At 42.3% G+C, this 111,154-nt stretch overlaps 2 protein-coding genes across 4 annotated transcripts; one reads left to right on the top strand and one right to left on the bottom strand.

The window, feature by feature from the left end:
* Positions 1 to 43,595: 43,595 nt before the first annotated feature.
* Positions 43,596 to 67,108, top strand: CASP8 (caspase 8). Of its 3 annotated transcripts, XM_065930830.1 has the most exons (11): positions 43,598 to 43,942; positions 45,768 to 45,810; positions 46,417 to 46,479; positions 55,737 to 56,074; positions 58,439 to 58,544; positions 59,403 to 59,541; positions 59,648 to 59,698; positions 60,263 to 60,348; positions 61,890 to 62,031; positions 64,164 to 64,665; positions 66,053 to 67,108. In XM_065930830.1, exons 4-11 carry the CDS (start codon positions 55,770 to 55,772, stop codon positions 66,186 to 66,188), a joined length of 1,467 nt encoding a protein of 488 aa, XP_065786902.1. In that variant the 5' UTR covers positions 43,598 to 43,942; positions 45,768 to 45,810; positions 46,417 to 46,479; positions 55,737 to 55,769; the 3' UTR covers positions 66,189 to 67,108. The 3 variants fall into 3 exon arrangements, with proteins under 3 accessions (XP_065786904.1, XP_065786902.1, XP_065786903.1); XM_065930831.1 differs by lacking the exon at positions 45,768 to 45,810; XM_065930832.1 differs by lacking the exons at positions 45,768 to 45,810; positions 46,417 to 46,479 and having other exon boundaries at positions 43,596 to 43,942.
* Positions 67,109 to 67,361: 253 nt separating this feature from the next.
* FLACC1 (flagellum associated containing coiled-coil domains 1) lies at positions 67,362 to 97,019 on the bottom strand. The gene is made up of 14 exons (XM_065927700.1): positions 96,907 to 97,019; positions 96,355 to 96,429; positions 93,887 to 93,935; positions 92,038 to 92,171; positions 90,781 to 90,874; positions 88,668 to 88,729; positions 86,991 to 87,088; positions 85,882 to 85,934; positions 84,704 to 84,803; positions 82,389 to 82,492; positions 78,501 to 78,563; positions 74,660 to 74,749; positions 74,433 to 74,542; positions 67,362 to 68,209 (listed from the first exon to the last, which is right to left on the bottom strand). Exons 1-14 carry the CDS (start codon positions 97,017 to 97,019, stop codon positions 68,086 to 68,088), a joined length of 1,269 nt encoding a protein of 422 aa, XP_065783772.1. The 3' UTR covers positions 67,362 to 68,085.
* Positions 97,020 to 111,154: the final 14,135 nt, after the last annotated feature.

The following is a 111,154-nucleotide window of genomic DNA, read 5'->3' as shown; positions in this document are numbered from 1 at the left end:
AATTTGTTTGTCACTGAAAGAAAAGGTATGGCCTTGGGAGTTTTGACACAACCCGGAGGGCCTCACCAGCAACCTGTTGCTTATCTAAGCTGAGAATTAAATGTAATTTCATGTGTGTGGCCCCACTGCCTAAGAGTAATTGGGGCAGCAGCTTTATTAGCACCTCAAGCTTTAAAAATAATTAATAGATGAATCCTTACTGTACTGACTTCTCATGATGTGAGTGGAATCTTAAATTCTAAGGTTAATATTTGGATGACAGACAGTAGGCTTCTTAAATATCAGTCACGGTTGTTAGAAGGACCAGTAACTAAGCTCAAAGTTTGTGGAAATTTAAATCCTGCCACTTCCCTTCCTGAGAAGGAAAATGACACACCTGATCACGATTGTTCTGAATTTCTAACTTTAAACTATGCAGCTTGGGAAGATCTAATGGACACCCCATTAGACAATCCTGACATGGAAATATTTACAGATGTCAGTTGTTTTGTTTGAGATGGAAAGCGTAAAGCAGGTTACACCGTGGTGACTGCTGAACAGGTTTTAGAAGCAAAATCTCCGCCCCTCCCCCCGCCCCCAGGGAACCTGTGCTCAGTTAGCGGAGCTTGTGGCTCTGACCCGAGCTCTAGAGTTAAGCAAAGGGCAGCGAGTGAATATATACACAGATTCTAAGTATGCTTATTTGACTTTACATGCTCATGCTGAAATATGGAAAGAAAGACAGTTTAAAACAGCAATGGGAGAACCTATTAAGCATTTCAGAGAGATGGAGAGACTTTTAACTGCTATATATTGTCCTAAAGAAGTAGCTGTTACGCATTGCAAAGGGCACAGCTGGGATGGGAGTCAAGTAGCCAAAGGTAATCAGTTGGCTGACTGTCAAGCCAGAAGAGTGGCACTTTACGAGCCCCCTTCACTGCAGATGCCTTTGATCTGGACAGGTCCTGTAGAACAGGAAAAACCACAATATACTGAGGAAGAATTAATAAGATGTGAGAAAAGAGGAGCAAAGATTACTGATAAAGGATGGTTACAGTCCGATGATGGACGATTAATAATTCCTGAAAATGCTCAGTGGAAAATTCTTAAGAGTTTACACCAGAGGTTTTCATTTGGGTGTAGAGAGTACTTACCAGATGGCTTCTTGTTTGTTTGAATGTAATGAAAACTTTAAAGAACATTATCAAAAGGTGTGAGGTTTGTCAGAAAAATAACCCAAAGACTGAAAAGCTAGCAAAATCTGGATTACATCGAAGTGGAAAGTATCCTGGAGAGGACTGGGAAATTGATTTTACTCATATGCCAAAAGCTAATGGATATTCTTGCTTACAAGTTTGGATGGATACTTTTACTGGATGGATTTGTTGCAGGAAGGGGGACCCCTTCCAGGGCCCAAAACTGGGCTCTTGTCTAACACTCGGAAATGAATTGTCCGAGGAGACACATGTGCTGACAAAGCAAGAGATTTTATTGGGAAAGGGCACCCGGGTGGGGAGCAGGAGGGTAAGGGAACCCAGGAGAACAGCTCTTGTCACATGGCTTGCAGTCTCGGGTTTTATGGTGATGGGATTAGTTTCCCGGTTGTCCTTAGCCAATCATTCTGACTCAGAGTCCTTCCTGGTGGAGCAGCCTTGTTCATCCAAGATGGATGCCAGAGAGAAGGTTTCTGGGAGGTGATCGGACAGGTGGTGTCTGCTTTTGATCTTTTCCGAACTCTTCTGGTTGGTGGAGGCTTATTAGTTCTGTGTTCCTTACCAGGGCCTCCTGTTGTAAAACAACTCATGTAAATGGTTACTATGGTGCCTGGCCAGGGTGGGCGGTTTCAATCAGTGTGCTTCCCCTAACAAGCTTCCCTGAGAGACTTCATAATCAAGATACTTCTTGGGAATTGGGGCGGAGGTCTCTTTCTTCTGTAACTTCTTCCTGCTGTGCATGGGCATAGGCCTGCCTAGCAGAGCAGAAGTCTCTTTCCACCTGATGTAAGTCAAGGTATTTTTTGTCTGAAACCAGCATTTGCCCTTTTAATAACAGCAATTTAGTTAGAAACTATTGGCTCCTCTCAGAGATGAAATAGAAATGGGCCAAACAGGAGACATAATAGGATGGTCAACACTGGTCCCTAGAAATAGGAGGCAACATTTGGGGTGAGGGCTGCAGGGTTTGTGAGTTTTTTTTTTTTTTTTTTAATTGGTTGGTGGTGAAGCAATAGAGCTGTGTTCCAGGAATCTTGTTTAGTCTGAAGTTACCATCTTTCACCTGGATGGGGGCTCCAGTTCTGTAGAAGAACTCAAAGACATTGTTATGCATATTTCTTTGAGTACGAATCAGGACCCTGTCTGAAGGCTATACTACCATTTGATTGTTTCTCCTCTGTTTCTGTATCCCCTCCCTTCCCTGATTAGCAGTTGTCTGAATCCACCCTTTGGAACTCAGGGAAGGTCAAGGAGGCTGAATGAACCCTATATCCTACAGATAAGAAATGGAGAACACACAACAGATCTGTACTCCAGAGCCACACAGAGTCCTGCTCAGTTTTAATTTAGGGAACTGGTCAACAATGACTGTAATAACTTCCTGTCAAAATGGGGCATAGGACTGTCTCAGCTTGGAGAATAGACGCTGAATTGGAAGTATTTCTGTGTTCCAAGTCCTAGATCTGAGCCTTGTATGATTAAAATCTCAATCTCTTGTTCTGCCATTTTGTTGAAACAGACCCAATTAGAAGTAGCTGGAGGAGGGATAACTGGAATTTTAATAGACAAAATAAATATCATTCCTTTTTAGAAGAAAAGGCCTGAAACCCAGTCTTAACCTGGCACTTCACGAAGACTTGCAACCAGGTAGCCAGTTGTCTAGTTTATAAAAAGTAAGGTTGCAGTCACTAGCTTTCACCAGACATTGTTTTGAGAACGGTGGCATCTAAGCCTGACACAACTCAGAAAATTTAAGTATTTAGCAATACAACATCTAATCTGAAATTACCCCCATAATATCATTTTTCAGGATATCTGAGAAATAGTTATTTTTCAGGATGTCTGAACCATAGCTACTCTATGTTGACTTTTAATTGTAAAAAAATTTTTAATAGCCAAAGCAGATGTCACCATTAATGACATCAGTGTTTTTCTAGGTATAAGAAGATGTAAGAATCGGAACTCATAAAATATTTTCCTAAAAAGATCTACCTATCTGAAGGCCTGTTCTGCCAGTTTTTTTCAGATCACAGAGTGCTTCATTTCTGATTTTCACCCTGAACTCCTTTCAGGGGCATTGAAAGTCAGCAGTTGCAGTGGCCATGATTTGATCTTTGTAGATGTAGATGGCAAGTGTCAGTCTTGGCAGAGCCTCTTTTTGCTCGTAAACTTGACCATGATTTTGAGGGGGGCATTTCATGACCATTTTATCTCATGGTGCTGAGAATGTCCATTCTCAGATTTGGCAAAGATTTTGTTGACAGGCCACTCAATGTGTTGTTACTGGACTAGGCCATAAAACAGTATCTAAAATTCTCTGAACCACCTGTCTTAGTAGCCTGTTGATCCAGGAAAATATTTTCTCTTGTTGCTTTTTTCCATATCTAGAGTTATACTGTTACCATCATCAATCTCATATGGAACTATATATTATTCTTTTTTTTTTTTTTTTAGATTTTGTTTTATTTTAGTCAGTTTTATTTATTTATTTTCTTTATAATATTGTATTGGTTTTGCCATACATTGACATGAATCCACCGTGGGTGTACATGTGTTCCCCATCCTGAACCCCCCTCCCACCTCCCTCTCCAACCCATCCTTCTGGGTCATCCCAGTGCACCAGCCCCGGGCACCCTGTCTCCTGCATCAAACCTGGACTGGCGATTTGTTTCACATATGATAATTTACATGTTTCAATGCCATTCTCCCAAACCATCCCACCCTCACCCTCTCCCACAGAGTCTAAAAGACTGTTCAATACATCTGTGTCTCTTTTGCTGTCCCGCATACAGAGTTATCATTACCATCTTTCTAAATTCCATATATATGTGTTAGTATACTGTATTAGTGTTTTTCTTTCTGATTCACTTCACTCTATATAATAGGCTCCAGTTTTATCCACCTCATTAGAACTGATTCAAATGTATTCCTTTTAATGGCTGAGTAATATTCCATTGTGTTTATGTACCACAGCTTTCTTATCCATTCGTCTGCTGATGGGCATCTAGGTTGCTTCCTATCCTGGCTATTGCAAACAGTGCTGTGATGAACTTCGGGGTACACATGTCTCTTTCAGAACTATATATTATTCTATCAGAGGCCTCAGACATATTTTTGGCAGTCCAAGAAACAGTAATTTTGTAAAACAGGTGAAATACAAATAGCATAGCCAGGAGTATTAGTAAAGTCACAAGTAAGACTTAAGAGCTTCCATTAGATGTAGCCCAGTATATCTCAGGTCATCTGACTTAGTCTACTCTGTAGAATCTTTATCTTTCAGGGAAATTATACATTGGCACCATCTATAAGGCACATAGCTCAGTTTTCTAGTGTTATTAGACTGACTGTCCTTAGTATGATTTAATTGTTTTCAACACAGAGGAGACTTTAAACCTAAATGACCATCACCTGGTGTTATTTATATTGGCTTAAAGCTTAACATTCAGAAAACTAAGATCATGGCATCTAGTCCCATCACCTCATGGGAAATAGATGGGGAGACAGTGGAAACAGTGGCTGACTATTTTTTGGGGCTCCAAAATCACTGCAGATGGTGATTGCAGCCATGAAATTAAAAGACGTTTACTCCTTGGAAGTTATGACCAACCTAGATAGCATGTTAAAAAGCAGAGACATTACTTTGCCAACAAAGGTCCATCTGGTCAAGGCTATGGTTTTTCCAGTGGTCATGTATGGGTGTGAGAATTGGACTGTGAAGAAAGCTGAGCGCTGAAAAATTGATGCTTTTGAACTGTGGTGTTGGAGAAGACTCTTGAGAGTCCCTTGGACTGCAAGGAGATCCTATCAGCCCATCCTAAAGGAGATCAGTCCTGGGTGTTCATTGGAAGGACTAATGCTGAAGCTGAAACCCCAATACTCTGGCCACCTCATGCAAAGAGTTGACTCATTGGAAAAGACCCTGATGCTGGGAGGGATTGGGGACAGAAGGAGAAGGGGATGATAGAGGATGAGATGGCTGGATGGCATCACTGACTCGATGGGCATGAATTTGAGTAAACTCCAGGAGTTGGTGATGGACAGGGAGGCCTGGTGTGCTGCAATTCATGGGGTCACAAAGAGTCAGACATGACTGAGTGACTAAACTGAACTGAACTGATCCCATAATTGTGGGAGATTTTTTTTCCTTTGTTGAAACTTTGCTTGTTTGATTGAGCTTGCTGATTGAGCTTGAGTAATTGAAGAAAGCTCAAATTTATGGGCAGAGTCAGAGCAGCCATTATTAATTAGCCCAGTGAGGGGATCCCATCTAGTAATATCACAGTGACCTGAATATGACTATAATTTTTTTTTAAGTAAATTTTCTCAGGGCCAACCAGTTAGAGCCTTGTAATAGAGAAATTTACTAAGGTAACCTAGAACTAGACATGGGTAATTGGCCACAAACCCAACAATTGGATTGATTTCTAAAACTAGCATAGGATCAGGCCTATGATAGAAAAGCATTTAATTTATACGCAAAGGTCTAAGAAGTCAAGATAATATTATAAATGATTATACGAATCAGATCCAGCATCTTGGGCAAGTTGTCTACCTCCGATGTCATCGTCTTTTCATCCTGGTGTAGTGTAGCTTTTTCTGTCTTTGAGCATCATTTTAAGGTGAGATCAGGTCAGCTGTCTTTTTTAAAAGTTCAGTCTGAGACTCTATAAAATGTTTCAGCAAAATAAAAAGTCTATGATCAATAATGGTTATATAAATCATCAGACCAAAATTAGTGAGAACAGACCTATTTTGCAAACAAGCTAGCCTTAATTAGGTTATATATGATAAAAATGAGAGTAATTTTAGGGAGAAAAAGATATTTCAATAAATGTTAAATCCCAGTTTGTTAATGGAGGTCTGCATGTAGTAAGACTCATTTCTTAGATAGTTCTTTGCTGTTATGTGATATTAATGTAAAATTTAATTGAATTCTTAAAAAACACCCTAAGTTTGTTTCTAAAGCTTATCTCAGTAATCTATCTTTGGATAAAGATCAGATGCCTCATGACCTACCTGCAGCCAGGACTGAAAAAAGACATAACTTTATAGACTGTCTCCAACCTGGATGAAAGGACTTTTTTATCAGATACTCTTAACTAGCTCATGCACAATAAAACTGAAGGAAATTTAACTCTTAGATTAATTCCCACTTTCAAAGGCCCCTACACTAGATTGGTCTACAAAATAAAACAGGGCTGGGAAACTCACACCACAGGCTTATCACAGATTTTGTCTAACAATTTTAGGTGAATTCTTTCTTTTTTAAGGTCTCAAAAATTCCTTGAGATTTTTGTACCTGTTAGTGAGATAACCTTCTTAGTGCATTTGATAAACTTACTGGAAACCTAAGAGTTTCAAATTTCTGGAGGAGTCAGATAGAGAGAAAATATAATTGTTTTGTTTATAACATAATTTTACCAAATTATTTTCATAATTAGTTTGAGAGGAAGGTTTTCTCTACTCCCGGAAAACACAAGATTCAAACCTGTAATTTTTCAGACAGAAACCATAAAAGTTGTAAGCATAATTGCTGGTTCATTCAGTCCTTTGTTAACTTTTGTGAAGTCATCAAGTTTTTCATTAGAATACCAGGACATATCAGGTGGTTAGGAGTGCCATATAATTTCTAGAATAGCTATATTAGTAATATTTACATTATAACATGAGAGGATTTATTACTCATTTGATAATTTTTTTCATGTAATTTAACCAACCAAATAACACAGTTTAATATCTCTCTTTGGGGTGTTTCAGGGGCCCTCTGAAGCACCCCAAAGTTAGCTGGAGGTCAAAGGAACTTCAAAAGAATTTGATTTAGGAACTTTTGTCAAAAAAATCAATTAAAAGGGTTTAGAACATTTGATCAGATTTAGCCAACGTTGATGGGTGTATCATTTAGCTGTTGATATGTCAGGATGGGCATATATATACACCCATGGAGGCTCAAGGTCTAGTGAAAGTCAACTCCACCATCTTGGACCTAAACCAGTTTTGACTCTAACCAGTTTTTCTATGGCTGTGTCATTTCTAACAAAATCCGTTTATCTAACTAATTGCAATCCAATTTTAGAAAATCCTGATTATGCATAACTCTTTTTAGTATTTTTTCATACCTTTTTTTTTTACTGGAAACATACTTTTTACTTTCCTTTAGCAACCAAGAACTAACTTTTATACTAGCATTTTATAGATTGGTGAGCATAAATACCAGTGATAATTTTTAAAACCCTTGTTTTTTTAGAAAATTTTAGGATGGCACCAAACATTATTCATTTATAGTCCCAAATCTCTTTAGGTTCTCTGTAAAAGGAAATTAGTGTCTAGCAGTAAATGTTTCAAAATCTTATTTTATTTGGAAATGGCCTAACTATTCAATAGATTTCAAACACTTAGCACACTCAGCACAACCCTTAGAAATTCAAGTTACACCAATCTGGAGAGACTATTTTAGACAGATATTCCTAAAGAATAATTATTTTTAATAGAGTTTATATGAAAGCTCATATCTCATTTATATTTTTTAAAAGTATCTTCACTTGAGGTAATTTCCTTGTTGACAAACTTGTAACAGATATGAGAATATTTAACTTATATTAAACCTAGGTACAATAAAAATATTTTACTTAATGCTAATTTCTCTAAGACATATTCTATATTAGATAGGTCAACAAACAAACGTTAATATCAGGTATTTAATACTGAATATTTTCCAGTTCACATGAACCTGGAATTTATTGTTTAATTTAGAATTATTTGATTTGTAAGTACTTATTTTTTTTAAAAGCCAATTAAATAAAGCTCATTTACAAATTAACCTCAAAAATATTACCCAGAGACAAAGACATACCAAGACATATTTAGACAAACACAACGTAAGATCTAGCTTCATTTTCTAAGCTTAGTCATAAATTAGATGTTACAATATAAAATTTAGTAGTTTATAAAAAACAGTTGGAATAAATAAAAATTTAAAGGCTTTTTTCCTTTTTTTTTCAGTCTCAGGTGTTAGAGACGGTCTAGATAAGTGCTCTTGAGAGCCCTGGTCTCAAGGCACAGGGAAAGAAAACCAAGTTTTAACAAAATGGTGGCAGGTCTAAACCAAATGGTGGCCAGACAAAGCAAAATGGTCATCAAAAATCATAACACAGAGTTAAAACACACACATACAAAGCTGGCAGTCCTCATCAGACACTCTTAAATACAAGAATACAGTCTCTCAGAAAACCTCCTATAGAGACACAGAACTTCAGATCTAAGTACTAACAAAGTAAAGGAAAGTATTTCAGATCTTCAAAGATTTCAAAGGGAGGAAAGGAAGCCAGGTTGAAAGAAGAAGGGGGAGGAGGTGGGAAAGCGGAGCAAAAGGGGTGGCCTTACAGACGTCTCCTGCCACCTGCAGATACCCAGGCATTATGGGACTTTACCCTGGGCCTCCAGAGAAGGGAGGACTGGAACTGGGCCCTACCAGAAATCAGACCAGACCAGAACCAGAATTCGAGTTCTCTGCCAAGAGGAAGTGATCAGTCTCCAATCCTCAGCTCAGGCTGAGGCCCTTCAACCAGATTCCTGCATCCAGGACTGGGGGACTAGCAAAACAGGGAAGGATGGGAAGGGTTAATGAGAGGAAAGAGAGAGGGAAGGGGAGAGAGGTCAATAAAGTCTCTTGTTCTTTACTGGTCGGGGCACTCTGGCCAGTTGTCCATGTCAGGAGGAGACCAGGGACAAAAGGGTCCCAGTTGCGGCCGCTGGGTCTGGTCCATTGGCAGGCAAGCTGGTCCCTGAGTACCCCGAGTGGTCAGGATGTCAGTCTCAGCAAAGAATCCCACCAGAGTCGCCATTTATTGCAGGAAGGGGGACCACTTCCAGGGCCTGAAATTGGGCTCTTGTCTAACACCCAGAAATGCATTGTCTGAGGAGACACATGTGCTGACAAAGCAGGAGATTTTATTGGGAAAGGGCGCCCAGGCGGAGAGCAGGAGAGTAAGGGAACCTAGAGAACTGCTCTGTCACATGGCTTGCAGTCTCGGGTTTTATGGTGATGGGATTAGTTTCTGGGTTGTCCTTAGCCAATCATTCTGACTCAGAGTCCTTCCTGGTGGAGCAGCCTTGTTCATCCAAGATGGATGCCAGAGAGAAGGATTCTGGGAGGTGATCGGACAGGTGGTGTCTCCTTTTGACCTTTTCCGAACTCTTCTGGTTGGTGGAGGCTTATTAGTTCCCTGTTCCTTACCAGGACCTCCTGTCGTAAAACAACTCATGCAGATGGTTACTATGGTGCCTGGCCAGGGTGGGCGGTTTCAATCAGTGTGCTTCCCCTAACAGATTGAGGCTTTTCCCTGTCATAGTGAACAGGCTTAGGAGGTCATAAAAGTTTTAATCCATGAAATTATCCCCAGGTTTGGGCTGCCACGGAGCCTTCAGAGTGACAATGACTCTGCCTTTAAAAAGCTGCTGTAACTCAGGGGGTGTCTAAAGCTCTAGGAATAGAGTATCACTTACACTGTTCCTGGAGACCCCAATCCTCAGGAAAGGTTGAAAAAGCAAATGACATTATCAAAAGACATCTGTGCAAATTAACTCAAGAGATGCAGAACAATTGTATTAAAGTCCTATCCACAGCTTTAATGAGGGCTTGAACTGCCCCCCAAAAGGAGGGACTGTCCCCTTTTAAATGTATTTATGAATGGCCTTTCTTATGCACAGACATTGTTATAAACCCTGAAGTCTTGGAATTAACTAGTTATGTAACTCAGCTCTCAGTTTTTCAACAGGCATTAACAGAACTCTGGGAGATGACTCCTGATCCAGGCTCTGAGTCAAGCAAGCCTCTACTTGAGCCAGGAACCAAGGTCCCCATAAAAACATTGGGATCTGGGGGCCAGTCCCTTGAGCCCCTCTGGGAAGGCCCTTACCAGGTTATTCTTTCTTCTCCCACAGCTGTCAAAGTGCCAGGAATTGATTCGTGGGCACATCACACTCGAGTTAAGATGTGGCACCCTGACCAGAACTAAGTGACTTCATTTTATGTCTTTACTTTCTATGCTCTGACTTTCTACTTTTCAGATGGGCCTGATAATCTATGTGAGCCTACTTCTGCTGACTCAAAAAGTCCTGAGTCTGCCGTTTGGTCCTCAAGACAATGCCTTCTTGTCCTGGGCTCACTCCTACGCAGCGTTTCACAATCAATCTATCTGCCGAGTCTGTGAGGCGCTCCGCTCTTCACCAGTGGAAGGCTTCCCGTGGTGGACATCTCCACTTCAAAAAAAGACTTTCTCCAAGTCTGCAAATACCTCCAACAACAATCACATGTGATGCCTCTTCTTCATCTGATGACATCCAACAACCCTAAAATGGACGGGTGCAACAATTTTTACTTTACGGACATAACGTGACTTTTAATTTTGATTATATACATTGTCTTGATTCAATGACTATTTTGCTATACATAAGGCAAATGGGTCTAGATCTAATGGTTTTTTACCTGACGTTTATCAAATATGAGATGAGGTTATATGGCTAACTCCTGAAAAAGGATGTCTAATATCTATTGCCCTTATGTACTGGGAACAAATAGAGCCATCCCCAAAAGTTAGCCAACAACTTAATTACAATGATTGAAAGCAATTGGGATTTTTGCCTCAGGAAATATGCAAGGTAATCATTCCCATGTTTTCCAACCCCAGTTCAGAATCTCCATTTGTCTGGCCAGGCACTGATTGGGACTGAATATCTCAGTCTCGGTGGCTTGCTCCAAACAGGATTTACTGGATATGTGGCTCTTACCTATGGGCATGGCTGCCCCCTGGTTGGATAGGGAGATGCACCCTAGGTCTAGCCTTTACTCACGGCTTTATATTTTCAGAGCTTCCAGAAAAGCCTGCTAATTTACCCCATCTTAAAACTCGGTGGGCAAGGTCTTATTTCACTGGCATGATTATTTGGCTGCAGTATTTGTCCCCTCTTTGGGAACTACAGATGTTAGGCTACGAGTGGATGCTTTGACTAATTTTATTCAACAGGCATTACAAGATTCTCAAAAAGCTATTTCAGCTCTTAATGTTGAATAAGCACAATTTAGAAAGGTGGGCTTACAAAACAGATTGGCTTTAGATATTCTGACAGCTGCACAAGGAGGAACTTGTGCCATCATTCATACTCAATATTGTGCATATATACCTGATATGAGGACTAATGTTACTCATTTTACTAAACACATGAACAAGATGATTTGGGCTATGGATACTCCTGAAGCCTCAATTGCCTCACTTTGGGAGAGTTAACTAGTTCCCCATGGTGGAAAACTATCTTAATTACAATAATTCTGATTGTTTTGTTTTTGCTGTTTGCTCCCCGCATCTGTAACTATGTAACTGGATTTGTTTCTAGTCTCATGAAAGCTTTTAAGTTACAAATGGTTGCTCAAACTCCTGCTACTTCTGGAGCCTCTTCCAACTACTACTTGGGGCCCCTGGATCAGAAATCCTCAGTGTGAGGGTTAGGAGAATATGTTGCCTCACCAATTGAGGGACAACGCCCCTTGTCAGCTCAGAAGCAGTTATGGAATGAGAACAACGCCCCTTTTCCCTAGGCAACATAATTCTCCTAAAAGAAAAGGGGGAAATGAGAGGGTAACAGGCAGGAAGGCCAGGGGTCTCCAAATGGAGGAAACAGGCTGCAAGTGTCAGACATTTTTATCTCTTTTAAGTGGCAGGAGGAAACAAACTAGTGATTTTTTTCCCCTTCTCTATGCAAATTTAAAAGGAAGTTTCTCTTAAAATACTGTGTTGCCATAATGACACCAGGTTTCACCTGAAGTTAACTATTCTCAAACCTTGAGTTAACCAATGCATTTTTCTTATGGAAATGTTTGTCTTAAGCTATGTTAATATACTATGCATTTACCCCAGACTCTGTCTTCAAGTCAGTTATGCCTAATGTCTCAGAACCGACTTGACAAACCATTATATTATACTCAGTCATTGTTCCCCTAATCTATGTAAAGGAAACTATTTGGATGGTAATATGCCCTTCTACAAGATTCAAGTCAATCGTTTTATGGCTCGGGATGACTCATCTGGTGCAGATTATCCCAAAATACATCTTATGGATGAGGGACCTGGTGCCATTCTGAGTTTTAAGACATTCCTTCCTTTCATTAACAGACTGCTAGTGACTATATTGACTCACTGGAAAATACCCTGACGCTGGAAGGGATTGGGGGCAGGAGGAGAAGGGGACGACAGAGGATGAGATGGCTGGATGGCATCACCGACTCCATGGACATGAGTTTGAGTAAACTCCAGGAGTTGGTGATGAACAGGGAGGCCTGGCGTGCTGTGATTCATGGGGTCACAAAGAGTCGGACACGACTGAGCGACTGAACTGAACTGAACTGAACTGAGTGACTATATAACATCCAGCTGGGAAAAAAAAAACAAAAAAATCCAGCTGGAAACTAGCAGGGGGGCACCGTTTCTGTCCCCTTCTTGTGTCTGTGTCAGAAGCTTTCTCTATCTCCTTTATACTTTAATAAAACTTTATTACACAAAAGCTCTGAGTGATCAGCCTTGTCTCTGGCCCTGGATTGAATTCTTCTCCTCCGGAGGCCAAGAATTCTGGTGTCTTTTCATGGTTCAGCAACAACCTTCCACATAGTTCTTCAGGCACTCTGTCTATCAGATCTAATCCATTGAATCTATTTCTCACTTCCACTGTATAGTCATAAGGGATTTGATTTAGGTCATACCTGAATGGTCTAGTGGTTTTCCCTACTTTCTTCAATTTAAGTCTGTGTTTGGCAATAAGGAGTTCATGATCTGAGCCACAGTCAGCTCCCAGTCTTGTTTTTGCTGACTCTATAGAGCTTCTCCATCTTTGGCTGCAAAAAATATAATCAATCTGACTTCAGTGTTGACCATCTGGTGATGTCCATGTGTAAAGTTGTCTCTTGTGTTGTTGAAAGAGGGTGTTTGCTATGACCAGTGCGTTCTCTTGGCAAAACTCTATTAGCCTTTGCCCTGCTTCATTCTGTACTCCAAGGCCAAATTTGCCTGTTACTCCAGGTATTTCTTGACTTCCTACTTTTGCGTTCCAGTCCCCTATAAAGAAAAGGACATCTTTTTTGGGTGTTAGTTCTAGAAGGTCTTGTAGGTCTTCATAGAACCATTCAACTTTAGCTTCTTCAGCATTCCTGGTTGGTGGATAGACTTGGACTACTGTGATATTGAATGGTTTGCCTTGGAAATGAACAGAGATCATTCTGTCATTTTTGAGACTGCATTCAAGTACTGCATTTCAGGCTCTTTTTTGACTAGATGGCTACTCCATTTCTTCTAAGGGATTCTTGCCCACAGTAGCAGATATAATGGTCATCTGAATTCACCATTCCAGTCCATTTTAGTTTGCTGAGAGACTGAACTCATGGCATAGCATATATATTACAAAGTTACTACCACCACAAATCTAATTAACATCCATTCCCCTACAGTTGACCCCTTTCCTCCCCCGCCCCTTGACTCCCCTCCCTTCTGGTAACCACTAATCTATTCACCTTATTTATGAGTTTGTTTTTGTTTTCTTTTTAGATTCAAAAAATGAGTGAAATCAAATGGTATTTGTCTTTCTCTGCATGACTTATTTCACTTAACATAATACCTTCAAGGTCTGTGCATGTTGTTACAAAAGGCAGGATTTCATTTTCTTTTTATACGGCTGAGTAGTGTTTCATTCTCTTTATCCATTCATCCATTGATGATAGGCTGATTCTGTACCTTGAGTATTATCAATAAAGTTACAATGAACACACAGGTGTAAAATTCACTGGAGGAGAGTTACTTTACAATGTTGCGAGAGCTTTTGCTATACAGAAAAGTAAACAAACTGTGCATATCCCCCTTGTCTGAACTTCCTTCCCATTTCGGTCACCACAGAGCACTGTGCTATACAGGAAACTGTAGAGTCTCCTGTGCTGTAAGTAGGTTCCGTGCTACACAGAAAACTATAGTGTTTCCTGTGCTACAGCACAGAGCACTGTGCTATACAGGAAACTGTAGAGTCTCCTGTGCTGTAAGTAGGTTCTGTGCCACACAGAAAACTATAGAGTTTCCTCTGCTACACCACAGAGCACTGTGCTATACAGGAAACTGTAGAGTCTCCTGTGTTGTAAATAGGTTCTGTGCCACACAGAAAACTATAGAGTTTCCTGTGCTACACCACAGAGCACTGTGCTATACAGGAAACTGTAGAGTCCCCTGTGTTATAAACAGGTTCTGTGCCACACAGAAAACTATAGAGTTTCCTGTGCTACAGCACAGAGCACTGTGCTATACAGGAAGCAGTAGAGTCTCCTGTGCTGTAAGTAGGTTCTGTGCTACACAGAAAACTATAGAGTTTCCTGTGCTACAGCAGAGAGCACTGTGCTATACAGGAAACTGTAGAGTCTCCTGTGCTGTAAGTAGGTTCTGTGCCACACAGAAAACTATAGAGTTTCCTCTGCTACACCACAGAGCACTGTGCTATACAGGAAACTGTAGAGTCTCCTGTGTTGTAAATAGGTTCTGTGCCACACAGAAAACTATAGAGTTTCCTGTGCTACACCACAGAGCACTGTGCTATACAGGAAACTGTAGAGTCCCCTGTGTTATAAACAGGTTCTGTGCCACACAGAAAACTATAGAGTTTCCTGTGCTACAGCACAGAGCACTGTGCTATACAGGAAGCAGTAGAGTCTCCTGTGCTGTAAGTAGGTTCTGTGCTACACAGAAAACTATAGAGTTTCCTGTGCTACAGCAGAGAGCACTGTGCTATACAGGAAACTGTAGAGTCTCCTGTGCTGTAAGTAGGTTCTGTGCCACACAGAAAACTATAGAGTTTCCTCTGCTACACCACAGAGCACTGTGCTATACAGGAAACTGTAGGGTCTCCTGTGCTATAAACAGGTTCTGTGCCACACAGAAAACTATAGAGTTTCCTGTGCTACAAAACAGAGCACTGTGCTATACAGGAAACTGTAGGGTCTCCTGTGCTATAAATAGGTTCTGTGACACACAGAGATATATAGAGTTTCCTGTGCTACACCACAGAGCACTGTGCTATACAGGAAACTGTAGGGTCTCCTGTGCTATAAATAGGTTTTGTGCTACCCAGAAAACTACAGAGTTTCCTGTGCTACAGCACAGAGCACTGTGCTATACAGGAAACTGTAGAGTCTCCTGTGCTATAAATAGGCTCTGTGCCACACAGAGAAATATAGAGTTTCCTGTGCTACACCACAGAGCACTGTGCTATACAGGAAACTGTAGGGTCTCCTGTGCTATAAATAGGTTCTGTGCAACACAGAAAACTACAGAGTTTCCTGTGCTACACCACATAGAACTGTGCTATACAGGAAACTGTAGGGTCTCCTGTGCTATAAATAGGTTCTGTGCTAACCAGAAAACTATAGAGTTTCCTGTGGTACAGCACAGAGCACTGTGCTATACAGGAAACTGTAGAGTCTCCTGTGCTCTAAATAGGTTCTGTGCCACACTGAAAACTACAGAGTTTCCTGTCCTACACCACAGAGCACTGTGCTATACAGGAAACTGTAGAGTCTCCTGTGCTATAAATAGGTTCTGTTCCACACTGAAAACTAGAGTTTCCTGTGCTACAGCACAGAGCACTGTGCTATACAGGAAACTGTAGGGTCTATTGTGCTATAAATAGGTTCTGTGCTAACCAGAAAACTATAGAGTTTCCTGTGCTACACCACAGAGCACTGTGCTATACAGGAAACTGTAGAGTCTCCTGTGCTATAAATAGGTTCTGTGCCACATGGAAAACTATAGAGTTTCCTGTGCTACAGCACAGAGCACTGTGCTATACAGGAAAGTGTAGAGTGTTCTCTGCTATAAATAGGTTCTGTGCCACACAGAAAACTATAGAGTTTCCTCTGCTACACCACAGAGCACTGTGCTATACAGGAAACTGTAGGGTCTCCTGTGCTATAAATAGGTTCTGTGCTAACCAGAAAACTATAGAGTTTCCTGTGCTACACCACAGAGCACTGTGCTATACAGGAAACTGTAGGGTCTCCTGTGCTATAAATAGGTTCTGTTCCACACTGAAAACTAGAGTTTCCTGTGCTACAGCACAGAGCACTGTGCTATACAGGAAACTGTAGAGTCTCCTGTGCTATAAATAGGTTCTGTTCCACACTGAAAACTAGAGTTTCCTGTGCTACAGCACAGAGCACTGTGCTATACAGGAAACTGTATGCTTTCCTGTGCTATAAATTGGTTCTGTGCCACACAGAAAACTACAGAGTTTCCTGTGCTACACCACAGAGCACTGTGCTATACAGGAAACTGTAGGGTCTCTTGTGCTATAAATAGGTTCTGTGCTAACCAGAAAACTATAGAGTTTCCTGTGCTACACCACAGAGCACTGTGCTGTACAGGAAGCTGTAGAGTCTCCTGTGCTCTAAATAGGTTCTGTGCCACACAGAGAAATATAGAGTTTCCTGTGCTACACCACAGAGCACTGTGCTATACAGGAAACTGTAGAGTGTCCTCTGCTATAAATAGGTTTTGTGCCACACAGAAAACTATAGAGTTTCCTCTGCTACACCACAGAGCACTGTGCTATACAGGAAACTGTAGGATCTCCTGTGCTATAAATAGGTTATGTGCCACACAGAAAACTACAGTTTCCTGTGCTACAGCGCAGAGCACTGTGCTATACGGGCAACAGTCGGGTCTCCTGTGCTATAAATAGGTTCGGTGCTAACCAGAAAACTACAGAGTTTCCTGTGCTACAGCACAGAGGACTGTGCTATACAGGAAACTGTAGGGTCTCCTGTGCTGTAAATAGGTTCTGTGCCACACAGAAAACTACAGAGTTTCCTGTGCTACAGCACAGAGCACTGTGCTATACAGGAAACTGTAGAGTCTCCTGTGCTATAAATAGGTTCTGTGCCACACAGAAAACTATAGAGTTTCCTGTGCTACAGCACAGAGCACTGTGCTATATAGGAAACTGTAGGGTCTCCTGTGCTATAAATAGGTTCTGTGCTCACCAGAAAACTATAGAGTTTCCTGTATCACACCACAGAGCACTGTGCTATACAGGAAACTGTAGGATCTCCTGTGCTATAAATAGGTTGTGTGCCACACAGAGAAATATAGAGTTTCCTGTGGTACAGCACAGAGCACTGTGCTATACAGGAAACTGTAGAGTCTCCTGTGCTCTAAATAGGTTCTGTTCCACACTGAAAACTAGAGTTTCCTGTGCTACAGCACAGAGCACTGTGCTATACAGGAAACTGTAGGCTTTCCTGTGCTATAAATAGGTTCTGTGCCACACAGAAAACTACAGAGTTTCCTGTCCTACACCACAGAGCACTGTGCTATACAGGAAACTGTACAGTCTCCTGTGTTATAAATAGGTTCTGTTCCACACTGAAAACTAGAGTTTCCTGTGCTACAACACAGAGCACTGTGCTATACAGGAAACTGTAGGGTCTATTGTGCTATAAATAGGTTCTGTGCTAACCAGAAAACTATAGAGTTTCCTGTGCTACACCACAGAGCACTGTGCTATACAGGAAACTGTAGAGTCTCCTGTGCTATAAATAGGTTCTGTGCCACACAGAGATATATAGAGTTTCCTGTGCTACACCAGAGAGCACTGTGCTATACAGGAAACTGTAGAGTCTCCTGTGCTATAAATAGGTTCTGTGCCACACAGAGAAATACAGAGTTTCCTGTGCTACAGCACAGAGCACTGTGCTATACAGGAAACTGTAGAGTGTCCTCTGCTATAAATAGGTTCTGTGCCACACAGAAAACTATAGAGTTTCCTCTGCTACACCACAGAGCACTGTGCTATACAGGAAACTGTAGGGTCTCCTGTGCTATAAATAGGTTCTGTTCCACACTGAAAACTAGAGTTTCCTGTGCTACAGCACAGAGCACTGTGCTATACAGGAAACTGTACGCTTTCCTGTGCTATAAATTGGTTCTGTGCCACACAAAAACTACAGAGTTTCCTGTGCTACACCACAGAGCACTGTGCTATACAGGAAACTGTAGAGTCTCCTGTGCTATAAATAGGTTCTGTTCCACACTGAAAACTAGAGTTTCCTGTGCTACAGCACAGAGCACTGTGCTATACAGGAAACTGTAGAGTCTCCTGTGCTCTAAATAGGTTCTGTGCCACACAGAGAAATATAGAGTTTCCTGTGCTACACCACAGAGCACTGTGCTATACAGGAAACTGTAGAGTCTCCTGTGCTATAAATAGGTTCTGTTCCACACTGAAAACTAGAGTTTCCTGTGCTACAGCACAGAGCACTGTGCTATACAGGAAACTGTATGCTTTCCTGTGCTATAAATAGGTTCTGTGCCACACAGAAAACTACAGAGTTTCCTGTGCTACACCACAGAGCACTGTGCTATACAGGAAACTGTAGGGTCTCTTGTGCTATAAATAGGTTCTGTGCTAACCAGAAAACTATAGAGTTTCCTGTGCTACACCACAGAGCACTGTGCTGTACAGGAAGCTGTAGAGTCTCCTGTGCTCTAAATAGGTTCTGTGCCACACAGAGAAATATAGAGTTTCCTGTGCTACACCACAGAGCACTGTGCTATACAGGAAACTGTAGAGTGTCCTCTGCTATAAATAGGTTTTGTGCCACACAGAAAACTATAGAGTTTCCTCTGCTACACCACAGAGCACTGTGCTATACAGGAAACTGTAGGGTCTCCTGTGCTATAAATAGGTTATGTGCCACACAGAAAACTACAGTTTCCTGTGCTACAGCGCAGAGCACTGTGCTATACGGGCAACAGTCGGGTCTCCTGTGCTATAAATAGGTTCGGTGCTAACCAGAAAACTACAGAGTTTCCTGTGCTACAGCACAGAGCACTGTGCTATACAGGAAACTGTAGAGTCTCCTGTGCTGTAAATAGGTTCTGTGCCACACAGAAAACTATAGAGTTTCCTGTGCTACAGCACAGAGCACTGTGCTATATAGGAAACTGTAGGGTCTCCTGTGCTATAAATAGGTTCTGTGCTCACCAGAAAACTATAGAGTTTCCTGTATCACACCACAGAGCACTGTGCTATACAGGAAACTGTAGGATCTCCTGTGCTATAAATAGGTTCTGTGCCACACAGAGAAATATAGAGTTTCCTGTGGTACAGCACAGAGCACTGTGCTATACAGGAAACTGTAGAGTCTCCTGTGCTCTAAATAGGTTCTGTTCCACACTGAAAACTACAGATTTTCCTGTGCTACACCACAGAGCACTGTGCTATACAGGAAACTGTAGACTCTCCTGTGCTATAAATAGGTTCTGTTCCACACTGAAAACTAGAGTTTCCTGTGCTACAGCACAGAGCACTGTGCTATACAGGAAACTGTAGGGTCTCCTGTGCTATAAATAGGTTCTGTGCCACACAGAAAACTATAGAGTTTCCTCTGCTACACCACAGAGCACTGTGCTATACAGGAAACTGTAGAGTCTCCTGTGCTATAAATAGGTTCTGTTCCACACTGAAAACTAGAGTTTCCTGTGCTACAGCACAGAGCACTGTGCTATACAGGAAACTGTAGAGTCTCCTGTGCTATAAATAGGTTCTGTGCCACACAGAGAAATATAGAGTTTCCTGTGCTACACCACAGAGCACTGTGCTATACAGGAAACTGTAGGATCTCCTGTACTATAAATAGGTTGTGTGCCACACAGAGAAATATAGTTTCCTGTGCTACACCACAGAGCACTGTGCTATACAGGAAACTGTTGAGTCTCCTGTGCTATAAATAGGTTCTGTTCCACACTGAAAACTAGAGTTTCCTGTGCTACAGCACAGAGCACTGTGCTATACAGGAAACTGTAGGGTCTCCTGTGCTATAAACAGGTTCTGTGCCACACAGAAAACTATAGAGTTTCCTGTGCTACAAAACAGAGCACTGTGCTATACAGGAAACTGTAGGGTCTCCTGTGCTATAAATAGGTTCTGTGACAAACAGAGATATATAGAGTTTCCTGTGCTACAGCACAGAGCACTGTGCTATACAGGAAACTGTAGGGTCTCCTGTGCTATAAATAGGTTTTGTGCTACCCAGAAAACTACAGAGTTTCCTGTGCTACAGCACAGAGCACTGTGCTATACAGGAAACTGTAGAGTCTCCTGTGCTATAAATAGGCTCTGTGCCACACAGAGAAATATAGAGTTTCCTGTGCTACACCACAGAGCACTGTGCTATACAGGAAACTGTAGGGTCTCCTGTGCTATAAATAGGTTCTGTGCCACACAGAAAACTACAGAGTTTCCTGTGCTACACCACAGAGCACTGTGCTATACAGGAAACTGTAGAGTCTCCTGTGCTATAAATAGGTTCTGTGCCACACAGAGAAATATAGAGTTTCCTGTGCTACAGCATAGAGCACTGTGCTATACAGGAAACTGTAGAGTCTCCTCTGCTATAAATAGGTTCTGTGCCACACAGAAAACTATAGAGTTTCCTGTGCTACACCCGAGAGCACTGTGCTATACAGGAAACTGTAGAGTCTCCTGTGCTATAAATAGGTTCTGTTCCACACTGAAAACTAGAGTTTCCTGTGCTACAGCACAGAGCACTGTGCTATACAGGAAACTGTAGAGTCTCCTGTGCTATAAATAGGTTCTGTGCCACACAGAGAAATATAGAGTTTCCTGTGCTACACCACAGAGCACTGTGCTATACAGGAAACTGTAGGGTCTCCTGTGCTATAAATAGGTTCTGTGCTACCCCGAAAACTGTAGAGTTTCCTGTACTACACCACAGAGCACTGTGCTATACAGGAAACTGTAGAGTCTCCTCTGCAATAATAGGTTCTGTGCCACACAGAAAACTATAGAGTTTCCTGTGCTACACCACAGAGCACTGTGCTATACAGGAAACTGTAGGGTCTCCTGTGCTCTAAATAGGTTCTATGCCACACAGAGAAATATAGAGTTTCCTGTGCTACAGCACAGAGCACTGTGCTATACAGGAAACTGTAGAGTCTCCTGTGCTATAAATAGGTTCTGTGCCACACAGAGAAATATAGAGTTTCCTGTGCTACACCACAGAGCACTGTGCTATACAGGAAACTGTAGGGTCTCCTGTGCTATAAATAGGTTCTGTGCCACACAGAAAACTATAGAGTTTCCTGTGCTACAGCACAGAGCACTGTGCTATACAGGAAACTGTAGAGTGTCCTCTGCTATAAATAGGTTCTGTGCCACACAGAAAACTATAGAGTTTCCTGTGCTACACCACAGAGCACTGTGCTATACAGGAAACTGTAGGGTCTCCTGTGCTATAAATAGGTTCTGTGCCACACAGAGAACTGTAGAGTTTCCTTTGCTCCAGCACACAGCACTGTGCTATACAGGAAACTGTAGAGTCTCCTCTGCTATAAATATGTTCTGTGCCACACAGAAAACTACAGTTTCCTGTGCTACAGCACAGAGCACTGTGCTATATAGGAAACTGTTGGGTCTCCTGTGCTATAAATAGTTTCTGTGCCACACAGAGAAATATAGAGTTTCCTGTGCTACACCACAGAGCACTGTGCTATACAGGAAACTGTAGGGTCTCATGTGCTATAAATAGGTTCTGTGCCACACAGAAAACTACAGCGTTTCCTGTGCTGCAGCACAGAGCACTGTGCTATACAGGAAACTGTAGGGTCTCCTGTGCTATAAATAGGTTCTGTGCCACACAGAAATCTATAGAGTTTCCTGTGCTACAGCACAGAGCACTGTGCTATACAGGAAACTGTAGAGTCTCTTGTGCTATAAATAGGTTCTGTGCCCCACAGAAAACTATAGAGTTTCCTGTGCTACAGCAGAGAGCACTGTGCTATACAGGAAACTGTACAGTGTCCTCTGCTATAAATAGGTTCTGTGCTACCCAGAAAACTATAGAGTTTCCTGTACTACACCACAGAGCACTGTGCTATACAGGAAACTGTAGAGTCTCCTGTGCTATAAATAGGTTCTGTGCCACACAGAAAACTACAGAGTTTCCTGTGCTACACCACAGAGCACTGTGCTATACAGGAAACTGTAGGGTCTCCTGTGCTCTAAATAGGTTCTGTGCTAACCAGAAAACTACAGAGTTTCCTGTGCTACAGCACAGAGCACTGTGCTATACAGGAAACGGTAGAGTCTCCTGTGCTATAAATAGGTTCTTGCTACACAGAATACTACAGAGTTTCCTGTTTTTCACCACAGAGCACTGTGCTATACAGGAAACTGTAGAGTTCCCTGTGCTATAACAGGTTCTCATTAGTCATTTATTTTATAATAGCAGTGTATATATGTCAAGTAATGCTTTTGTGTTCTTTGGATAAATGTCCAGAAATGTAATAGCTGGGTCATATAGTAGTTCTAGTCTTAACTTTATGAGCCATCTCCATACTCTTTTCCATAGTGGCTACACCAATTTACTGTCCCACTAATAGTGTGTTGAGATTCCCTTTTCTTCACGTCCTCTTCTGCACTTGGTATTTCTTGTCTTTAGGTTCTTAGCCATTCTGATAGTTGTGCGAACTATCTCATTGCTATTTTGATTTGCCTTTCCCTGATAATTAGTGGTGGTGAACATCTTTTCATGTGTCTGTTTGCCATCTGTATGTCTTCTTTGGAAAAATGTCTATCTGGAGTCTCTGTCCATTCTTTAATAGGGTTGTTTTGTTGTTGTTGACTTGTATGAATTTTGTTTTGGCCACACTACATGGCTTGTGAAATCTTAGCTCCCTGACCAGGGATCAAACCCATGTCCCCTGCCACGGAAGCAAGGAGTCTTAACCACTGGATCATGAGGGAAGTCCCTGTATGAGTTCTTTATGTACTTTTGATATTACCTTCCTATTGGACGTAAAGTCTGCAGGCATCTCCTACTCAGTAGGTTGTCTTTTCATTTTGATGATGGCTTCCTTTGCTGTACAGAATCTTTAGTTTGATTCTGGCCTTTTCTTTCTGTCTTCTCCTTCTGGGACCCCTAAAATGAGAATATTATTCTTTTTAATGTTGTCCCAAAAGTCTTTAAACGTTTTTTTTGGCTCTGTTTCGTTCATTTGTTTTTTGGTCACACTGTACTGCTTGTGGGATTCAGTTCCCCAAACAGGGATTGAACCTGTGCCCTCAGCAGAGAAAGCATGGAGTACTAACCACTGGACTGCCAGGGAGTTCCCTAAAATATCCTCACTTTATAAGATGCCTTTTTTTGTTTTGCTGCTCTGAGTTCCGTTAGCTCACTGATTCTTTCTCCTACCTCATCCAGTTTCTTGTTGAATCCCTCTAGTGTATTTTTCAGTTCAGTTATAATTTCTGTCTGGTACTTTCTTATACATCTTATCTCTTTGAAGTTCTCACTGTGTTCATCCATTATTCTCCAAAGTTTGGTGAGCATTTGGATGGCAGGTGTATCAGATGCCAGCCAAGTAGAAGTTAAGGAGGAGGAACCATCGTGAACCAAGCCACTGGGTGGTCCAAGGAGTCTTCATATCGATACCCATCCTGGCCTGATGGAGGTGGGATCTTCTTCAGCACGATGCCTGGTAGGCACAGGGGTATTCCTGAGACCTTTTCATGGAATTGTGAGAGCCCAGGTGGGCAGGGTCTGCCCACTTCTGTATCTCGATTTTCCCATGGATGATCCTGAGCCACTCTTACCCAGGAGTCTGAGGCCTCAGCTCAACCCACAACATAACTAAGTTTTCCCTTCACAGCCGTGAGTCATGCACTTAGTACATACCAATGCCCAATAATAGGCCACCAGGTATTCCTCAAACGGTGTGTATTTTCCAGCTGACATCAGGAGTTTATATGTCAAAAAAAAACCATCAGGGACCTATGACGTGGGGCTCTAAACTTCTGCCAGAGGCTCCAATTTACAAATAGGGAGATTGCTGAAACCTGTGACTCAAATGGCAGATATGGAAGGATTGCCAAAGTGACCCTTTGGAGGGTTTCCAGAGTATTCCGTTGATTGGAAGTCTCACTCAAATGTAGTAGTCTTTCTTTTTAAATGATGGATACATGCCATCAAGATCCCACATGGTGAATGTGAACAAGCAAGTAGCTGAGTAGGCCCACCAGTCACTGGGCCTTCTTTCTATTTGTTGGAGGCAGAGAGGACCAAAAGTTTGGCAATTGTCTCCTCTGGAATGAGAAGCCATGCCCCTCCCAAGGTTATATCCAGGGATTTCAGTTGAGTACTAGGACTCTTTGATGAGTCTGTATTAATAGCCTAGTTGTGTAGCTGCATGTGGGCCAACAGCGAGGTCCAGTCCTTGCTGGACCACCCCACCAAGGGTGGGCCTTGGTCTGTGCTTACCAGGAGGAGACATTAAAAGCTTCCAGGAGCAGAGCTTTTCCTCAGTAAGGATCCACCTGATGGTGGATAGCCAGGGAACTTAGGTAGCCTTGTGGAAGAATGCTGAAGGTGCATTGTAACCCATTTTGCATGGAGGGAAACATCCTTATGATCAGGTGAGAAGGATGCTGGAAAAAGCATTTGCAATGTCAGCCATCACATACCAAGTTCCTGTGACTTGGGCAATAGTGTCTGTGACTGTCACAGTGTCAAGTTCAGCTGGCACAAGGGAAGTGTCACCACGTTGTGCCCTGTCTAATCAACACAAAGTTTCCAGGTACCGGAAGTTGTGTGCACAGGCAGACAGGACTGCTGAATAGAGTCTCACACAGCACTTTGACTTCCTGGGGCTCAGCAGTGAGGGCAGTCATTTCTTTTTCTTCTCCAAGCTGTCAGTACTGTTTGGGGATCCAATAGCATGAAGCACCTGTTATCAGACAGGTCCATGGTCTTCCATGTGCCCCAGTAAGATGACCCTGACTACAGCAGCTCCTAGGTAGAGGGTGAAGGTGATTAGGGCTGCACATAGACAAATCATCAACACCATAAACCTCCCTTGTTATGGTGGGGGCCATAACAAGATAGGTTTACAGGGACTTGGAGGGATCTATCCACAGTCAAGTTTGGGCAAAGGTCCTGAGGAGGTGGCCTCAACCCCCAAACAGAGCATATTGTACATTCGTTGCTCATCTTGGTGCCTGGGGTTGGAGGACCACAGTCACAGATGCATCAATATCTAAAAAGGCCCAAGAAGTGCAATTCTTCCTCCACCATTGAACTCTAACCTCAGCATCTGGCTTCCAGTCCCCACTGGGGACAAAGAGATCTCAGCCCAAACCCTAGTCTTGTTTACGCTTGAAAGTTGAGAGGTCTGGGTAAAAGTCTCCAAGGTTCTGATTCATCTCTAATTTATCAGGAGAGATGAAGAGAATAGCAGATGCATTAGTCATAGGCCAGTCATCTTTCAGAAACATTAGTCACAGATTGTGTAGATCCAGCAGGATGCTGGTCAACCCTTCCATGGCCATGAGTTCCTTGGTGAATAGCTCATTGATTTCTTCTTCTGAGACCTACTCATTGAGTAACTGGACTCAGAGATCTCTAGAGGGAAAGCCCTTGCTTGATCATCCAGGAGACCATTTTTGCCTTATGACTTTCTGTTGATCTTTCTGTTGTGCTACTTGGTGGTAGCTGCTTTTTCCATGCCTGGGGATTTGTTAGTTAAAAACCAGACCTAGGGCTTCTCTGGTTGTCCAGCGGTTAAGACTCCACCTTGCAATGAAAGGGACACCCGTTCCATTCTTGGTCTGGGAAGATCACACATGCTGTGGAGCAGCTAGTCCTCGAGGCACAAATACTGAGCTCATCGCTGCAACTCCTAAAGCCTGGGGCCCTAGAACCTGCACTCCACAACGTGAAGCCACTGCAGTGAGAAGCCAGGACACCACAGCCAGACAGTAGCCTCTGCTCTCCAAAACTAGAGAAACGAAGACACAGCATAGTTTAAAAAAAAAAAAAAAAAAGACCCAATTTCTAAAACAAAACACAAAAAATCCCCTGGACCTCTGGAAATTTACTTGCATTCAATAACCAGCAGGAAGGGTACAAACAATCCTGGAATTCTGAACGTGGTTAACAATCTCATCATCTACTGTTCATATTTCCTCAGTGTAGACCCAAGGGACCACTAGAGTAGCCTGCTCCTGCCTCAAGTTTGAAGAGAAGTATGGGTCTCCGCTGTTCCATCAGTGGCCCCAGGTCTCAGGCGGGGGATTCCTTGCTGTCACTGCATTGCTTGAGAATCAAGGGCGGCTTCCCTGCTAGCTTTCCACTTGGCTACTCTCTTCCCAGTCCTTCTGCTAGAGAGAGAGAGCAGACTTTTCTTTTCTTGTTGTTGTTCTTTTTAATCTATGCCTTTTGGCAGCTCTGTGCTGTAGGCCTTTCTAGTTCTCAGCCTGGCATGGGAGATAGAAAGAAAGCCTAGGGGACAAAACAGGGTGTCCTTTCTCAAATCTCCAGATCCCTCCCCAGTCTGCCTACTTCCTGGCACCCCTGAGAGTCCCTGAGGCTTTATGTGATTGTAGAATTATTTTCAGGATATTTAGTTTCGGTCTACAGTCCATCACTTCCCAGGTGGCGCTAGTCGTAAAGAACCCACCTCCCAATGCAGGAGATGTGGGTTCCATCCCTGTGTCAGGAAGATTCTCTGGAGGAGGAAATGGCAACCCACTCCAGTATTCTTGCCTGGAGAAGCCCCATGGACAGAGGAGCCTGGTGGGCTGCAGGCCATAAGGTTGCAAAGAGTCGAATATGACTGAAGCACCTTAGCACACACACACATACATATATCTATTTTTTCTTCAAATTCTTTCCTCATTTAGGTTATTACAGCAGAGTTCCCTGTGTTATACAGTAGGTCCTTCTTGCCTGTTGTTGCTATTGTTTAGTCGTTAAGTCATGTCCCCATGGACTGTAGCTTGCAAGACTCCTCTGTCCATGAGATTTCCCAGGAAAGAGTACTGGCGTGTGTTGCCATTTCCTTCTCCAGGGACACTTTCCTGACTCAGGGATTGAAGCCATGTCTCCTACATTGGCAGGCGGATTCTTTACCATTGTGCCACCAGGGAAACCCTCTTTGTGGCTTATCTATTTTAAATATAGTAGTCTGTACAGTTCAGTTCAGTTTAGTCGCTCAGTCGTGTCCGACTCTTTGCGACCCCATGAACCGCAGCACACCAGGCCTCCCTGTCTGTACATGTCAGTCTCAAATTGCCAGTCTGTCCCTCCCTCTCGCTCTTTCCCCCTGGTAACCATAAATTTGTTCTCTAAGTCTGTGAGTCTGTTCCTGTATTGTAAATAAGTTCATTTGCATTGTTTTTTTAGGTTCCACCTATTATCGATAATATATATTTGTCTTTCCATGCCTGATTTACTTCAACTTAGTATAATAATCTCCAGGTCCATCAGTGTTATGGCAAGTGGCATTATTTCATTCTTTTTAGTGGCTGAGTAATATTTCATTATATATATGTACCCCATCTTCTTTATCCATTCATCTGTTGATGGACATTTAGGTTGTTTCCAAGTCTTGGCTATTGTAACCAGTGCTGCAGTGAACATTGTGATGCATGCATTATTTCAAACCATGGTTTTCTCCAGATATATGCCCAGGATTGGGATTGCTGGATCAAATGGTCACTCTATTTTAGTCTTCTGAGGAAACTCCATACTATTCTCCATAATGGTTTTGCCAACTTACTTTCCCACCAACATTGCAGGAGTTCACCTCACTCCACACCCTCTCCAGCATTAGTTGTTTGTAGACATTTTGATGGTGGTTGCACCTACTGGTGTGATATGGTACTTCGTTGTATATTTCATGTGCATTTCTCTAATAATTAGTGATTTTTTTAAAGGATTAAAAATTTTTTTTCATTTGTTTATTTTTGGTTGCACTGGGTCTTCATCACTGCATGCAGGCTTTTTCTAGCTGTCGCAAGCCGGGATTACCCTCTAGTTGCAAGGTACAGGCTTCTCTCTGTGGTGGCCTCTCGTGTCACAGAGCAAGGACTCTAGGACGTCCAGACTTCAATAGATGCTGCATCCAGGCTCAGTAGTTGCTGTGAGGCATGTGGAATCTTCTTGGACCAGGGATCACACCCATATCCCCTGCACTGGCATGTGGATTCTTAACCACTGGGCTACCAAGGAAGTCCCAATTAGTGATGTTGAACATCTTTTCATGTGCCTGTTGCCATCGCTCCCCCTCGTTTTAATATAAGAAAAAATTCAAACTGAATCACATCACAAGGGCAAGAACTTTTTCTGTTTCTTTTACCGCTTTAAGCCAGAACAGTATCTGGCTCAAATTAGAGTCTCTCTCTGTCTCTCTCTATATATATGTATATGTGTATACACACACACACACATATATATATACTCTCTATATATATTTAAATGAATGAGTGTTCTAATTAACTAAAATCCTAGAAGAAAACTAGTCGAGAACTTGTACGAAGAAAAGAACATATTAAATGTATTCATTAAGTGCTTGAACTGAAAGTATTCTGAGAGATTGTCCAGCCTAACTCCCTTCTTTTGGAATGTAGAAACTGGACTGAGGGTTTAATCAGCCAATCTGGCCTCACTTCCCAGCAAGTTCTCTTTCCTATCTGCAACATGAGCAATCATGCCAAGACATGGAGGAGGGTGTGTCTCATTTGCTGCTGACATCCCCACACTCTCACGCTGATTTGCTGAGTCTGCATTGCCTGTGGAATTTCCAGATGTTGTGTTCATAGGAACACTAGCAATGTGTTCCTTATTTGACTTTCGTTATATTTTGGGGGTGTCTCTTGGCAAGAACACATCCCCCAAAGAAGCATCTTATTGGCCTTCTGGTAAGATTTATTTGGAATTTTATTAATAAGAAAGAACTGATTTGTCTCTGGAGTTGTCCAGGCTGGTGGCTCCAGGCACGTCCAGGTGCTACTTTCCTCTAATCAAATATATATAAAATGACAACTTCCTTCTGAAATCAACCCAGAGCCCATCTTGTAGCTTTCAGGTTGGACATCCTTTTTTCCTGGCTCTGTCCTTTCCCCTCAGCTCTGCTTCGTACCAGATGTTGCTGGATTTCTTAGAATTTTCCTTGACACAATCTGTTAATGAACAACATCTTCAGTTTTTGAGATCTAAAAACCCGACTTCCTTAGTCATGGTGACTAATTCTCTCTTTCCCCACTGCTTAGATAATTAACAAGACAAAGAAAATATTCCAGAACAACATAATGGGAGATGTAGGAAAATCATGAGGAACCTTACCCCATGGGCTGACCAAATGCAGGGGTAGTTAGGAATTGCCAAGTTGTTATGAAAGTCTTTTTTAATACTGTTCATGGGGTTCTCCAGTCAAAAATACCGGAGTGTTTTTTTCATTGCCTCCTCCAGTAGACCACATTTTATCAGAACTCTCCGCTATTACCTGACCGCTTTGGGTAGCCCTGCATGGCATGGCTCATAGCTTCATTAAGTTATGCAAGTCCCTTTGCCATGACAAGGCAGTGATTCATGAAGCTGAAGCTGAAGCTCCAGTACTTGGCCACCTGATGTGAACAGCGGGCTCACTGGAAAAGACTCTGATGGCTGGAAAAGATTGAAGGCAGGAGAAGAGGGTGGCAGAGGATGAGACAGTTGGATAGCATCACTGATTCAATGGACATGAACTTGAGCAAACCCCAGGAGATAGTGAAGGACAGAGAGGCCTGGTGCGGCAGTCCATAGGCTCGCAAAGAGTCAGACACGACTTAGCAACTGAACAACAATGAAGGTGTGCTTAAGGAATCCTGGTGTGTACATAGCCGGCTTGTGCACTTCATGAACGTCCAACTGAGTCTGGTGGAGACACAACTGACTGAACCAGCCTGAGTGGATGATCGAGAGTGGCCACATAACAGATTTAGGCTTTTGGGCTGAGTTAGTATTCAGTCTTAGTAAGTCTTTCAGTTAGTACTCATTTCAAAACAAGACGAAAATTTTCCTTCAGAAAATGATTTGAAGGACTTTCACTTGTGAGGTGTTGATCCGTGATACTGAAGAGGCTGAAATGCCGAGGAGGTCCCATCGTGATGTCTCGTGGTGGCCCTGGTGCATCTGTTTATCATCCTAGTCATGCTGATCGACAACACTTACTAGCACATTTTAGAGATTGCTTCAGATCACAACTTCTTCTCCTGTTCTCTGGATTGCCTTTTTACTCTCTTAATGGCTTTCTCTTTTGAACTGCTGCTGCTAAGTCACTTCAGTCTTGTCCGACTCTGTGCAACCCCATAGACGGCAGCCCACCAGGCTCCTCCATCCCTGGGGTTCTCCAGGCGAGAATACTGAAGTGGGTTGCCATGTCCTTCTCTTTTGAACAGAAACCCCCAATTCTAACAGTCCAGTTGACCTGTCCCCCGCTTAGGATTATCAGTTTTTGTGTCCTAGGTAAGAGTCCAACCTCATGAAGACATCCTCTGAGGGTTTCTTATTATAGATTGGTTGCTTTGCTTTTTGTATTTAGATTTATGATCCTTTAGATTTGAATTTGCTATAGGTAGGAGATAAAGATTCATTTGTAAATGGCTGTCCAACTGATCTGTCATTGTTCATGTAAAGACCATTCTTTCCTCACTTCACTGCAGTGTCACCTTTATTAATCAGGTCTTATATGTGTGAGACTTTTTTAAAAAATAATAGGCTATTTTTTAGACTAGCTTTATGTTTACAGAAAAACTGAGCAGAAAGTACAGAGTTCCCATATGCCTCTCCCCCATCCTTTCTCTCCCCACAAAAATTCCTTGCTGGGATTTTGCTTAGGATTGTGTTGAATCTATAGATCAGTTTAAGAAGAACTGACATCTTAACAATACTGAGTCTTCTTATTCATGAATGTGGGATGTTTCTCCATTTATTTATAACTTTGATTTCTGCCTTCAGAATTGTATTGTTTTCTCATATAATCTAGTGTATATATATATATTTACTTATTTGGCTGAACCAGGTCTTATTTGAGGCACACGGGATCGTCCACCTTCATTGTGGTGTGTGAACCCTCAGTTTGTGAGATCTTTAGTTGGAGCATGCGAGCTCTCAGTTGCGGCATATGGGATCTAGTTCCCTGACCAGGGATTGAACTCCAGGCCCCTTGCATTGGAAGCTCAGAATGTTAGCCATTGGACCACCAGGGAAGGCCCTCCCCAGAAAACTTTAACATGTGATTATGTTGGGGGATTTAGGACACAGGGTACAGCTCAACCTCCACAGGGGCTAGAAGCTGAGGTCAGCATGCAGGCAGCTGGCACAGAACCCCAGTAAAGACCAGACACCAAGGCTCCCGTGAGACTTCCTCACTGGCAGGACTTAGTGTGTATCATCACCTCCTGGCTGGGATGGAAAATTGCCCTCCATGGCTCCATGGGAAGAGGACAACTGGAAGCTCAGCTCTGCAACCTTCCTGAACTCTGCCCAACTTGTCTCTTCCCTTGGCTTATTTAATATGTATCTCTTCCCTGTAACATCTTTAATCTGTACCTTTCCCCTATAATAACTATGAGTGTGTGTGTATGCCTGCTAAGTCGCTTCAGTGGTGACTCTTTGCCAGCACACAGACTGAAGCCCACCAAACTCCTCTGTCCATGGGAGTCTTCAGGCAAGAACACTGGAATGGGTTGCCATGCCCTCCTCCAGGGGTTCTTCCCGACCCAGGGATTGAACCTGTGTCTCTTCCATCTCGTGTATTGGCAGGTGAGCTCTTTACCACTAGGGCCACCTGGGAAGCTCCCAATTATGAGTGTAACAGCCTTCAATTATCAAATCTCGGGGTGTTTGGGCAACCTCTTGAACTTGTAGTTGATGTCAGAAGTGATGGTGGTTTGTAGACTGTTCTCTAACTCTGTTGTGTATTTTATTCTCACAGCACCAATTAGTAATTAACTCAGTTCTCCACAAACACTGACCAGGTGTCCTACCATTTAATTCACTTCTGACACCACCTACCTGGAGATTGCATCAGATCCCACAGGTTAAGTGTTTAGTTTCAAAACTTTGCAATAGGTGTGTTTTCTCTTTTCCCTCCTCACTAGGACACTGTAGATATAAGCAGGCCTATGCTTCCTCTGCCACCAGACCCGGTCTCACTTAAATTTCATTCTCCTTCTGCCCCGATTCTCTCAAGGAACTCCATCTTCTGTTCTTGTAGGCTATGCAGAATGGTGTTGAAAGCGTAAAAAAAAACAAAACCAGGCGTGGCTCTCTGTTGTCAGGGTTCCTGGGATTTGCTTTAGGCAGGTATAGTGATATATAGGGCTTTCCTGGTGGCTCAGATGGTAAAAGCGTCTGCCTGAAATGCGGGAGACCTGGGTTCAATCCCTGGGTTGGGAAGATCCCCTGGAGAAGGAAATGGCAACCCACTCCAGTATTCGTGCCTGGAGAATTCCATGGATGGAGGAGCCTGGTAGGCTACAGTCCATGGGATCACAAAGAGTTGGACATGACTGAGCAAATTCACTGGTTAGTGATATATACAGACATGGAAATGACCATCTTGAGGAAGTTTATACTCACAGATCCAGGACGAGGGGCACATGAAGCAGGACCACAAGGGAAAAACTATTTCTTTGATTAGGAGGCAGATGATATAAAGGGGAAATGTGGGCCAGAGCTATCATTATGGTTTCTGTGGTAAGGAATAGACCAGGCACAGTAATTAGGCTTAAGCTGAGTTAGTCTGCAACATTTCAGTGGGCTCTGGGATGTAGGGGGTGCCCCTAGTTTTCTGGCACCTGTCTCTAGACTGATTGGGGCAGGGGTATAGTGGGCCAATGCATCAAGTCTTGATGAAGAAGGCAGTTGGGAGTAGGGGCTCTGGATGGGTTGATTTGCATATGAAAGGCTCGCTAGCAAGCACTGTGTTTGCTCGTTCTAGGAATGAAACCCCTGGAGAGGGCAGTCTCTCAGGATGAGCAAGGCCTCAAGACGTCAAAGCATCGAAAAGTACAAAATAAAAGCTATGATTAATACACTGTCTTTTATTACTCCCACCAGAATGTGGCTAGACTTTCCTCTTTAGTGTATGGGGATACAGTTGTCCTCACCTGTGGAGATTTAGCTGAATTTCTGAGCCACCAGGAAAAGTTCATTCATCACCCTTGCACAAAAGAGAGTGAGAAATAAGAAGAGACCATGGGCCTGGCAATAATTTGCCCCTCCTCTGCTCTGTCGCTGGGATGACCCTTGACTCTGAAGAGGAGGGAAACCTTTTCCTCTCTATTCCATTAAGCTCTTTGCCTGAGATGCTGAAAATTAGACTGACAAAAGACAGATGTACAAGAGAAAAACAGTTTATCATGCATGCAAAGCACATCAAGTGTGAGAACTCTCAGGATGGGGCACTGAAAGGGTGGTTAGAATTTGAGTTTGTATAGTATCTTATCAAAGAACAATAAATATGCACAGAAGGTACAACCCAAAAGGGCTTTAGGTTTCCAGGTGTGATAAGGTTTCAGTTCAGTTCAATCACTTAGTCGTGTCTGACTCTTTGTGACCCCATGGACTGCAGGACGCCAGGCTTCCGTGTTCATCACCAACTTCTGGAGCTTGCTCAAGCTCATGTCCGTCGGGCCGGTGATGCAATCCAACAATCTCAGCCTCTGTTGTCCCCTTCTCCTCCTGCCTTCAGTCTTTCCCAGCATCAGGGTCTTTTCAAATGAGTCAGTTCTTCGCATCAGATGGCCAAAGTATTGGAGTTTCAGCTACAGCATCAGTCCTTCCAATGAATATTCAGGACTGATTTCCTTCAGGATGGACTGGTTGGATCTCCTTGCAGTCCAAGGGACTCTCAAGAGTCTTCTCCAATACCACAGTTCAAAAGCATCCATTCTTCAGCCCTCAGCTTTCTTTATGGTCCAGCTCTCACATCCATACATGACTACTGGAAAAACAATAGCTTTGACTAGATGGACCTTTGTTGATAAAGTAATGTCTCTGCTATTTAATATGCTGTCTAGGTTGGTCATAGCTTTTCTTCCAAGGAGCAAGCATCTTTTAATTTCATGGCTGTAATCACCATCTGCAGTGATTGTGGAGCCCAGAAAAATAAAATCTGACACTGTTTCCATTGCTTCCCCATCTATTTGCCATGAAGTGATGGAACCAGATGCCATGATCTTAGTTTTCTGAATGTTGAGTTTTAAACCAATGTTTTCACTCTCCTATTTCACTTTCAACAAGAGGCTCTTTAGTTTTTCTTCACTTTCTGCCATAAGGGTGGTGTCATCTGGGTATCAGGTTACTGATATTTCTCCTAGGAATCTTGATTCCAGCTTGTGCTTCATCCAGTTTGGTATTTTGCATGATGTACTCTGTATATAAGTTAAATAAGCAAAGTGACAATATACAACCTTGATGTACTCCTTTCCCTATTTGGAACCAGTCTATTATTTGATGTCCAGTTCCAGCTGTTGTTTCTTGACCTGCGCATAGAGTTCTCAAGAGGCAGATCAGGTGGTCTTGTATTCCCATCTCTTGAAGAATTTTCCACAGTTTGCTGTGATCCACACAGTCAAAGGCTTTAGCATAGTCAGTGAAGCTGAATTAGATGTTTTTCCAGAACTCTCCTGCTTTTTCCATGATTCAATGAATGTTGGCAATTTGATCTCTGGTTCTTCTGTCTTTTCTAAATCCAGCTTGTACATCTGGAAGTTCTTGGTTCACATACTGTCAAAGCCTGGCTTGGAGAATTTGGGGCATTACTTTGCTAGCCTGTGAGATGAGTGCAATTGTGTGGTAGTTTGAACATTGTTTGGCATTGCCTTTCTTTGGGATTGGAGTGAAAATTGACTTTTACCAGTCCTGTGGCCACTGCTGAGTTTTCCAGATTTGCTGGCATATTGAGTGCAGCACTTTCACAGCATCATCTTTTATGACTTGAAATAGCTCAGCTGGAATTCCATCACCTCCACTAACTTTGTTCATGGTGCTTCTTCCTAAGGCCCACTTGACCTCGGACTCTGGGATGTCTGGCTCTAGGTGAGTGATCACACCATTGTGGTTATCTGCATCATTAAGATTTTTTTGTATAGTTCTTCTGTGTATTCTTGCCACCTCTTCTGAATATCTTCTGCTTCTGTTAGGTCCATACTGTTTCTGTCCTTTATTGAACCCATCTTTGCATGAAATGTTCCCTTGGTATCTCTCATTTTCTTGAAGAGATCTCTAGTCTTTCCCATCTCTAATTTGTTCATGCAGGTCCATGTTGGTGCAGACTTTCTGTCTTCTTCATGGTCATAGACTTCCCCAGGAGAGGGATTCATGGCAATCTTCATTTCTCAGAAGTTTCTACTTTAAGTCAGGTAAGGGACACCACAAAAGGATTCTTTTTGTATCTGCTCATCCTCATCTGCAATCAACTCAAAACAATCCGTAGGACAAAGTGGGATATTTTGAGTTGGCATATCCAGAGCCCCAACAACATGTTGTGTCAGATGTGTGACTCATTCCCTCAGAAACTGAAAGTTTGTACCATAATGTAAACCACCAAAAAGTTAATTATATAACCCAGCTTTGGTGCCTCCTTATAACCCTCTCTTTTTGTTCTGCAAAACATAGTCATTGGGCAGTTTATTAATGTTTAATGTGAATGAATATAGATTTTATCAACACCTCTAAGGGCTTCTCTGGCGGCTCAGCTGGTAAAGAATCCACCTGCAATGCAGGAAACCCCGGATTGATTGCTGGGTTGGGAAGATCCCCTGGGGAAGGGATAGGCTACCCACTCCAGTATTCTTGGACTTCTCTGGTGGCTCAGCAGGTGAAGAATCTGCCTGCAATGCTGGAGACCTGGGTCCAACCCCTCAGTTGGGAAGATCCCCTGGAGAAGGGAATAGCTATCCGCTCCAATATTATGGCCTGGAGAATTCCATGGACTGTATAGTCCATGGGGTCGCAAAGAGTCGGACACGACTGAGTGACTTTCACTTCACTTCAAGGTGTTTGTTGGAATGAATATTATCTGGGCTCTTTGACTTAATCTCCTTTTGAACATTTTTAGAGAGGAAGTAGAAAAAAAAATAAAGTCTAATTTGGAGAGTTTATAACATAACCCCCGTGGCAGGAGACCCATTCCTAAAATCTGGCCTTTTTCTCACTAGTTAAGTGTCCCTGCCTGTTGGGTGAATCAAATAACCTGGCTCTCGGGGTCAAGCTCAGGTTTAACATGCCATTTTTCTCTTCAAATTCTTCTCCTGAGAAATCCCGGTGTGTTTGCAGAAACACTGGGTAAAATGCACTGTGCCCCAGGCAGTGTTAAACTCTAGCTTAGAGGCACTGAGTAATAATAGACGACAGAGGCAGTTCACAAGCTACTGATGCAGAAATAGCCATATGATAAAGTTAGACAAAAAATTATAGGACACACACACACAAATGTGTATACAAACATACAAATCATTTGTGCAAAAATTAAAGTCAGTGCAAATACATGTTTGCTTTTCCTTTTGTATAGAATGTCACGAGAAAGGTAAAGAAGAAACTGTGCTAACCCTCCTAATATATCATCTTGTTTCAAGGTCTGTTGAGAACTGGATAATGTAGGAATCCAAGTGAGCCTTTGAGGACACTTCTTGAGGAAGAGACAATATCCTATCCAGGGAGGACACCAAATACACACTTCACCTGTGTGGCTGTCTCACCTGGGCTTATCTGTGTCTGCACACTGGCTGTCCTACTGAGAATGGGTGTATTGTAATTATTTTTGCAAATAGCTTTGAGGAAAAAAGTCATTGCCAAATTTTTAAAATGAAACTGTGTAACTGTTACTACCATGGACATTCTTGAAATCTTTTTTGCACTGAGGGGAAAAAAGAAAAGAATTTCTGTTGCAAAAAGTGAGGAATGACTTCTTTTAAAAGGGAAAAATTATCTGATGGGAGGAAACAGTAATCCTCCCATCTTTTGATGTTTTTTAAAAGAAGGAATTACTAGTGCCGCATGCAGATACAGTAGCTGGGTAGTCCTAGCTCAGTCACTTCACCTTTCTTAACTTTGCTGTCCTAAATGTCTTCATAACACCTGCTGTGCCTGCCTCAGACTAAAAAATGTGTTTGCTAATGAGATAAATGAGATAAAGTAGGGCGAACACTTTAAAACTGCCTTATGCTACAAACTACTATATATAAAATAGATAAACAACAAGGTCCTACTGTATAGCACAGGAAAATATATTCAATATCCTGTGACAAAGCATAATGGAAAAGAATATGAAAGGAGATATATATATATATATATATATACACACACACACACACATATATATGAGTTACTTTGCTATACACCAGGAACCGACACAACAGTGTAAGCCAATTATAATTTAATTTAAAAATAGTGGCTCTTAGATAGTAAGGATGGTAGCAAAACCATTTGAAAGTACTTAATGCCACTAAACTGTACAGTTGAATCTGGTTGGAATGGTAAATTTTATGTTATGTCTCTCTTATCTTAATAAAAAAATTTTAATGGCTCTTGACATTTGTTCTTAGGGTATGAGACACCCTGCAGCTATGAATTTAAAAGATCCTTGCTCCTTGGAAGAAAAGCAATGACAGACCTAGACAGTATGTTAAAAAGTAGAGACATCACATTGCTGACAAAGGTTCATATAGTCAAAGCTATAGCTTTTCTAGTAGCCATGTACAGGTGTGAGAGTTGGACCATAAAGAAGGCCGCGTGCTGAAAAATTGATGCTTTCGAACTGTGGTGCTGGAGAAGACTCTTAACAGTCCCTTGGACAGCAAAAAGACCAAACCAGTCAAACCTAAAGGAAATCAGTCCTGAGAATTCATTGGAAGGACTAAAGCTGAAGTTCCAATACTTTGACCATCTGACGGGAAGAGCCAACTCATTGGAAAAGACCCTGATGCCAGGAAAGATTGAAGGCAGGAGGAGAAGGGGACAATAAAGGATGAGATGGTTGGATAACATCACCGACTCAATGGACAAGAGATTGAGCAAACTCTGGGAGAAGGTAAAGGACAGGGAAGCCTGGCATGCTGCAGTCCATGGGGTCACAAAGAGTCAGACATGATTGAGCGACTGGACAATAACAAGAGATACCAAAAGAATGGTTCCAAAGAAATGGTTCCTGGGTATGGGCATAGGGTGAAGCAGGAACTTGAAGGACTTTCACCTTGATTGTGCTCATATTTTCAAGAAAATATTTAAAAAGCTAGATTGGTGACATGAACACTGGCATCACAGCCCAATAATTACTTCAATTTCTGCCTTTCTAGATCAGTGGGATGGGTTCCAGTTTGCAGTGGTTACTTCTGTGGAAGTAGAGGGGGCAAGTACCATCACCCAGTAAATTTCGCAATAGACACTTCAGGGTGAGTTGATGTAAACTCTTCTACCTGCTCATGACTGTCTAGTCATCTCAGTACCAAAACAAAAATCAAAAACTTATTAATAAAACCACAGCCATTAAAAACTTTTAGTAGAGAATTGGCTGATTCTCTCCCTGCACGGCCTGGAGGAGATGAAACAGATGGATTGGAATGCAATCTTTTTTTCCCCCACCACTCTCTTCAAGTGTCTAGAGCCAGAGCTAAGGCCAAGTTGAGGAAGGGGCTGGAGGCGCCCTGTCAAATCCACACAGCAGACTACCTGGCCTGTGGATCAGTTGTACATAACTCAATAGAGAAGTAACCGACCACAGAACATGCTTGTTCAGGGGATTTTTGTTTCACTGTCAGTATTTTTCCTTGACTAATGTCCTGAGGTTAGCCCAGATCAGTGTGCTGCAGTTGTGGACAGGAGGGTTAGTCATTCCCAGCTTTCTTATAGAAACTTTCAGATTCAAATCTGCTTTTTGCTGGTTAGTAGCCAGGAGTCTCTAGAGCAGGCCGTCAATGGGAGCTGTGACTGAGGAAAGTGGAAACCTCTTGGCGTTTAACTAGGCTGTCCTCTGCCCATACTGGTCAGGGGCCAGCTCCACCATGTCTTGCCGAACCACAACACATCCAGGCTTTCCAGCTTCCCCAAGAAAGGCAACCAAGTACACTGTTTATTTTGATGTAAAAATCACACTCAAGGTGGAGACAAGAAAACTGAGTCAGTTCAGTTTAGTCCCTCAGTCCCTCATTCATGTCCTACTCTTTGTGACCCCATGGGCTGCAGCACACCAGGCTTCCCTGTTCATCACCAACTCTTGGAGCTTACTCAAACTCATGTCCATCAAGTCGATGATGTCATCCAACCATCTCATTCTCTGTTGTCCCCTTCTCCTGCCTTCAATCTTTCCTAGCATCAGGGTCTTTTCCATTGAGTCAGTTCTTCACATCAGGTGGCCAGAGTATTGGAGTTTCAGCTTCAGCATCAGTCCTTCCAGTGAACACCCAGGACTGATTTCCTTTAGGATGGACTGGTTGGATCTCTGTGCAGTCCAAGGGACTCTCAAGAGTCTTCTCCAACACCACAGTTTAAAAGCATCAATTCTTCATCACTCAGGTTTCTCTATAGTCCAGCTCTCACACCCATACATGACCACTGGAAAAAGCATAGCTTTGACTAGAAGGACCTTTGTTGGCAAAGTAATGTCTCTGGTTTTTAATATGCTGTCTAGGTTGGTCATACCTTTTCTTTCAAGGAGTAAGTGTCTTTCAATTTCATGGCTGCAGTCACCATCTGCAGTGATTTTGGAGCCCCCCAAAATGAAGTCCCTCACTGTTTCCCCATCTATAGTCCCCCACTATTCCCCATATGAAGTGATCGGACCAGATGCCATGATCTTAGTTTTCTTTTTTTTTTTTTAATTTATTTATTATTATTATTTTTTCATTTATTTTTATTAGTTGGAGGCTAATTACTTTACAATATTGTAGTGGTTTTTGCCATACATTAACATTAATCAGCCGTGGATTTACATGTATTCTCCATCCTGAACCCCCCTCCCACCTCCCTCTCCATCCCATCCCTCTGGGTCATCCCAGTGCACCAGCCCTGAGCACTTGTCTCATGCATCCAACCTGGACTGGCGATCTGTTTCACACTTGATTAATATACATGTTTCGATGCTGTTCTCTCAGATCATCCCACCCTCGCCTTCTCCCATAGAGTCCAAAAGTCTGTTCTATACATCTGTGTCTCTTTTTCTGTCTTACATATAGGGTTATTGTTACCATCTTTCTAAATTCCATATATATGTGTGAGTATACTGTATTGGTGTTTATCTTTCTGGTTTACTTCACTCTGTATAATGGGCTCCAGTTTCATCCATCTCATTAGAACTGATTCAAATGTATTCTTTTTAATGGCTGAGTAATATTCCATTGCGTATATGTACCACAGCTTTCTCATCCATTCGTCTGCTGATGGGCATCTAGGTTGCTTCCATGTCCTGGCAATTATAAACAGTGCTGCGATGAACATTGGGGTGCACGTGTCTCTTTCAGATCTGGTTTCCTTGGTGTGTATGCCCAGCAGTGGGATTGCTGGGCCATATGGCAGTTCTATTTCCAGTTTTTTAAGGCATCTCCAACCTCTTCAACAAGTGGTGCTGGGAAAACTGGTCAACCACTTGTAAAAGAATGAAAGTAGAACACTTTCTAACACCATACACAAAAATAAACTCAAAATGGATTAAAGATCTAAGTGTAAGACCAGAAACTATAAAACTCCTAGAGGAGAACATAGGCAAAACACTCTCTGCATAAATCACAGCAAGATCCTCTATGACCCACCTCCCAGAATATTGGAAATAAAAGCAAAAATAAATAAATGGGACCTAATGAAACTTAAAAGCTTTTGCACAACAAAGGAAACTATAAGCAAGGTAAAAAGACAGCTTTCAGAATGGGAGAAAATAATAGCAAATGAAGAAACAAAGGATTAATCTCAAAAATTACAAGCAACTCCTGAAGCTCAATTCCAGAAAAATAAATGACCCAATCAAAAAATGGGCCAAAGAACTAAACAGACATTTCTCCAAAGAAGACATACGGATGGCTAACAAACACATGAAAAGATGCTCAACATCACTCGTTATCAGAGAAATGCAAATCAAAACCACAGTGAGGTACCATTACACGCCAGTCAGAATGGCTGCTATCAAAAAGTCTACAAACAATAAATGCTGGAGAGGGTGTGGAGAAAAGGGAACCCTCTTACACTGTTGGTGGGAATGCAAACTAGTACAGCCACTATGATCTTAGTTTTCTTTTTTTTTTTCAGTGGGTTTTGTCATACATTGATATGAATCAGCCATAGAATTACACGTATTCCCCATCCCGATCCCCCCTCCCACCTCCCTCTCCACCCGATTCCTCTGGGTCTTCCCAGTGCACCAGGCCCGAGCACTTGACTCATGCATCCCACCTGGGCTGGTGATCTGTTTCACCATAGATAATATACATGCTGTTCTTTCGAAACATCCCACCCTCGATCTTAGTTTTCTGAATGTTGAGTTTTAAGAACCTGGTTAGAGCAAGTAAATTAATACCGATCCTAGAAGATCACAAAAGGAATTTAACCAACTTGAGGGTTACAATTTACTTGTTAATTATTAGTCTTCTTTGATCTTTTTAAAAAATATTTTATTTTAGTTTTTCTGACCATGTTCCAAGGCATGTGGGATCTTAGTTCTCTGACATGGATCAAACCCGTGCCTCCTACATTCGAAGCAGGAAGTCTTATCCACAGGACTGCAAGGGAAGTCCTTAAAGGTTTTCCTTTTAAAAACATATTTAAGACTAAGAGAGCATAGGATCAGTGCCTTACAAATGACAGGCTGAAGCCCTGAACCTCCCCAACTCATCTTCAGTATGGCTCCGTAGATGCCTGCAGTGGCTCATCCATTTTTTCCAAGGGATTGGGGGATGGGTGTAAACGCCCAAGTGTGACAATCTTGGGATCATGTGCTGGCCTTGAAGTTTGTCAGTTGATTGACACTGAACTTTGTTTCCTCAACTGCACTATATGTCTGGTAATTCGTAGCCATCATACAGATGTGAGCTTACGTAACAGTGGTACTGATTATTTACTGAAAACTGCGGGAGGTCCAGGCATTCCTTTAAGTGCTCAATCTGTTTTACCTCCTGTAATTCTGCTCAGATAGGAATTTCAGAGCTGGGGCCTGAAGACTGGCAATTTAGAAACCTACTCAGTTAACCCTCAGATCAATCAAGTTGAGAACCATGGGTGTGTACTAATGTTCAGACACTGATTAATCTCTCAGGGTTTTAGAGAGACACACAAACCTCATCCTGCCACTCACTAGCCGAAGATACTTGTCTAAGTCCTTCACCTCTCCAAACCTCAGCTTCCTTGCTCAAATGAGAGCAGAAATAGCATCCACTTCTGCGAATACTCAGAAGGTGGAATGAACCAGTTCGGGTGGTTATACAAGAGGCACACGCAAAACCTTTATAATGTTAGCTGGTGCCTGTAGGCTGACTCCTTTTCCTCAGGTGACCTTCTGACCTCTGCGATAGGTCATCATGTCAATTCAAATTTAGCATTCTTCCATTCACATGGTTCATTTCAAATCCTAAACTTTGGGGAAGGGAACAGTGTGGTATGGTGGAAAAACCCTTGTTTTGGATCCAGCTGGACTGAGTTCGAATTTGTATGTTCATTTGAGCCTCTGTTTCCTCCTCCATGACATGGGGGATCCTCTACATTGTTGGGATAATGAGAGATAATTGATGGAAGGGTACAACGTACAGGTATTGCACTATTGTTGGTGTTGTAGTTTTAAAATCTACAAGATGTGAAGACAAAAAGGCAGAAAACTCTTTAGAAAATTCAAACAGGACACAGAGGCAGAGGGTGGGGAGAGGGTGGAGGATGAAGAAAAGCTGGGGAGATTCAGACTGCCAGAGGAGAGGTCTTCACATCACTGTCCCCTCCCCCCAACACCCCCCACCCGTCCGGGGGCTCGGTACTGGACAACGATGCTTACCCCCACTTAGGGCTGGGCAGGACCCCACCCCCTTTTGGTGCTGAATTTCCCCACAACTCAGCTAGAGATCTGTTTGGACCCAGGAGGAGCTCTTGCCAGATGATCCGGGAAGTTTGTCCACGACTGCAGTGCTAAGATTCAGGCCACAGAACAGAGGAAGCATTTTTCTCCGCAGACCCCTTTCAAGGGAGAATGATATTTTACTGGCCACAGGCAGTCTCAAATCTGTCTTTAAAAATTAGAGAGCTGATAAACACTAAATGTAGTGAGTAAAAATGCTTTTTAAAAAACACGTCCAGCTTCCTGGTTTTTACTTTGCATGTTGACACATTGTCTGTGGTCACCCCTGAATGTAGGGAAATTGGGCATCGGTTCCTTTAAATAGGAAATATTTTCTGTTCAAGTGAGCCACCTCGGTTTTCCAGCTTTCAAAATCAAGTTTATTTGCTAGTTCTCTCTGTTCAGGAATTTTCTTTCTCTCTTCCTGAAGACCAGAGTTTGCCCTTCTGCCGGAAGGCAATGGTTTCACAGGTTCTCTTTCTTTTATCTCAAGATTTTTTAAAGCCCTGCAGAATTTGGTAACAAATTCTGAACGCAGAGAGGAGAGAACCAGGAAGCGAGTCTTCAAGGGACAGGCAGACAAGCCTGGGGGAGGCATCGAAAGTAAAAGTAAACTTCTTCCTGGAGGCGTTTCCAACCCCACCTCCAGTCTCCCCCTCCCGCTTGCCTCATTTCCAGGGCTTTTTCTCCAGCTGGGTTATAAGAACCGGCCTCAGTAACTCGACGACGTGTGAAGCTAGGCAGTGCGGGGTCTTGTCGTTGGGAGTCTGGTGGCTGGGATGCTGCCAGGACCGTGAGGAGTAGGTGAGTTCCTGGTGCCCAGCTGGCTTCTGGATGCCGCCTTTCTCACTCGAGGACTTCCCGGGGGATGTTACCTCCGAGTCCTGCCAGGGTGCCAGGTTCTGAGTGGGTTCCTTTCTGAACCACAGCCCCTGGCTTTGCTTCTCTTTAATCTGAGGACTCTCCAGTTCCTCCGCTGCCTGTCTCCTGCTGGTTTACTTTAGATTTCCACAAGACTTTATTTACCTTCTTCTGTTTATTTTCTTTATCACTTGTCCTGGGGCAAAGGGTTGAGCTGATCACTCAATCAGGTCCTGATACCCTATAAGCCCTTGGTCTTGGGGACCCACAGGCCCCACCACCACCCTGCCTTGCTTTACCCATTTTCTTGGATCTCCCCACTCCCAACCTGTCTCCTACCCTCCTCGCTGACTCCCAAACTGTGCGTGTTTGCTAGTCGCTCAGTCATGTCCGACTCTTTGCAACCCTAGAAACTGTACCCACCGGGCTCCTCTGTCCATGGGATTTTCCAGGCAAGCATATTGAAATGGGTTGCCACTCCCAACTCCAGGGGATCTTACCAATCCAGGGATCGAACCTGCGTCTCCTGAGTTGACATTTGGATTCTTTCCCACTAAGCCACCTGGGAAGTCTGGCTCCCAAAGACAACTCTCTACATTTTATGATACATATCCTTAATTGTTCTGTATCTTTGTGAAATGTACCATTGCTTTGTGTGTGTACACTATGTCTTAAACTGTGTGACCAGAGCAAGAAAGTAATTTCTCTGTACCTCTGTTTCCTCATCATTAGTGGGATTAACACTCCCTCACCAGGTCGCTGTGAGGATTTACTTGATAGTAACAGCTTTAGCCACTTAGTGACTGGTGTTGCTCTGTACCCAGTAAGTGTTAGCAATTATTATTACATGTTACATATTAGTATTATTCATATTGTATTTTACTTGTTCTGTTTTTGACTTTTTATTTTTTTTTTGCAAGTAAGCACTCTGTACTTTAAGTTCTGTGTGTTTTGTCTGGTCCCGCTTTGTAACCCCTGCTTAATATTCCATGACTGACAGTCTCTACAACTTATATAAGGACTGTAGAAGAATTGGCCCACCAAGAACTTAGCTGGATCCAGCTTGCAAACCTTTGCCATTCTCACAGGTACAAAGTAGGTAGCTCATACCTACTTTGTATTTCCCAGTTTAGTCATGAGTTTGAGTATCATTTGCACACTTTGGCCATCTGAGTATCTCTGTCAAGGAATTCTGTAATCAGATCCATTGTCTTTCTTCAGGGTTTCTTTTCCTTGTTGATTTGCAGGAGACCTTTGTATATTCGAGGTATTTCTACTCCTGTGGTACAACCTGGGAACATGGACAGGAAAGATGTGGTCTCCGCCTTTGTGAAGGTCACAGCCTAGGACAGGAACCCGCCATAAAACAGCAGGACAGATATTGGGTGGATATTCAGGAGGCCGCAAGAAAAGGGCAAGGGGGCACTTCCTGGGCTAGGATTTAGCCACTAACAGGTTTTCATTCTGTGGCTGCCTTCTCACTCGGAGTTCTCAGGGCAGAGTCAAGGGAAGTTAAGGGCACGAAGGGAACACAGCACCCTTACCTAGCTCTCTGCAGGCGGAGGGGCATTTTCAGCTATCTCGTTAGTCCTCTTGGCTGTGAACACTGCCCTCTAAAAGCTAATACTCCATTTGGGGAAAGAGAACAGGTAGCTTCAAAGAAGAGAGGTTTTTTGTTTTTTCTTTCTCTACTTTAATCATCAGAAAACAACTGATGAGAGTCAAAAGGCAGGGCTAAAGTGAGTTTTGTTCTCTGTTTTATCTCCAGGTCCCAGTCCATGGTGAGGGCCCTGGGATTTTATTTTTCTTTGGTGAGTTTGGCTGGGCCTTTTGGGAGGAAACACTATGATTCTAGAGTTTTCTAGACCTAGACTGCTGAGGGTGAGATCTGGTGATCTTGGGGTCATGGAGGTGATCTTGTATGTGAATGTAGATGGGGGAAACCATGAGAGTTTCTGTGGGGGTCAGTAGACACTCTGAACCATAGTGAGGGCCCCATAGTTTGCAGAGCTCAAGACCGCACAGGAGTGCTCGATGAGTATTACTGTAGGAAACCCCTGAAGTCTTAATGAACCCATAAAAATCTGTATATTTCTGAAAAGGAAAAGAAAGGGTTCTTTTTTTTTTTGAAAGTGTTCTTAAGTATCATTAAGTTCAAATTTTTTCCTTTTGGAATGTGGTAGAGAAAATGACCCGCCCAAAGTCACATGGTCAGAGGCAAGTCTCAGATGTCCAGGGTCCCCACCCAGCACCTACCTCCTATTTATTCCACGGGCTCCTTCTTGGAGATGGAGACGGGGTTGCCGCCCGGAGGCTGGCCTGCCTCACTCAGCCTATGAGTGACTCAGGAGTTTTGAAAACAGGAAGTAAGTGAGCTACGCTCTTGGTTCTTCATTTGATTCTAATTCCTGTCTTAGATGTACTGGGAGAAGAGGCCCGTGAAGTGGCTGCTGCTGTGAAGGTTCCAGGATCCGCCTCTGGTAAGATCTGATGGGACTTTGGAGAGGAAGGCCTTTGGTTCTAGAACTCTCTAGGCTACTGAGAATGGGATCTGGCAGGCTCGGGGCCCATAGGGTGGGTAATCCTTGTATTTGAGTGTAGATGGAGAAACTCTGAGAGTTAGCCGTGCCTCTGAAGGCCATGGTGAGGGTTCAGAGATCCCAGATGTCCGTGCCCCTCCAGCTTCGGTAGATGATGCATTCCTGGGTTTTAGAGGGGGAATACTTCAGGTATACTCATCTTTACAGAAGCCTCACCCTTATGCCAGCCAGACTTATCAAAGAACAGAAACCAAAATTCAAATCTCAACTGATTCTGCTGCTGTAGCTACCGGCCTGCCGACCCACAGACCACCACCATAAACACACACACACCTAGACAGACACACACAGAAACACACACACCGGGCTAAGTACTCAATTATTTATTTATTTATCTTTGTGGGGTGGGGGTGTGGGGATTAAAAGGATAAAGAACAGGGAATAATATAATGGCAACAGATTGATAATCTGTACTTGTGGAGTTAAGCATTTATAGGTGGAATTATGAATTTCATTCCAACATTGGTTTGGAAATGTGAGATTAAGCATTTACAGGTGAAGTTATACATTTGTTCAGTTTGGTAGGTTCTAAATTTGGTTGGAATGTGGATACCTTTCCTTGGCTGCGTGATAGCGCTGGCTGGGGCCCTGCAGTGAACAGTGCTTGTGTGGATCTCTGGCGAGTTCTGGGGGAACCCCAATTTGGAATGGGAACCCCAATTTGGAGTGATCCTCCCGGACTGGAGGGAATGGCCATCCTATTACCTAGGGCTTTCGGACCTGAGACTAACTTTCCAGTACTCTTGAGCTTTGAATGAGACACAGATTTTTGTCTCAGAAGAGGAATGCAAATTTTGGGTTTATTTTCTCCAGCTTTGAGGTAGTTTTCCATAAGACTGTGAGAGAGCTAAGATGCTGCTAGAAGGTCATTAGAAGGATTGTTTGTGATTAGATGAGGTTTATTTGTAATTTAATTGTGGTATAACAGGCAGTGCTAATTTGGGACTCTGGGACGAGGTGCTGAGGCTTAAATCCAGGCTCCAGCACATACCAACTTGGTTGTAAGGTTCTGACCTTCTCTCTGCTTTAGTGGATTTGTTAAGAATTTTTGTTTGTTGTTTCTTTTGGGGGTTTCTTTAAGAATTCCAAAGACTGTATAGTCCATGGGGTCACAAAGAGTTGGACATGACTGAGTGACTTTCACTCAGTCTTTTAAAATTTTAAGTAATTTGAAATCTTTAAAAATATTTTGATTATGTGTCTTTATTAAATTTCTGCACTGGCTTCCAACTGCAATTAGAATAAAACCTAAATCTTTGCAGGGTCTGTCACTGAGTCTCTTGATATCCTGAAATCTGGGCCTGATACCTCTTACTAGTTTATTTCTGAACTGATTTTTCATGGTAATAAAGTGAAGATGATAATAGCAATTTCTAGAGAGGATTACAGTAAATTAGACAAGAAAAATATTTTTATGTTTATATGGTTATAAGTTATAAACATTTATATATCATTATACAAATGTTTGGCTATATAAAAATACTTTGCGGCACACATTATAAAAATAATAGATATAGTTACATATCATATAATACAAATACATGTATGTGGGCTTATTACTAGAGAGGATTACAGTAAATTAGACAAGAAAAATATTTTTATGTTTCTATGGTTATAAGTTATAAACATTTATATATCATTATACAAATGTTTGGCTATATAAAAATACTTTGCGGCACACATTATAAAAATAATAGATATAGTTACATATCATATAATACAAATACATGTATGTGGGCTTATTACTTTGATATTGTATAATTGAAAGCAAAAGAAATCTTCTGAAGGCCTTTCCATTCCCACCCCTCTCCTCTATCTTGCATGCAATATAAATCAATATATTCAAATTGATATATTCTACATATGTATATGCATATAATACATTATATATGCATATATGTGAATAAAATTGGAAACGAACCCACAAATGTGACCCCAAAATTACTTCTAAATTTTTCCAAGTGGTTTTTTTCTTTAAAAGTTCTCTAAGGAGCAAGTGTTACTTTTACTACTTTAGGATGAGAAAAATAGAGCAATGAATATTCTTTTTAAAATATTACTCTAATAAAGTTTCTGGCTTATGAGCTCGTGCAGTAAATCCAGGTCCCATAAAAAAGGAAGTGCCTTTTAGTTCCTCTTCCTATAGAGCCAGAGTCTAGAGGTGGCCCGTGGTTAACAGTATAAAATCTAGAGCAGGTAACAGTGCTTCCCAGGTACTACGAGCAGAGAGACGGGTGACCTAAACAAAGACAATATTACACCACAATGTGTTTTGGAAAACCTGGGTCAGGAAAGAAGCCTCGCCAGTACTTTCCCTACTAAGTGTCCTTTTTTTTTTTCCTAAGTGTCCATTTTAATGTGATGTAAAAATCACTTAGATAGCACTGCCAGGTTATTGCAAAGAAAATGAAATGACCTGGTTATAGAGGACAGGAGCCAATCATGTTATATTCAAACTCATGTCATTCTGGCTTTGGATTGGAATTTTTTTATGTGTCAGAAAATGCTATTGAACATGTAACAAAAGCCTTAAAAAGCTTTATGTCTTTCATCTCAATAATGCTATTTCTAAGAAATTATTCTATTAAAATAATCAGAGTTGCATTGAAGATTTGCATTGTAAGATCATCCTAAATGTCATCACTGACTCATGGACATGAATTTGAGCAAGTTCCAGGAGATATGAAGGACAGGGAAGCCTGGCATGCTGCAGTCCATGGGGTCGCAAAGAACCGGACACGACTAAGCAACTGAACAACAACAAAAAATGTCATCAGAGACTGGTTAGATAAATTATTGCCCATTTGTATGATTAAATAACTTACAGATTTTCAAATCCATGTTGTAGAAAAAAAAGACATCAAGTCGTACTTATAATATTATCCGTGGAAAAATACACTTACACTTCAGAAATACAGTGTGTTCAAATAGGAGGGAAAATACATAAACAGTATATAAAATATTTGGTGGGAAAGACAGTAAAATATTATTAGGTAGTTATCTTTGTTTTTTTTTTTAATTATTTATTTGTTTACATTTGGTCTGCTGGGTCTTCACCGCTGCCTTGGACTTTCTCTAGTTGTGGCGGGTGGGGGCTGCTCTCTAGCTGCAGCGTCCTGGCTTCTCGCTGCTGTTGCAGGGCATGGGCTGTAGGTACGCGGGCCAGTAGTGGTGGTGCCCAGGTTCAGTTGCTCTGCGGCATGTGGAGTCTTCCTGGACCAGGGATGGAACCTGCGTCCTCTGCACTGGCAGCCAGATTCTTATCTACTGAACCGCCAGGGAAGTCCTATCTTTTGTTTTCTAAGTTTTTTTTTTTTAATTGAAATAGTTGATTTTCAATACTGTGTTAATTTCTGCTGCACAGCCAAATGAGTCAGTCACACGCACATGTGCACGTGCCCCCCCCCAAGCCACACACATGTACATATACATTATTGTTTTCAGTATTCTTTTCTGTTATGGTTTATCATAGGATACTGAATATAGTTCTCAGTGCTGTTAGCCGGGCCTTGTTTATCCATTGCATTTATAGGAGCTTGTATCTATTAACCACACCCTCCCACGTCATCCCTGCCCCTACCCCCTCTCCCTTGGCAACCACAAGTCTATTTCATAGATAGGTTTCATTTGTCCTATTTTAGAGTCCATAGATAAGTGATATCATATCGTATTCATCATTCTCTTTCTGATTTACTTCACTCAGTATGACAATGTCTGATTGCTGCAAATTATATTATTTTATTATTTTTTGTGGCTGAGTGATATTTCATTGTGTATATATATACCAGGTCTTCTTTGTTCATTCATCTGTTGATGGACACTTAGGTTGCTTCCATGTGTAGGCTATTGTGATTAGTGCTGGTAGGAGTGAATGTATCCTTTCGGATTAGAGGTTTTTGTCTGGATATATGCCCAGGAGTGGGATTGCTACATTATATAGTAATTCTCTTAGTTTCCTGAGGAACTTCCGTACTATTTTCCATAGTGACTGGACCAACTTAAATTCGGAGAAGGCAATGGCACCCCACTCCAGTACTCTTGACTGGAAAATCCCATGGATGGAAGAGCTTGGTAGGCTGCAGTCCACGGGGCTGCAAAGAATCAGACACGACTGAGTGACGTCACTTTCACTTTTCACTTTCATGCATTGGAGAAGGAAATGGCAACCCACTCCAGTGTTCTTGCCTGGAAAATCCTATGGATGGCAGAGCCTGGTGGGCTGCCGTCTATGGGGTCGCGCAGAGTCGGTCACGACTGAAGCAACTTAGCAGCAGCAGCAACTTACATTCTCACCAACAGTGTAGGAAGGTTCTCTTTTCTCTACATCCTCTCCAGCATTTGTTGTTTATAGAGTTTTTAGTGATGGCTGTTCTGGCTGGTGAAAGGGGTACCTCATTGTGGTTTTGATTTGCATTTTCTCTAATAATTAACAATGTTGAGCATCTTTTCATGTGCCTATTGGCCATTTATATTTCTCCTTTGGAGAAATGTCTCTCTGGGTCTTCTGCCCATTTTATAGTTGGGTTTTTTCTTGTTGTTGTTGAGCTGTATGAACTGTTTGTATATTTTGGAAATTAAGCCCTTGTCAGTTATATCATTGGTAAATATTTTCTCCTATTCTGTAGATTGTCTTTTCATTTTGTTTGGGCTTCCTTTGCTGTACAAAAGTTTGTAAGCTTGATTAGGTCCCATTTGTTAATTTTTGTTTTTATTTCTATTGCCTTGGGAGACTGAAAACATTGGTACAATTTATGTCTGGAATGTTTTGATTAGGGCTTTTAACTTTGGATGATAGAATTATAGGTGATTTTTATTCTCTTTTTATCTTTCCTGTATTTTCTAAAGTGAATACAAAAACCATTGTTATCATAGTCAGAAAATCATATCAGAAAATAATTGTTATAATATCAGAAAATAACTGCAAAGGGAAAAAAAAGGAGATTCTGCTTTCATTTGATTCTTTGGTTGATTTTATTCTGTAAAATGATACTTTAGCAATGGTTAGAACTGGTTAAAAGATCTAAGGACACTGGGCTTAATGGTACTAAGCAGAGCTGACCCAGTTCAGATCCTTTCCAGATTCATATACTGGAATAAAAATAGGACTTTATATAGAGCTTTTAATTTAAGTTCATGTACGTTTAGCATAAGTAGTACACGCAAATGGCAAAGGTTCACACCGTGCAAAGGATGTAGAATGTAAAGCAAGTGTCTTCCTGTCCACCCCCGGGCCTCCGCCACCCCCAGACCTCTAGTTCCTCTCCTCTCAACCAACGTATTCTCTTCAAAGATCCGTGAAGACAAAAACTAGGCACTTTATGAGTATGGTATGTCATTTTCCAGAATTTCTGTATCTTTTTTTTTTTCTGCTTTTATAAGTATGTCTATGATCATTGAAAATCTAATTGTATTGTTTGAGTGTTTCTGAAAAGTAGCCCTATGATTCTTGGTTATGTTGCAACTTACTATCTTCACTGACATAACACATCTTGAATGTCTATGCATTTTACTTTCAGAAGGTGGAGGACATCTTCTCAAGTGCTGCACAGCTTTCTGTGTATGACTATATGTAGTTGATTTAGCCACTCTTTCATTGGAGGACTTTGGGGATGTTTCTAGTTGTTCAAGCTTACATATCATGCTGTTGTGATATGTACAAACCCTGGAGAGCACATGTGTGTTCCTACAGAGTGTGATTTTTTTTTTTTTTTCATTTACTTTTATTAGTTGGAGGCTAATTACTTCACAACATTGCAGTGGGTTTTGTCATACATTGACATGAATCAGCCATGGAGTTACATCACTAGTCTGTTCCCTGGAATGTCCAGTAGCTTTGTTTGTTGAACTTTGAACATAAGTTTTTTAGGTGCTGGCCAAATATATAAGATATCAAAATATTTTTATGATAATTGATTGCTTTTGCAGTGAATGATCTAGGCTCTGCAGTCTTTGTGAATCCAATACAAAACAAAATGCATCTTCCCAAGACACTGTCCCTACAGTTCCCTAATCAAGAAAACACTTTGTCTAAATAGTAATGCCAGCTCTAGACCAAAAGGGTGAAAAAAATTTTGCCATGATTCCAATTCTAAAAAAGGAAATAATCAGAGACATGCCCAGGATATTGAGGGGAAAAGTCCCTCAATGCCATATTATTTTAACAGTAAAGAAACAGAAAATTGCTTAAAATCAATTTTATTTTCACATGCTGGAATTCAAGAAATATTAAAAATATGCCAAAGAAGAATGTTTATGGTAAGGGTAAATGTTCATTCTAATTTTTAAGTGGGTAAAAAAAAACCCAGGTGTACATGTTTGTTTTTTCTATAAATGTATCTTTATGTGTATGATGTATGATAATGACAATTGTGACCATGTTATAATTTATTGTATTTTCAATTTTTACCCTTCCCCCTCAAAAAACCCCACTGTTCTATAATCAGCATTGGGAGGTTGGAGGTGTTTTTAAAAAGAAAAGCTAAAAAACCTCAAAATCTTTTGGGCTACTTTAAAAAAAGTTATTTTTTTTTGTGGGCCACTTTAAAAAAATACTAAAATTGACCTTAATGTTTCTATTTTAACATCTGATGTACAAAATACACAGGTCCTGGTTCACTCCATCACCCCTCAAATGATAGTCAGGATTCGTGGTTTCATCGAAGAATGTCAGTGAATGCTTAAAAATTCAGGAGCCTTGTTTCAGGGAGGAAAGAGATCCAAACAGGTTAAGATTATCTGATGTCAAGCAAAATGCCCAGGGGCATAGAGTCTGCGGGAACAAGCAAGTGCTAGAGCTGAGGTTAAAGGTTTTCTAGTTCAAGGTTCCCAGACAGTAGCCCTGAGGTCAGGGAGCATTTGAGTAGGCCTTCGAGGAAAAGTTCTTCAACTATGAAGAGGTTGAAAACTGCTGCTTCCAACTGAAGTTTCCAGGGAGGAAGCAGGAAGATTTGGAGGGGAAGAGAAGTGTTCAGGTTCCATGAACACTTGTAACCGCCTGTTGTGGGGCCAGTGGCGTCTGCCCTACAGCTGAGGTGCTTCCTTCCTTTTAGGTGAACATGCCTTTGTTCATGAGCTGTTGCTCGTTACTCTGCAAACATTAAAGGTGTTACATGCTCACAGAGGGGCTTCCCTGGTGGCTCAGAAGGTAAAGAAGCTGCCTGCAGTACAGGAGACTTGGGTTTGATCCCTTGTTTGGGAAGATCCCCTGGAGAAGGGAATGGCTACCCACTCCAGTATTCTTGCCTGGGAAATCCCCTGGACAGAGGAGTCTGGAGGGCTCCAGTCCATGGGGTGACAAAGAGAAAGCCATGTCTGAGCGACTCTCACTTTCACTTTCTTTCACACTCACAACACTGCAGGAGAGATTGTTCTTTTGATCTCAGCTTACAGAGGACAATCTCACCCTAAGAGGCTCTGAACTGCGCAGGCCTGGACCAGGCCCACCCTGGGTTCTGGTCTAAGTTCTGTCTGACCCCACAGCCTCACTGCCTAGACACTCAGCTGCTGGTGAGATTCCTGCTTTGACAGTGACCATGTGGCCCGCCTCGAGGAGTTATGTCCCAGTCTTGTTCCTATGCTGTGTCTGACACCAGTCCTGCTCCAAGGGCTCCTGGTGCCTAGAATATAGGCCTATCAGAGCAGGGAAGGTGAAGGAGAAATCCACGGTGACTCAAGGGGCTCAAGGCGGAGAACTCCAGATTCGGGGCTACTGTGTGAAGGCTGTCTGTGGTCTCCTGAAACACTGCCCTCTCCTTTTCTTACCTGCTCAAGTGTGTGTGTTAGTCACTCGGTGTGTCTGACTCTAGGAGACCCCATGGACTGTAGCCTGCGAGGCTCCTCTGTCCATGGAATTCTCCAGAATACTGGAGTGGGTAGCTGTTCCCTTCTCCAGGGGATCTTCCTGACCCAGGGGTCAAACCCAGGTCTCCTGCATGGCAGGTGTACTCTTTACCATCTGATCCACCAGGGAAGCCCACCCAAACCAGTAAGTATGTGGAAATAGGGCTTTCCTGGTGTCTCAGTGGTAACAAATCCACCTGCCAATGCAGGAGACATGGGTTCGATCATTGGTCAGAAAGATTCCCTGGAAAAGGAAATGGCAATCCACTCCAGTATTCTTGTCTGGGAAATCCCATGAACAGAGGAACCTGACAGGCTACAGTCCATGGGGTCAAAAAAGAGTTAGACACGACTTATCGACTATACCATAGCAACATGTGAAAATAACCCATCATTTGAGTTGAACGGCTGACCAAGTTCTCCTGGGTTCTGGTTCCAGTCTTGGGTTCTTGACCAGCTGAGAGAGCCAGTCCTGAGGCCCTTGAGGGACACACGGCATTGTGTCCTCCCACCACCATTGTTTCTGCCAGATCATATCACTTTTCCCACCTCCAACCCTTCCAATCTGTCCTCCACACTTCATTTTATTTTTTAAGTATAATTTTTATTTTATTCTGGAGTCTAGTTGATTTACAATTTTGTGTTAGTGTCAGATGTACAGCAGTGTGATTCAGTTATACATATATGCATGTCCCCCACACTTTAAATGTTGATACCAAATTGGATGACATCATTGTCATACTTAGATGCTTTCTAGTTTCCCGTTACCTCCAGGACAGAGCCTGATCCCCTTGACTCACGGTCTGGGCCCTTTATAATGGTTCCTGGCCACAGTTCCATCCCTTTGTCTCACCATTCCCTCTTTCAGACTCTTCATGATTACTTTTTGAGTTCTCCATGCCTGTCTGAACTGACTTGAACATTCTTGCCTCCATCTTTTGCATAGATTATTTCCTTCAAGAATTATCCTTCACCATCTTCTCCCCAAAGGTGACTTCTCTCCAGGAAGCCCTTCTCCCAGGTTGAGTTAAGGTTCTGTATTTCTCCTGTGGCCTGGTTACAGCTCTCTGATCACTGATTAGTTTGTAAATCTATTTTCCAAAACAATGTTATGTTCCAAATGATGACGAGTGGGAACCTGCTGGTTTGTGGTTTTTTTTTTCATTTTGTTTTTCTTCTCCCTGTATCTTTAGCATAATGTCTGGCATATAGTAGATGTAATAGCAACTGACGAAGGAACAAACCAGTAAGTGGTAGTCTTCTTCCTCATCTGAAAATAACATTGTATTTTAACCTAGGTAACAACTACATTCTCCTAACACTTGAAAAGCATGGATCTCACCCAATGTCTCTATAAAATTGGGGAAGAGCTGGGCAGTGACGACCTGGCTGCCCTCAAGTTCCTAAGCCGGGACCACATCCCGTATAGGAAGCAGGAACCCATCAACGATGCCTGGATGCTATTCCAGAGGCTCCAAGAAAGGAGAATGTTGGAGGAAAGCAATCTGTCCTTCTTGAAGGAGCTGCTTTTCCGAGTGAATAGACTGGATCTGCTGCGTTACTACTTGGACACCAGCGAGGAGGAGATGAAGAGGGAGCTTCACATACCCGGCAGGGCCCAGATCTCTGCCTACAGGTGGGGAGAACCTCCACAGTGTGGACCTGGGAGCGGTGGGTTTGAATACACACATCTTTATGGGCAGGGCTGATGTTGTATGTAGGTTGTCTGTGTGGAGTGACTTTGGAGGCTCTGGTAAGAAGTTTCACCATGGCCAGGTTAAGAAATGCAGAGACTTTATGTAGAATTCAGAGGAAAAAAATACTAAAACCAATAAAGTAAAATTTTCTTTACAGAATGAAACATTACCAGTAGGTACATGTGCTAATTGCTTCAGTTGTGTCTGACTCTTTGTGACCTTATGGACTGTAGCCCTCCAGGCTCCTCTGTCCATGGGGATTCTCCAGGCAAGAATACTGGAGTGGGTTGTCATTTCCTCCTCCAGGGGATCTGCCCAACGCAAGGATGGAACCTGCATCTCTTACGTTTCCTGCATTGGCAGGCGGGTCATTTACCACTAGCACCACCTGGGAAGCCACTGAAATTCAAATAGCCATGCTTTAAGCATTCTAACTCTCCTCTCTGTTACATGTCTGTTATCTTGATGCCTCTGCTTTGCTGATGTTCATACCGTGCACTTAACCTTGCCTATTTTTAAATGAAGCATTGCAGCTTCCCACTCGAGAACCCGTAGAATTCCCATCTACCGGTGGATGTCTATGAAATTCTCCACAGGATTTTAGGCTTTTATTACACACTTTAAGGCTTGCGTTACCAAGTTCTTCAGTGAGATGTGTGCTGCCAGTCATTCTGTTTTGGCCAGGCTGGACCCCCACAATCATTGTTTTTTTAAATAGCATAAGATAATAATTTCAAAAAAATGATTCATTTATTTACTTACTTATGGTTGTGCTGGGTCTTCAGTTCTGCACCTGGACTTTCTCTAGTTGTGGCGAGTAGGGGTTACTCTTTGATGCAGCGCGCTGACTTCTCATTGTGGCCGCTTCTCTCGTTGTGGAGCGCAGGCTCTAGGTGCATGGGCTTCAGTTGTTGCGGGACTCAGCCCTGGTTGCTTCAGTGCGCATGCGTAGTTGCTCCACAGCAAGTGGAGTCTTCCCCAACCAGGGATAGAACTTACGTCCCCCGCAGGTGGGTTCTTACCCACTGTACCACCAGAGGAGTCTTAAGATAATCATTTCTAATCTATCCCTGGCCATACAATGGAAACCCCCACTGTAATAACCAATCATCCTAAAGGTTAAACAGCTTCCACAATTTCACTTCATAAGCCAGTCTGCAACACCCAATGACTGCTTAATCCCCATGACTCCAGATGCTGTCAGAAGAATGGCACTGGCTTGGGCTGTCTGTCCTGCCAAAGGCTCAACACAGTAGAGAAATTATTTTTCTAATTGTTCTGGAGCCTATGGGCCTGAAATTGAGGTGTTAACATGACGGGTTCCCTTTTGGAGGCTCTAAGGGAGAATCTAATGCTCCTCTCCTGGCTTCAGGGAGTTGCAGGCACTCCTTGGCGTCCTTCTTTCAGACGCCTCACTCCAATCGCTGCCTCTCTTCACCTCGTATTCTCTCTTTTCAGTCTCTCTTTTCAGGGGAGATAGTGGTAAGATGAAGAGGCAGATTAGGCTCAGTTCACAAAAGCCTGTGTTCCAGGAGGAGGCGTTTGGCCTTCCTATTGAAGGGAGTGGCTAGGAGAACATTGACTAAACTGATGTGTTTTGAAAAGAATAATATCCAAAATCAAAGCCTTTTTTTTTTTTTTTCTGTGCAGCAAGATCTTGATCTTATAGTGAAGGACAAGGGAACAACACAATTCACTCAACTGATGTTAACTGAAAGTTAAAATTGGGGAACTTTTAAAAATTTTAAATGAAAGTTAAAATTGGGGAACTTTTAAAAATTTTAATTAAATTTAAAAAATTATTTATTTAGTTATTTTTGCGCTGCTGGGTCTTCTTTGCTGCATGCAGGCTTTCTCTCATTGCAGAGAGCAGAGGCTACTCTTCATCATGGTATGCTGGATCTGGGGCTTGTGGACTTCAGTAGTTGCAACTCTTGAGCATTATGGGCTCAGTAATTGTGGCACACAGACTTAGTTACCCTGCAGCATGTGGGACCGCATCTGGTCCATTCCTGGACCAGAGATTGAACCTGTGTCCTTTGCATGAGCAGGTGGATTCTTAACCACTAAATCGCCTGGGAAGCCCCTGGGGGATTTAAATTCCGTTAAGAGTGGGATAGTTGAGCATGAGCCATGAGTCTTCAGTGTCACTACACCAGCCTCGTTCCAAGCACTCAACTCATAAATCATGTCATTAGCTGGTTTTATTTTAAAGGGAGGCCAGAGGATCAAGTCCACGTGACTCCATATATCAGATGGGAAATAATTTAAGAAAGTTAAAGTGTTTCTGTTTCCCACTGCAGGATCCTGCTTTTCCAGATTTCAGAAGATGTGAACAAAGTGGAATTGAAGGAGTTTAAGTTTTTTTTGAGCCAGGAGATTGCCAAATGTAAGCTGGATGATGACATGGTAAGACCTGCCGTCTCCCCTGAGGTGTAGCCCTGGTGGTGACTTCTGAGGCTAAAGAGAGCTCTTGCCAGTAAAAGCAACCCGAATCCTCGCTTTTTAACCAAGGGAGAAGAATGCTGTCTGGAATGAGTGCTGTAGATATGATGCCTTTGTATAATATAAGGTGCTGCTCACATTAATTATCAGGGACTAGACAGAGTGAGGAACAAAGAGAGAAGGCTGGTTGTGGGAGCCCAGGTCAGTGCAGAGCCAGGAGAGCCAGTGGTGGGCCTGAGACCATTTCCCCACTTCTGCAGTCTCTGAAAAACCTGGGACCTGGAACTCGTGTGTGTGTGTGTGTGTGTGTGTGTGTGTGTGTGTGTGTGTGTGGTATGGTGTGTCTATACGTATGTGTGTCTGTGCTGCGATGTAATGCTGTATGTGTGTGTGTTTGTCTGTGTGTGTGTGTTGTTGAGGACCCTCAGCCTGGAGGTGATTGGGTGCCAGAGGTAATGTAGGGTGTGAGGCAGTTCCCAGGGCTGTTGCCATGGAGATTGGGCTGCCGCATCTCAGCCATGTACCGGAGCTGCTTCACTGTCTTCACAGAGAAGTGTTCATAGATGTTTGGGCCTGGGGACTGGGTGACATCTGAGGTGACTTCTTCTCTGTCTTATTTCTGTCTTTTTGGGCCAGAAAACATGAATTCCCTCCCTGATAGTTTATTGATTGGCTTTATAAGACCAGGATGTCCTCTTAGGAGGATCAGCTTGGGAAGCTAGGTGGGTGTCTAGTTTGGAGAAAGTGAAAATAAAAAAAATAATAATCTAAAAGTCAGTAAAACTCCATCCTGTTTTCTAACTTGACTTCTCCTCCCTCTAGACTTTGCTTGATATTTTCGTGGAGATGGAGAAGAGGACCATCCTAGGGGAAGAAAACTTGGACACCCTGAAAAGAATCTGTGAGCAGGTCAACAAGAGCCTGCTGAAGAAAATCATTGATTATGAAGAATTAAGAAAAGGTATAAGTAACCTGAGAACTGTGAATCAGCAAAATGTAGTCTTAAATTGACAGATGCTTCTATGTCACAACTGTTTCTAATCAAATATGTGTATGTTTCTTTTAAGATTCAGAGAGAAGAATGAGCCTTGAAAGAGATCCAGATGAATTTTCAAATGGTAATACTTGCAGATATGTTTTCAAGGTCTATTTAGTTAATTTACTTCCCAGTGGCTCTAGTGTTAAATAAGCTGCCTGCCAATGCAGGAGATGCAAGAGATGTGGGTTCAATGTCTGGGTTGGGAAGATCCCGTGGAGAAGGAAATGGCAACCCACTCCAGTATTCTTACCTGGAAAATCCCATAAACTGAGGACTGGTGGGCTACAGTCCATGGGGTCGTAAAGAGTCGGACAATGACTAAACTACAAGGCTCATTGTGTCCTCTCTACAATCTTTACCACATCTGCATCTTAATGGATCTGCTCTCCTAATAGCAGTGACCATTAGTCACCTTCTCTGCACATGGAAGATGTAAAAGGAGTTGTCAAAAGGCAGAGACCCTGTATCCTCAGGCTGGCAAGTTTGAAATACAGGCAGAGTGAGTCAGTAGTAAGATTTTCCCTTATTCTGTGGACTGCAAGTATATTATGTTCAAGGCAGTCAGTGAATTTACATTTTAAAAGGGACCTTATGTTGTCACCTCTTTCCTAACCAATATCTTCCCTGGCACATTTCATTCCAGATACGTCACAACCGCTTCCAGAGGAGGGCTCCTCTGAGATGCTGGCCATGTCAGACTCTCCAGGAGAACAGGACAGTGAGTTGCAGGTACCAGGAAATTCCCATTACTTTCCCCTTTTGTGCTGCAGATTCTAGTTATTGTCTTCCTGAGCTTCCCCCCCCCTCCCCACCCCACCCAAATAAACTAATAAGGGACAGAAACTTAATGAAAAGTGTTGAGAACTATAGAAAAATTCCACAAAAACACAAGTTTAAAATGTGACTTTGGAATTTGGTAAAGGTGATCTCTTTGGTTTCCCATGTGTTACATGTCTATTTTAAAACCAAAGATGTTGGAAGGGTTGGAGGACAGAGGAGTAGGGAGCCTCTAACTTGATCCCTGTAGCAGCTGCCTCAGTCTAAATGGGAGGGGGCTTTGTGCGGGGGGAGAGATGAGCAGGACTGGAAAAAATAAAGTCTTCGTTTAGCTTGGCATTTCAAAACTGTTTCTCCTTTGTGACTGGACGTAAGCAGCAAATGTTCACAATCTAGTCATCTCTATGTTCTCCTCCCATTGAGCAGGCCCAAGAATTGACTTTCCTGGTATCACTTCTGTTTCTGTAACCTTCAACACTTTATCCCCTTCTTACTCATCAGCCCATTCACTCTTCCCAGGGAAGCAGAGGAATTGCTATAAGCCAAAAGTCTAGTGAGAAAAACTTGAAATTAAGCTTAGGAGAGACCATTCATTAGTGGGCTCCTGGGCAAATTATCAGACCTCTCTTGGTATGAGCATCAAGGTTTAGCCAAAGTCATGTGGCACTTTGTAAACAGTAAAGCACTCTGCTGACGTCATCCCCATCCATCAGCTATTGACACCAAGGGCAAGAGAGATTCAATAACTTGCCCCAAGTTTTGAGGTTATTGAGCCAGGAATTTGGCCCCCTAGTCTGGGGCCCTCTCTTCTACCTTGAGGAGCTGCATGGATTTCCCAATATCTCAGCACTAAAACAGCCCTGGGGAAATCAGGAGGTCACAGAGTCACTATCAAGTACTAGAACCTGGATATTGTAGCCCACAACATAACCCATCTGTCTCCTCCAGTCGCTGTGGTCCTCAGAGCCAAGTTAAGCCATCAGCTTTAAAAATCCTGGGACCATGCTGCATCGTGTGACGGATAGGTCCTCAGCTGTTGGCCCAGAGCATGGATGAGATGATCAGAGAGCCAAGGGAATCACAAGGCCACAAAGGGCCGCCCAAAGACAGCACGACTGTAGTCCTCAGTCCAGCAACTCCTGACTGAGCTCTCTCAAATGAATAATAAATGCTAGTCCCTGCCACAGATGCTCTGTGCCTTGAGCAGAGATGAGAATAAATAATACTAGTACAATATGACGACAACACTATTAATATAAGTACCAGTGCTCAGGAGACCCAAATATTGGGACACTGACTTTACACGCCAAACTGTGTGGAAGAAGTCTGGGGATCCTTTGTCCGGGGAATGAATGGAGACTAGATCCTTAGCGGAGCGGTGCCAAGTTGGGGTGGGGCATGGAAAGTGCATTTGCATCCCAGGTGGGCTTGGGTGATGCCTAACCAGAACTGACCCAGAGAGTCAGCTCCTGGGTTGGATTTTTGTTTTCCAGACATCCGACACAGCTTACCGAATGACAAGCAAACCTCGGGGGTACTGTTTGATCATTAACAATTATGATTTTAGCATAGCACGGAGGAAGGTGCCCGAACTTCAGAAACTAAAGAATAGGAGTGGAACACACTTCGACGCAGGTACAGTGGAACAGAAAAAAACAAATGAAATATTTCTAATACCTATGTTTTTGTTGAAAAGGGAGAACAAAAACTGTATCAACAGGGCCACCTGTTTCAAAAAGGTGGATATAACCATATTTCCCTGTGGACATGAAGAACATTCTTATATATTTGCTAGTTTTCTGCTTTTGTTTTTTTTTTTAATTAATTTTTAAAATCAAAGCAATATATTTATAAAGATAAAATGTTAAATCTTACGAGAAGGCTGTCAGCAACAATAAGCTTTGTTTTTGTTTATTTTTGGCTACACTAGGTCTTTGTTGCTGCATGCAGGCTTTCTCTGGTTGTAGCTAGTGGGCTTCTTGTTGTGGTGGCTTCTCTTGTTGTGGCTTGAGGACTCTAGAGCGTGGGCTCAGTAGTTGTGGCTCATGAGGTTAGTTGCCCAGTGGCATGTGGGATCCTAGTTCCTGGACCAGGGAACAAACCTGCATTGGCAGGTTGACTGTCATCCACTGGACCACCAGGGAAGTCCCTAAACTTCATTTATAATTCAACTAAATCCATAGAGCTTCTGGAGAGTGTCTTAGGTGTTGGGTGAAAACATTGCTTTGGTATGGACCATTTACGGAAGTTGGGCTCTGAGTGCAGCAGAAATTGAGTTCTTAACATAAATAGCATTTTCAAATGTTAAACTAACCAGAAATTCTTTGGCTCAGTCTTTTCCGGCTAAGATTGAGATCTTACAGGTTGAATGAAAAGTAATTTGCATCATGTGAATGTAGATATGATGACAACTAAAAGCAATAAGAGAAATAATCCAGCCCAATCCATAGTGATATTAAGAATTTCAACTTGATGAAAGAATTTTTGAAAATGGTGTTTATGAGTCATAACATCAGGTAATGACTTATTTTTTTTAAGTAGAGTAGCACTTAGAAAATTAAGATAGGTTGATTTTAGTCAACAGGAATGTTTTCTGTTAACATTTGTTTATTCAAGCAAGTCTATTCTAAGGTTTTTAAACAGTCATAGAGCTTAAGTTCACTGGCTACATCATTTATCATCATATATCTTGGTTTATTTTAATAAGAAAGGAAGCATATTAAAGAATATTATATTTACATAGTACTGGTAATATATAGATTTCTACTGCTTCAACTAAATGTTATAAATGTTTAAGAACACCAAGTACTCATCATCCACAATAGAAACTCAATACAAAAGTCTAAAATTTATAAATAAATAAATAGAAATGTACCCAAATTCATTACAAAATGGAGGCTAACACCACCCCCACCCCACCCCACCCAAAATAGTTAAAAGTTGAAAGTGGTTGCCTTCACAGAGGTGGCTGGACAGAATATAACTGGGTAGTAGGAAAGAGTAGAGAAGGGGTAACTTTTTTGTAATAAGTCTTTTAGTTCTATTTGACTTTTTAAACATTCATATCTTGTATTTTGATAAACAGCTCTGAGAGGATACAGGATAAAATAAGTATGGATTTTGTATTAAAAATTTGTTTTGCTTTCTTTCTGGTTATGTCAGTAGTACAGTTAGTTTTTAGACTGGTTCAGTAGTAAACCTTAAAAAGAGCTTACCAATCTTGTAGACTAGTTGAGAAAAGGCAATAGCAGTCTCTCCTTTCTCATTTGCCTCAGAACTGGGAAATGTTTGCAGCTAGTGGCAGTAAATATTAGAAGCCTATGGAATCCAGCCACTAATATAGTGGGTCTTGTTCTCAAACTCTGGTTCAAATTCTTATCTGATCAGTGTTCTCTCTAGTTCTAGGTTGTGGTCTAGGAATTACTGCAGTATACTATTGACTTTTCTTTCTTTTGTTTTCAATGAATTTATTTATTTTTGGCTGCATTGGGTCTTCATTTCTGTGTGTGGACTTTCTCTAGCTGCAGTGAGTGGGGGCTACTCTGTGGTGTGTAGGCTTATCGTTGTGGCGGTTCCTCTTCTTGCAGAGCAAGGTTACTAAAGTATGCAGGCTTCAGTTGTTGCCATGCCCTGGGCTTAGTTGCTCCAAGGAATGTGGAACCTTCCTGGACCAGGATCTAACCCATACCCCCTGCAGTGGCAGGCAGATTCTTAACCACTGGACCACCAGGGAGGTCCAATATGATTTTTCTTGTTTCATTTTCCAGAGGCTTTGGACAAGACCTTTAGGGAACTTCATTTTGAGATAGTGCACTACAAAGACCAAACAGCAAAGGAAATCCATAAGATTCTGGAATTCTACCAGAAGAAGGACCACAAAAACAGAGACTGCTTCATCTGCTGCATCCTCTCCCATGGAAACCAGGGCATCGTCTATGGCACCGATGGGCAAGAAGCCCCCATCTATGAGCTGACCTCTTACTTCACTGGCTTAAAATGCCCTTCCCTTGTTGGCAAACCCAAAATCTTTTTTATTCAGGCTTGTCAAGGGGATGACTACCAGAGAGGTATAGCTGTTGAGACCGACTCAGAACAGATGGAAGTCTGTTTAGAAGTGGATTCAGCACCTCGGAGGAGATATATCCCAAATGAGGCTGACTTTCTGCTGGGGATGGCCACTGTGAACAAATGTGTCTCCTACCGAAGCATCAGGGAGGGGACCTGGTATATCCAATCGCTTTGCCAGAACCTGAGAAAAAGATGTCCTAGGTAATTTTTGCTTATTCAATCCTACATTCATCTCCAAATGTCTAGTTGTGGATCACATAGCTGATTCTCAGGTCAGTTGCAGAGTGAAAGAGGCAGCAAGTGTTAAGATCTTTAGTTCACAGGTGGAAAAATCTGAGATGCTTACTGAGGATTTTCTTTTATTTAGCACTTCAAAAGGCAATCAGTATATCTTAGAGCTGGAGAGATGGCAAAATCGTATAGTACAGGTCTGTTTTTAGGCAGAAACCTGACTGAACCCACTCAACAAGTTTGAAATTTCAATGTTTAACATTCTCTTACTCTGTCAAAAGTGAAAGTGTTAGTTGCTCAGTTGTGTCTGACTCTTTATGACCCCATAGACTGTAGCCCACCAGGCTCTTCTGTCAGTGCAGTTTCCCAGGCAAGAATACTGGAGTGGGTTGCCATATCCTTCTCCAGGGTATCTTCCCAACTTGGGAGCGAACCCAGGTCTCCTGCATTGCAGGTGGATTTTTTTTTTTTTTTAAACCATCTGAGCCACTAGGGAAGACTTCTGTAATAGTTCACCAACCTCAAACCCTCTTGTGGGAGTTAAGAGCCAAAGTGTAGAAACCTTTTGTATTCCCAATAAGTTGACTGCTTTGAAGCTCACAAAATGTGGGAAAATATCTTTTCCTCATTTATTATCTTATGTTTCCATTAGTTAAGTGATAGTTTTGTATGGCTTAGTTCACTTAATGTACATACAACCAGCAAATAAATAGCAAGAACTCCTCTGCAAGTTGCTTCTAGTTTTGTGTCTCATTATGTTTTAACTGTGTGAAAAGCAAGAATTGTCCATGGCAGAGAAAGGACTGAGAGAGAACCATAACATCCAGGCTACATTTTCATTTTGTAACTTAGTGAATGAACCTGCAAGGTTCCAGAGGGCTAGCTACAGAGGTGAATAAACAGGTTGCCCAACTAATGTGATAAGAGGTGGTGGTGAGAAAGGGGTGGAGTTGCTGCAGGAGACATTCTATTTCCACTTGCTTCAAGTTTGATGGGGCCATCAATGAATCCACAGAGGCAATGCCAGTTTGAGGCAGAGGATGTTGAGGGGCCTTGAGGAGATTAGTGGGTAAGTGACATAGTACTTGGAGTAGAGTGAGGTACAAAGGTCAGGAGGGAAAGAAACCAAATCCAGTGTTGACACTGAGGTTTCTGATGGTCATAAGATCCCGAGTAAACCAAACATAAGTTATGAAGCTCTTAGAACTTCTTTACCTAGAAAGCTGTGGTAGGCTTTGGTTTAACACCTTATGAATTCAAGTGCCTGATGTTTTGAGGGAAATAATTATCACTAACTAGAGTAGATGATCGTGATTTCCTCCCATAGATGGTCACAATGTTCTGTTACATTTTTCAGGGGTGAAGACATTCTCACCATCCTAACCAAGGTGAACTTCGAAGTAAGCAATAAGGATGACAAGAGAAATATGGGCAAACAGATGCCACAACCTACTTTCACACTGCGAAAAAAACTCTTCTTTCCTCTTAATTGATGCTGTTGTCTAGTTGTATAACTAGACAATAGTTATGCAACTGAAAAATAGTGAAAACATTGCTACTTTATTCTATTTCTTCTTCTTTTTATTTTCAAATAGCTGGGAGAGCATGGGAGTCAAGACAATATAATTTTTATGCTAATTCAAGCCTACATTTCTGGCTTGTAGACAGTAACTAGACAGTCATAGCTGTGGGCTTGATTTCCATTGTGTTTTTAATTTGATGAAAAGGTTTAAAAATGAACTAAAATAGATACAAAAAACACAGTACATTTAAAAGAAATGTCAAAGATCATGGAGGGAGACTTTTGTGATCTGACCCAGCGAAAAATCCCCCTCGACTATTGAGGTTCAAGGTATAAAGTTCCCACATCCAGCCTGATTACTGCTGATGAGTTTGATAAGCTATCCTGGAAACATGTGACCCTCCTCTCCTTAGCCATGAGCAGACCCTAATTTTCAGCGGTGAAAACCACCACTCTTTAGACTTCAGTTTCAAAAGCTTAGAGATTATTTTCTTTTTTAAAAAAAATTATTCATAAATGCAGCATCCAACCTACTTTTAAGAGAAACAATATTAACTTGTTTTGTACTTCCAGTAGGTCTTTTCCCAAGCTATCCTTTATACTAATTTGCAAGATTCTTTTAAATAAAAAATTAAAAAATTCATATATTAAAGATTTTTAAAATACCAAATAATTTTGTTTTTTTTAGAATCTTTCCAAACTCCCTTTTTAGCTTTTATATTCATGCTTCTGTAGTGCTGAACATGATTTGCTTTTATGCTAACAATGCAGTATGCCTTTTACACGTTTGCTCTTTCTTTATATGTTCAACTCAGTTTAAATCTTTAGTAATTAATAATTAGTAGTGTAATAAATATTTTTAGCAGAATAAAATGTAATTTTATCATACTATTCTTTGGAGATTGTTTTTGTTTTTTTGCCAATGGAATCTAGTCTTACAGGTAGAAAATGTTTGGATCATAGATACGTTTTCCTTGAGGCTTCCAATATCAGTTCACATAGTTGTATTTTTTAAACATTTCTGGTACAAAAAAACCCCACTTCTCCATATTTAAAAATTAGAAGCTGTCACATAAAACCCAGAATACTTTCTTCTGAAGATCAGAGTATCTGACCACATTTACACCATGCTTCTGTTTGGCAACAATGAAATGGGTTCACGAAATTTTCACAACCCTTACCCCATACCCCCAACCCCCACACCATCCTGCCCAATTCCCTCATTGAGACTGCTGCCAGTTACCATTTATCACTGTGCTTATATGGTTATTTTTTCTTATGTCAAGCCCACTTCCCTTATTTATGTTGCCTGCCTTCTGGACATTTGAATTCTGGGAATAGTTTAGAGATGATGGCAGGAATCATCAGAAATTCCTCCCAAATCACAGGGTAGGGAACATATTGAGAAGTAGGGGAGTGGAGACACATATAAGAGAGAAAAGGTTTGGGGGATCAGTTAAGCAAATTATCATTCTTGCTAGTGAAATGTCTGGGGGACAAAAGGCACACCCCAAAATATTGTCAACATTTAATAGAAAGAAGTGCAAATGTCTTCAGGTAAGTGTCTTTTGTAATGAAATATGTAAAGGTGGAAGAGAAAATAGTACAAAGCCTAGAGACCCTCAGCTCTAGGTATAGAGACAATCACTTTTCAATGAAGAGTCATGAATGTCTATGTAATTGAGATGAGAATTCAAACATCCTCAGTCACTCAGAAGAAAACAAATTGTGAAAAGTAACAAGTAGAATCAAGGCAAGGCCAAAAGCTAAACTCACCATATGCATTTCTCAAGAAAAGCTCACAGGAGTTCTTAAGCCTACCAAAGATGGTTCCTAACATCTTTGGTCATAGAGACCAACTCTTCTTCTCATGATTCTTGTGTTTCGTTGCCACCATCTTCTAAAGTGTCAGAATTATGCTCATAAATAACAGAGGTAGATCTCCCAGATAGTTCATCATAAATTTCTTCATTTTTGGCAATTATCTTTTGCCTATAAAGAAAAGATTTATCACTATAGAGGTGAAGGGTAGAAAGGGATATAAGACATCTGGGAGGCAGAGAAATGTGGTTTTATTCCTTCACTGGCTGGGAGTGGTCTCTTTCAATATTTGCAGTGATTTTGAATTTAGGGAGACATGGAATTTGGATTACCACATTCTCATATGAAGAATTTACAACAAAATTAACACAGTGAACAATTTCCCTTTGCTAAAGTATTGACCAAAAGTTACTTCAATTATCTAAGATGCATCTTCAGGTAACAGTATAATTCCTGACCTGAGGTTGATTTTCATAGGAACCAAATGCAGCTGCATCTAAAGGTAAACTATTGAAACCTAAGTCCCATGTAAAAAAAAGATACCAACAAAAGACTCTTTAATGGGGCTTCCCTGATAGCTCAGTTGGTAAAGAATCCTCCTGAAATGTGGGAGATCTGGGTTCAATCCCTGGGTTGGGAAGATCCCCTGGAGAAAGGAAAGGCTACCCACTCCAGTATTCTAGCCTGGAGAATTCCATGGACTGTACAGTCCATGGGGTCACAAAGAGTCAGACAAGATGGAGCAACTATTATTCTTCATTAAATAGAGTAGGGAGGCCAGAAGGGGGAGCTCTCATGCCCTGAGATGGTAGCAGAGCCCAAAAGGAAGAAACACTCCTCTTGTTTTCTAGTAATAACTCAGGCAGAGAAAAGTCACGGACTCTGTTTACTATAGCCTTCCCCTATTACTTTTTCCCCTCTATAAAAGCATTCTTTTCCCCTTGCTATGTGGGACCTTGCACATGGCTTGCCATATTTCAGTTCAGTTCAGTTCAGTCACTCATTCATGTCTGACTCTTGTGACCCCATGGACTGCAGCATGCCAGTCTTCCCTGTCCATCACCAACTCCCAGAACTTACTCAAATTCATGTCCATCAAGTTGGTGATGCTATCCAACCATCTCATCCTCTGTCGTCCCCTCCTCCTCCCCCCTTCAATCTTCCCCAGCATCAGGGCCTTTTCCAATGAGTCAGTTCTTCACATCAGGTGGCCAAAGTATTGGAGTTTCAGCGTCAGCATCAGTCCTTCCAATGAATATTCAGGACTGATTTCCTTTAGGATTGACTGGTTGGATCTCCTTGTAGTCCAAAGGACGCTCAAGAGTCTTCTCCAACACCACAGTTCAAAAGCATCAACTCTATGGCTCTCAGCTTTCTCTATAGTCCAACTCTCACATCCATACATGACTATTGGAAAAACCATAGCTTTGACTAGACAGACCTTTGTTGGCAAAGTAATGTCTCTTCTTTTTAATATGCTGTCTAGGTTGGTCATAGCTTTTCTTCCAAGGAACAAGCATCTTTTAATTTCATGGCTGCTGTCGCCAACCACAGTGATTTTGGAGCCCCCCAAAATACTCTCTCACCGTTTCCATTGTTTCCCCATCTATTTGCCATGAAGTGATGGGACCAGATGCCGTGATCTTTGTTTTCTGAATGTTGAGTTTTAAGCCAGCTTTTTCACTCTCCTCTTTGACTTTAATCAAGAGGCTCTTTAGTTCTTCACTTTCTGCCATAAGGGTGGTGTCATCTGTGTATCTGAGGTTATTGATATTCCTCCCAACAATCTTGATTCCAGCTTGTGTTTCATCCAGCCCAGTATTTCACATGATGTACTCTGCATGTAAGTTAAGTAAGCAGGGGGACAATATACAGCCTTGACATATTCCTTTCCCAATTTGTAACCAGTCTGTTGTTCCATGTCCAGTTCTAACTGTTGCTTCTTGACCTGCATATAGATTTCTCAGGAGGCAGGTCAGGTGGTCTGGTATTCCCAACTCTTGAATAATTTTCCAGTTTATTGTGATCCACACAGTCAAAGGCTTTGGCATAGTCAATAAAGCAGAAGTAGAGGTTTTTTCTGGAACTCTCTTGCTTTTTCGATGATTCAACAGATGTTGGCAATTTGATCTCTGGTTCCTCTGTCTTTTCTAAATCCAGCTTGAACATCTGGAAATTCACAGTTCATGTACTGTTGAAGCCTAGCTTGGAGAATTTTGAGCCTTACTTTGCTAGCATGTGAGATGAGTGCAATTGTTCGGCAGTTTGAACATTGCTTGGCATTTCCTTTCTTTGGTATTGGAATGAAAACTGACTTTTTCCAGTTCTGTGGCCACTGCTGAGTTTTCCAGATTTGCTGGCATATTGAGTGCAACACTTTCACAGCATCATCTTTTAGGATTTGAAGTAGCTCAACTGGAATTCCATCACCCCCACTAGCTTTGTTCATAGTGATGCTTCCTAAGGCCCACTTGACTTCACATTCAAGGATGTCTGGCTCTAGGTGAGTGATCACATCATTGTGGGTATCTGGGTCATGAAGATCTTTTTTGCACAGTTCTTCTGTATATTCTTGCCACCTCTTCTTAATATATTCTGCTTCTGTTAGGTCCATACCATTTCTATCTTTTATTGAGGCCATCATTGCATGACATGTTCCCTTGGTATCTCTCATTTTCTTGAAGAGATCTCTAGTCTTTCCCATTCTATTGTTTTCCTCTATTTCTTTGCATTGATCACTGAGGAAGGCTTTCTTATCTCTCCTTGCTATTCTTTGGAACTCTGCATTCAGATGTTTATATCTTTCCTTTTCTCCTTTGCCTTTCACTTCTCTTCTTTTCTCAACTATTTGTAAGGTCTCCTCAAACAAACATTTTGCCTTTTTGCATTTCTTTTTCTTGGGGATGGTCTTGATTACTGCTTCCTGTATAATATCACAAATCTCTGTTCATAGTTCTTCAGGCACTCTGTCTATCAGATCTAATCCCTAGAATCTATTTCTCACTTCCACTGTATAATCGTAAGGGATTTGGTTTAGCTCATACCTGAATGGTCTAGTGGTTTTCCCTATTTTCTTCAATTTAAGTCTGCATTAGGCAATAAGGAATTCATGATCTGAGCCACAGTCAGCTCCTGGTCTTGTTTTTGCTGACTATACGGAGCTTCTCCATCTTTGACTGCAAAGAATATAATCAGTCTGATCTTGGTATTGACCATCTGGTGATATCCATGTGTAGACCATGTTCGTAGACCCCAAATTGAAATTCTTTGGTGATTCCAAAAAACCCCATCATTGCTGGAGAAATAACTGGCCATCTATTTGTTTGACGTCAACATTTGGTGGCCGATACAGGGGCCAGAGGTGATCCTCAATGGCTCTGGGACTGGTGAGCAAACAGTTGCGGTGCTCACAACTGAGCCCATTGAGTTCACTGTTTTTCTCAATGACCCTGGAGTTTGAAGGTATATCTTTCACCTGGATCTGAACCCATGCCCTCTTTTCTCTCTGACTTTATTCAGAATCTCTTTTAAGGTTTTATGTTTCTGGTTAAGGCCTTGTTCTATTTGTGAGTACTCATTTGGCACTTGGGTGTGATTTTGTGATTGGACTGTTTCAACGAAAGCTGGCTGAGAAGCTGTCAGCCCTTTACTTTGGAACGGGAGCTGCTTCACTGAAGCTGAAGCTGTTGGCCCCTTCCTTTGGAACACGGGCTGTTTCCTGGAAACTGGCTGAAAACCCTCTGGACTGGCTACTTTGGGATCAAGCTGTTTCATTAGAACTGGCTGGTATTAGCTGGCAGGCTGTTTGAGCTGAAAGCTGTTTAAATTGAACTGTGTGAGCTGTCAGTTATTTGAAAATTATTCTTTTATTCCAGAGAGAAACCTCTGAGAAAATGGAACCCTGTTACCTAGATATTTTGAAATCCCAATCCCAGCGATTCCAACCAGTTTAATGTTTAGAAACTGTGGTCCTCAAAACAAAACAGAAAACTGTGGTCCTTCCTCATGTGCATTTCTAGCTGAATGGACTAGTGCAAATCAAAGGCAGGTTAGGATCTCAATAGCCATTATGGGGAGCTTTTGAAATCTCCAAACTTAATTTTCTTAAAACCAAATTAGACAACAATAATTCAAAAATTTCCAGAACTGAGTGGAATGCTTATTTTTGAGCCTGGTAAATGTCATCACGAGTCTAAAATTGCCTCTCTGCAAAAATAAGATTTTTAAGGTTAACTGAGGCAAATAAATAATTAAAGAAAGATAAAATGGTCGCTGAAACTGCTGGATCGTCTTCCTCGGCCTCTTTGTCTCAGGCTCCATCTCTGTTTCTAGCCTGAGTCTCTTCTTTGGCTCTTCGTGACCAGACTCTGCCTCTGGCACCATCCCCTCCTTCCCTTCTATGCTGCTTACACTTCCTTCATATCCTTTGCTCCGCTATAGTAATTCCTTTACTGAACTTTCCCTTCTTTCGGAAATTCTCCCCACTCCCTCTTCCTCTGAACTTGTCAGAACCTGTCCCTTTAAAATTAAGCAGTCTGAGAATCCAGATCCTTAATTTCTCATACTCCTTGGACTAAAGCTGAACTGTGAGCCATGGTCAAAGATTCAGAGTAACCAAAGAGCCTCACAGATTTGCTTAGGAGTTTACTATAGTCATTCAAACTTACTGACCTGGTTTCTCTAACTTATATAGTTCATATATACGCGTGTTGGGGAAGGCCAGTCTCAGTATTGGATGAAACCTGCTAATTAAGAAAATCCTAACAGATCTCAAAAATTACAACCAGGAGACCTACTAACTTATATGGCTTGAGTAACCTCTAGGTGACTTCATCACATGATTCCTAGGGCTTTTCCAAAGCCTGTTGATTAGAAGAAAATTCAGGCTTGCACATAAAAATGTAACAAACCTGTTCATGACAGATTATAATTGACTTCAGATTGTTTTTAAAGAAAATTCTGGTCCTCCTAAAGAGTTTGATTCTACCCAGGAAGCTTTTAACTCTACTTATTAATGGGTTGAACTGAAATCTTTCCCTGCTAAAAGGACCAGATAGAATGGTAAATTTACATCCACTCCAGATTTAGTTCATTTGGCAAACCAGCTCTCTGACACTCATGGATGAGTCACCCATAAAGAAGACCACCAAAATTCTTATCTTCAATTTCACAAGATTAAATTTCCTAAGCCAGACCAGAATCCTCCTAGTTTCTCCTGTTATTGCAAAGAGCCAGGACATTGGAAAAGAGATTTTACAGAGTCTAGCACTTCAGGTTGCTTCAGCCCTCTTAACCAGCCTTTCCAACATCCTTTCAATTCTCAGTGATGGGGCTTCAAGGAACTCCAGGGGCTCTTCCCAATCCTCCCTCCCAATTGGCTTGAAGAAACTTTTCTTCAAGTTGGGGGTGAATCTCTTTCAGTCCTAAAAGACATCAGAGCCACACTCTCAGTGCTCAGCAGCTCTACAATAAGTGGCCCCTGCCTCAGAGTTCCAAAACACTTCAGAGAGTGGGGAATCTCTAATGAGCCCTAAGAGGGTCCTGTCTCTGCACTTACTTCCTTTTTTTAGGTCCTTTGAGACACATGTCCCTTTCTCCTTAGTTCCCCCATCTCTACCCATTTATTAAGCTGAGACTTCTTAGAGAAGTTTCTTGCTGGAATTTCTTTCTCCTCATATAAAATAATTCTAGAATTTGAGTATAATCATCAAAGCAGCCAACTAGGTGAGTTAAAAGACCCTGTGACATCTTTTATTTGCTCCCTCTCTCATGGAGCAAAAAAAAGCTTATTCTGGAAACATTGATCATCTGTCCTTCCTGAATCAACTACTATCTTCCTTATGGGCAAAATCTCCAACTGATATTGGCAAAATTTACAGTGTACTTGCCATCAAGATATTCAAATAGATCCCTCAGAACCTCTTCCTATCATTAATTAATACCCCATAAGTAAAGAAGGCCTTCAAGGCATAAAGCCCTTAACAGAAAATCACAAGGCTCAAGGTCATGGATTTAAAAATAATTCTCAGTCGCAAAACTGAATAAACCCAGAGAGTGTCAGAGAAACCTCATATGTTGTTTTGCATTAAAAACTAATACAGGAAAGGGAGAGGGGTCTCCCAACATCATTTTAAAAGTGCTGACCTCAGAAGGTAGCTCCTGTGGCCAGCAAATATCCCCCTGCCTTGACTTCATGAAGGAATACCTAGGTTCATTCCCACCCATCCCTCACCCATCACCACACAACATGGAACCATAGTTCCCTGATCAGGGATTGATCCCAGGCCCCCTGGAGTGGAAGCATAGAGTTGTAACCCCTGGGCTGCCAGGAAATTCCTACATTCACTTTCTGAAGACAATTCAGCCACGTCTTTTTGAGCAGCATCGTTCATACCTTAGATGAATGTTTTCTTCTGTCAAGTGGTGTATGGTGTACTTAAACTTGTCTTCAGCTTCAGTAAGCTTGATCTGGAGTGTTTTCTCCAGAGTTGCTACCACAGCTTTCTGAAAGACAGGTACATTTTAATAGCCATCTCTCCTAATTTAGAGTCACCCATGGCAGAGCTACATGGCAGAGGGTTCCTCCCTCCAGCTCCCATCCCCACTCCAGCCAAGATTCACCTCTCTCTGGAGTTCCATCTGGGTCTGGTAGAGGGTTGTGTTAAGTGATTCTAGGATAAGAGCTTGAGCATACAACTCTTCCTCTATGACCTGGGTGAGAAGAAATTGTTTCAGGACACTGCACTGATGTCTACCCATTTATCCTCTTGTTCAGGACATTTGGATTAGAATGTGAAGGCATCGACTTTAGCCACTCCTTCTCCTGCTCTGTTACTATGCCCTGTTCATTCTACTCCTCTATGTCTCACTAGTCTATACCCCTCTCAACAGCCTCACTGGTACTGCCCCAGAGCCAGCCCTCACCAGAGCTCACATGGGTTGTCAAAATAGCTACCATTATCCATTCATTAAACAAGTATTTATTAAATATCTAGTATGAATTACAACTACATGACTGTCTAGAAAATGCAGAACCGTAGAGACAGTAAAAAGACCAGTGGTTGCCAGGAGTTAGGAAGGGGAGCAAGGAATGAATAGGAGGGTGGAGGATTTTTAGGGCAGAGACACCATTCTGTATGATGCTGCAGTGGAGACTGCGGGACATGATGCATGTGATAAAACCTATCGGATGCAAACTGGCGTGCCAGCTCCCGTATACCAGCTGCTGCACTGTACTACGTGCTTCTCGAGGTACTGTACTGTAAGATTAAAAATGTTTTCTTTATTTTCTGTGTTTGCTTGTTTTTTATGTACATATTATTTGCATGAAAGGTATTACAAACCTATTAGAGGACAGTACTATATAGTCGATCGTGTTAGTTGGGTACTTAAGCTAACTTTGTTGGACTTTTCAATGTACTCTCAGAATGGAACTTATTCATATGTAGGGACTTACCATACAATACAAAGAAAGAATCTAAGGTAAATTGGATTTTAGTTGATAATAATGTATTGAAATGGATTCATCAGGGGGCTTCCGGGTGGCTCAGTTGTAAAGAATCTACCTGCCAATGCAGGAGACGTGGGTTCTAGCCCTGGGTCAGGAAGAGCCCCTGGAAAAGGAAATGACAACCCACTCCAGTATTCTTGGCTTGGAAATCCCATGGACAGGGCCACTGTCCATGGGGTCCCAAAAGAGTCAGACATGACTGAGAATGCATGCACCATCACTTTTATTGCAATGGCATTGGGCAAAGCACTGTACCAGATCATTTGGCATTCTTTCATTGAATAATAAATAAAATTTATTTATTTTTTTTGAATTATTTATTTTGAATTTATTTGAATTATTTTTTTGAATTATTTATTTCATTGAATAATAAATAAAATTTATTTATTCATTTAAAAATTTTCAGTTTATTGGTTGTCTGTGATACGGCAGGCACCATTCTAAGAACTGAGGATTAGTGGCAAGGAAAGCAGCAGACAAAATGCCTGCCTTCCCCGAGTTTATCAGGTTGAATGGTTATAAGTCAGCGTGGAAAAACAAAACAGAAAAAAGGAAGTGTCAGGCAGGCCGTTGAGGCTTTAAGGAGAGCAGCCTCTGAGAAGCTGGCGTTTGGAGAAAGACAGGGAGGAGGTGAGGAAGTGAGCTGTGTGGATATCTGGTAAAGAGCTTTCCAAGAAGGGAAAACATCGAGTGCAAAGACTCTGAGGTGGGAGAAATCGGGCCTGTTAAGAAACAGTAAGCGGTCCAGTGCCACTGGAGCTACATGATGGTGAGAAGGAACGATTGAGACGGGGCAAGGGGAAAGAACCCCCAGCAGACAGAACCCCCTAGACCAAAACAGGACTGGGGAAATTCAAGTTTCCACCACGCATGTGTGTTAGTCACTTCAGTTGTGTCCAACTCTTTGCGACCCCATACACTGTAGCCTGCCACGCTCCAGCCAGAATATAAAAACCCTTTTAATACACAGAGATTACTCAGCAGTGGGGAAAAAAACTAGCCCTAGATCAAGACTGCTTTAATTTTGCCTAACAAAGCTTAAAACCAAGGCTTGAAAAATCAAACTGTTTCCAAGTAACTTCTTTTTTTAAAGAAATGGCTCTGTGTGTGTGTGTGTGTGTGTGTGTGTGTGTGTGTGTGTGTGTGTGTTTTAGTTTTTATGATTTATTCAGCTGTGCTGGGTCTTTGTTGCTGCAAGGCGGCTTTCTCGAGTTGCAGTGAGTGGGGGTTACTCTCTGGATGCCGTGCGTGGACTTCTCCTTGCTGGGGCATCTCTTGTTTCAGAGCACGGGTTCTGGGGCTCATGGGCTTCAGCAGTTGTGACGTGTGGGCTCAGTAGTTGTTGGCCCCTGAGCTTAGGGCACAAGCGCAGTAGTTGAGGTGCACGGGCTTAGCTGTCCCTTGGCATGTGGGATCTTCCTGGGGAAGGGACTGAGCTCCTGCCTTCTGCATTGGCAGGCAGATGCTTTACCACTGAGCCACCAGGGAAGCCCGTTTCCAAGTAACTTAACTGAATCCCAGAACAAAGGCTAATGGTACTTAAAGGAGTACAAAAATATTCAGCACCTAGTAAGGTAAAGGTCACAATGGCTGGCATCCAATAAAAAAATTAAGCAAGAAAATATGACCATACTTGAGGAGCAAAATAAATCAATTGAAATAGACCCAGAAATGACACAGTGATAGGATTAGTAGTCAAGCTCATTAAAGCCATTCTCACAGCACACTGAGTCTACCTCATACCAGAGTCCACCCCTTTACCTTGAAGGACATTATGACTGTTTGCCCAACAAAGCCGAAGTCCTGTCTGGGCTCTACAATGTCATCCCATGCTTTCAGAATGGCTAATCTTTTCCCAAACGGGTCCATTCTGGATTCAAATTAAATTCACAGTGGAAGAAGAACCACGAGGCAGTTTGTGGGTTTGAACAATTTCCCTTCTGATATCTCCTTTATGGAAGTGCTATAATTTGTTCCAGAAAAAAAGTTCCTAGAGAGGCTGTGGGGGTGAGGTAAATACACTCAGAGTTTTAAGGAAAGGCTTGACGTCAGAGTTCCCAAGAGGCAGTATTGTACTTTTCAGAGTCTGATGGAAGAATCTGGCATCTTACTGTTTAAAGCTCACTTGTTGTTAAAGCCTTGTGAGAAGTGGAAGGCATTTAACACTGAAGATCTCACAGTATATTGCTCATATATTTGTTCAGATCTTGCTCTAAAAAGACAGCAATGGCTTTCTTTTTTCAGATAGTTCTAAAATCCTTTTTGACAGTGAATCCAGCAAACTCAGCTTTGTGTGTATGTGTGCTAAGTCACTTTAGTCATGTCTGACTCTTCGTGACCCCAAGGACTGTAGCTGGCCAGGCTCCTCTGTCCATGGGATTCTCCAGGCAAGAATACTGGAATGGGTTTCCATTTCCTCCTCCAGGGGATCTTCCTGACCCAGGGATTGAACCCGTGTCTCCTGTGGCTCCCGAACTACAGGCAGATTCTTTTTTTTTTTTTTTTTGCATTTATTTTTATTAGTTGGAGGCTAATTATTTTACAATATTGTAATGGTTTTTGCCATACATTGACATGAATCAGCCATGAATTTATATGTGTTCCCCATCCCGATCCCCGCTCCTGCCTCCTTCTCCATCCCATCCCTCTGGGTCTTCCCAGTGCACCAGCCCTGAGCACTTGTCTCATGCATCCAGCCTGGCTGGTGATCTGTTTCACCCTTGATAGTATACTTGTTTCAGTGCTCTCAGAACATCCCACCCTCACCTTCTCCCATAGAGTACAGGCAGATTCTTTACCGCTGAGCCCTGGGGAAGCCCTAACTCAGCTTTAGCTCTTTTGTTTTTCAATGGTTTGGGGGAAATTATCATAGATTCCATTTTATTGAGAGTGTATCATTTTAGCAATATATTTGTAAGAGGCTAATTCCACAGGAAAAATGAAAAAACTTACCTCTTTTGTCTTTCTAAGCTCCTCTAATTGCAAGGTATCCCTTTCATGTTGTTTTAAGAGCTCCTAAAAAGAATTTTATTTAGAAAAGGTCAGCAACTAGGGTTCTGGCACTTCTTTCAGAAAATTAAGAAAGCCAGAATAGGATTCAGGAGTGCAATATTCACCAAAGCTCAGATGTTGCTTTAATAAAGCATGCATTATAAAGTAGTGACATGACATGTTGAAGTTAAATGATGAAAATCTTACTCAGACTCAACCTTAGTGTATCAAGAAATATTAAAAGCAATCATATTTTCATTAAAGGGTTTTCTTTTGTTAGGGTACAGATTTAATACTGTTAGATATCCTATTTTCCACAGACCGAGCTTTACATTCATTGAAATCCCACTTAAAATACCACTAGGGTTTCTTGACAAGATAATTATAAATTTTATATAGAAATTCAAAGGCTGCAGAAGAACCAAAATAACCTTGAAAAGCAAGACCAAAGTTGGAAGATTTTTTTCTCCCTGATTTTAAGCTACAGAAATTAAGACATTGTTTTGTTGGCCTAAATATAGACAGATAGTTGAATGGAGCAGAATGGAGAGTTTTCCCCCTACCTCCTCAAATACAACAAAGACATCAAGGTAACTTAATGGAGAAAGGGACATTTTTTTCAACAAATCATTCTGAAACAATGAATATCAATATGGAAAAGATGACCTAAGATCTTTAACTTGTTCCATACCAAATAAATTATTCAAAATAGATCACAGAATCATAAATGCTAAAGTTATGAAACTTTTTAAAAACTAGAATATCTTCATGTTCTTGGAATAGGCAACAGTTTCACAGGGGACACAAAAAGCTATTATCAGACGAGGAGAAAGTCGATAACCAACTTTTCATCGAAAGTAAAACCTTTGCACGTGGAGAGACAATGTGAGCAAAATGAAAAGGCAAACCACAGAATTCCCAGCATGTATATCTGACAAAAACTGTATTCATAGTGTAAAAAGTTCTCCTACATACCAATTATAAAAAGGTAAATAACAATTTTTTTTAACTGGCAAAAACTTGATCCAAACTTCACAAAAGAAGACATATAAATGGTCCAATAAGCATATGAAAATTTGCCTGACATAATTAGTCATCAGGGAAACTAAAATAATAATGAAATAGCACTTTATACTTATTGCTGAGCTGTGCTATGCTCAGAGGCTTCTGTCATGTCCAACTCTTTGTAATCCAATGAACCGTAGCCTGCCAGGTTCCTCTGGCCGTGGGATTCTCCAGGCAAGAATACTGGAGTAGGTTTCTGTGCCCTCCTCCAGGGTCATACCCATTGAAATAGCCAAAATTAAAAGATCGGCAATACTCAGAAATTCCCTGGCAGTCCAGTGATTAGGACTCCACACTCACTGAGGGCCTGAGGGCCTGGGTTCAATCCTTGGTCAGGGAACAAACATGCATGGTGCAATCAAAAAACAAAATTAAAAAAAAGCTTCTTAAGGAAAAGACTAGTAATATTAATTGTTGATGATATAGAACAACTGGAATTCTCATATAGTTGAGATGCAAGAGAAAAATGGCACAACTTCTGTGGAAAATATCTTAGTACTTTGTTGTAAAGTTAAACCTATCCCTACTTTAGAGTTCAGTAACAACACATCTAGGTATATACCCATGAGAAAGGAGAGCATAAGTCTACAAGAATAGTTACACAAGTTACTTATCGAAGCTTTGTTTGTAAAAAGAAAAAAATAGAAACAACCAAAATCTCCAAAAACAGAAAAATGGTGAACACATTGTGTTATATTCCTACAAAGAAATACTACTGTGCAATAAAAGGAAGAAATTACTGATACGAACAATGAACGGATAAATTTCACAGAAATAACTGAGGGGAAAGAAGCTACACAACAAAGCACATATAGTGTATAATTCTATTTATATGAAGTTTAAAAACAGGTGAAACTAATCTATCGTTGTTTCACCTGTTCACTTGCTCCTTGGAAGAAAAGTTATGACTAACCTAGATAGCATATTAAAAAGCAGAGACAATACTTTGCTGACAAAGGCCCGTCTAGTCAAAGCTGTGGTTTTTCGAGCAGTCACGTATGGATGTGAGAGTTGGACCATAAAGAAAGTTGAGCGCATGGAAGCAACCTAGATGCCCATCAGCAGACGAATGGATAAGGAAGCTGTGGTACATATACACCATGGAATATTACTCAGCCACTAAAAAGAATTCATTTGAATCAGTTCTAATGAGATGGATGAAACTGGAGCCCATTTTACAGAGTGAAGTAAGCCAGAAAGATAAAGACCAATACAGTATACCAACGCATATATATGGAATTTAAAAAGATGGTAATGATAACCCTATATGCAAAACAGAAAAAGAGACACAGATGTACAGAACAGACTTTTGGACTCTGTGGGAGAAGGCGAGGGTGGGATGTTCTGAGAGAACAGCATTGAAACAAGTATACTATCAAGGGTGAAACAGATCACCAGCCCAGGTTGGGTGTATGAGACAAGTGCTCAGGGCTGGTGCACTGGGATGACCCAGAGGGATGGGATGGAGAGGGAGGCAGGAGAGGGGATCGGGATGGGGAACACATGTAAATCCATGGCTGATTCATGTCAATGTATGGCAAAAACCACTACAATATTGTAAAGTAATTAGCCTCCAACTAATAAAAATAAATGGAAAAAAAAGTTTAGTAAAAATGAAAAAAAAAGAAAGAAAGCTGGGTGCTGAAGAATTGATGCTTTTGAATTGTGGTGTTGAAGAAGACTCTTGAGAGTCTGTTGGACTGCAAAGAGCCAAACCAGTCAATCATAAAGGAAATCAGTCCTAAATATTCATTGGAATGGCTGATGCTGAAGCTGAAACTCCAATACTTTGGCCGCCTGATGCAAAAAACTGACTCCTTAGAAAAGACCTTGATGCTGGGAAAGATTGAAGGTGGGAGGAGAAGGGGATGACAGAGGATGAGATGGTTGGATGGCAACACCACCTCAATGGTCATGAGTTTGAGAAAGCTCCAGGAGTTGGTGATGGACAGGGATGTATGGTGTACTGTAGTTCACGGGGTTGTAAAGGGCTGGACATGACTGAGCGATTGAACTAGACTGAACTAAATCTATAGTTATATGAATAAAAAGAGTGGTTGTCTTGGGGCAGGTTTTGAGGTAGATAGGGGTTAGCTGCAAAGGGGCACAGGCATGCTTTCTGGGTTGATGGAATGTTCTAGGTCTTGATTTGGATGTTGGTTACATGGGGCTTTCCTGGTGGCTCAGATGGTAAAAAAGCTGCCTGCAATGCGTGAGACGTGGATTCCATCCCTGGGTTGGGAAGATCCTCTGGAGAAGGGAGTAGCTACCCCCTCCAGTAGTCTTGCCTGGAGAATTCCGTGGTCAGAGGAGTCTGGTGGACTATAGTTCATGGGGTCGCGAAGAGTTGAACATGACTGAGCAATACTTGACTTCACTACATGGATGAACATGTTTGTCAAAACTCATCAAACATGAGTTGTACGTGTCCAGACTTGCTCAGGATAGTTTGCAACACTGCAATTTCTCTTCAGTTACAGTCAAGGGTGAGAATATCATTCAGACTGATATTTTGGCCAATAGGGAATTGTGGGCTTTGTATATGTTTTAACATTCTATTATTTCCTATAAATTACAATTTTCATTCCAATAATCCTGTGGTAAGATTGTCTAGATAAAGAGTCCTAAAATGACAGTCTGCTTGCAGAAGTTTCCAGGGAAGCTGGAAAAGGAGGACCATACCCCCCAAAACAAAGAGTCTGCCTCATTACAGAGGCACCCCTGCGAACTGGACATCCCACCAAGACTGCACATTCAACCACTGATATGTTTGCACTGAGTTACCTCCTTCTCCTGATTGAAGTTCTCAAAGATAGCTGTGTAGGACTCGCTTATTTTCTTCCTTTCTTCTTCTGATTCTAACTCAAACTTTCTGGTTATCTTATGTTCTGTGGAGATGAGGAAATCACATATATGGGTAAATGTGGGAAAAATAGACCTCAAAGAAAACCAGAATATCTGAAGATAGTAGAAATTCCAGACTGGGTCAAATGCAAGTTCCTTTCAGCCTGGTGTTTAACCTCTGACGCTCACCTGGAGATGCCTGAGAATGAGGTGAATATGGTGATGGTTCTCCATCACATCAGCTGTATGGGATTTATTTCTAGTGCATGCAAGTTTGCTAAGTTGCTTCAGTTATGTCTGACTCTGTGTGACTCTAGGGACTGTAGTCTGCTAAGTTCCTCTGTCCATGGGATTCTCCAGGCAAGAATAGAATACTGGAGTGGGTTGCCATGCCCTCCTCTAGGGGATCTTCCCCATCCAGGGATCAAACCTGTGTCTCATGTCTCTTCCATTAGCAGGTGGGTTTTTTACCACTAGTACCACCTGGGAAGCCCCTTATTTTTAATACCTCTGGTTCTTTTTGTGTAGTTTATTTTGGATCCGTTACTTGTTATTTTGTCCGTTGCCTCTGCTGAAGTAATCGCTATGTTTTCTTGGATACTTGAATCCTAAAATACAGCTCTTGGTTAACATGACTTTTCCAGCAATAAAATGTATTCTTCACTTAGCCCTGAGGCAGAGCTAGGCTTAAATCATTTTGAGGGGCTGGGAGAGCTGCCAATAGAACTGTAATACTAAACAGGATGATGGACAGGTGAAGGTCTCATGCAAATCTCTTCTTCAGCATCATGGTGCTGGGTTTGGGTAGGGAGGCGAACCCTGGGATCACAAGATAAGTCTGGACTGAGGTACACTGTGAATGGCTAAAGTCTGGTCTTCCAAAACCGGTTGTAGCATCTTAGCATAGACTTTGACAACATGGCATCATTGTAGTATGAGTAGCTGGGAGTCTGGGCAATGACCTGGGCTGCTGCTGCTGAGTCTCATCAGTCGTGTCTGACTCTGTGCGACCCATAGACGGCAGCCCACCAGGCTCCCCCGTCCCTGGGATTCTCCAGGCAAGAACACTGGAGTAGGCTGCCATTTCCTTCTCCAATGCATGAAAGGGAAAAGGGAGAGTGAAATCATTCAGTTGTGTCTGACTCTTTGCAACCCCGTGACTGCAGCCTACCAGGCTCCTCCGTCCATGGAATTCTCCAGGCAAGAGTACTGGAGTGGGGTGCCACTGCCTTCTCCAACACCCTGGGCTATGCTACACCAAGATTCCAGGAATGTCTCAAGCAGGAGCAGCCCCCATGTCCCATTCCCTAGCCTTGACTCCAGGGTCTTCATGCTATCTACTGGTAATCCAGGGAGGGAAGGGACTTGAGGATGACCTTTCCCAGGGAGTATCTGAATTTAATGAGCAGTTTGTTAAAGTCAGCTAAATCAGATCTGAATTGGGTTGGGCTAGGATGTGGAATGGAGAAGGAAATGGCAACCCACTCCAGTGTTCTTGCCTGGAGAATCCCAGGGACGGGGGAGCCTGGTGGGCTGCTGTCTATGGGGTCACACAGAGTCGGACACGACTGAAGCGACTTAGTAGCAGCAGCAGAGTGTGGAATAAGTTTATAGAGGCCCCACTTCTGCCTCAACTAGTCCTCTAGGCCAGGAAGCAGAATCTTCAGAGAATCCCCTCTCCTTTTTCCATTTATGAAAAAGCTCAGTGCAGGTAGGAGAGTCTCCTATAGGGCATTTAGTGTGATCCAGGCTCTGTGCCAAGTGTTGGAAATGTTAAGAATACATAGCAATATATGAATATATCAAATCAACATGCTGTACACTTTATCTCAAAAAATACCTCAGTTGAAAAATACATCAAACATGGCTTCCTTTGGAGGGGACATGGGAATATAGAGATTCTCCATGTAATGGATTGTGTAGACCCTCTCCCAAAAACTGAGTATTTGAAACTAATTCAAGAACCTTTTTTTTCTGGAACTTCGGACAAGTCTGCAATCCTACAGATGTCCCCAAGCTCAGTCCAGCTCGTGATTGCCAAACTTGCAACCAGAGAGTTCTGGATGGTATGGTTTTGTCCCTCAGGTAGTTAAACGCCCTAAAAGACTCCATCCTTGTTGCACTTTCTGGAAGTCTCTTGAAGTCCATCCCTGCAGCACATGATCTTTCATGACCCCAAGGCCCCCTCCCTCGAGCGGAGGTCAACAGTAACGCCAGTTTCCTGGCGTCAAAAAGTCCAAGGTTTCTGAACTCACTTTGCTGCAACAGTATCCTCTCCCGCTCCACCTTCTCATCCTTCTCCCACTCTGCCTTCTTCTTTGACCACTTGTCCTCCATTTCATCATAAATGCTGTCCTGTTGGGGGGACAAAGGTACCATGAAGAAAAGCATCCTGAAAGGCCGCACCCCAGCCTGAGGCTCAGTACTGAGCTCTCTGCAGCTTCCCTCACCACAGCCTCTGGCTGTGGGCCACCATACGTTAACTGGTGGGTGATGATTCCAGCCCTCGGACCCAAGACCCTAAAGATCAAAGCAGACTCTGCATGGCATTTGCCCTATTGGAATGGGGCTTCCTTTGAAGACAGGCAGTTGAGCACACCGCATGTGTTCATGTCAGCTCCCTCTGAATCATGAATTACTCATCAATAGCACAGTAGGAAACAAGGGAAATGTCAAGATGTTAGTTGTTTTAATCAACTGTCCTTGTTTGCCTGGGACTGAGCTGTTTCCTGGGACTCTAGACTATCAAGGCTGAAAATTGGGAAGTCCCTGGCCACCCAGGACCCATAGTAGGGGCTTGCTGCCCCAGCCCTTCCCCTGTCCACTTCCTATGTTCTACTCTCTCATCCCCCTAGAATGAAACTGTGTCCTAATTCTGGCTTCCTGGGCTTCCATCAAATTAGCTGACGAAATGGAAGGGCTATGTTCTGGGGTGCCCCCTGCTCCAGTTGCTGAAGTTAGTGCAGAGTGATACAGCCTTTTTGGATGGCAATTTGGTCAAATGCATCAAAGACTTTCAAATATCTATTCCTTTTGACCCAGTGTTCTGCTCAAATTAAAGATATTACAAAGTACAGATCTTAAAGAATGGTTTTCTTTAGAGTGGTGATAGTTCTTTTTGCTGTTGCTGTTGTTGATTTTTGAATTTCTTTAAAAAAAACCAACAACGAGCAGGTATTACTTTGGTCATGACAAACGTATTCATCAGTGGACTCTTTTAGGGTCCAGAGGCCAAATTGTCCTGCAAGGAAGCCATAAAAGCCCCTAGGTTCACTTTTCTCCCTGGGTGCAGTGAGGGCCACTTAGGTTCAAGGAGACTGGGGATTTCAGGAAATTATTTTCCGGGCAAGCGCTCTAGATTCATCTCAACATCATCAGCCAAGAATGAGCCTTGCTTTTCTCTCATAATCCACCAAGGAGTTCTGAATCTCACCTGATATATATGAAACATATTCTTCAAATATTTATATTCTTTTCCCATCTCCTCTGAGAACAAAAGGAAAACAAGAGTAGAGTCAGCATTATTCCTCTGAAATTCATGATCTCAAATTCACGTGAGAGCCCTCCTGCACATCATCTATACCTTAAACTCATCCCATCAGCGGTGAAACTATGGTGCCGCCTCAGCAGTCATACTGGAAGCTCATCAGAAATCAGATGCCTGGACCCCATCCTGAACCCACTGAGTCAAGGTCTCAGAGGCAAGACTCAGTATCTGTTGATAATACGGTGTCAGGTGATTCTGAGGCACCCCCAAATCTGAGAACTAAACCCTGGGGGCAAACCTACAACTGAGGGCAAAAGAGAAGCAAAACCTTCTGTCTTTTTTAAATAACACTCCTAGTGTATCCTGGTTTTGAAAACAGTGATCTTTTATTTAAAACAAAAATCTTTTCTTTAGAAAATTAGAAAACTGGTAAGGTATTAATACTAATATCATCTTTTAAAAATATATAGTAAAAAGGGAAGAATTTCTCCTTCTCCCTGTAGAGATTACTCTATAAACTCAGAATTCTGAATGATACACACTTTGCCCTTCTCAAGGGCAGCATAAACAATGGGATAAGTGGCCCGCACAATCCTTAAAGGTTAGAAGGTCATACAAATCATAGTATGCCTGTTAGCATTTGATGAAGCACCATCATTTTACCGGTGAGGAAACTTGCTGAAGTGGAATAGTATTACATTTGTAGAACTTTTAAATATATTTTTAAAATGCTTTCATATTCTTACCACTGTGATAAAGCCAGGTATTATTGTCCTTGATTCCCAGGTGGGGAAACTGAGACCCAAGGAGATGAAGGGACTTGTTCAAACCCCAAAACTTGGCTGCAGACCCTTCTAACTTCTCAGGGTAGAGAGGTTGTGTGTTGACATGGTTTCCCTTTTTCAGTTTCATTCTCAGTCACTCCCTCTTCCTGGGCTTTAGAAGGAAACTTTGAAAGTCTAGCCAGAGTGCACTCATGGCCACAGAAATTCCTTTGCCCTTGACCTGCATGGTAGCCTCTGCCCCCTTACCAGAGTCATCTCCCAAAGCCTTACCTAGTTTGTCCTGGGCAGCCAACTTTTCTGCCTTCAAGGCTTCTTTGTAGTTTTTCTCCAACTCACTGAGCTGTGCTGCGTGAGCTTCCTTGAGCTCCCTGTGGGGCCCCAGGAGAAGGCCAGAGTCACTTGTGGAGGGTCCACCTGATCTCAGCTCCCCTCCTCACACAGGCATCTGGTGGGCAGGCAGCGGGGCCCTCACTTGCTGACACATTCTTCTGGCATCCATCCAGAAACGGTTGAGGAGACCTCTGTTTTCACCATCCACTATTTTGAATGGAGTCATTGGGGGGGCCATAGACTACCCCCAACAACAGGGTCTTTGCTTTCAGCAAAGAAACTGTGAGCTGATTAACACCCAGGATAATTTTAGAGCCTAGGTTCTTGCCAGGCTCCATTCCAGGAGGCAGATGCTGGCAGTGTCCAAGAAGGGCATTAAAATACAAGGCTGTAGGAGCTGTCAAGCCAAGAAAAGACCTGGAGGAACCTTAAATGCATACTGGCAAGTACAAGAAGTCAGTCTGAAAAGCCTACAGGCTGTATGATTCCAACTATATGAAATTCTGGAAAAGTCATATCTACAGAAGTGGTCAAAAGATCAGTGGTTTCCAAAGGTTAGTGGGGAGACAGCAGTGAACAGGCAGAGCCCAGAGGATTTTTAGGGCAATGAAATTATTCTGTATGATACTGTAATGGTGGATACATGACACTAAGCATTTATCAAAACCCATAGAATCTGCAGTATCGAGTGACTTCCCTGATGATCCGATGGTTGGGAATCTGCCTCTAAAGCAGGGGACATGGGTTCAATCCCTGGTCGGGGAACTAAGATCTCCCATGTTTTGGGGAAATCAAGGTCAAGGACCACAACTAGAGAGGCTCTTTCACTGCAGCTAGAGAAAGCCCGCATGTAGCAATGAAAACCCAGTGCAGCCAAAAGGAAAAAAAGGAATGAACCCTAACATAAACTAAGACTTTGGGAGTAGGCTCATTGATTGTAACAAATGCCCCATGGTGGTGGGGCAGGATGTCAATGATGACAAAGGTTGTGCAGGTGTGGGGCCAGGGAGTATGTGGAAATTCTCTGTACTTTATGTTTTACTGTGAATCTGAAAAATAGTTTATTAATAAAATAAATAAGCTAATTAATTAATTTTAAAAAATTAAAAGCAAGTTTGCAACACCTGGACTTCTTTCCAGCAGGACTAAGAAAGGGACTTTGTGGGTCTTCTCATTCACACAGACAGCACATTTCCTTTTTCTTCCCCTTGGTTTATCTCTCAGCTCTGGCTCCTGCCCTCCCATACTTTCTTCCCATTTTGCCCAGCCTTGAGCTTGCAGCCAAGATGGTAGAGGAGAGGGGAGGGAGAGGAGGGGGGCAGGGAGAGACTGGGCTGAAAACAATAGTAGTTTACCATGGAAATCTCATAGAGAACTGAAAATTGTTTCTTCTTAGCAATCAACTGAGAGGGAGATTATAATTGAAATAGTTGGATTATAAAGTGCAAAGTCAGGAATAACCTCTGTGCTGTTTCAGTGGCCTCAGATCAAACCATCCTGCTCTCCAAAGACATGTCTCTCATCTCCCCCACCCCTTGCCACCCCACTGCCTGAAATCCCAGTGAACTGAAATTCTTAGGGTCTGCAGTACACAGGAACTTGTGCCAGAAAGCATACCTCGTCTTGCTTTCAAAGTTCTTCTGCATCTCGGCACAGCGGAGATCCATTTCATTAGAGAGCTGGAAATGAGGCCAGGCCAGTGTTAACAAGATAGGAATGAGGACCCCACTCCCACTTCAGCCTGCAACTTCTGAAAGACCTTCCCACTCATGGGGTACCCCCAACTGCCATCACCTCTCCCACATAGTTATTGAAGGAAGGAAACAATTCTTGCCTCTGTGTTGTTTGGCATGAAATCAGCTCATGATGTTGGTGCATGGAAACCATTCCTTTCACTGATTTTTGGGCAGGTTTTTTCTCTTTGGCTGGATGTAAGCTTTATAAGGTCATGGCCTTTGGATTTGGGGATATGTAACTCAATCTAGCAATCATTTATTGTGCAAAAGTCTTGACCCGGAAAAGTCAAACAGGCCTAAGACTCAGGCCCTGTCTTCGATGAACTTAAAGATCATGTTAATAAATCCTTGGCAGAATGACTGTGTTTCCAGAGGCAGGGAGTGCTCAGATGCTGGTGACCCTCTGTTTTAACACACTGGGGCCTCTGGCTGCTGTCTCAGGAGGAGTGGACTCTGCCAGCTGGGACAAGGGTTGGGGGGGCCAGCACTTCTTCCCGCTATGCAGTCACACAACAATGTGGGGTGTGACGGGAGGAATGCAAGAATCACAATGTGAAGTCCCTCCATCGAAATAATCTCTAAATATGTCTTCAGAAGGGCCAGTGTTTTGAAAGCGTGTGTTTTGCCCAAGAACACACCAAGAATGTGTCGAGTGATCTCATGCAAATTATTTAACTTTCTGAGTCTCAATTTCCTCTCTGTAGAAGGTGACCACAAAAACAGAGTTTTCAGAGAAATACAGGAATGAATCACCAGAAGGGAAGTTCTTAGCCTGAGTCCTAGGCTGGGTCACTATAGGATTCAGACACATCTGGGGTGTGTCATAAGGTGAGGGGCTGCCTGCTGGGAAGTCACCCTTCACACGTGGCTTCCAGTAACAGCAAGCATGGTGCAGGTTGGGGGTGGAGGGAGTAATGAGCGGATGGGGAAGAGATGTAAGTGTCGCTCTGGTTTGTCACTCCAGCTTAGGACACCAGGCACCTCGCTTGGGGTGGGGAAGAAGAATCCGTGATAAAGCAGATGGTAAGATCTAAAGGGAGTGTCATCACAGTCCCCAGGAGACACAAAGAGTGCAAACTGAAATCAGCAGATTCGGGAGAGTGGGCTTCAGCAGTTTCAACAGCAACAGGAAGTGGGACTGGAGGCTTTTGGGCAGTTTTTGAGCGAAATTGAAGTACTGGTCATGCTGGTGCCATTAGCAAGAGTTTCAGCAAGGTCTAAAATGAAACTCACCACACAGGGCATAGCGGGCTCTGGTGGAAATCGCTGGTGCCCCCTAGTGGAGCAACCCACTCCAGTACTCTTGGCTGGAAAATCCCATGGATGCAGGAGCGTGGTAGGCTACAGTCCATGGGGTCGCAAAGAGTTGGACACGACTGAGCGACTTCACTTTCTTTCTTTCCTAGTGGAAAAGATAGTAGCATTGAGCATGCCAGAGATGCCCAGGGAGCTCCTGGAAATTGACTTAGGCCTGAAGATCAAACCAGTCAGTCTCAAAAGGAAATCAACCCTGAATATTGTAAGAACTGATGCTGAAGCTGAAGCTCCAATAATTTGGCCGCCTGATGCGAAGAGCCAACTCATTGAAAAAGACCCTGATGCTGGGAAAAATTGATAGTAGGATGAGAAGGGGACGACAGAGGATGAGATGGTTGGGTGGCATCATCAACTCAATGGACAGGAGTTTGAGCAAGTTCCAGAAGATAGTGATGGACAGGGAAACCTGACATGCTGCAGATAAATGGGGTCACAAAGAGTCAGACATGACTGAGCGACTGAACAACAATTAGAGGAAGGACTTGAGTTCTTGGCAATTATGGATGAGGATGGAGTCAGGGAAATATGACGGGGTGACCACAGTCTTATCTGCAGAGCTGTTGCTTGGGCAACCTAGCTCCCATGAGTCAGGGACTTGGCCTCTTGTCTGGAACATAGCAGGTCATCTGAAGCTATCAGTCTTTCCCCTTCCCATAGCTCACTCAAGGACCACTCACCAATTTTTGGGCAGAACGATGGTCTCTGTTCATTTGCTCTATGATCACTGTCAGCTCTGAGATCTGTTCTTTGAGGTCAGCAATGATATCAGTCCTGCGGGACAAGTAGCCCATCACCCACAGAGCTTCCATGCTTCCAGGGCCCTCCCTGAGCATGGCTGGCTCTGGCCCGGTGAGAGCCAGGCTGTGTTCTGCACTTCCTCCATCATCATGGGGTGAGAGTGCAGGGGCAGAGGGTGGGCTGGGAGAAGGAAATTTGGCAGTAGGATTGTTGAGCTCAGACACAGACAGCCCTTTTGGGTAGAATGGCCAAAAGCAAGTAGGGATAGTTTGGTGACTCACTAGATTAGAAGAGAAAGAGGAGGATGTCAGAAATCTATTAGGCTTTCACCTTGACTCAGTAAAGATAGTTGAAATGGAGGAGGGAGATGTTCAGAGGATTAGGAAATGAATTGGGGGGAATAGAATTGACGCTGACAGTGACTCATAGACAAGGAATGGGCTGGAAACAGGACAAAGAAGGGATTTTAGAGTGTGGCTTTCAGAATAGATTGTGGATGTTTGTGATTCTTGGGCCTCCATGAAATCTGTAAGATTACTCAGCTCTCTCTGGTTGAGCTGGAGTAAACAGGGTGGCAGGCAGTGGAGCAGAGATGAGGTCCTTGATTCAATAGGTTGAGAAAAGAAGAGAGGATGTAGGAGGAGATGGGGGAAGAGGAGATATGAGTTAGAGATTCAGGAAGTAGAATGAAAAAGATGTGGGGACTGACTTTATATGGTCCTGGAGGATGGGGAGTGGGTGAGCCTCGAATGACAGAGGGGGTGGCATAGGCTCAACTGGAATGGAATCAGGCCAGAGTCTTACACACCGCATCTCTCAGAGGCATTAGTGAGTGTTATCTTTGGACATAAGGAAAAAGATGCCGACTCGGGCCTCCCAGAAGTCCTGACTTTACTCTCAGTTCTCATTCTTCGAATTCAGACCATTGTATGAGTATCTCATCTACTCATTACCTTCAGGAACAACTACTCTCCTTTAGGATGAGTGACATCAACCCAGTCATATTCCAGATCAGCTGCCTGACTCGTCCATCCATCCCCCTGACTCCAGTGGGCTCTGATCAGGGAGGTGGGTACAGAGAGGCGCCAGCATAGGGCTGAGTGAAGGGACACTGTGGACTGGGCGTCAAGTGAGGGTTTGCCCTTGGGGCAGGAGGGGAGAAGTCTGGGGAGCTGGAGGGAGTTTAAGGACATTACCTGGAAATTTTGACTTTGTCCATGTTCTCCGATTCTGGATGTTTTTTCTTATCAAACATCTCATCTCCCAAGGTGACAGAAATCTGCTCCCTGTTCCGAACGAGGCGGTAGCCAGGTGACACATCTATCACTTCCTGGGCATCAAGGTGGAAGGTGAGGTCATATTGCAGACTTGGAGTGTTGGGATTGCTCCAGTATTCCTCTAGGGCCTTACTCACATCTTAGACCCACAAGGTGGGGTGTTCCCCTGTAGCCTCCCCCAGTTTCCTCTCTCCTGAAACCAAATTGCAAGACTCAGCTGGTCCCTGGGTGTCCCCATAGGCTTCTCAAACCCAACATGTGCAAAACCCAAACGCTGACCCTTGCTCCCCGCTCTGCCTTTGAGCCCTGCTCCTCTTCTGCATTCTCCTTCCAGATGCCAGGTGGCGGCTGGGCGTTGTGGACGCTGCTCAGATTTTGGAATTAGATGGGCCTGAGTTTAAATCCTGACTCTGCCACTAGCCACAATTATCCAGCATCTCTGAGCTTCAGTTTGCTTATCAGAAAATGAAGACAATAACTCTTCATCAAAGGGCTTTTTTGACGAATAAACAAAATAACACATGAGAAAATACCTAGCACAATTGCGAACAAAACAAAACTCAAAATTCTGGTCGGTTCCACCCAATCATTCATCTGGGCAGGGCTATCAACCAGCGTGGACCAGGAGAAGATGCACGGTCTTCTTTTAAAAAGATTTTTTGATGTGGTCTTTCTTTCTTTTTTTTTTTTTTTAGTTAAAAAAAGTCTGTGTTGAATGTGTTACAATATTGCTTCTGTTTAACGTTTTGGTTTTTTTGGCCGCAAGGCTTATGGGATCTTAGCTCTCTGACCAGGGGTTGAACCCACGCCCCTGCATTGCAAGGCGAATTCTCAAGCACTGGACCGCCGGGCTAGTCCCAGATGTGTTGTCGTGAGCTGTGCAGGACACCCTGTGGCATCTGTTATCTCCTAACTCTGCCTCAACCTCATCCTCTCTTCACCACACCCCTGCCCCTCATGTGGTCCAAGGCCGCTGTCATTTTGCTCCTTGGCTCTGCTGATCTCTTCTCAGTTGGCCTCTCTGCCTTTAGGCTGGCTCCCCTAAAGTTCATCATCCTCTCCACCTAGAGGGCTATTGTATTTTTGTTTATCTTTTTTCCTGACCATTAAGAGACTGTGTGATCTTCATACAAGAGAGGCTGAGCAGGGGAAGAGAGGCAAGGAAAATAGATATAAGCAGAGAGTGTAAAAAGGGCCAATAATACCCCACTGGAGGGCGTTTTCTAAAAATGTAAACCTGACCTGTGTCAGACCCCTAAAGGCTCCCACACACCAAGAGAACTAGGTCTAAATTCGAGGCAGGTGTCACGTCCTTCTGGGTGCGGTCCCATCTCTTTCTCCAGCACCCTTCTGTCCCTGCTCCTTTCATCTCATCCTCCCGTCCCGGCTCCTCCCAGTTGCCCCGGTGGTCTGTCCTCTTGTCTTTGTGGGTTCCCAAGTGCAGCAGAGGGTTTCCTGCATCTGGGCTTAAGCTGTTCCCTGGCCCGGACTGATTGCCACCATCCTGTTTCTGTGGGAGACTCGCCTCACCCTACACCCTACAAGGCAGCAGAAAGTGGTAATTAATGCCTTCTTTAGGATCCAGCTGAGCTGAGTTCAAGTCCTGGTTCTACCTCTCACCAGCAACACATTAAATTTGATCTTGATAGATGCTCTTCAGGGGATCATTGCACAGATTCGAGGAGGTGAGTGTGTGTAAAAGATCTGTCTTCACATAGTGGGTCTCAATAAATGTTAGCCCTACTGCCCTCTTCCCAGTTTTACTCACATTAGGTAATTTATTGCTGTCCTCTTGTTTTCCTAAATGGACTTTCATTCTGTAAGAGAAAGGCATGCTCAGAAAGCAGTCGGGGAAAAAAGGAAGGTTGGTACACAGATTGCGATGAAATGATAAGTAGTAAAAAAGTAGGAAATCAATCCATCACTAGCCTAATAGTAGAACCATTCCTAAAACAAGGGCCTAGAAACTTCACATGAAGATCCAAGCACTCTCCTATGAGCCGGTGCCTAAGCTTCGATGCACATGCTTTTTAGTGACATCCTTGCTGTGTCTGCACAATGCCTTTCTTCCTGTTTGCGCTGGAAATTGGTGTCTGGGAACCTGAATGTGCCCAGGGTTAAATAAATTCAGGGTAAGCAAAGTGTTACTGTTCTGAGAGCTGGTGTTAACCCTGATTATAATTAATATTTTTTTCCAGATACAGAAACATGAGCATAGGGTCAGGTACTCAAATGTCATAAGAGTATTTACAGGGGTGCTTACCTGGGATATTGAAAGAGTCGAATAAGAGTGACTATTCTGCTATGGTGGCAAGCAGCGCAAATCGGACTGTGTCGTTCTTCTCAGAATCCTCAGATGGCTTCCTACGTGTTATGGACTAAATTGTGTCCCTCCCATAATTCACCATATTGAAATCCTAACACCTGCCATCCCAGAATGTGACTGTATTTGGATTTACGAACTTTAAAGAAGTGACTGAGTTAAAATGAGGCCATGAAGGTGGGCACTAATACCATTTTCCTGGTGTTCTTGCAAGAGAGCTTAGCACGCACAGTGAGAACCCTGGATGTGCACGCACAAAGCAGAGACCAGGTGAAGGGTGGCAGGCGGGGAGCCATCTGCAAGCCAAGGAGAGAGTCCTCACCAGAGGTCAACCCTGCCAGCATCTTGATCCTGGACTCCCAGCTTCCAGAACTATGGGACAATTAATTTCTGCTGCTTAAGCCTCTTAGTCTGTGGTTTTTGTTATGGTGGCCCCAGCAGTGAACACACCATCCCGGTTGGAGTGAAAATCGAAGTTCTTATGGTGGCCAGCACACTTCCCTGTTAGTTTCCTACTGTTATTACTAAATTACTATGAATTTAGTGGCTTAGAACAATACCTTGTTATGTTTAGTTCTAAAGTCAAAGTCTAAAACGGGTCTTCCTGGGTTAAAATCGAGGTGTTGGTCCGGTGGTCTTCCTCCTGGAGGCTCTGGGAGGAATCTATTTCCTTGCCTTTTCCAGCTCATAGAAGCTGCCCCTACTCCTAGTAGCCTTGTCCTCTGTCCTCAAAGCCCAAAGGTCATCACTCCAACGAGTCTCCTTCTCTGACACACTGTCTTCCTCTTTCAAAGGTAAGTCCTTTTACTTTCACATTAAGTCCACTTTTACATTACATCCTGGATAATCCAGCACGATCTATCAGCTGCTGAGCAACCTAATTCCATCCGCCACCTTCCTTTCCTCTCAGCAAGTAACAGAACAAAGTGACGGTTTCCAGGGATTAGGACATGCACTTCTGCGGGGAAGTAGGGGGGTGATTGTTACTCTGTGGACTGCATTCAGCATCTCTGCAGCTTCTTTGAGCTCATGTCCCCGCACTCTCTCCTCCCTTCCTCCACTGGCCGCACGTGGGCCACTTTGCTTTCCAGGAAAACATCAGATGTGCCAAGCAAGTTCCCATCCAGGGCCTCCATATTCACTGTCCCCTTTGCCAGGAGTGCTGGACCCCAGTGGTCAGTGCTGTTCCTGTTGACCTCTTACCCAGGGGTTGTCCTGATCTCTCTCTGCAAAATTACAACCCTACCCTCACCATCCCCTCCTCCCGATGCCTGCGCTGTTTTTTCACAAAGTTACACGTTCATGGTCATCTCCCCAGCCCTCCCCACTAGAATGCAAGTCCAGGAGAGCAGAGACTTTGCCGTGTTCATTGCTGTCTCCCTGCACCTGACTCAAAGTCTAGCAAATAATAGGTGCTCAGTAAATGGTTTCCAAATAAATAAGTAAATAGAATACAAAGTTTCATGCAAAGGCCTAAACCTAAATTACACCAGATAAACATAAATGTGAATGAAAATTTTAATTGATGAGTAAAAACAGAGCTGCAGTCTACAGAAATCCTTAGACATATTAAAGTAATCGAGAAAAGGATGAGTGCACATCATAAGTCTGTGGGAGGCTTTGGGTCAAGGACGCGTGTGGGCATTCAAGGCTTTTAGGGCAGGGAGGGGCTCTCTGGGGCACCCTGCTGATAACTCTTTGGAAGTGAATTTGAAAGCAGTGAGGGCAAGGGGTCACAGAATTCACTTATAATAGCTGAGGTTTGGGGGGAATCCCAGTGCCTTTTGGCATTTCTCTGACAACACTTGGGAGCAGTTACCTCAAGTCAGGACAGGTTGTAAAGGCCTAGAAGGGAGATTATTTTATTCACATACCTCAAATCGTCCCTGTTCCATGGACGTGAAAACACTTACTTTGGGGTGACAACAGATTTTGTTATCGGTTGGGCGTAATTTTGTTTTCTTCCAGCTGGAGGAAGAGGAGAGAGCCTGACAGTGAAAAAGGAAACCGTGAGAAAGAGAAAACTGGAAATTCAGAAACCTGCTTTAGCACTCTCAGGGAAGGGAGACCCCCACAGTGACCCCAAATTGGAAGGCACGGTGTGCCAAGGGGAATCTTTATAATCAGGATGGTCTGGGGAACCGCAGGCCGACGGCCCTGGCACTTGTTCGCTGACCAGGGGCTCCTGGGCTGAGGCCCTCTGGTTCCAGAAGCTCTTTGCCCCGCATGGGGGTCCCTGCCATGGCCCTGTCCCTCCTGGGCTTACTCTGCAGATTCCTCACTCCGCCCCGGCTGGCCCGTCCAGAGGGCTCTGCAGCCAACAGGTGGGTAAAGCCAGGCTTTCTGGCCGCTTTGGGATTTTGCTGCCAGGCTGACTGTTTTGGAAACCTTGTGAGAGAAAGAGGGCTGCCCCACTCCACGGAACCCAAGCCCTCAGGCCACACTCCATCCTGGACAATCCTTACTTGGGCTTCATCGAGGAGGTCTTCCTTGGTGGCTGAGGGGTCTTGATTAGCTTTCGTGGGCCCAGGTTCCAGGGATCCCAGCAGGTGCAGTAGACGAGGGGGTTGGGGTACATGGCAGGTCAGGGGCTGTCTTGGCTGCTGGGTCAGGAGGCCTCACCGAAACGGGAAAACAGCAGCAGAGTCACACTGTTGACAGTCAGAGCAACAACGCTTAGAGACGAATTGGGAAGAGCCCAGGGAAAGCCCAAAGCACAGATGACAGATTCTGGAAGCTGTCAGTGTGGTGCAGGGTCTTGAATATAGCACAACACCTCACCTCTGACCACCCAGGAGATCTGACTTGAAAGCCATTTAACATTTGATGTTGTTGTTATTTAGTCGCTCAGTCATGTCCAACTCTTTGCAACCCCATGGACCGCAGCCTACCAGGCTCCTCTGTCCACGGGATTTCCCAGACAAGAATACTGGAATGGGTTGTCATTTTCTTCTCCAGGGGATCTTCCTGACCCAGGAGCAAACCCGCATCTCCTGCACTGGCAGGTGGGTTCTTTACCACTGAGCCACCTGGGAAGGAGTCGCGGAGGGCTTACTATGGGCCAGACCCACAATGAGTCATCAGTTATTGTTGTGCCAGCTTTACAGATGAGGACAGTGAGGCTCAGAAAGCTAACAGAGGTAGCAAGTCACAAAGATGGGAGCAAACACAAGTCTATCTGACTCCCGAACACTTGCTCTTCCATCAGGTCACGCGAGCTATCTCTGAAGGGCAGAGAAATGCCTGTAACAGGTAGGTCATGCATAGACCTTCCCCGAAAAGCAGCTCTGTGACTCAGCTTACAGTGCAAGGGAATCTTCCAGGTTCTCTTTCCTGGTCACCGGCCTGAACTGCACAGCCAAAACTCTTCCTTCTGGGCTTCATAAAAACAAACAACTCTGTAACAAAGGTTTGCATGAAAAACAACTATCAGGTAAACATGGAGGCTTGACCACACTTGTTTATCTTCTTTCTTTTCCAGAACTCCACTAAAATGGGGGTACAGATTAAGAGATATTTAATTCCACAAGAACAGAGAGGAGGAGAGAGGAGACAGTATCACAGAAGTGATGTCCACATGGGTTTGGCACTGTGACTCCCTCACTTAGTACACCACAGGAAACTGCAGCTTACGAGCCTGCAAAGGACATACAAACCAGCAGAAGCCAGTTTCCAGGAGAAAGCCCCCCACGATGCAGGGTTGGAACTGGACTATCTGATGTTTAGGATGGGTATTCGACATCTGTTGGAGCACATGGTAGGTCAAATTGTGTTCCTTCCCCTTCTTCCCCTGCCCCTGCCCCATGTTCTAAGGAAATATGTTACTTTACATGCCAGAAGGGGCTTTGTAGCTGTGATTAAGGATTTACCCCAACCAGTTTTTTTTCTTCTAGTTTTTATTTTTTATTAAAGTATATTTGACATACAATATATTTAGTTCAGTTCAGTTGCTCAGACATGTCTGACTCTTTGTGACCTCATGAACTGCAGCACATCCAAGTCCAAGTCCAAGTCCAAGGGAGTCCAAGTCTTCTCCAACACCACAGTTCAAAAGCATTGATTCTTTTTTTTTTTCTTCATTTATTTTTATTAGTCGGAGGCTAATTACTTCACAACATTTCAGTGGGTTTTGTCATACATTGACATGAATCAACCATGGAGTTACATGTATTCCCCATCCCGATCCCCCCTCCCACCTCCCTCTCCACCCGATTCCTCTGGGTCTTCCCAGTGCACCAGGCCAGAGCACTTTTCTCATGCATCCCACCTGGGCTGGTGATCTGTTTCACCATAGATAATATACATGCTGTTCTCTCAAAACATCCCACCCTCGCCTTCTCCCACAGAGTCCAAAAGTCTGTTCTGTACATCTGTGTCTCTTTTTCTGTTTTGCCTATAGGGTTATCATTACCATCTTTCTAAATTCCATATATATGTGTTAGAATGCTGTAATGTTCTTTATCTTTCTGGCTTACTTCAGTCTGTATAATGGGCTCCAGTTTCATCCATCTCATTAGAACTGATTCAAATGAATTCTTCTTTAGCACTCAGCTTTCTTTATAATCCAACTCTCACATCTATACACGACTACTAGAAAAACCATAGCTTTGACTAGATGGACTTTTGTTGGCAAAGATATGTCTCTGTTTTTAACATGCTATCTAGATTAGTCATAGCTTTTCTTCCAAGGAGTAAGTGTCTTTTAATTTTATGACTGCAGTCACCATCTGCAGAGATTTTGGAGCTGAAAAAAATAGTCATTTTTTCCACTGGCTATTTGCCATGAAGTGATGGGATCAGATGCCATGATCTTTGTTTTCTGAATGTTGAGTTTTAAACCAACTTTTTCACTCTCCTCTTTCACTTTCATCAAGAGGCTCTTTAATTTTTCCTCAATTTCTGCCATAAGGGTGGTGTCATCTGCATATATGAGGTTATTGATATTTCTCCTTGCAACCTTGATTCCAGCTTGTGCTTCACCCAACCCGGCGTGTCTCATGATGTACTCTGCATATAAGTTAAGCAAGCAGGGGGACAATATACAGCTTTGACGTTCTCCTTTTCCTATTTAGAACCAGTCTGTTGTTCCATGTCCAGTTCTAACTGTTGCCTTCTGACCTCCATACAGAATTCTCAAGAGCCAGGTAAGGTGGTCTGATAGTCCTATCTCTTTCAGAATTTTCCACAGTTTGCTGTGATCCACACGGTCAAAGGCTTTGGCATAGTCAATAAAGCAGAAATAGATGTTTTTCTGGAACTCTTGATTTTTCGATGATCCAACAGATGTTGACAATTTGATCTCTGGTTCCTCTGTCTTTTCTAAATCCAGCTTGAACACCTGAAAGTACACGGTTCACATCCTGTTGAGGCCTGGCTTGGAGAATTTTGAGCATTACTTTGCTAGCCTGTAAGATGAGTGCAACTGTACTGTAGTTTGAATATACTTTGGCATTGCGTTTCTCTGGGACTGGAATGAAAACTGACCTTTTCCAGTCCTGTGGCCACTGCTGAGTTTTCCTGGCATATTGAGTGCAGCACTTTCACAGCATCATCTTTTAGGATTTGAAATAGCTCAACTGGAATTCCATCACCTCCACTAGCTTTGTTCATAGTGATGCTTCCTAAGGCCCACTTGACTTCACATTCAAGGACATCTGGCTTTAGGTGAGTGATTACCGTATCATGATTATCTGGGTTGTGAAGATCTTTTTTGTACAGTTCTTCTGTGTTCTTGCCACCTCTTCTTAACATCTTCTGCTTCTGTTAGGCCAATACCATTTCTGTCCTTTATTGTGCCCATCTTTGCATGAAATATTCCTCTGGTATCTCTTACTTTCTTGACGCGATCTCTAGTCTTTCCCATTCTGTTGTTCTCTATTTCTTTGCATCGATCACTGAAGAAGGCTCTCTTATCTCCCCTTGCTATTCTTTGGAACTCTGTATTCAGATGTTTATATCTTTTCTTTTCTCCTTTACATTTAGCTTCTGTTCTTTTCTTAGCTATTTGTAAGGCCTCCTCAGACAACTATGTTGCTTTTTTGCATTTCTTTTTCCTGGGGATGGTCTTAATCCCTGTCTCCTGTACAATACCATGAACCTCCATCCATAGTTCATCAGGCACTCTGTCTGTCCAGTCTAATCCCTTAAATCTGTTTCTCACTTCCACTGTATAATTGTAAGGGATTTGATTTATGTCATACCTGCATGATCTAGTAGTTTTCCCCTACTTTCTTCACTTTAAGTCTGAATTTGGCAATAAGGAATTCATGATCTGAGCCACAGTCAGCTCATGGTCTTGTTTTTCTTGACTGTATAGAGCTTCTCCATCTTTGGCTTCAAAGAATATAATCAATCTGATTTTGGTGTTGACCATCTGGTGCTGTGCATGTGTGGAGTCTTCTCTTGTGTTGTTGGAAGAGGGTGTTTGCTCTGACCAGTGCATTCTTTTGGCAAAACTCTGTTAGCCTTTGTCCTGCTTCATTCTGTTCACCAAGGCCAAATTTGTCTGTTACTCCAGGTATCTCTTGACTTCCTACTTTTGCATTCCTGTCCCTTATAATCTGAGGACATCTCTTTTGGGTGTTAGTTCTAGAAGGTCTTGTAGGTCTTCATAGAACTGTTCAACTTTAGCTTCTTCAGCATTACTGCTTGGGGCATAGACGTGGATTAATGTGATATTGAATGGTTTGAACATTGGAAATGAACAGAGATCATTCTCTCATTTTTTTAATAAGATGTCATAACATCAGTTTAATCAGAGAATATACAGATAATTATACCTTAATGCTTCATAGTCATTAGTATGAACAAGGTATTTTTGATGCTGAAACCTTCCAAATACAACATACATCTTTACAGTTTTCAAGTTCAGGCTTGGCACATCCTGGTAGAGTTATAAATGACTTATGATACTTTATATAATAATATGATTTTACTCTATGCTTTACAGCCACATGTTTAAAAAGTGAACTCAGTTCTTAACAATTGGAAAGAAAGTTGGGACAAAAAGTCCTAGTTCTCAGGCCACCTTCAGGGTGCTAGACATCCCAAGAAAAGCGGGTTTGTTCCAATGTGGTGTGGCCTTTCAAAGGAAGTGGAGGTGGCGTAGAAGATAATGCTATTTGCAAAGTGTCATTTTCTCTCCTGAATCACCACTGGGAAAGTGCTCTCCTGAGGACTCAGGGATGCTCTGCTGCAAGTCCAGGCATCTGTGGTCCCTGGGTGGTGGCAGGCTTCAGTCCCCAACCTGCCTGGATGTCGGGGCAGACAGAACTCTAATTCTGCCAGCAGAGTGAGGTGAACTTGAGCCTCTGCAGTCTTTAGACTCCAAGGTAGTGTCCAATATACCAACAATCTCTTTACTTTTGTAAAGGGCCTAATAATAACCAATGCCTTATCCAATGGAATCCAATGATTCCATGGGATTCATTTATATTTTTTAAATTTTTAAAAGACTTTTATTTATTTTTTAGTTTTTGACCATGTGGCATATGGGGTCTTAGTTCCCTGACCAGAGATTGAACTTGTGCCTTTGTGGTGGAAGCATGGAGTCTTAACCACTGAACCACCAGGCAAGTCCCATGGAATATACTTTTGAAACAAATACACTGGAATTTACATACTGAATGAACACTGTAAACTTTGAAGGAGTTATCTTATTTTAACAATGCCACCATCACTCAAGCTATCTTTGATACTCTACTTTGAACCCTGACACTATGGTTTATAGTACACTTAAAATAATCTTTACAACAATGGCAAGATTTTGACTTTAGGGTAGGCCTGATATTGTGTAAGTCATCAAAAAATGAGAAATCTGAATAATTCAGTCTCACTCTGAGCTAATTTTAAGGGTCAGCTAGTGTGTCCTTACAGCATAAAGTGCTCAGCCAATGTTTTCTAGAAGAACAAGGCTTAAAATCTGTTGTCAATGGTGGCTTTCTTTGTAAATAGCATTTTAAGATTCTAAAGTAAGAAAGTTGTTGCCTTAAATTATTATAAACTTACTAAAAAGGCTATGTTGTTGTTTAGTTGCTAAGTCATGTCCAACTCTTTTGTGACCCCATAGACTGTAGCCCAAAAGGCTTCACAGTCTATGGGATTTCCCAGGCAAGAATACTGGAGTGTCTTGCCATTTCCTTCTCCAGTCATTCTCTCATTTTTGAGATTGCATCCAAGTACTGCATTTTGGACTCTTTTGTTGACTGTGATGGCTACTCCATTTCTTCTAAGGGGTACAATATATTAGTTTCCAGTATACAACACAGTGATTTGACATTTATATACATTATAAGCTAATAAAAGTCTAGTAACCATTTGTCACATGCAAAGTTATTACAACGTTATTGACAATATTCCCTATGCTATACATTATATCTCTATGATAGTTATTTTATAACTGGAAATTTGTACCTCTTGATCCTCTTCACCAATTTTGCCCAAGTTTTTAACCCCTCCTTTTTCGGGCAACCACTTTGTTCTCTGTATCTATGAGTCTGTTTCTGTTTTGTCCTGTTTGTTCATTTGCTTTTTTTTTTTTTTGAAGTCATTATTAAGTTTTTGTTGAAAATAACTCATGTTCAAAAGGAAAGGCCAGATCTGGTTTCCTCAGTGTGTCGAGTCGGGTGGAGAGGGAGGGGAGAGGGGGGATCGGGATGGGGAATACGTGTAACTCTATGGCTGATTCATGTCAATGTATGACAAAACCCACTGAAATATTGTGAAGTAATTAGCCTCCAACTAATAAAAAAAAAATTTTTTTTAAAAATAAAAAAGAAAGGCCAATATGTTGTGTTATCAGAATAGTGTAAATCAAAGTTGATTGGCTGGTTAAAAAGTCATATGGAAAAGTTGAAAGGAAATTGAGTTTTAAGAGAGTGTAAATAACTAGAATATTTTAAAATGTTATATTAAAATTAGAAATTTTATACTAAAGATATACTAGAATATACTGGAATGTTTGCAAAAATGAAAACGGTGCTTTGCTTTTTCGATTCCACATATAAGTGAAATCATACTGTTTGTCTTTCTCTGACTTATTTCACTTGGCATAATAGTCTCTAGGTCCATTCATATTATTGCAAATGGCAAGATTTCATTCTTTTTTGTGACTTAGTAATAATCCATTATTTCTCTCTTCACAACATTCTTTACTAAAATTTCCCTTGGGTTTTGGAATCATTGGGTCTGATTTTGCACAGAAAATCTGCTTATCATCTGTGGGGCCCCAATAAATGTACTTTCATTTTTACGAGTCTCAGCTTCCTCATCTGCAAAATGAGGGGAAAATTCATGCCTCCTCACTGGGCTCTCCGGTACCTGAAATGAGACCGTGTCAGGAAAGTTCTCAGCACACTGCCTTGCATGCATTAGGGTTTCAAAAACTGGCAAATGAGTTTAGGAACATTATGAAAAAGGTATTTTGTTTACAGAAGCTTTTATTTCTAAATTTTTGGGAAAATAGGCTTTTTTAAAAATACGTGTTAAATTAAATTACGTTCACTGTAAAGAAAATAACACCAAAAAGCCTAATGAAATAAAAATAATCCAGAATACTAGCATCTAGAGATGACCACTGAAAATATTTTGGTAAGTGCCCTCTAGAATTCTCTCTAGTCTAAAGAAACATGCATAATTTTCCATAAATGGAAACAAATTCTACTTACATCCTAGAGATGCCTTTTTAAACATATAGTCAGTAACTATATCCATATACAATCATAGAATTATTGTTAAACTTAAGTTTACTGTGGAGAAATTTCTTAAATGTACAGAAGTAGAGAAAAGAGTACAGTGAACTCACACATATTGTCACCTAGCTACAATCATTAGCAATTTGTGGCTAGTCTCCGTCTTAGCTCACCTTTTTAAAAATTGGAGAATAATTGCTTTACAATGTTGCGCTGGCTTCTGCTGCACCGCAGTGTGAATCAACTGTACGGACACATATCTACCCTCCCTCCTGAGACCCCCTCCCCTCCACCACCCCACCCCTCCAGGGCATCACAGAGCACTGAACTGAGTTAGCCCACTTATCTAACACTAGACTATTTTAAAGCAAATTTAAAGCAAATCTATAACTTTAATTCTTTAAAACAAACCTTTTAAACCAGAGTGAGGACTTCCGTGGTCGTCCAATGGTTAAGAATCTGCCTGCCAAAGCAGGGGACATAGGTTTCATCCCTGGTCCAGGAAGATTCCACGTGCTGCAGGGCAACTAAGCCCACGTGCCAGAACTACTGAGCCCTCACACCCTGGAACCCATGCTCCACAACAAGAGAGTAGCGCCCGCTCACTGCAACTAGAGAAAGCCCACGTGCAGCACCAAAGACCCAAGAGAACCAAAAATAAACAAATAGAGAAATAAATAAAAAAGCCTGAAATATGTTTCTATATTATGACTTTGTACATTTCTCTTTTCTACATTTTTTTTTATTTTTTATTTTTTTCATTTATTTTTATCAGTTGGAGGCTAATTACTTTACAATATTGTAGTGGTTTTTGTCATACATTGACATGAATCAGCCATGGATTTACATGTATTCCCCATCCCGATCCCCTCTCCCACCTCCCTCTCTACCCGATCCCTCTGGGTCTTCCCAGTGCACCAGGCCTGTACATTTCTCTTTTATGAATGTACCCACTTATATTTTTAGCTAGTTTTGTATTGATAAACATTTGCTTGTTTCCTTTTTTTCTGATTATGAGCAATGCCTTGGTGCATATTCTTTTGCTCTTAAAAAGTAAAGGCCTCCAAATACCCATGGGAATGATACTCAAAATTATTAACAACAGTAAGACAAGGCTATGGAACAAGTAGAATAGTTGAGGGTTATGGGGTGGAACACGGTGATGGAGGACCCCACTCTCATCCCCACACCGGGTATTAACCACTAGTTGAATCCTGAGGAGGTGTGGGGGTGCCAGGAGAATTGTGGAGGTAACCAAGGAGGCAGGCATGACATTTGAGGGGCTTGAACAATGTATACACACAGCCAGTATGGCAGTATTTTTATATTTCAATAACTGTGCATCCAAGCTAAATGTCAGCCCTCTGCCTTCATACTCCCCCAAGATGGAATCACTGTTAACAGCTTTTTGGGTATCTTTCCAGAAATATTGTATAATATTTAATTTTTTTTTACATAAACAAGGACACACCTAATACACTACACCATGCCTTGCTCTTTTTGGTGTATGTATATCTGGACTTTCCAGGTGGCTCAGTGGTAAAGAATCTGCCTGCCAGGCGGGAAACTCAAGTCTGATCCCTGAGTTAGGAAGATCCCCTGGAGAAGGAAATGGCAACCCACTCTAGTATTCTTGCCTGGGCAATCCCATGTACAGACGAGTTTGGCGAGCTACAAATCCAAGCGGTCACAAAACAGTTGGACATGACTTGGCAACTAAACAACAACATGATATCTAATAGATATTTCCATATCAGCATGGATAGATCTAATGCATACACAGTGGCTAGATGTGCATTTTACGGCTCTAAGACTATAGGGGTGTGTGTGTGTGTGTTAGAATCTTGCTTGTCATTTTTTTCCTTTCCTATATCTCTTTCTGATGGTTGTATCTGAGACTTAGTGGACCAAATGTGCCGATTGGTGACCCTGCAGTAACCAATGAGCTGCTGAGCCTCCAGAAAGGTCACTGGTTAGCATTAGTAATCAGAAGAGAAAAATTTTTATGAAACATCTTTCCAAAGAGCTTACCTTGGACTGCCCAAAGATTTGTTTTCCCCATGTAGTTTCTCTTCAAGTCAGGAGTCTTAAAGTCACCGTAAGGTTATAGACAAATTCTTTTTCATCAATGCAAAATCAGAATTAATTCTAGGTCAAATCCGGAGGGTTCCAGAATGTGAGACTTTAGTGGTAATTCCAAGTGATTGAAATGCCAGAGCAGAAAATCCACAGTATTCCAGGGAATCCAATCGAAATCTTTCACAAAGGCTGACCTGGCATGAGCGTGAATTTCCCTTCTGAAGACGATCCAGTTTGAATGTTTCAGTATTGCAACGTAAGTCAAACTAGAGGAGAAAGTCACCCCTTCATTCAGACTCTCTTGTGAGAGCTGGAGTTGTGAGATTTTCCCTAGCAGATGGTGAGGAAAGGTTTGTTTCTTTTATTGCTATGGAAACAGAATGGCAGCATCTCATTGGCTCAGGCCCTCAGCTCTTAAGAGAGAAGGCTAGAGAAGCAGCCATTGAGAAATTCTCCAAGATATGTTTAAGACATACTAAGACATGAGACAAGAGACAAGATCTGTTTAAGACATACTACCGGAGGAAACAGAATTAAGTAGTACTCCTAGGCTTAGTAGGCTGTGGCAGTCTTTTCCAGGCAGGATCTGTGATGGGTTTTAAATTCCTCTGTCATTGGCTCACAGAAACCTAAAACTCTAAAGTAGGCACTTTCTTCCTTGAATTTCAGACTTTGAAATCTGTTAAAGTACCAGTCCACCTGGGCAGGAGTCCTTTTCAGTTACCAAGAAGCTCAGATTTTTTGCCGTAAAGAAAACTGCTTTTACTTATTACAGAAAAAAAAAAAGCTTGTGTATCAAAGACCAGTAGCTTTTATTTTTAATCTACTGCACCTCACTGTATTTTACACATTTTATAAAAAAATTGCATGAAATAATACCTTATTACATACTATTTTATCTTTATTTTTTAAATAATTTAAAATTTTTACTTATGTTTAAAAATTATTTTAAAAATTTATTTTATGTTGGAGCAGAGTTGATTAACAATGCTGTGTTAGTTTCAGGTATGCAGCAAAGTAATTCAGTTATACATATGTCTATTCTTTTTAAAATTCTTTTCCTATTTATGTTACTACAGAATATTGAGCAGAGTTCCCTGCACTATACAGTAGGTCCTTGTTGATTATCTATTTTAAATGCAGTAGTGTGTACATGTTAAGAACAAACTCCTGATCTATTCCTTCTTTTAACTATTTTTAACAATGCTTCTAGTTAAAATGAAAGCTGATTATAAATTCATCTTGTTGATTTCATGATTTACTGAAGAGTCACAAGCCGAAGCTTTTAAAACATTGCTATAAGTTCATCCATTCATTCTACTCCATCAGTTCAGTTCAGTTCTGTCACTCAGTTGTGTCCGACTCTTTGCGACCCCATGGACTACAGCTCACCAGGCTTCCCTGTCCATCACCAACTCCCGGAGCTTGCTCAAATTCATGTCCATCGAGTCGGTGATGCCATCCAACCATCTCATCCTCTGTCGTCCCCTTCTCCTCCAGCCTTCAAGCTTTCCCATCATCAGGGCCTTTTCCAATGAGTCAGTTCTTCGCATCAGGTAGCCAAAGTATTGGAATTTCAGCTTAACCATCAGTCCTTCCAATGAACACCCAGGACTGATCTCCTTTAGGATAGACTGGTTGGATCTCTTTGCTGTCCAAGGGACTCTCAAGAGTCTTCTCCAACACCAAAGTTCAAAAGTATCAATTCTTTGTGCTCAGCTTTTTTATAGTCCAACTCTCACATCCATACATGACTACTGGAAAAATCATAGCTTTGACTAGAAGGAACTTTGTTGGCAAAGTAATGTATCTGGTTTCTTTTTTATTTTTTTTTATTTTTTCAGTGGGTTTTGTCATACATTGACATGAATCAGCCATAGAGTTACACGTATTCCCCATCCCGATCCCCCCTCCCACCTCCCTCTCCACCTGATTCCTCTGGGTCTTCCCAGCCCACCAGGCCCGAGCACTTGACTCATGCATCCCACCTGGACTGGTGGTCTGTTTCACCACAGATAATATACATGCTGTTCTTTCGAAACATCCCACCCTCACCTTCTCCCACAGAGTTCAAAAGTCTGTTCTGTACTTCTGCGTCTCTTCTTCTGCCCTGCATATAGGGCCATCGTTACCATCTTTCTAAATTCCGTATATATGTGTTAGTATACTGTAATGTTCTTTATCCTTCTGGCTTACTTCACTCTGTATAATGGGCTCCAGTTTCATCCATCTCATTAGAACTGATTCAAATGAATTCTTTTTAATGGCTGAGTAATATTCCATGGTGTATATGTACCACAGCTTCCTTATCCATTCATCTGCTGATGGGCATCGAGGTTGCTTCCATGTCCTGGCAATTATAAACAGTGCTGCGATGAACATTGGGGTGCACGTGTCTCTTTCAGATCTGGATTCCTCAGTGTGTATGCCCAGAAGTGGTGTTGCTGGGTCATATGGTAGTTCTATTTCCAGTTTTTTAAGGATTCTCCACACTGTTTTCCATAGTGGCTGTACTAGTTTGCATTCCCACCAACAGTGTAAGAGGGTTCCCTTTTCTCCACACCCTCTCCAGCATTTATTGCTTATAGACTTTTGGATAGCAGCCATCCTGACTGGCATGTAATGGTACCTCATTGTGGTTTTAATTTGCATTTCTCTGATAATGAGTGATGTTGAGCATCTTTTCATGTGTTTGTTAGCCATCTGTATGTCTTCTTTGGAGAAATGTCTGTTTAGTTCTTTGGCCCATTTTTTGATTGGGTCATTTATTTTTCTGGAATTGAGCTTCAGGAGTTGCTTGTATATTTTTGAGATTAATCCTTTGTCGGTTGCTTCATTTGCTATTATTTTCTACCAATCTGAGGGCTGTCTTTTCACCTTACTTATAGTTTCCTTTGTAGTGCAAAAGTAAGTTTCATTAGGTCCCATTTGTTTAGTTTTGCTTTTATTTCCAATATTCTGGGATATGCAGTCATCAAGACACTATGGTACTGGCACAAAGACAGAAATATAGATCAATGGAACAGAATAGACAGCCCAGAGATAAATCCACAAATCTATGGACACCTTATCTTTGACAAAGGAGGCAAGGATATACAGTGGAAAAAAGACAACCTCTTTAACAAGTGGTGCTGGGAAAACTGGTCAACCACTTGTAAAAGAATGAAACTAGAACACTTTCTAACACCATACACAAAAATAAACTCAAAATGGATTAAAGATCTAAATGTAAGACCAGAAACTATAAAACTCCTAGAGGAGAACATAGGCAAAACACTCTCCGACATAAATCACAGCAAGATCCTCTATGACCCACCTCCCAGAATATTGGAAATGTATCTGGTTTTTAAAATGCTGTCTAGGTTGGTCATAGCTTTTCTTTCAAGGAGCAAGCATCTTTTAATTTCACAGCTGCACTCACCATCTACAGAGATTTTGAAGCACAAAAAAATAAAGTCTTTCACTGTTTCCATTGTTTCCCTATCTATTTGCCATGCAGTGATGGGACCAGATGCTATGATCTTAGTTTTCTGAATGTTGAGCTTTAAGCCAACCTTTTCACTCTCCTCTTTCACTTTCATCAAGAGGCTCTTTGGTTCTTCTTCACTTTCTGCCATAATGGTGGTGTCATCTGCATATCTGAGGTTATTGACATTTCTCCTGGGAATCTTGATTCCAGCTTGTGCTTCACCCAGCCCGGTGTATCTTATGATGTACTCTGCATATAAGTTAAATAAGCAGGGTGATGACATACAGCCTTCATGTACTGCTCCCACATTTGGAACCAGTCTGCTGTTCCATGTCCGGTTCTAACTGTTGCTTCTTGACCTGCATACAGATTTCTCAAGAGGCAGGTCAGGTGATCTGGTATTCCCATCTCTTGAAGAATTTCACAGTTTGTTGTGATCCACATAGTCATAGGCTTTGGCCTAGTCAATAAATCAGAAGTAGATACTTTTCTGGAACTCTCTTGCTGTTTTGATGATCCAGCAGGTGTTGGCAATTTGATCTCCGGTTTCTCTGCCTTTTCTAAATCCAGCTTGAACATCTGGAAGTTAATGGTTCACATACTGTTGAAGCTTGGCTTGGAGAATTTTGAGCATTACTTTGCTAGCCTGTGAGATGAGTGTAATTGTGCAGTAGTTTGAACATACCTTGGCATTGCCTTTCTTTGGGATTGGAATGAAAACTGACTTTTTCCAGTTCTGTGGCCACAGATGAGTTTTTCAAATTTGCTGGCATATTGAGTGCAGCACTCTCACAGCATCATCTTTCAGGATTTGAAACAGCTCAACTGGAATTCCATTACCTCCACTAGCTTTGTTTGTAGTGATGCTTCCTAAGGCTCACTTGACTTCGCATTCCAGGATGTGTGGCTCTAGGTGAGTGATCACACCATCGTGGTTTTCCAGGATGTGTGGCTCTAGGTGAGTGATCACACCATCGTGGTTATCTGGGTCATGAAGATCTTTTTTGTATAGTTCTTCTGTGTATTCTTGCCACCTCTTCTTAATATCTTCTGCTTCTGTTAGATCCATACCATTTCTGTCCTTTATTGTGCCCATCTTTGCATGAAATGTTCCCTTGGTATCTCTAGTTTTCTTAAAGAGATCTCTAATCTGTCCCATTCTATTGTTTTCCTCTATTTCTTTGCATTGATCACTGAGGAAGTCTTTCTTATCTCTCCTTGCTATTCTTTGGAACTCTACATTCAAATGGGTATATCTTTCCTTTTCTCCTCTGCATTTAGCTTCTTTTCTTTTCTCAGCTATTTGTAAGACCTCCTAAGACAACTATTTTGCTTTTTTGCTTTTCTTTTTCCTGGGGATGCTCTTCATCCCTGTCTCCTGTACAATGTCACGAACTTCCTCCCATAGTTCTTCAGACACTCTGTCTGTCAAATCTAATTCCTTGAATCTATTTCTCACTTTTACTGTATAATTGT

The sequence above is a fragment of the Muntiacus reevesi genome, chromosome 3 (genome assembly GCF_963930625.1).
Source record: "Muntiacus reevesi chromosome 3, mMunRee1.1, whole genome shotgun sequence".
NCBI lineage: Eukaryota > Metazoa > Chordata > Mammalia > Artiodactyla > Cervidae > Muntiacus > Muntiacus reevesi.
Note: the sequence above shows the minus strand (reverse complement) of the source record. Positions and strands in the feature narration are given on the sequence as shown.

What these genes read in the sequence shown, in the direction of transcription:
- FLACC1 (XM_065927700.1), bottom strand. Translation starts at nt 97,019, where the DNA reads ATGTACCCCAACCCCCTCGTCTACTGCACCTGCTGGGATCCCTGGAAC. An exon ending in ACTTCAATCAGGAGAAGGAG is followed by an intron (nt 78,564 to 82,388) that starts GTAACTCAGTGC and finishes AATTCTTTTTAG; the next exon opens with GAGCTCTTAAAACAACATGA. An exon ending in GAAGAAAACATTCATCTAAG is followed by an intron (nt 68,210 to 74,432) that starts GTATGAACGATG and finishes TTTTCTTTATAG; the next exon opens with GCAAAAGATAATTGCCAAAA.
- CASP8 (XM_065930832.1), top strand. Translation starts at nt 55,770, where the DNA reads ATGGATCTCACCCAATGTCTCTATAAAATTGGGGAAGAGCTGGGCAGT. An exon ending in AACAGGACAGTGAGTTGCAG is followed by an intron (nt 60,349 to 61,889) that starts GTACCAGGAAAT and finishes TTTGTTTTCCAG; the next exon opens with ACATCCGACACAGCTTACCG. An exon ending in CTGAGAAAAAGATGTCCTAG is followed by an intron (nt 64,666 to 66,052) that starts GTAATTTTTGCT and finishes TACATTTTTCAG; the next exon opens with GGGTGAAGACATTCTCACCA.